We start from the raw sequence: 117,500 nt of genomic DNA, 5'->3' as shown, positions 1-117,500 counted from the left end.
GAGACCATGATATAGTAGGTTACAACACTGTCTTTTCTAACTTACTTGTGTTGCCTTGTGCAGTCACTTGGTGTTGCCTTACAGGGATGAAAAAAGAATTCTTTTCATCTTTAGCCAGAATGGTAAAATCTTACCTTAGGTGTGAGCTACACCTTATTTCCCTCGGGAAATATGATCTCTGGTTATTCTAGCAAAGGCTAACCATTTGATTTTAATGGCTGGTGGGCTTCCACAGGTGATTGTGTGGGATTCACAAGTATGTGTCTTTCCCTTATTCTTTGTGCATGCTCATATATACATGTGAATTGAAATTCACTTGATATTCATGGAAATTTTCTTCTTTTACAGGAGGAGCATCCGAAATGTGATAGCGTTTTCTGCAATGTCCGCAGCAAGAACTTTTGCGGACATGTCTCGTGTAGGAGGCACGCGGCTTGCGCAGCCTCCAAGGATGATCACCGCTACTGGGATCCGCAGGTATGTTCAGTGTGTACTAACCTGCTATCTGAGGCTTTTGAATCCCCTAGGTCGGCGGAGTCGAGGGACGCAGCGAGGGAGAAGCTCCGTTTATGGGTAAGGGGTTTCCAAAAGAACACCACTGGACCTTGTCTTCCTAATGAGAAGATGAGGGCGTACCTTTTTCCCAAGGCTTCTACTGACGCTGTTGTTCCCCAGCCTCGGCCGGAGATCCCTCTCGTCCAGATCCCAGTGGAGGAGGATGTTGCGGATGCCATGCAGGACATCCAGCTGGATGACAAGATGTCGGACTTGTCCGACCGTGCGGAACAGGACCTCCTCGCAGAGGGTGAGGAGGAGGATCAAGATCCGATTGCCGTGGAGGAAGAGGTTTCCGTACCTTCAGACGTTCCGGTTCAGGCCCCTGAACCTATTCCCTCTACTTCGTCCGCTCTTCCAGCAGAGCTGGGACAGGCTCTCTCTTCCATCGTTGGTATGATACAACAGATGCAGAGGGAGAATAGTCAGAAGGCCGCTGCAATGGAGCTCCAGATGCAGAAGATTACAGCGTCACGTGGGCCTCCAAAGAAGCTCAACGTGAAGGACCTTCCTGTGTGCTCGGATGCCAACCCGTGGAGATATGCCGAGCACATGCCGATGACGGTCGGGAAGATCGTCATGTCGGAGAAGCTGGGTTCAGTTCCCCTTGAGGAGGTGGAATTCTGGCCCAGCAGAGGGGCCTACCCGGACTGTTATGTCCGTCTGAAGAAGGAGCCGGCCTCGAAGGAGGAGACGGAACTGAAGGAGGTGATCATCTTGGATCACGCCAAGGCTCATGCTGCACTAACGTCTGCGTTGAAGGAGAGGGGCTTCTCAAACTCAAAAGTTGCTGCTTTGAGTAAGAAGCACCCTTCCTTTGTATCTTCTCCGGCTAGGGCCTTCCCCTTTCTGCAGAAAGGGTTCGCGGCCGTTTTGAAGGCGGTAGAAGCTGGCAAACCATGCCCATCCCTGGAGGAATGCAAGCCCTTGTCTTTGGCCTTGCCGTTGGACAACAAGGACTGGAAGGAGGTACATCTCACCTTCTCGGTTGGGAAGTTGGACGCCGATATTGCAGGTCAACAGTTCGGCGAAAACCTTCCCAAGTTGTCTGAATTCCTCCTACGGAGGGAACTTGAGACAAAGGAGCGTCTGGCAGCCTCGATGTCTCTCCAGACAAACATGGAGACAATGGCTAGCGACCCTAAGATGCCTGATATGTTCATGGTAATGGCCAAGATCCATCTGGCCACGGTGACAAAGGACCTCTATAGCTTTGTCAAAGCGAGGAGGGCCTGCAGGGAGTTTGTGTTCGCCTCGGCCACAGTGAGGCATGAACCCAAGAAACTCATCTCGTCCAGCATCTGGGGTAAAGATCTCTTTCCCAATGAGGTGGTTAAGGAGGTGGTGGACAAGGCAGCCACTGAGAATCGAAATCTTCTCCTTAAGTGGGGCCTGTCCCTTAAGAGGAAGTCTTCCCCTGATGAAGGCCCTCAGCTGAAAGGAAAGGTGAAGAAATCGAGGTTTTCTTCCCGCCCAGCCAAGCCTTTCAGACCGCAACGTCAGCAGCAGCAGCAGCCAGCTTTGCCTCCGGTGCCACAATTGGTAGCCCAGACCCCGACCACCTTCCAATGGGTACCCCAGGCCGTGTCATCAGCATCCCCGGCATTCAATCCAGTGTTCGAAGGGCAATCGACCACGTTTCGAGCAAAGCCCAGAGGTGCAGCCAGAGGCTCGGCGAGACGCCCCTCTAGGGGAAGAGGATTCAGAGGTGGTCGCGGCCAGGGAGGCAAGACTGCAGGGCAGCAGTCAAAGTGAAGTGTCGCCGGTAGGAGGGAGACTACAGTATTTTCGGGATCGTTGGACCTTCGATCCCTGGGCCCACAGCCTGCTCAAAAATGGACTGGATTGGAGTTGGTACAGTACTCCGCCCCTGTGCCCTCAATTTTTCCAACACTCCACCCCCGTTTTGGAGGAGTACATTCAAGAACTGTTGGAGAAAAAGGTGATCCGGAGGGTAAAGTCCATCAGGTTCCAAGGGAGGCTGTTTTGTGTTCCCAAGAAAGACTCGGGGAAACTCAGAGTCATTCTGGACTTGTCACCACTCAACAAGTTCATAGTGAACCACAAGTTCAAGATGTTAACATTACAACACATAAGGGCCTTACTGCCCAAGAGGGCATATACCGTCTCCATTGACTTGTCAGACGCCTATTGGCACGTTCCAATAAGTCGCCGTCTCTCCCCCTACCTAGGATTCAAGTTACAACAAAAACTTTACGCTTTCAGAGCGATGCCTTTCGGGCTAAACATAGCCCCAAGGATCTTTACGAAGCTTGCGAGCGCAGCGCTCAAACAGTTACGCCTAAAAGGGTTCCAGGTAGTAGCCTACCTGGACGATTGGTTGGTGTGGGCAGCATCCAGAGCGGAATGCTTACAAGCTTCCCTACAGGTGATTCAGTTCCTGGAATATCTAGGTTTCATGATCAACAGAAAGAAGTCTCGTCTTTCTCCAGCTCAGAGGTTCCAGTGGTTGGGAATTCACTGGGACCTAGTGTCACACCGTTTTTCCATTCCAATGTCGAAAAGGAAGGAGATAGCGGGGTCTGTCAAGAGACTTCTAGTTTCCGAGAGGATATCAAGACGCGAACAAGAGAGGGTTCTGGGCTCTCTTCAGTTCGCGTCAGTAACAGACCCAGTGCTAAGAGCACAGCTAAAGGATGCAGCGGGAGTTTGGAGAACCTTTGCATCAAAAGCGCGAAGGGACTTGAAGAGACCGGTCCCACTTCGGCTACGTTCTCTTCTCAGACCGTGGTCTCAAGCCAGTCGTCTGAAGAGGTCAGTACCTCTTCAGCCACCTCCCCCGTCAGTGACAATTCACAGAGACGCCTCAAAGGTAGGGTGGGGAGGTCACTCCCATCGGAAAAAAGTACAAGGGACCTGGTCCAAGCTATTTGGGACTTTTCACATAAACTTTCTAGAAGCTATGGCAGTGCTTCTTAACCTGAAGAAAGTATCCCCACGTCACTCGATCCATGTAAGGTTGGTACTGGACAGCGAGGTGGTAGTGAAATGTCTGAATCGGCGGGGATCGAGATCTCCACCTCTCAACCAGGTAATGTTAGCCATATTCCGACTGGCGGAGAAGAAGAAGTGGCACCTGTCAGCAGTTCACCTTCAAGGAGTCCGGAATATGACCGCGGACGCTCTATCCAGGGTTACACCGATAGAGTCGGAATGGTCCCTAGACGCAGGATCATTCTCCTTCATCTCGAGTCAAGTCCCAGAACTGCAGATAGACCTCTTCGCGACGAAGGACAACAAGAAGTTGCCGAGATATGTGTCCCCGTACGAGGACCCCTTGGCGGAAGCAGTAGATGCGATGTCCCTCGATTGGAACAGATGGTCCAGGATCTACCTATTTCCCCCTCACAATCTGATGTTGAGGGTCCTCAACAAACTGAGATCCTTCAAGGGAGTAGCAGCGATAGTGGCCCACAAGTGGCCGAACAGTGTATGGTTCCCTCTAGCTCTGGAACTACGACTAGAGTTTCTACCACTCCCGGACCCAGTTCTGTCCCAGCAAGTCCAGAAGTCGACTGTCTACGCTTCATTACAGAAAACCCGGACCCTGCAGCTCATGATTTTCTCTCCCTAGCGGTGAAGAAGCGGTTCGGAATTTCGAAAGATAGCATCGACTTCCTGGAAGAATATAAGTGCAAGTCTACTAGAAGGCAGTACGAATCAGCATGGAAAAAATGGGTAGCCTTTGTCAAAGACAAGAATCCGCATGAGATCTCTACGGATTTCTGCCTATCCTTCTTCATCCACCTCCACGGACAGGGGCTGGCGGCTAACACGATTTCTACATGTAAGTCGGCTCTGACAAGACCCATTCTGTATGCCTTCCAGGTAGACCTCGCTAACGAGAATTTTAACAAGATCCCGAAGGCCTGTGCTAGGCTTAGACCTTCAGCTCCTCCAAAGCCTATTTCATGGTCTTTAGACAAAGTCCTTCATTTTGCCTCATTACTGGATAATGAGGAGTGTGCACTGAAGGATCTGACTCAAAAAGTGATCTTCCTTTTTGCCCTAGCTTCTGGGGCCAGAGTTAGTGAGATTGTAGCCCTCTCGAGAGAGGAGGGCCGGGTTCAGTTCCTGGATGGGGGAGAACTGAACCTGTTTCCGGACCCTACGTTTCTCGCTAAGAACGAGTTGCCCACCAACAGGTGGGGTCCCTGGAGAATCTGCCCTCTGAAAGAAGATGCATCTCTATGTCCCGTAGAATGCCTAAAGGTCTATCTTCGTAGAACTTCAGACTTCCATGGGGGTCAACTATTCAGAGGAGAAACATCGGGCTCGAATTTATCTTTAAATCAACTCAGGGCGAAAATTACATACTTTATTCGCAGAGCGGATCCTGACAGTTCACCCGCAGGTCATGATCCGAGGAAAGTTGCTTCATCCTTAAACTTCTTTAACTTTATGGATTTTGAACACCTTCGTTCATACACTGGCTGGAAGTCTTCCAGGGTATTCTTTCGCCACTATGCTAAGCAAGTGGAGCAGCTAAAGAGGTCTGTGGTAGCAGTTGGTTGCGTCGTTAACCCTGTTGTTTAACTCTGCGAGGAACAGTGGATTTAATTGGGACTTTGATTCTCGGGTGAGTGTATAGTTATATGCGTTGCTATAACTAGAAGTGAAGGCTCTGGGAGCCCACAATGACTGTTCCGGCGTTATGGTGATTGTAGCACAAGTACAGACAGGTGTGCCGAGCGTTTCTGACGCTAATGTCAGTGGCTAGTAACATGGACTTTTAACTTTGATACCTTGGTATGTGAAAAGTAACCTGATTGTTTTTCTTTCAGATAACCATATATCCATGTACTACAGTACTTGTGTAAATTGTTGGTCATCCACCTATCATATGTATATAATTGTGGTAACCATGTCTATTTATTGTTAATCAATAAACTTATTCTCGGGAACCTTGCGTCTCCTTCACCTATATTGATTTTGTTTCAATTATTGATCATTCAGCCTATGTATATTAATCGGGGATATCTATAATAGCCTGTTCCTTAATGCAAGCCTTGTTGCACTGGTTTATACTTTCCTTAGCATAAAGGGCTCCATCCTTCTCAGAGGACGGTAGCGGCAGCAAGTTTAATCCTACGCAGATATAACCTTTTGTCCAATTCTACTCTGACCAGGGGGCTGGTCGGTTTTTCCCTTGGATGCTGTAGTTCCGTAAGGACTATGCTTTACTTCATATAGAGTGAGACCACTATATTGTATCGGCTTGCGAGTGAGTCATACATAGGTATATGTACTCTTCGTTCGTTTCTAGAGTCTAGTAGGACTCCTCCCTGTAGGGGGCAGGAAGCGCTTTCATGGTTTATGATTAGTGAAAAGATGTATAACGGTAACATCTTAGGTCTTTCAGTCGAGTTGACTAAGAAACATTCCTGAGGAGTACGGCACGTATTGAGAATCCACAGATACAGTAATGCTCTGGTATACTTCCATCAGGACGACATGGCTTGAGCCCAAAAAACGGATTTTGAGCGAAGCGCAAAATCTATTTTTGGGTAAGATGGCCATGTCGTCCTGATGGACCCGCCCTGTCCCTTTTCAAAAAAAAAAAAAAAAAAAAAAAAAAAAAAAAAAAAAAAAAAAAAAAAAGAAAAGGGCTGTAGGACCCCTCCCTACATACAGTATCTGTAGCACCTCGTGTATCGCTACAAGGAATACAGATGGCGCCGCGAGCGGCGCAGGGCACGCTTACGAAACGGGGAGGAGAGATGCCTTACGAACGGCTCTCCCCCTTTTTCTTATCGTTTTCGTTTTCTTGCCATTTGACCCCTACGAAGTGTTAACTCTATTCGGGGTATAGATTGCTATGTGGCGTGTCAAGAATACGTCCGCTGATATTTACGATATCCCTAAGGTCTTTTTTAGGGATACTCGCTCCAGGAGTTAGAATTCTGGGTACCTTAAGGTAAATTCTCTGGGAATATCGCCGTAGTTGTAATATCCCCTAGGAAGCTACCTATAAGGAACTTCCATCAGGACGACATGGCCATCTTACCCAAAAATAGATTTTTCGCTTCGCTCAAAATCCGTTATATATACATATACGTATATATGTGTATATATGTATGTATATATATTTATATGTATATATATATGTATATATATATATATATATATATATATATATATATATATATATATATATATATATATATATATATATATGTATATATCCTTTTTTATTATTGATCCCATGTAAGATATATTAAACTCTTTGTTCTGTTCTAATACTGTACTATCATCTGCTTGATTGTTTACTTTTACAGACCTCTACTACTAATCATTAGTTCTGTCTTTCCAATGTTCACCTTCAGTTCTTTCCTTTCTAGGCATCTTTTCCATGTTAAACCCCTTTCTTGCTGTTCTTATGAGTTTGCTATATGTAATGACTAAATTATCTGAAATTTTTTTTTTTGTTAATTGTTCCTTAATTCACATGTCAGTGTCTATGATGGAGAGGCACATGGGAATGCCTCTCCCCATATTTAATTCTAGTCTTACCTGGCCCGTTGCCAGAAATGGCTGCTAATTTTTAATTTTTTATTCTCTAGAAGTCTTTGATGCCTCAAAGACTGCAACTTGTATTAGACTAGTCTGGTTTTGTTAGCAATTGCTGTGTGGTATGCATACTGGAATTGTTTCTAGGAGATCATAACAGCATTGCATTTGTGTACTTTGTCTGGGACAAAACTGTTATCTAAATTTTGTAGTGGACAAAACTATGACATGCTAATACAGTACAGCCTTTCCTGTAGTGGTCTATCTATCTACCATGGCACTTCCCCTAATTTTGAGGGGGGTAGCCATCATAAAAAAAAGGTGGATATTTTTTCCTTTGTTCCTCCAGGCCTAACTTGATATTCAGCCAAGTTTGGTTGGTACTGCTAGGGTGCCACAGCCCTCCCCCGTCATCCATCATATTAAAGCTTCATGTGCTGAATTTCTTACTGTCGCTACCTCAGAAAGATCACCAAGGCTACTGAAGGATGCAGCAGAGCCTATCAGAGCTGCGTCACCATCGCTAGCCATTCATTCCTATTTCTAGCATGCTATTTTGCCTCCTTCACCTCTATCTTCCTATCTCCCAGGGCTTTCTTTACTCCATTCATCCTCCCAAACCTTGGCCTTCCTCTTGTACTTCTATCAACTCTTGCATTCATCATCTTTAGTAGACATCCATTTTCCATTCTCTCTACATGGCCAAAATACCTCAACACATTCATATCTACTCTAGTTAAATTCTTAGACCTGTTCTCACCTTCACTACTTTTTCCTAACCCTATCGAATTGAGATACACCAGCCATACTCTTCAAACACTTCATCTCGAACTCATTAAATTTCTCTCTCTCCATCACTTTCATCCCCCACAACTCCGTTCCATGCATCACCTTTGTTATGATCACTTATTCATACAAAACTTTTAACATTCATTCATAACCCTCTATTCTTTACCACTTCCTTCACTGCCCTCGACACTACATCCTTCATTCACTCAATGATGTACATCTGCTTCCACTCCACCATATGCAGCAATGACAGACTACAAGTACTTAAACTGATCTACATCCTCAACTAACTCTCCATTCAGCATGACATTCAATCTAGCACCACCCACCCTTCTCATGCATCTCATAACTTACTCTTACCCACATTAACTCTCAACTTCCTTCTGACACACATCTTTCGAAACTCTGTATAGTAGTGCTTTATAAAATTTGGTTGTAATTCTGGCCATTCTTTTTATTCAATCTTCTTCAATATACCATTCATGCAAGTACAATAGTTTTAATAATCTTTCCTTTCCTTTCATGAGGGTCAATATGATAGATTTTTGTGGTATTACAGTTTTAATCATATTGTGGAAGGTTCCAACTTGTTATGAAATTGTATTTCTTGAAACGCTCGCAAGTCTTACTTTATTTTTTTCATATCTTGTCTCAAATACCAATACCATTCACTTTTCATAAACACGGTTCGAGCCCGGCTAATAACAATACTGGAATAATAATAAAAAAAATTTTATATCGTATTGCAATCGTTTCATAATCTCTGAACTTACATTTTTCATATCTTGTCTCAAATACCAATAGCATTCACTTTTCACAAACACGGTTCGAGCCCGGCTAATAACAATACTGGAATAATAATAATAAAAAAATTTTTATATCGTCTTGCAATCATTTCATAATCTCTGAACTTGCAGATCTCATAAGTTTGTTAATCCACTAATCTTAAATTTTGATTAGAACCCAGAAAAGCAACCATGCCATCACACTTGCTCACTTGGTATTTTCACTTTCTTTTCATCTTAGTGATGACCGGTACTGCCATCAAAAGTCCATGCTTTAGACTTTTAATTTTACAATTTCAAGGCAAATTTAAATTCAGAAAAATCATTTGTTTTACATTATATTTTCCAGGAAAGAGAAGTCAACAGAATTATTCTTTGCATAGCATCTATTTTGGCTGATGTGATAAAATTACAAAATTGTTTCAGACATGCATTTATAAATCTGTACTAAGTTACTTCTATAAAATCACACCTTTTAAGACTATTTATGACATAATATTCCATGAAGAAAATAAAGGATTGAACGTAAGAATGAAAAATATTTGTATGCTCCATCAAATAATGTGTACATACTAAACAACTTGGTATCACCTCAAAAAAATTTAAAGCTAGGTCTGAATAGATTAAATTACATTTCTTTTGTGATATAAAATGGAGGAATAGAACTTGGAATAAGCTTTATAAATAGTTCATTCAAGCCATTCCTAATAACCATATAAAATATTATTTTCCTTTAACTATTAAATTTCATCTTATTACTAGTAATATAAATATAGTTACAATAATCTTCATATGGTTAGAACTAAATAATCCTATACTAATTTGATTTCCAGTACAGTTCAGTATATACATCAGCTGTGTAAATTTGATTTTAGAATACTAGCATTCTGGGCAAAAAACCTAATTTATGTACATTTCATTATCGTTCAATTAAAGACCTTGATGCTTTTAGCCCCATAACTTAATATTCTTTAATGATGGTGATAGTGAATAAATATTCCACTCTGATATCCACAAATTCTATACTAGAGTAAAAAAATATAAAAGAAATATAAATTTTTTTGTATCTTTCTTACCATTGACTAAAGCTGCTTGGAATTAAACATTTGTATCATGGAATTTAAGTGTGATCCAAGTCTTTCAGTTGAGGTTATATTTGACTCTTAATGAAATAAAGATTGACCATTTCATTCTTTGATAGGATTAATTATCGAACTAACATCTTCACCACCTTTTGTATTTTATTTTAAATTTACATCTTTTGGTTTTAGAACTTAATTTAATCTACCTTGAATATTTAAATTGGAAATTAAAAATATGGAAAATTGGAAGCTTTTGACACGAATGGGTAAAATTCATGGTGGTAGACTCGGTCAGGCTGAATCAATGCCAAGCTGATACCAATAACAGGCCAACTTGTTATGCACAGTTGATAAACATCTTGGAAGTAATGAGTTCTATAAATAGGACAGTGTAATGGAAAGGCAAATTTAAAAGTAATTGATAACTAATGATCACAAACCATCAACAAAGCTAATATTTGAAAGGAAATTTTCATACATTTAAACAACCAAATTTTTCTATAAAAATAAGAAAAGTAAATATGCAAATAGTTATATTTTATGGAAACGGCCCATAGTGTAAGGATTAAAAAGTAGCAAAGGGAATTTTTTTATGACTACCAGTATACACTGTACAATACAGTATACTGGATGAAATGTTAAGTATTAATAACTTAGGTTGTTTAAAACATAAAGTATTTTGGGGATGAGATAATTTAGTTTCTCATTCCGTGGGTAAAATAAAAATTAAAATTTATATAACAATCTAATGCCCTCCTTTATTATAAACATCTAACATTTGTTCTTTGCATGTATTCACGAGACTGGCATAAGATTTAACCTGGCAAGGCACTGACTGTACTTTATTGGACTGGTATAAAGTTGCCCTCATCAAGCTGACCATAGTTGTACCAATCCCTGATAGTTTCCATATTTTTTTAGGCTATAAACCTTTACAAGAACTGACAAAAGTTCAGTCTAACTTATAATTACTGTACTATGATAAACCCCCAATTTTAAAGAACTTAAGTATTTATTTACATGCAGCTTCGAGATAAATTATCTTCTCAAAAAGGTTTTTTTATTTGATAGCAAAACAAAGTAATAATATAAAACATAAAATTCACAACCTTATATTTTCATGTTTTGTTGATATTTTATAACATCCTACATTTTGCCTGTCTGAAATTACTTTTTTTTTTCATATAAAATATCATACAGTACATATTGTAATTGTTTTGCCCACAGATAATAAAATTCTACCTACTCATTATACCTTAGAAATAATTGTCGTTCATTCAAATACGCTATTTTCAATGGAAAGCTTTCTCAAGTCAGCAATTAATGTAAACAGCAATGGAATGTATTGCATGAGAAAATCAAACACGCGTGGTAAAAATGTAATTCCAAATCACGGCACCTTGAAAATCTAGGAATATAATGAACTTTTCTTATCAAACTTTAAACTGCCCTAAAATTCATGCTAAATACATTACCTGCAACGTTATGAGATCTCTCTTGTCTTCTGCCCAAGAGTCTGAACTAACCTCTAAGTCATTAATTAGCCTCTGAATACACAATAAAAAGTAAAAAACCCTCTTAATAAATTTGAATAGTAAAAATATTAACACAGTATAATAAAAAAGTTTTATACCATGGCTAAAAATAGTTAACAATTTTTTTTCAAAACTATAAATAAAACTTGGAAAATATATTTTCTTTTTTATATTATACTGCACCAGAAGATCTGTTGATAAGCTGATCAACTGTGTTAATTATCCAATCAACATACGGCCTTTCCTCAGGATTAACTTTCAAGATGGTTCTGATCAATTCTATTAGTTCCTGTAAAACAAAACAATTAAATGGTGTAAGCATAAACTAAAATAGAACATTAATTAGTATCATTAAATTTCAAATAAAATTATATAGGGAAATCTTTCTATGGTAATACGGGTGTAATAAAAGGGATAAGTTTCATATACTCAATAATAATTTAGCATGTCTTAGAAGTTTAATATCTAAATTTAATAATTAAGTACCGGTAACTTTAAACTCTTACTTTATGAAACTGAAAACCATCTCATTCCAATATTTTCATTTAAAAAAAGCTTATTCATGCATTGTGAGGAAATTAATTCCATTAAAAAAAATGCTTTGTCAAATCCCAACTTACTTTTGTGAACAGGACCAGCTTTATACTTCATCATCCTTGATAAAGTTCAGGAGTGCTGTAAATACCTTCTTTACTTTAATGATTCACCAGCGCAAAATTCTTCTGCTAATATAATTTAATTTTCTATGATTTCATTCTATAAAAATCTATAAGCAAGTTTGAATTGTTTTAATATCTTACTCAGTTTGTAAGAGCAAGTTCTTGCCTTATTAATTGTTGTCTCTGTGGTTAATGAATGTCTTCCTGCCACTATAGCCAAGATAAAAGATGATAGAAAAATCCCTCTTGTGCTTGTTGGAAATTTCCATGCTCCCCATATGGTGGATTAAGTTGTTTTTCCTACTGAATTGCCATAGCTTAGAAGCTTCGGACTGTTTTAAATATGGCTGTTAGCAAATCGTAAGTAAGGCTACTTAAAGCTCTGGTAATTGCCTGGACTTGGTACACACACACTCCTGAGTTATAACAAGTAAGGTTGGTTCTCCAGTTGGGACATTAATTATGCTTTGGTTTCATTAGTAATTAAGCCTAAACAGCCTATCCCGGATGTTATAATCAAAAGTGATCTTTTGGATTTCAATTGGTTACAATTTTATAAGTGTTGAGCCTCTTGTTCTCTTGAATGAAAATCTGGTTGACATAACTGATAGGCGTATCCCTTGTGATAAAATACTGAGTGAGTGAAAGACAAATTGGTTTAATGATCATTATACTGTATGTGCTTCTTAGAAAAAATTAGAAGCTTACCATCTTTTGAAGGGGAACAGATCAGATATGACTTTAATAACTATACTCCACTAAGATCTGTTGCTCGGAGAGTTTGTTTCAACTGAAAATGAATAAGGACTACAATTTGACCATAAAAGTGAACGACACCTCGTAGTAACGGGGGATTTTGAGGAGGGAGAAGTCTAATTGAAGAGGGATCTCTGGTAGTGGTATCACTCGCCCCAGTTTTAATACTGACACCCTTTAGGGGGGAGCGAGCTGGATATATTCCTAGCATTCCATGCAACTTTTTTCTCTGGTATATATAGCAGTATTTATACCTTAGAAATGGTGCTTTAAGGAGCATTTCACTGGGCGACACAGGTCCCTCGCCCAGAAATAGATTTTTCCTTCGTCAAAGTCCCTTTTGTAAGGCCCTAGGAGCATGTGATGACCTTCTTGAAATGAAGTGCTGCACAGAAATCCCTTAATTGTGGTCAGAAAGTTTGTATGGTAGGACTTTATTTTAGTGCTGCCTCTGACCATGTTAATCTTGAGGCCCTTATTTTCAAACCCAAACAGTTGTGTAGGTGGATCTTTTCTTAGCAACATTATTGAATTTTGAAGTAAGATTTTAAAGTGATTGTTGATAAGGACCGAAGTATAGATATATAATATCTGGTGTTCCTCAGGGTAATGTTCTTAGCCCATTACTTTTCATAATATTTATGCATGATATGTGGTTTGGCCTAGAAAACTAGCTTGTTGCATATACAGTTGATGCTACTTTGCATCGATTTCATCCCTAAATGTAGACCTGGAGTTTGTGAATCCTTTATTAGAGATCTAGCTAGAATTAGTTCATGGGGCAAATTATAGGGCATGAAGTTGAACCCTAACAAACCTCAAAGTATGATTGTAAGTAGGTAAGAACAATGGCCCCTCCATGTCCAGATCTTTGCATTGATAATTTTTTTTTTTTTTCTTTGGTTATGGTCCAACTCGGTCACTGTTTCTCTCTACGTATCTTTGATTACATAGCTGCCTTGTTCTTTTGGATCTCTCTCTCTCAACTCGAGAGAGGATATGCAGATCAGATCACTTTCTACCCAAGTTTCTATTCAGGTTTATGAAGAACCAGATATAATTTTCATAAAAAAATAAGAAAAAATTAAATACAAATAAATTAATTTAATCAACCAACCAGCTTTTGATCCTATGACACTATCACAAGTGAATTAAACTTCTTTCTTGTTGGATTGCATTCCACACAAATCGGCCAGGTGCAGGATCAACCTTCTCAATTCACCTAATTTTGTTTTTCAGTTACTAGTAGACTAATTTCTGAATGTGTGAAACAGAAACATGCTTTAATGTATGTTTAAAATTTGTTTTTTATGATAAATTTTATATCTGAACATACCTCAGAGTAAGAGTGTGTATCTGGAAATTTGACAGTGCCACTAACAACTGCTAGCGCTACACTATCGCCTCGCTCATAAACCGCATCAAATGGGGACTTGTAAAAGCACAGTGCGTACAGCAAACATCCTAAAGACTGAAGAAAAAAATACAATTTAGACAAATGCACATACCCTCATTGTTTATTCTACAGTATACAGATTTTGTGAAAAGTTACTGTATATTGTAATTATAGGTTTTGTCACAAACCTTTTAACACCCAAAATCTATGATACTATTTTAAATCTCTGAATCAAAGAATTTAAATAATTTGTGCTTATGATTCATAGCATAAACCATTGTTGAACCAGCACAATACAAATTACAGTACACACTTCCTACACCAAAAAACCCAGTAATGTTAATTATTGAATGGGAATAATTAAATTGTACTGAATTTGACTCTTTTAGTGTGTGTTCCCAAGATAAATTATTTTCCATAAATTATTACTGAATATTTAGAGTCGGTCCTTGATATTCACAGAGGTTAGGTAACACACAAAAGCAATGTTGAAAATTTGCTGTAATTGCTGCTGCTCTTAATGACACCCCCAGAGCCCTTATTTTCTTATATAGTTAGAATAAACTTGGTATTCAGTTATATAAAAGCAAACATGGGAAAATATTGTTATATAATACAAAATACAGAAAAGGCCTTGAAAATTCTGTAATATATCAATTTTAACTTGCTCTCCCTTTTTATATAAGTGAGTATACTGTGCTGATGTGGTCTTCTAAAACTCAATGCTTTTATGGTTTTATATTTCAATGGAACTGGATTTATGAAGTTGGGCTACATTACCTATATAGCCAGGCACTGGCACCTGTGAGGCCTTTCACTGCCAAAGTGCAACTAGGGAAAACCCTGCAGTCACAAGATGAAAGAAAGAACCAGGGTACAGTAGAAAGATATAAAGAAAGTTCAGCTAAGGGCTAAAAAGGGCTTAAGTAATGCATACAGTGCTTTGTGTGAGGTGTACTGATGGCACTACCCACTTTTTTTTTCTTTTTTTTTTTTAAGGTACATTTATAATTCTTTATAAATGAATGCACCTGAACATATGATAAAGCATAAAATCATTCAATTTAAAGACCAAATATATCACAGGATGCTTAGTTATGTAGCAGGAGTGAGTACGATGAGATTAATATGTTATGTAAGAGGGGTTTCAAGCCATTTTATAATACAGTACTGTAATGAATTTTTGTCTTTTCTATCAAAGCCTGTTCTGTATTTTGTTGGTATATATTTTTTAGTATACACTACAGTATAACAAAATACCACAGTCAGAACACGCTTTCAGATAAAACAATGAATGTTGAAATGCACAATAACAAGCTAATGGCTGTAAAGGTAATTTAAATTTCAGTTTTAACTTTGAAGTTCAATTTCCATATGGAATACTACTGTATTATCGTGTAGAATTGAACAGAAATTCTCATGCTGTGAGATAACAATTCAAAACACTTGAAAAGTACAAGGAAAGCAGTTGCTTCCTACTAGTGGGTCAAAGGCACTTGACGCATGAACAATTATTTATAGCTTTTCTGCTTCTCCTGTCTTCAAGGCATCAGATGTGTGTGTATGGTAGAATTTAATGCTGATAGTAAACCTTAAAAAGCATGACAGCTTTGTCATGGCACAAGAAAAGAAATTTAGGATAAGGAACCATTTAGTAAAGCAAAATCTCTTCCTTAAATACATGGGGATAGACAGTAGACATACATACAGTACAAACATGATTTGTATACATGGAATTAGAATAGTAAAAAGATTTTTTTAATAGTGAAAGCACCAACTTAAAAATATAATAAGTCACGTACCCAAACATCTGTTCGTTCATCCAGATGGCAAAAAGACTCTACATTAAAAAGTTCTGGAGGCCGATATGGCATTGAACTCCTTTCAGCTGCTTCATCCTGTAGCTTACGAGCTTCTGAACTACCATTTACCTCAACTCGTGCTTTAGCCACAGACCCTGGAAAAAATAAAACTATTATTGTATTTATTTCAAAGCTACAGAAACTTTCTATAGTCCTCATTTTACTCATTTTTTTTGCAACTATTAAAACGTAGTACAGTAAAGTACAGTACACATATATGGGTTATATTAAAATCTTTACAAATGGCTGCAAAGCCAATGCTGGTATTGGTTTTGGATATTTTAATAGAAATTGTAACCATAGCGCTTTATTTCCTTTTTAAACTTTGATTTTTACTGCAGTTGATTGAGTGGCCTAGTCTTTGGGCTTAATAATAAAAATAATTTTTTTCTCAAAGGCTCAAGTGAGGATGTCAAATACAAGATTCTCAGAGAGATTAAAAGTTCTAGTACATGAGTGCTAAAGTTTTAAATTTTCATATTAGGGATATTTTAGTCTTGATTAAAATTTATAAACCCTATTAGGTTTTCCAAGTTTTGAATGTTTTATATATCCTGAAACATTTATTTCTATGAACTTTCCCTGATATGGGCTTCAAATTCAATCCCTACCTTAGCGGAATGCATTTCAGAGTCCCATGTTAGATCAACAGATAGTTTTTTAAGGTCTTTATGCCACAGTAAGAGTGTAGGAACGTCAATCCACAACTTTATACTTTACTGTAAATAAGACCTTATCATATCAATTTGAATGAAACTCTAAATGATGTATAAGGGTTCATTCACTTCAAACCAAAGAATTTTAATAAAACTAAATGATAAGGGGTCATTCACTTCAAACCAAAGAATTTTAATAAAACATTAAATGATAAGGGGTCATTCACTTCAAACCAAAGAATTTGAATGAAACTTTAAATGATGTATAAGGGGTCATTCACTTCAAACCAAAGAATGAGGAAATTTAAGGCAACTAGTCATATTTAAATAAAACTGCTTCAAATATTTAGAGTAAGAACTACTGTAGCTATAAAACACATTCTTTATTATGCTTTACTTTATAAAGTGTGAATATACTTTTTCAAACAGTAATTTTAATCTTATTTAAATTCTGATATATTTCTGATGCCATTGTGTCATTGGTCCAAGTGTTTGGTCTCTGGCTAAAATAGTATACACCAATTTACATTTAACATTTTTATAAACCTTTATTACTCATCTGGCAGGTAGGCTATGGCTGCCTTCTTCGCTCACCTAGATCACATACATACCCAAATCCATTAACAATGGAGTAAGATCTTCCTTCAGAAGTACATTAGCAGTTTTTATATCCCGATGAGCAAGAGGATGTGGCTTAGCAGAGTGCATACACTGGGTAGCCTCACAAATTCCCCGGAAAATGGATAACACCATAACCTTAAAGAGAAAAGTGCATAAATAATTTTTCCCTGGTGGCAAAATTGAATTTTATCATTCTTTTAATTATATAAGTAAATAACATTTCTTTCAATCAAAAACTTACTTCAAAAAGTTTTAAGACCATTTAATCTATATAATTATCAATTGGTTCCTACAGGATTATGAACATTCATCCTATAATAGGATTAAACTCACCAAATCTTGATATGGTTATTAAACCTTTGAGGAGATAGGGAAACCCGACAGGCCACCGAGACCTCACTTTTGTTTTCAGCCGCCAGAAAGTACAGACGTACTAATGGCACCATTAACTGAATTTTTAAATCTTCTGCTTTTTCCATTTAGAAATCTGTGTCTGCAAGTAGTCGTTGAAAAGGGAAATTTAGAAGGAACTGATTTGCAGTGGTTTCCTGATAACTGAATATCATCAAATTTGCAAAAAAGTCACACAGCTAAAGTTTCTAGTTTGTTTGACAGTATTCCTGTTTTCCCTCTGTTCCTTTGCTTGTGTGGCATTGTGAAGACAATGACAACATATTCCTAAGGAGGTTGGCAATCCTTAGACATAGATGTACACCGAAAGAGGAGAAAAGTTTTCTGCCTCCGAGTATGAAGCAGATTTCTTTGTGTCTTCCTATTCCCGGAAAAATGCTAAGGACGTGTTGACTAGCTGTCCTGTCTCTTGACTTCTTACTGCTTAGAGCATTGTCATCAGCCATTAGGAGAACTTCAAGTTCATCTTCCACTTCTGTCTCGCCTTTGTCTTATTATCTCTCCCCATGAAAAAGACAGTAACTTCTTTAACCGAAGATAAAGAAGACAACTACTCAATGCTGAAGATTCCTGGGTGTGCGCCGACAAGAGAGCTCCTCTGAAGGTGCCCAAAGTATTTTGTTGTGCATGCAACCATAAGAGCTCTCTTGTGAGTGCACTTTAACCTGTTCATGCAACCTTTTTTTAAAAACACAATTTTGCCTTCTAGTAAGGCCAGAGACTTAAGAGTTCTTCATTTGGCAGCATGCTCTAGACATACTCGAAGACTTCACTAGATAGTCTCATGCTAGATCCCCACAGAAATCACGTGGGAATGTACCACGTGCTGGATCCCTATGCTCTAAATCCCCAAAAGCAAGAACCCTACGCTCTCAATATTCTACATGAAATTCTACTCAGACTTCCACAAGACCGATAGATAAGTCACGTACGTGTCGCTCTTACCATTTCCCTTCTCTTGGGGGAGAGAATGTGGTATTGAGAACATTCCACTTGGGGAAGGGATCCAAGTATGTTCTTAGTATGCAGTTCAGGTGCACAGACACCTGCTTCCTATGCTCTTCAATCACAAGGATGCACTGCCAGTAGAAATAAAGGGCCCAACTATTCTATCCTCTTCCTGGACAATCCCCCTCTCATTTTCAGGAGAGGGGGAAGCATTTCATGCCAAGAGTTGTTGCTTCGAGAACAATCATTGGTATGCGCTCCTTCTGCATCAGTGTTCAGTCTTGTACAGAATGCAGTTCCCTTAACCGAGCACTACTAATTCACCTGAAGAAGACATCGTCTGATGTCCTTAGCTGCATCTGTCTAATGATCTTTATTTCAGTACGCAAAGATGGTATTTACCAGGAGAAGCTCCAAGGTACGTGATGCAGATGTTCACTCCTGTTACCAGCACTCTGTATTGTACAAAACTGAGTTCTTCTACCCTTGATCGGGAGACAAGGTCACCGTCCTCTTTCCCATCCTTCTTCCAACAGTTCCTAAGACGATGATGATTAGTACCAGTCGGAATGCTCTTATGATAATAGAAATGCTACATTGCGTACATGCTATCACAGGAGAGACTCCTCGCCACCACTGGGGCTTCACATAACATGCCGCTTAGTGCCACACCTTAACATTCACCCATTAGAAATGGAAGCACAGACGCTTCTCAGGCCTTTGAGGATACGGGAGCTAGGAGCACCTTGGCCTCAGAAGAGTCAGACTTTCAAGCTGCTGTCCTTTCCTCCCCAGAATTTCACTCCTGACACACCTCGCCCCGTCTAAGCATGGGTGAGATGGTACATACCGGGAATATACTGTACTTGGCAACACTGGCTCCCACACCAGTGATTGCTCCAGGATTATGGAAAGAATCGGTCGTAAGCAGCCATGGATTTTCCCCTCTACCTTCTGGTTCCAATAAAATAGGAAACCAGGATGATCAGGCTAGTTGCTGATTGACTATTTCCTCTCCAGGGGAGTTCCATTCAAACTCTACTTCCAAAGGATTCTCTTGTTTACAGACAAACCCAAGAAGGATAGGGCACAAGGGATACATGGTCACCTTAGGGGAGTGGTGTACTATTACAAGTAGGGTTGGTAATGTACTCTGTACGTTGAAAAACTACAAGCATTCATTCATGACTTGCGTCAATGAATGGACTCGTTTCAAAGACCCTAAACAGGCATACACTTGGGAAGTCGACAAGGTAGGGCTGTTTGCAAGACTCGTCCGTGCACGACGACTGTGCAAGTAAACAGTCGGTCAGCAGTAACTAGCTGTAGTACAATTTGGAATTCCTACATCATTACAGGGCAGAAAGGCTTCGTACTTCAGGTTTTCACCATTGCCTGAGTGGCTTGCTATTCAGTTGGACAAAAACTTCCAGTTTCTACTACCCAGTCCTAATCCATTGGTAGCGTTAGAGGACACCTTACAACATCCATAGGGATTGTATAAGCTTCCTCCTCCCTGTCCATCTTAACGTTTTCTCGATCACACTACTGTAAAATTGGTTGACAACAGAGTTTCAGCAAGAGCCACATTGCTCCTGAATGGTATCCAGATCAGCTGTTTCTTCCTTTGTCAAAGAAGCTCCTGAGTCTTTATGGTGAAGGATACCAGTCAGCCCTCGAACGAAGTTTTCAACTTCGAGTCCCTACAGCAGGATATGTTTCATGAGTTCGCAGGCCTTTCAAGCGATCCCTATTCGAACAACAGAACGAACGGCTGGCTTAGTCCTGAAGAAGCAAGTAGGAATGTCATGATCTCCACCACCTCTGTTCAGGTACAAGACCTAGAACCCAACCGTTCACGACTTCAAATCCTTCATGACTTCAAATCCTTCATCTCTTCTATACAAGAAGTGACGAGTAGAAATTAGACTGATTTGCCTCCCGGTTCTGGGAGCACACTACTATTCCAGCTATAATGGAAAAAATAAGGGAAGATCCTAGAATACTTTCGCTCTGGCTTTGCAAGTCTGTCAGATTTTGTTTCCCTTCATACAAGGACACGTGGTGACCATTGCAGATTCGTTTGCATGAAATCAGACACATTGGATCTATCCCAGCTTTCAGGAAACACCTGTTAGTGGGACATTTCCAAAACAAGAATCTGGTAACAACAGAACCGCCTCTGCGCATTACTTACGGGAGTACTTTATCCCCACAGGTCCTTGGATACCGGTATCCTTGGCCTGGTGGAGGGTAACTCGCACTAAAGTGAAAATTATACAACACCCTGGAGGCAGACCTCTGGGCAGCAGTCTATGTATCCCGTCAACGAGCTGAGCTCAAGTTGAAGGTCGACTTAGAGCGTTGCCTTTGAAACTTAGTCGAAGCTCGTTTCTGGGGTCGCCCCGAAGTGGTTACCCAACAAGTCACTACGAGGAGTTCTTGTTAGCCACTGCTCACACCCGCCCGCCAAAGCAGAGCGAACGTTGGGCGAGCAGAAGCAGAGGCCAAAGACCTGTTGATACCTTGCCTTGCACGGGGAATCCGAGAGCCCCAAGGTAGGCAGTTCTGAAAGAAAAGAGACTTTATATTAAGCTTTAGGCCAGTTGCTTTTAATCGTAAACCAGTTAAAAGGTTCAGCAGGAGAGAAAAGACTACTGTACGTCTTTACTCTACTGAGCCGAAATAAAAAGTGACAGTTAGTTGCTGGTGCTGGTGTGTGGTGCTGGTGTGAGCAGGGGGGCTAACCTATCCAGCTCCTCCACCACTAACTAGCAGTGGGTAGTTACACCCTGACGAAAAGCTTTATCAGTTAGCTTCAGCTTCGCCAAAATAATACTGCATAGTAAAGAGCGTCAGGTTTGTACTTTGTGCGGGAACTACTATGATTTTACATGTGCTTTAAATTTACAAATATCTAGAATTAGGATGAAGCACTGCTATTGTAGAGAGAGACTGCCTCCATCATGGGGGTTTTTCATTACTTTACAGTACATGCTGGGGTTGTACAAAAAAAAGTCTTTAAAATAGTTCATTTAAACTGTGAGGCTATAATATTTAAACAGTCAGTGGTAGTGGGGAACAGCAGAGTTTGTTGCAAGAATATATGTAGATTATAATTGTACCAGGATATTTCTTTCCTTGTTCAACCCTGGCACCATAAGAGTGGCTTGAAATTGGTCATGCCTACAGAGGAGTTACCTCATGTAGTAGCTTTTCACTCTTTCATCAACCAGACAAACCACTACACATTTCTTTCTCAGATATTTTTTGCGTTCTCTTTTCTTAAAGTGAAATATTTGTGGTTCGTATCACTTTTCTGTGAAGTGTCTTTCTATTTTGTTTCATCCCAAATCTTGTTGGTACAGAGTGTACATAAATTGCCTGGAGTTGATGGCAGCTTCAAGGCTCTACTTCAGGTAAAGAATTTGGTGATAAGAGAAATGATTGCCTTTGGATTCGGCTATTCAAAGCATTTCTGCGTATTTGTACTTTGATGTACTATACTTTATTCAAAATTTTATAGAATCATCCTCGGGTCATACTCATCGTGACTACACAGTTTGGTTTAAATCGGTATGGTAGTTTTTGTGTGAAATTGTACTCAAATAAACAGACAGGGATGGATACATATCCTTCGCAAAAAATATTCAACTAATTTCAATAAAACTTGATAAACAAGTGGGTTATGACTCGAGGACAAATCCATTAAATTTTGAAGAATAAGTCTGCTTGGCATGGTAAAAGCATGCTCTCTACTGAGTGCCCCTCTAGTTTTTTAAGGGTTAATAAGAAATGTTGTCTTAATGGGAGCTTCCTAGAAATAAATCCCATCTCTTTTTGTAAGAAAAATACTTAGTTAAGACTTTAATGTTACATGGTACAGTATTATAATAATAATAATAATAATAATGGATAAATAGTTGGAAAATACATAGTTATCTAAGATTTTGTCTCTGGAAGATACAGGAAGTACTTGTTAAGTCAGACTAATTTCCACCTTTTTTCTCTTAACTACTGGAATTTTCAGTACGATTTAGAAATCGGACAAATTTCCTCTCTGATATTTTAATATCTGGAAACCTTTTAACTTTCATCACAATTATGTACAGTATAAACAATCTATTGCCTTTTATCATATTAAAAAGCTTCATAATTCCAGCTTTCAGTATTAAGCCTTAAACCACCAACTGTATTTTAATTTAATTCAAACTCATTTTGTATGACATCTTATAACAGCAATGAATGGTATTTGCAGCCCCAGTACAGTATTTAAGCTTTGGTCCTAACCCACATCCACTTCTTCCTAATGAAGCAGGTTTCTTTCAAAACCTAGGCATAATTGTTTTCTCTTCTGGATAAAGTATTCTATATTTTTAATTGCTATTGCATCAATAACCAAAGCATACAATAACTGTTTGGTACAAAATATATTTTTACTATAATCTATACATACCTCATCAAATGGAGTTCCCGCCTTTTCTCTACTCATTAGTTCATCGTGAAGAGTTCCACGCTGCCCGGAAATTGAATAAGAAAAGTAGATTAATTTTTTTTTATGCTACCAATAGAGGTTCAATCTTAATCCTAACTATCACTGAATAAGCCAACACTGGAGATACTGTACAGTATATTGAAAAAAGTATAAAATAAGCTGATGGAGCAAAGTATGACAACACTGAAGTAGATGCTACAATAAAAGAATAAAATCTAAATAGATAATTGTTAAATTGGCTTTGTTTCCTGCAAAGTGGCAATAGAGAAAACCTGTATAACAAGTTGAATGGGATAAAAAAAATATTCAAAGGATCTACTGAAGGTGTTCAACAAAGAACCAAAACTAGCAATAAAAAAATATGAGATTAAAAGTTAACAGTTACTGTATTATAACACAAAATTAAATTGATGACAGTTACGGGTAGGCTATATTAAAAGCACCAGAGATGAATTCCGTTCCAATAATGGATTGGCTCTAAACCCTTTACTATTTATCATACTAATGTATGAAGCTATGAAGAAGGCAATGAAGGAGGCATGTTGGAGTTACTGTATTTAGATCGCCTGATATTAACAGTAGAACAGTAGTCTTTGAATTTTTTTTTAAAGATGAAAGACACAAATTGGAAATGGTATTGAAATTTATTTTGGGTAAAACTAAGATTATATGATTATAAAGGAAAGGGAGAATTTCAATGAGTGTGGGCAGGGTTACTGTTATAGATACAAGTGCAACACATGGGGTTATAGAGATGCTAAATTAGGTAATACAGTGTCAATGGAGTTAGGATTTTCAACGTAGGGCATGAGTAACAAGAACCGATGATGGAGCGATAGAGGATGATCTCATGATAGTATAGAGGCACATCTTTTGGGGAAAAAGCAGATTTTGTTGACATGGAACTGAGGTGCAGTATTAAGTATTTGGCAAGCACCAAATGTAAAGGTTTGTGGGAATAACAAGAAATAGATCTACTTGCTGTCATCAACAGCTATTGCTTGGCTCTCCTGGTCTTAGTTTGGGTGGAGAGAGGGCTTGGGCACTGATCATATGTTCATATGGTTGGTTTATAGGACACTCTCCTTTCGCTTACCTCTTCCAGTCATGAACAGCCTTTATTCTTATTCTAACCAGTGGATACCAAGGGAGAGTGCTGACTCACCATCTTTTAGAGTACTGTATAGTATGTCCAAGGAGCAACTGACTACAGTTAAGCTAATATAAACTGATGGGGATGCATTAAAGCAGACTAATATGAATATGAATGAAAATTTTCTATATTTGTCAGTTGTCAGACTATCAAAAGACTGAATTCACTTACAAACACAGGAATCCAAAAAGCTAGAGTAGTTTGGATCATTCATTATTCAGTGTGTGTTGGTGAATACAGGTGCGATCTCACTTAAGCTCCTATTTTGAAATTTTACCGATTCAAACTTGGATTAGGTTCCAAGGCCACTAAATTTACAAACTAGCATTTCTCCCAAAATTAAAAATATCATCCTCCATATACACAGCTATTCCACTTTGGAGTGAATGTGATACAATAACACTTAATATTGTACAGTATTGTATGTCTGTTATCCCATATCATGCCATATAAAAATTTAACAATTCCTCCATAGATGGTAACAAAAAACAAAAATGAGCTAAACATACCGGACAGTAAGGAAGAACAATGAGTACTTGTGAAGTTCTGTTTCCCATCAGATCTGGTACACCAACTAAATCTGAATTTACACATTCTACAATATTTGGATGAGACAGAGCTTTGAGATATTCCACTTCTGCTAAGGCTATCTGAAAAGAAGAAAAACCTACAATTACAGATCAAATGCAAATCTAAGATATCCATATTACATAAAATACTGTATTACAAAATGCAAAAAAATATTTAGATGCTTAATTCTTTCAAGTAAGAAAACTATCTAAAGGTGTAAATGCTGGAGAAAAAAAATCTAATGATAATACTAATTCTAAAACTAAAATAAAAAATTTTAAGTAATTTTTATTTTTCCTAACATACTTACCGAGAACTACTTTCTTTGGAGTCACTTGTGATCTCCTCTCTATCGACCAAGGTTTTCGCGCCGTTACCCCCCTACTCCGTTCTCTACATAGGCCCACCCCCGCCGCCATGGAATGCGCCCCGAGGGCAGGATCAGGGCAGGTCACTGCCTCTCTGGGTCATTCTCCTCATTAAGTTCTTTGTATTAGCCCAACCTGGCAATGGAAGGATGGCACTCGGGGAAGGAAGGGAGGGCCATTACCCGAAAGTAGTTCTCGGTAAGTATGTTAGGAAAAATAAAAATTACTTAAAATTTTTGATTTGTTCCAACACGAATACTTACCTCGAACTACTTTCTTTGGAGACTTATACTTTAGGAGGCGGGAGTGCTATTCTGACACTTGACTTGGCACGTAGGGCCTAGAGGGCTATGGAATGCGGGGGCCTATCAGAGTGCGGGAGTGAGGGTAACTGCGCAACCTTACGCTATTATCTAAGACTCGCCTCTTGAAAAATTCTTCTGACGATTTCCTCCGAAGTGTAGTCGCGAAGAATGTGTCCATCGTTGGGGACAGCCTCTGGCCTCACCGCTACACTGCTTGGAGGGCGGCAATGACTGTCCCAATGGAGAACCCGTCCAAGGATTTCCTTGAAAAATCCTTGAGGTAGTGGGCAGTAAAGGTCGACTGGTTCGACCAGGTGCCTGCCTGCAGGATCTGCCCCACCGCCATGTTTCTCTCAAAGGCCAAGGAGGTGCTCAGACCCCTGATGTCATGGGGCCGGGGAGTGCCTGGCACTGCCATTTTATCCTCTTCATAGGTTCTAGCGATGACTTGTCTCAGCCAGAAGGAAATGGTGTTCTTGGAAACTTGCTTCCTATTAACACCTGTGGAAACGAAGAGGTTTTTGATGCCTGGTCGGAGATGAGCTGTCCTTTCCAGGTATTTCCTGAACGTCCGTACTGGGCATAACCTCAAATCTTCTGTAATGCCCGTCTTGGGAATGGCAGGAATTGAGAAACCCTCAAACCTCGGGTCCCAGACTGCTGGGTTCCGAGTCTTAGCCACAAAGGAAGGCACGAACCTGAAGGATACTTCTTTCCACCCTTTGGAGTGAGAAACGTCGTAAGACAGACCATGGATCTCTCCCACTCTCTTAGCGGAAGCTAAGGCTAGCAAGAAAACGGTCTTGAGGGTGAGATCCTTGTCTCAGATATCTTTAAGGGGTTCAAAGGGGGGACGACTCAGCATCTTCAAGACCTTGGCTAAGTCCCACCTGGGCACTCTACTTGCTTGAGGGGGGCAGGATTGCTCGAAACTCTTGATCAGCATCGCTATGTGTCTCGAGGACCCCAGGTCGATGCCCTTCAGGAGGAAGACTTGGCCTAAGGCGGCTCGAACTCCTTTAATGGCTGGAATTGACATTCCCACTTTATCTCTAAGATACACCAGAAAATCTGCTATGTCCGGGACCGAAGCTTTAAGAGGTCTAATATGTTTCTCCGAGCACCACTTCGAGAAGGAGGCCCACTTCGCCTGGTATACCGCGGTCGAGGATCTCCTCAGGTATAGGGACATTCTCTTAGCTGTGGTGGTGGAGTACCCCTCCTTCTTCAGGAGCCGCTCGATAGTCTCCAGGCGTGAAGGCGAAGAGAGAGAGGGTTGTCGTGGAGCTTGAAGAAGTGCGGTTGGTGCAGGAGGTCTGACCTGGCGGGCAGAGGCCAAGGTGGTTGGCTCGCTAGGTCCTTTAGGTCCGCGAACCACTCTCTCTCCGGCCACCAGGGCGCTACCAAAGTCATCTTTAGGTTTCAGGCGGCCCTTACTCTGTTGAGCACCTGTCTTATCAACGTGAAGGGGGGGAAAGCGTATACATCCAGGTTGTCCCACTTGTGCTGGAAGGCGTCTTCTAGGGCTGCATTCTGGTCTGGTACCGGGGAGCAATAGACCGGAAGTTGGGCATTGAGCTTTGTTGCAAAGAGGTCCATCACCGGGGAGCCCCAACGTTGAATGATGAGTCTGGCTACTTCTGGGTGTAGAGACCACTCTGTCCCCACTATTTGACCCATTCTGCTGAGGCCGTCGGCCAGAACGTTCTTCTTCCCGGGAATGAACCTTGCCAGCAGCACCACTTGCTGTTCGTCTGCCCAATTCAGGATGTCTATGGCGAGGTCGCACAGCTCCTTCGATCTCATGCCCCCTTGTTTCTTTATGTAGGCCACTACCGTGGCGTTGTCGCACATTAACGCCACGGTGTTTCCCCTTAGACGACTTCCAAAGTGAAGACACGCCTTCTGAACTGCTCTTAGTTCTAGGACATTGATGTGTAGACGCTTTTTCCCTTTCCGACCAGGTACCCCGTGCCGTCTCTTCCAGAAGGTGGGCTCCCCACCCTTAGTTGGAGGCGTCTGTGAACAGGAGGTACTCGGGGGGGACTGGACCCGAGGGGCATCCCCTTGAGGGAGTTCGACTGGCAGTGCCACCATTCCAGGGAGGTTCTCGTGTCCGGAAGGACTGGAATTAACGTTTTCTGCGAGTCCGTCTGGGACCAGAGGCTCTTGAGGTTCCATTGAATGGGTCTGAGCCTCATCCTCCCTTGGGGAACCAGTTTCTCCAATGAGACTAGGTGACCTATCAGTCTCTGCCAATCTCCCGCCCTCCTGGAGTGTTCTGACAGGAACGGCTGAATGATGTGTTTGAGGTTCCGTATCCTGTCCTGCGAGGGGAAAACTTTCCCCTGCACGGTATCCAACGTCATCCCCAAGTAGCCCATTCTGTTGGATGGGGTTAAGTTCGACTTCTTCAGATTGATTACAATCCCCAGATTCCTGCAAAACTGGAGGAGGCTTCTCCCTTGTTCCTCCAAGAGGGCCCTTGAGGTGGAAAGGAGCAACCAGTCGTCCAGGTACCTGATGAGGCGGATACCCCGTTCGTGAGCCCACACGGAGACCGTCGCGAAGACCCTCGTGAACACTTGAGGGGCCGTCGACAGGCCGAAGCAAAGGGTCTTGAACTGCAGGATCTGGGGACCCCATTTTACCCGGAGGAACTTCCGACTCGACGGGTGGACAGGGATCTGGAAGTATGCGTCCTTGAGGTCGACAGTCATCATATAATCTTTCTCCCTCAAGGACAGCAGGACGGATTTTGGGGTCTCCATCTTGAAGTCCGTCTTCTTGACGAACTTGTTGAGGGCCGACAGGTCTATCACGGGTCTCCACCCCCCCGTTGCTTTCTCTACCAGGAACAGGCGGCTGTAGAAGCCTGGGCCTGGGAGCAGGACCTCTTCCATGGCACCCTTCTCCAACATGGAGGAAATCTCCTCTTGAAGGGCGGCCCTCTTCATCGGGTCCCTGGGGGCCAACCATTCTGTCTGGCTGGCTGGAATAAGAGGGGGTGGATCCGCTAGGAAGGGAAGCCTGTAGCCCTCCTTCAGGACGGACACTGTCCAAGGATCCGCTCCTTGTGCCTTCCATGCTTGCCAATGTGGTCCGAGGCATCCCCCAACCCGAGGCTTGGGCGGGAGTAGGGGGCCTCTCCCTCTACCTTCTTCTAGAGGGGCGGCTTGACCTGCCTCTCCTAGAGGCGGAGTAACCCGACCTGAAGGAGCTAGACGAAGTTGGTGCTCCTCTGCGGTAGGGTTGAGGAGTTGTTGCCCAGGAGGAAGAGGGGGCTTCTCTCCTCGAAGTGCTGGGGGAGGCCTGAGAAGTCACGGCGCTATCTGAGGCGGCCCTCCTGTAGGGAGGTCTCTTAGATGACACAGGTCTGGGGACGTTGGCCTCCTTCCTCTTTGACACTTTCTCCATCAGGCTCTCAAGTTCTTTCAACGGGAACAGCGACTCACCCCACAAGGAAAGGCTACGTACGGCCCGGGCCTCTCTGTCTGGGATCTTCCTAGATAACTTGGCCAGGACCGTGTCTCGTTTACGGAGGACCCAGTTGGCCGTAAGGGCGAGTGCCTGATATGAGAGGAACTTAAGCGTTTTCCCCCCGGAGGTGAGATGGTCCGTCAGGAGGCTTTGCTGGTCAGGATCTTCGGGGTCGACGGAGGCTTGGACGTTTACTAACGTGGAGGCCCACCAGTCCAGCCATGAGGAGACGTTGACTAGGTCCCGCGACATCTCCTCCATCATGGCGGCCTCCGTAGGAGAGAAGCAAACTGGGGCTGAAGAGGCCCTTTCGTCTGAGCCGCCCTGACCTAGGACGTCCAAGGCCGGGTCCACTCTACAGGGGCCTGGGCGACGCCCTTCCGGAATATACACTTTTCCCTGAGATCTGAGGCCCTGGAGCAGTTTCGAGGCACTCTGGGACTTGGGGGCCTCGGCATTGCTGGCCACCAAGTTGTCTATGTACTCTTGCCCTAGTACAGTGATACCTCGGTACTCGACCATAATCCGTTCGAGATCCGTGTTCGACCTCCGATTTGTTCGAGTACCGAATTTTTTTTCCCCATAAGAAATAATGGTATATATTCTATTCCGTTCCCAAGCACTCGAACAGGCCCAAAATATTAATAAAACGTGTACCTAAACAACAATAATTATCTAAATGTGTATGAAATTGGTCAGAAAATCCTATAAAACAATTTTAAACCATTTACTGTACTAAAATAAAACAATTTTAAACCATTTTCTGTACTGTAGTGAACATACCTTTGAGCAGCGGTTCGATGGCATACAGGGATGGATGTGGAGAGGATGGAAGGGGGAGGTTACTGCTTGGAAGGAGAGTCCCCTTCCATGATGTGGCGGGGTAGTTCTCCTTCAGGAGTTGTTTCTCTCTCCAATGAAAGGGTGGGCAGATCTATTTCAGGGGTTTCTTCTCTTCTTTGTCTCTTCTTTGGAGGAGAAACAGGCTTTGATGTAGCAGCTTTCTTTTCTTTTGTGAAAAACTGGTCTATTGTTAATTGTTTCTTCCTCCTCTGCAGTATTCTTCGAAAATGATACATGACACTATCATTAAACATATGCACTGCCCGGTTTGCTACTGCAATTTCTGGGTGGTATTTTTCAGCAAAAGCCTGCACATCTGCCCACTTGGAACAAATTTCATTGATGAGAGAACTTGGAACATCCTCCCTTACCTCATCCTCTTCTGAAGATTCCTGCTCCACAATCAGATCCTGCTGCTGTTGTTGTTGCAGGTGCAACAATTCCTCCACAGTCAACTCGGTAGAATGGCTTTCTACAAGCTCATCAATATCATCCTTGTCGACCTCAAGCCCCAAACTCCTGCCCATGACAACAATTTCCTCAACGACATCAGTGTCATCAGAAATTACAGGGGTAGCAGTGCTTGGACCCGCCTCTGGTTGGAAACCTTCAAACTCCCTCTCTGTGACACATGATGGCCACAGCTTACGCCAGGCAGAGTTCAATGTCCTATAGGTCACACCTCGCCAAGCTTGGTCAATCATGTTAACAGAGTTGAGGATGCTGAAGTGTTCCTTCCAGAATTCCTTTAGGGTCAACTTCGTGTCACTGGTCACTTCAAAACACTTTCTGAAAAGGGCCTTGGTATAGAGTTTTTTGAAGTTTGAAATGACCTGTTGGTCCATGGGCTGGAGTATGGGAGTAGTATTGGGGGGCAAGAATTTGATTTTGATAAAGCTGTATTCTTCTTTCAAGTCATCCTCGAGACCTGGAGGATGTGCAGGAGCATTGTCCATAACCAGAAGACATTTCATTGGCAAGCTCTTTTCAATGAGGTAAGCCTTAACCTGGGGGGCAAACACTTCGTTTATCCACTCAGTAAAGAATTGTCTTGTGACCCAAGATTTAGTGTTCGAGCGCCACATAACTGGTAGTGCACTTTTACAAATATTATTTCGTTTGAACACCCGGGGGTTGTCCGAGTGGTACACTAACAAGGGTTTGATCTTGCAATCGCCACTTGCATTTGCACACAGCAACAATGTTAGCCTATCTTTCATTGGCTTGTGACCTGGCATCTTCGTCTCGTCCTTGGTAATGTACGTATTGGCTGGCATTTTCTTCCAAAATAACCCAGTCTCATCACAATTAAAGACTTGTTGTGCGATCAAATTTTGTTCATTTATGTACCGATCGAATTCCCCCACGTATTTATCGGCTGCAATTTGATCCGAACTAGCTGCCTCCCCATGCCTAGTAACACGATGAATACCTGTTCTATTACGAAACTTTTCAAACCAACCCCTGCTCGCTTTAAATGTAAATGAATCACTTTCACTGGTACTCGGACTTTTCTTCACTAATTCTTCATAGATATGCAACGCTTTTTCACAAATGAACGCTTCACTAACACTTTCCCCGGCCAACTGTTTTTCTTTAATAAATATTAAAAGCAACTTTTCCATCTCCTCAATCACTTGTGGCCTTTGCTTAGTTACCGCCGTAACTCCCGTTGCAACATTCGCCTTCTTAATCATTTCTTTATGCTTTAAAAACGTAGAAATGGTCGACTTCGCCATTCCGTATTCTACCGCTAAATCGGACACTCGTACACCATTCTCATATTTCGCTATAATTTCCTTCTTCAACTCGATCGTTGTTCGCACTGTTTTCCTCTTCTCCTTCCCCTTAACACTCATTACTTTCTTGGGACTCATTATGAAAGCTAAAAAAGCAATTAAAAGCACTGAAAATCACTAAATCACAACGAATGCTGATCGCGCGTTGTCTGAGTGACGCTCTCGAGAGAACTGATGCTTCCCGAACAAGCGAGAGTGGCCGAGATGGCGCGATCATCACAAAGCCCATGCGGTCGTCACGTGTTCGGCTGGTCGAGTACCGAATTTTTGGTCGAGCACCGCAGCAAAAATTTCTCGAAAATTTTGGTCGAACTCCGAATTGTTCGAGTATAGAGTCGTTCGACTACCGAGGTATCACTGTACTAGGTCTGGGGCAAGAGGAAGGGCGACGTGATGTGTAATCCTCAGGAGGCTTGACCTCCAGGAATCACCCCTCGGAGCCGAGGGTTCCGTAATCCCATGCTGCCTTCTGATGAGTCCCACTACTCTTCTATAGGCGGAGTCCTCCGTCGGGGAAGCTTCTCCTCCGTCAGCCGAGGCTTCGGCCTGGAGTGGGGAAGCCGGGTTGCTGGCAAGGCAGACCTGCCGTCTAGCTCTTGGGTCCAGGGGGGCAGTCCTGTACCGGTAGTGAGCCCCATAAGCGGGTGAGCTCGTCTCCGGATCCCGGGACAAGGCGGGTACCGCCGGCTCAGTGAGGGCTCTCGGTTGCCCTAAGGCTCTGGGAGCGGAGGTCACGGTCCCGGTGGGCTGACCCAACAACGGGAACCGTTCCTTTCTACTCGATGGCCGCACCAGCTGTGCTGGTTCGGCCAGGCTGCCTGCTAAGAAGCGCGTTTCCCCCCGCTGGGCGGGGTGAACCGGAGGCTTCGAGGACTTATGCCTCTTCGAGAGGTCTTTTCTGCGTGCCAAATCGCGCGGTTCTAGGCTGTGCATAGTGGGCGGCAGCCTAGTCGCACGTTCGCTGGACCGATGGTCTGGTGAATGAAGTGTCTTGGACTCCCCCGAAGGCACGTAGACCCAGGCGCCCCCGGGAGAAACACTTCTCTTATACTTACGAGACTGGGAGCGGGAGCGCTTTCTACTAAATCGCGACCTTGACCTAGAACGGGAATGCTCGCTCTCGGACAGCTCCCTTCGCCTGCGACGCTTCACCCTGACTTCTTCTTCGGAAGACGAATCAACCTCCGACGAGCCCGACGACGCCACGTTCCCCGCGTAACGGCTGTTTGCGTGGCCCGCGGGGGATTTCTTCCGACGCTGGGTGCCCGACATCGAGGGTTGGAGAAAATCATCGGGGAGCGCCGTGGGGATCGTCGGAAAAGAGTCCAACCGTTCCATGCTAGGGAGCCAGGGGTCCAGGGTCACGTCCATTCTCAGCGGCAACCTCCCCCGTGTCTTCGGTAGCTTCCATCCGAAGGCATCGCTACTCGGACGGCGAACTTTAGCTTTGTTGTCCCCTGGCGGGGAAGAGCCCGACGCACCAGCCCACGAGGGCGGCAGGGACTCCGAGACTACAGCACTACCCCATAAGGGGTCCTCAGAGGACGCGTGGCCCCCCATCACAAGGCCTGACTCACCCGAAGCACTACCGGGCCCTTCGTTAGACCTAGAGGGGCCCGCCCTTGGTTCTTCCCTCGCACTGGGTTCCCTGGGAAGAACGCCTTGACCTTCCACAACACTAGAGTCGTCTTGCCCTCTCCTCTGCGAAGGAGACGGAGAAGCCGAGGCCTCGTCGGACCGATCACTGGCCGACGGTAACGGAGATACAACACTAATCTTCCTGGGGGAACGCTTCGATGACTTCTTCTTTTTAGTACCGTAGCGTACCCACTGAATGTCGTCCCAACCTACGCACTCCGGACACGTGTCCGCGGAGGAGCAAACTTTCCCCCTACAGGAGGAACAAAGGGAGTGAGGATCTACCTCTGGCTTTGAGAGGAAAGCCCCACACGACTTCCCGGCTCTAGGCCCAGGGCAACGGCGAGCGTGATCATAGTTCGCACACGAATGGCACAACACTAAGGGAGCTATTAAGTACACTGGGGACACACACAGGGTGAACGCACGGTAACACTTGAGAAGAACGCACTGCGAAAACGCAAGTCCCCACGCTGGGAACACGTGGAACACTAAACGCGCACAAAGGGTCGACAGAGACGAGAGCGAGATGTGAACAGCTCGCGACCAAGGAACTTAAATGAGGAGAATGACCCAGAGAGGCAGTGACCTGCCCTGATCCTGCCCTCGGGGCGCATTCCTTGGCGACGGGGGTGGGCCTATGTAGAGAACGGAGTAGGGGGGTAACGGCACGAAAACCTTGGTCGATAGAGAGATCACAAGTGACTCCAAAGAAAGTAGTTCGAGGTAAGTATTCGTGTTGGAACAAATAATTGATTTCAACCCTTATTCTACTGTATCCCCTCCAGGACCACTCTGCATGTGTCGAACACCAGGTATACACCAGCAGTTCCTCACCAAGTGGTCCACGACCCTGCCATACCTTGTGGGTGTTTTCATACTGAAGTGCTTACTGTTAACAAAAACTACAAAAATACACAAAATTGGGAGGAGGTAGTACCTAATGTGTAACCCGCAGGCAAGTAGTGAGATACTTTTATTCATTCGATTATTAAAATTATGTATGTCAATTATTCTTAGCTGTAAATCACATTGGTGACTACCACACACCTAAGGAGGAAGAATAGTAGTAATCATATTCAGTAACTATAAATGTTAACCATGAATAAATCTCGCCTTCATATTTCCATAAAATTCTATTTATTTAATGTATCAAGAAAAAAAAATCAAATATAACTATTTTGCAATTCATTTCAATTTCTCCTAAAGAGCTTCATGGGAATATAAATTTGTTTCATTTACAAATTTAGCAATGATGACGTCAGTGAGGAATGATAAAATATATTGTACATATTATTTGGTGTAAATTTCTAAGATGAGCATCAACATGGCTTATGCCTTTGGAATACAGGTGTATAAACTTAACTTCATAAAGCTTAAAAAGAATTACCGTTCCAAGTTTCATCATCAATACAGATATCAAAATCAGTATCAAATGAATCAAATTTGTTGACATATTTATGAATGGCAATATATCTTAAAACTGTAAAGTATATAAATGGAAAGTAGACATTTACCATCAAAACACTTCAGGCTCATTGCATTAAATCATAAAAACCAGCATCAATAACACATGCCAAACATAGTACAATATAAATTCTTTCCATTAGATAAACAAAGATCAAATAAAATCCTGTATCTGAACCATCAGTGCTGACTAGTTCATATAATGTAACTAAACCAAAATTCATCAGTGGAACTTAATTATCCACTTGCTTATAAAGTTAAAGTATTTCTGATGGTAATAAAGTCTCATGTGGCATTGACTTTTGAAATGCAAAACACTTCATGGGTCAAAGAAAGCATGTATTACCAACTACAGTACCTGTATAAATAATCATACGTTCATACAGCACATAAAAATAAAGCATTATAAGCATAACTTAATATCTTCAAGTTAAGGCAAGTTGCCGAATGAAATGGTTTCTCCCTCCTAATCCAGTCATAAATTTGAGATCTGCCACAATTATTTCACGAATTCACACTCTAGCTTCTATTCATTGATGAGGGCACTCGGGTAATTTAGCAAAATTATGTAAATAATTTCATGTAAAATTATGTGCTAAACAGTCATATAAAGAAAAAATTGCATATGGTAGAAAGATACACAAATGGTCACTACTATCGAATGAAAATATTTCAAAGGTGATTGGAGAAGACTCCTTATTTTATTCTAATTCCGTGGTTTGTTTCAAGTAGCCAAAATCATATGTATTACTATGCTAGTTTTCCTCATGGATGCTACTAGTTGTAAATGAAGTTATTTTCCTGAAGATTAAATAGTCTTGACAATTTTAGTTAAAAGAAAAAAAAAACTTAAATAATCCCTCACCTTTTGATCAGACTGTGCATGACAAGTGATACGTTTGAGAGCATACAGCTTATGTGTGGTTGCATCTTCTACTAGATCAACTGTACTGAAGCCTCTGTCAAAATAGAAATAGATTTGTACACTATTTAGTAAGTTTTGTTCCCTTAATATTTTATACAATTTAATTAAATGCCATACCGATGACTTTATACAGTATCTGTTAAGAGAAGAAAATCTAATACTGAATATCTTCATAAAATAATAAGAGGATAAACTTCAATATTATTTTTCATCAGATACATCATTATTATATTGCAGCATCATTACAATATAATGCAATCTAACATTATTTAATATTCACAATGAGCATCCAAAGTACTCAATTATAACTAGTTTGAACTAGTTTGAAAGATGGCCCTTCCAGTACAAAAGGAGTTTTGTTAAAAAACTGATCTTTGGGAGGAATTGAGCTTCCTTTTGGGCTAGAACAAGGAATCCAATATAACATGTTTTTCCAAAGAAATATCATCTTCCCTGCTCTAGAGAAAGTGTGACAATATGCAAACAATGACTCGAGTGTTTAAGGGAGAATTACTTTCAAGCCACTGGCTTTTATAATATGGAAAATACAATTGCTATTATAACCCCTTAAAACTTGATAATATTATTTATTTTTAATATGTTATTTTCATTAGTAAAATAAATTTTTGAATATACTTACCCGATAATCATGTAGCTGTCAACTCCGTTGCCCGACAGAATTCTACGGAAGGGATACGCCAGCGATCGCTATACAAGAGGGGGGTGTACTCACAAGCGCCACCTGTGGCCAGGTACTGCAGTACTTCTTGTTGACACCACTTCAATTTTTCCTCGGTCCACTGGTTCTATGGGGAGGAAGGGTGGGTCAATTAAATCATGATTATCGGGTAAGTATATTCAAAAATTTATTTTACTAATGAAAATAACATTTTTCAATATTAAACTTACCCGATAATCATGTAGCTGATTCACACCCAGGGAGGTGGGTGAAAACCAGTGTACATGTATATCAAGAAGCTAAGTATCCCGTATTTCAGTTTATCAGTTATTCAAAATAACAATGAAATTACAAGTACCTGGTAAGGAAGTCGACTTGAGCCATTACTCTGCATTAAATAAGTTCGTCTTCCTTACTGAGCGCAGCGTTCCTCTTAGGAGGCTGAACAACTCTAAGGTGCTGAAGTATCAAGGGCTGCAACCCATACTAAAGGACCTCATCACAACCTTTAACCTCGGCGCTTCTCAAGAAAGAATTGACCACCCGCCAAATCAACAAGGATGTAAGGCTTCTTAGCCGACCGTACAACCCATAAAAAGTATTCAAGAGAAAGGTTAAAAGGCTATGGGATTATGGGAATGTAGTGGCTGAGCCCTCGCCTACTACTGCATTCGTTGCTACGAATGGTCCCAGGGTGTAGCAGTACTCGTAAAGAGACTGGACATCTTTGAGATAGAATGATGCGAACACTGACTTGCTTCTCCAATAGGTTGCATCCATAACACTCTGCAGAGAATGGCTCTGTTTGAAGGCCACTGAAGTAGCCACAGCTCTCACTTCATGTGTCCTTACCTTCAGCAAAGCAAGGTCTTCTTCCTTCAGATGAGAATGTGCTTCTCTAATCAGAAGCCTGAATAGTAAGAAACTGAGTTCTTAGAACTTGGAAAAGAAGGTTTCTTGATAGCACACCATAAGGCTTCTGATTGTCCTCGTAAAGGTTAAGACCTTTTTAGATAGTACCTAAGAGCTCTAACTGGGCAAAGTACTCTCTCCAGTTCATTCCCCACCAAGTTGGACAGGCTTGGGATCTCGAACGACTTAGGCCAAGGACGTGAAGGAAGCTCGTTTAGCAAAAACCGAGCTGCAAGGAACATGTAGCCGTTTCAGATGTGAAAACAATGATCCTGCTGAAGGTGTGGATCTCACTTACTCTTTTAGCTGTTGTCAAGCACACGAGGAAAAGAGTTTTTAATGTGAGGTCCTAAAAAGAGGCTGATTGGAGAGGTTCAAATCTTGATGACATAAGGAACCTTAGGACCACGTCTAGATTCCAGCCTGGAGTGGACAACCGACGTTCCTTTGAGGTCTCAAAAGACCTAGGGAGGTCCTGTAGATCTTTGTTGGTGGAAAGATCCAACCCTCTGTGGCGGAAAACCGCTGCCAACATACTTCTGTAACCCTTGATCGTAGGAGCTGAAAGGGATCTTACTTTCCTTAGATATAACAGGAAGTCAGCAATCTGGGTTACAGTGGTACTGATTGAGGAAACTGCATTGGTCTTGTACCAGCTACGGAAGACTTCCCCTTGAGACTGATAGATTCTGAGAGTGGATGTTCTCCTTGCTTTGGCAATCGCTCTGGCTGCCTCCTTCGAAAAGCCCCTAGCTCTTGAGAGTCTTTCGAAAGTCTGAAGGCAGTCAGATGAAGAGCGTGGAGGTTTGGGTGTACCTTCTTTACGTGAGGTAGACGTAGAAGGTTCACTCCTAGAGGAAGAGTCCTGGGAATGTAGACCAGCCATTGCAGTACCTCTAAGAACCATTCTCTCGCGGGCCAGAGCGGAGCCAACCAACGTCAGCCGTGTCCCTTTGCGAGAGGAGAACTTCTGAAGTACCCTGTTGACAATCTTGAACGGCGGGAATGCATACAGGTCGAGATGGAACCAATCCAGCAGAAAAGCATCCACGTGAACTGCTGCTGGGTCTGGAATCGGAGAACAATACAACAGGAGTCTCTAGGTTATCGAGGTAGCGAACAGATCTATGGTTGGCTGACCCCACAGGGCCCAAAGTCTGCTGCAAACATTCTTGTGAAGGGTCCACTCTGTGGGGATGACCTGACCCTTCCGGCTGAGGTGATCTGCCATGACATTCATACCGCCCTGAATGAACCTCGTTACCAGCGTGAGCTTTCGATCTTTAGACCAGATGAGGAGGTCCCTTGCGATCTAGAACAACTTCACGAAAGAGTCCCTCCCTGCTTGAAGATGTAAGCCAGGGCTGTGGTGTTGTCAGAGTCCACCTCCACCACTTTGTTAAGCTGGAGGGACTTGAAGTTTATCAAGGCCAGAAGAACCGCCAACAACTCCTTGCAATTGATGTGAAGTGTCCTTTGTTCCTGATTCCATGTTCCCGAGCATTCCTGTCCGTCCAAAGTCGCACCCCAGCCCGTGTCTGATGCGTCCGAGAGGAGAAGGCGGTCGGGTTTCTGAACAGCCAAAGATAGACTTCCTTGAGAAGAAAGCTGTTCTTACACCACGCGAGAGAAGACCTCCTCTCTTCGGAAACAGGAACTGAGACCGTCTCTAGCGTCATGTCCTTTATCCAGTGAGCAGCTAGATGATACTGAAGGGGGGGAGGTGGAGTCTCCCTAACACGATGAACAGGGCCAGCGATGAAAGTGTCCCTGTTAGACTCATCCACTACCTGACTGAGCATCGGTTCCTTCTCAGCATGCTCTGGATGCATTCTAGGGCTTGGAAGATCCTTGGGGCCGACGGAAAAGCCCGAAAAGCTCGACTCTGAAGATCCATACCCAGGGAGACAATGGTCTGGGATGGGACGAGCTGAGACTCCTCACAATTGACCAGGAGGCCCAGTTCCTTGGTCAGATCCATAGTCCATCTGAGAATCTCCAGACAGCGACGACTTGTGGGAGCTCTTAAAAGCCAGTCGTCTGACGGAGCCGGACACAAGATCATGGTACTGCTGCACAGTCTGTGAACTGTCAACCATGGGGAAGCGAGGAAGTACAGTGACAACCCGAAGCTGTCTAGACTGTCTGGGTCGTACAGACAACTCCTTATCGGGTTGCTGAGGTTGCCGCACTGCGTCACAACAAGTCACTTCTGCTGGTTGTTGAACGTCTTCCCAGTGACACACTGACTCCGTAAACAAAAAAATCCTCTAACAAGGACTAAGCTTGGACTGCATGTCTTGCAACACAGCTCAAGGTCTATGGAAGCAGGTGTGGTAACAGACGGGGTTAGCGACTGAAGTGGAACCATTACCTTCCCTGGGAGCATGTTATGCTTAAATAAAAGTCCATAGGAGGCTACGCAGCTAAAGGCTCCTCTCCAAATGACAGAGTCCTCAAGGGAATATCAGAAGGAGGGAGAAAAGCACTTTCTCATCTACAGGGACCATATCCGAGAAAAGCTAAGTTCTCTCAGTGAGGGTTTCACTGGTGCAAAAGCAGCAGACTAGAAGGCAACGTTATGAAACTGCTTGACAGTCTAGTGAGTTGGCAACAACCAAAGATGTGTGACTGAGAAGCATGCGGTAAGGTATGCAGAGCATGCTGTATGCAGAGCATGCTGTATGCAGAGCATGCTGTATGTAGAGCATGCTGTAAGGTAAGCAGAGCGTGTTGCATGGCGTGTAACATTTCTCAGAAATTCCATGACCAGTGCTAGAGTGAGTAATATCGCATTACCGTCCATTGAAAGTGCACGTGCCTTGATTTAGACTGTTTTGTTGATGAATTTGATAGCCGGCATGATAATCGTAGAATTAAGCTACACTAAATGTACTATAATCTACTTCACCTCAGGAAAGGGAAACTCGCCCTGTTGGCAACACTGCATTACTTCATGCATGCTTGCATGGGGTTTAATATCAACATAATATTACCTTACATTCATAACTCATGATTCATTTGTTTAGAAGATATTTTTGCCATATTTGCGATTTGTTAAAAATATATTGCAAGGAATACATATATATTTTTATATAAGTAATACAAATAATCTCCATTATCATAATGTTTGTGTAGGCATACATGTATATGATTACAAATGCAAGTTATGAAAGTAATGAGGTGTTATTATTGTCATTTGTTATTCCCAAGTTGAATGGGAAGAAGCTCAAGTTGAGGAAAAAAAAGGCAGATGCATGCGTTGAGGTGGCTGACTCATAGCATGAGGTTGCTGCCTCAAGAGTTGCGCTTGCTGTAAGGATTGCGGATGCGCAGTAGCAGGTTCCTGAGGAACGAGTTAAGGTTCCTGAGGTGTGAGCTGCGAGAGTTGAGGTAGCGGCTGCGCAGAACGCAGTTCTTGTCTCGCGAGTTGAGGTTCCTGAGGTGCTAGCCTAAGGAGTTGAGACTCTTGCCTTGAGGAGGGTTTAGGTCGCTGCAGCGAGAGCTGAGGTGGCTGCCTCATTGATGGAAGAGGTTGTCGTACCTCAAGAGATTGTTGCCTCGCTGGTGGAACCGCAAGCGGAAGCGGAGGAAGTAAGGCATAAGACTCCTGCTCCCATTGCTGAGGTTGCCTTAAGGAAGGTTAAGGTTGCTGCACAACGCTGGTAACTGGCAACTCAGAACGCGGTAAGGTAGCCTGAGGAACCTCAACTTCGTACGCCTGGCAGACTGGACTGCGGTGAGGCGGAGCTCTCGCAGGAGGAGGCGGAGGTTGCTGCACACCGCTGGTAACTGGCAACTCAGAACGCGGTAAGGTAGCCTGAGGAACCTCAACTTCGTACGCCTGGCAGACTGGACTGCGGAGAGGCGGAGCGTTCGCAGGAGGAGGTGTAACCTTCTCAGCCTGAGACTCACGCATTAAGACCGCAAGCTGCGACTGCATGGACTGCAGCAAAGTCGTCTTGGGATCAACAGACGATAAGGTCTGTTGAGGCAAAGCCTTAATAGAAGATGAGGTCTGTTGAGGCATCGCCTTACCTCTCTAAGGAGGTGTGCAGTCACTTGATGACTGAGGAGAGTCAGAGCTAACCCAATGACTGCATTCGGGTTGTTGAACTCTAACTTCGTACGTCTGGCATAGGTCTGGACTTTACGTTTAAGAGGTCTTGAGACCTGAGACCAGCGTTTTCTCCCCGAAATTTCTTCTGCAGACGAGCAAAATAAGGGCTCAATCGTCTGCGGGTGGGAGTGACGGTCTTGTAAGACACGCCCGCAACCACCGAGGATACTTCTGTGCGCCGATCAAGGCCTGCCGAACCCTTTTGCCCTTCGACATTGCTTCTCCCCTGGGTTTGGGAGCTTGCAAGAGGTCCCGGACTGGGAGGACGACTGGCACGCACAGAAGTACCCTCACGCACAACACTGACACACTTTGCGCTAATCACTTATCACTTTTGATTTTCTGTTTGCACTTATTTCACTGAACTCGAAACTTTAAGTGGTTTGTACCTGAAACACGCAATTCTATCCTTTCTCAAAAGTTAGTAATTGCGAAAACAGAATTACAATGTAACAGAAAAATCTAATGAAAGATAAATAATTCAGTGGCTGGAAAGAGACTAAACTCTAGAAACGTTTACCTTCTTCCCCTAAAGAGACTAGGGAGAAGAGCAAAAACGATAACGTTACTCGCTTGAACGAAACGTTTATCCTCCTCTTTCTCCCTCCGTCTCTATCTCTCTCTCTCTCTCTCTCTCTTGACTTAGAACCTGAGAGAAGAGCCCAATCATATATATCGTTAAAACATATTATTGTTAAAGGAAAATATTTCCCAAAATGAAAAGTTCCTTTATTAGAATTAAAACCATTAAGTTAAGAAAGAATGAACAAAACGCTAGACACGGTTATTCTTACTGCAACGTGACACCGTGAAAATTCTCTCTCTATCGTAACGATAGAGCGCAAGTTGAACGTTCTGAACGTCAACAACTGCAGAGACAAAACAAAACGTTAGTTCAACTTTGAAAACAGTATGAGACTATCAAAGAAATTCTTTCAAAAACATTAAAATAGCATAATATGTTAACAGGTAAAACCGAAATGACGGGCTCAATGTTAATTAACTTCGGTACCAAGAAAAGACCGCCTACTATTAGGAAAGGTCGAATATAAACAAATATAAAAATTAATTTTAATAAGTTTATAATAAAAGGAAGTTAATCGAAGAGGCCTATAAAAGGCGGAGAGATATAAAATAAATCTATAACTTTTGTTAAGCAAAATTAAGAGAGTCTATACTCTCTTAGACACCAACACTACCGACTAAGGGAAGGGTCGGCCATTTAAAGGTGAAAGAGAGTTCATACTCTCTTCGTCACCATAATTAATCAAATTAATTCCAAAAGTTAGCTAAGCTAATAATAAAACTTCCTGAATAGCAAAAGCTGAAATCTTAGAGCAATACTTCACCAAAAACCGTGAACAAGACTCCAAAATTATAAGCGTATCCATGAACGTCTTGCCGGAAGCACGACAGAGGAAAAATTGAAGTGGTGTCAACAAGAAGTACTGCAGTACCTGGCCACAGGTGGCGCTTGTGAGTACACCCCCCTCTTGTATAGCGATCGCTGGCGTATCCCTTCCGTAGAATTCTGTCGGGCAACGGAGTTGACAGCTACATGATTATCGGGTAAGTTTAATATTGAAAATGATAATTTCATGTTTAAGTTTGTACAGTAGCCATACATATTCATAAATCTTCCCTTTCACTGAATTTTAGAATCTTTTTAACTATGTAATCATCTATTTTACTCCACCCTTCACAAGAATGTGTAAAAAGTTAACCGATGTACTTGGGTTTCAGTGCTTGGTGTTGTCTAAATCTCATATTACATTGTTCCAAAGGTTTCAGGTTTTTTTAGATATCTGTTGCAGGACCTTCAGTGCTATATCTGTTTGCTAAACACTATACCCAAGGAAAAAAATAAAAACAAAAAAACACTAAACTACTCCTCCTAGTCATAGCCAGCCAGGCATTTGTTCCTGTTACAAAAGAGTACTTCTGTTAAACACACCTTGAAGACCACTTTTAGTCAAAGCTATTCATTAAAGAATGAACAGCACACGAGTTGGGTATGTATTTAAATAAATTTAGTTTAAGGATTAGGAATATGCTTTTGTCCTAACCCCTTTTTTGAGTTAGGAAATGTGTGAACCCCAGAAACTAGTACTGTGCTATACCAGAGCATAAAAAGAGAAACTACTAAACCACAGGGGTCAAGTTACATACATAATACCATGCAAAAAACAGAATATTTTTATCATATGAGAGAAGAGAACTAATAAGTTAGTGTAATTGCCTCGAGGAGGATTGCCAATGAAAAAGCCAAACATCTATCATGGCGTATCTGCCTGTTGGCTCAGTTGAGGATCCACATATCTACAAGCCTTACTTCTCCAGGTGCCTCAAGTGAGCTGAGAACAATGCAAATCAACTAAACTGCCCAGACCAACACTTAAAACTTTGGAAATCCTGAAACTGCAAAGAAAGCTGGAGAAGATTCTATTTTTTCCTGTCTTTAAAGGAGATAGGATCAACCTTCTTTGTAAGGATGGCCATAAGACATCAGATAGCTTCTGAAGAAAGCAGCTTCTTTACCTGGGTGCTCCGAAATAGACCTGCTAAAATACAACTCTGAATATAGGTTTGCAGGGTAGATATGACAGAGGTTATCACAAGGAGAATTGATGGGCTTTTTTTATTCTTGGCCAGAATGAAAAGACCAAGAGATAGTATCGGGAGACAGCCGGGAATGAGGGTGAAGAACTCTCAACTTTGATTAACACAGCCATTTTGCTGACTCTTGCCCCAGAGGAACTCTTTAAGGGTAATAAAATCATTATCCAATCTAGTTAAAAAATCAAGCACTGTATTGTGGATCCTGAAATAGGAGTAGCTGTTGAAAACAGTATTGCAAAGTAAAAGACTAAAAAATCTTAAAAATCTTGAGAAATATCCATGTCAAAAGCCCGCTTCAGATGTTCTGCCAGAGCGGATTTGTACAACAGAATTGTTAGGGGTTTGAGCTTCCTACCTTCAAATAGGAGGACCAGAAAATCCTGATTATCTGGCATGGGATCCTGTCTCTAAGGAAGGTCATTCATATCCGCCACACTGACTGGTATTTTTGTCAAGTAAAGGAAGACCTCTTCTAGCACATCAGGTAAATAATTTTGACAGCAAAGAAGTCTCTCCTATAGATACTGTACGGGCAAGAAAACCAGTTGTCAAGGTTCTGGGCCAGAAAGGATGTTTTTACCTCCTACTTTTCGTTACAGCTGCGGTGACCAAAGGTTGTGACTTTGGTGTCAGATGCTAAGGAAGTGGAAACCATGGACTATGAAAAATCTTCAAAATCTTTAAAATCAACCTTGTTGGAGAAAATTATAAACCGAAGATTACCTATTCAGGTTTAAGGCATCTCTTGTAACTGCACAACAGTCCACATTAAGAGCTAGGTAGGATGAAAATTGTGCTTCTCTACCATTGAAGATCTAGAAAAATTTTGAAGATCTTATGGGAGTTGTAGTCTACAGTCGGCTTTGTGTCTAAGGATGTCTGACTGGACAGAGGGTTCACTATCACACTAAGGGAGTCTGATATATGAACTTGGGAGAGGAACAGATTCCTCTCTTTAAGGAATTTTAGGAACAGAATTACATGAGTGTTTAGGGTTCTTAAACATTTGGCTGGAATTGCCTAAGTCTTTCATTTGAAAATAATATATTGGGCATGGGAGAGTGGTATATTGTACGACTCAATTGCAGGAAAATTGCCTTTATCATTTCAGTTAGAAACTAATGGATGCCTTTGGATGTACAAGCTATAGACCAAGAAACTAATGGATGCCTTTGAATGCACAAGCTTCATATCCCTTACTAGAAAAGATGATTAAAACCAAGCTAGTTGGGTATTTAGAATCAAAAGGTTTGATTTCTCCATAGCAATTTAGTATTTAGAATGACTTTAATTCTCCATGGCAATTTAGTTTTCAAAAGACCAATGTTCTTTAGATCCGTTGCTTAAAATATGTACCTAACTAAATTCAACACAGCTTCTTGGCCATTGGCCAGAAATCTATAAATCCAACCTAATCAACAAGGCTTCCCCTTAACAATATCAAACCATTGAATTTTAATTCAATTTTGAGTCTATGGTGCTACCTAGCATAATTGCATAATCAAACTATTAAATAAAATAAGTGTTTGTGGTAACATAATTAGATTAAAGACATTTGTTATTGCATAATTTCAAAAAATTACTATAGTAAACACACTACAGTAGTGTATTTAGGCCTTTAATTCAGGAGGTGGAAATTCCTTCTTCTCTTGTAAAGAGCTCGCTTTGACATTTAGCTATATACTGGACTAGCCATAATGCTCCATCTGCAAAATCTTATAAATACCATCAGTAAATAGACAGCTGAACATTTCAAATTTGATATACCATACTTAAGACTGTTCATGAGTAATTGATTAGATGTAGATTAGCTGAAGGCATCCCTCCTTTTACTTTAAAAGCTAATATCCTACCTTATGAGTGAAATTTTTTGACATACAGTATTTTATTATAATCTCAAATGGTCTAGTCACACTGTAGCTCTAAAAGAAACTTTCAATGTTTTGATGTTTTTTTTTTTTCTGGTTTTAGTTTAGGGAGCCTTTGTAAATGGATATTTATAAATATATCTTGGAAGGTAGCACACTGTGTGTTCAATATAACTGATGACAGTCGGTCAAACCTACTGCACAGGTGTACGGTATTGATTAACTGGCTAGATGTAGGTTTCTTCTTTGAAGAATGTTTATCTAGGGAACATTCCATATTAAACAACGTGACTATAAGTTATGAGTTTGCTATTAGAAAAAATATAAAACAACATATGCTTAGACAAATATAAAATAACACATAAAAAATATGAGACTTACCCTTCACCAACTGATCCTCTGACATAATATTGCCGATCATTAACTTTGACAGTTTCCTTTGCACATAAACAGTTACCCATTCTTACCAAAATCGCCAGTCCAGCAGTGTTCATCCTAACTGAAATTAAATAACCAGGATTACAAATGGAAGTACTAAAGGTCTAATACACTGTATGTACAAATATTCAGTTACTTTCTCATATCTTCTGTTCCAAACTCTGTGAATTATTCTTACTATTAACACATAAATAGATCATCATTTGTAGAAATGCTGTATATAGGAGTATCTTTTTGTGTGAAGCTTGCTCAGTTGTTGAAACTTAATAGGGTGTACAGAAAGGGGCTGCCCTAGGGTAGTTTAACAAAGCTCTAAGCAAAAATTCATTCTACTGTATACTAAAGCTCATGACTAAGCATGAATGAAAGACTGTCAATGTGCAGACTCATTAGTTAATTTGAAAACATCATGTCAATGTGCAGACTCAATTGATTTGAGAAAATCATATAAGAAGCAGGGGAAGCAGCATGTCTAATCCAAAGAACAGCAGTTAAAAAGATGGTCTCACTCCATGAGGAAACAATAAAGATTATATCAATGAGATTGCATTTGATGAAAGCATCAAGGCTGATTATCCTACATTATTGAGATTACAAATGAGCCCCATAATCTTTCCAAAGTGTATTTCAACTTGGCCTACACAATAGTACCATGAATAGTAACATCTAGTCTACACGAATCCCTTCCCAAAAGGAGATAAAACTTGTAAACCAGCCTTCCCTGTTACTGCCCTTGGGATTTTGGAACAGAATGCTTGGAACCTAAGGATCCAAGCATTGAACCAAAAACCAAAGACACAACATTTAACTAAGAAAGATCAAAGCCATTGTCCAAGAACCTAAACTTCCCCTTCAGAACACACAGCTAAACTGCTGGATGTTTTAGAAGAGCAGCTATGAGAGCTATCACAAAAGCATATATAATAAGTTGAACTGGAAAACCTTTATGCAAGTGCTCTATGCTGGTGGGCAAACATGCACTTGGTCATCATTGATACTCCTTAGAAAAGTTTAAATACTCTACCACATGTTGTTAAGGTGACCAATAACTTGCGTACTCACAGACCTCATGATCTACAGGTACAGTATTTCCAAAGGACTGAGATGATGGTACCAATAAGTAATATGACTCTCCCTGAAACAGTCAGCAAGAAAAGATGATAGAGCCTGCCCCCTCTCAAGAATTCTGGGAGATCACAGGCAAGTTCTTTTATCTCCAGGTCCACCTTAGCCCCAGAGATATAATCACATGGATATGAGCATGCACTGTGAATCCACATTAATGAAACATCACACATTTTAAAAGTAATTTGTATTTTTCCTAATTATACTAACCTAAGTCCATTAATAGGAGTATGTTTTCAGCATGGCTGGAACTTGGTTGTTAATGTTTTATAAGGTGTCGGCAGTCACTGGTGGGTGGCTGTAAGTGGATGTCCCCTCCAGCCAGTACACTGAGTAGCTACTTTGACCTTCACCTAGGGTGGTTGAGGTGGGAACTAAAGCTTAAAAGACTCAGGTTTGTATAGTTAAGAAAAACACAAATTACTTTTAAAATGTGATGTGTTCCTACACAATTACAAACCCTCATTCTTTAATAGGAGGAGACTCTTACGGGGGTAGGAAGGCCCTGCAACCATTCTGGATGGTTTAAATTCCTGTGATGTTAATACATTCTGATCTAATAGAGGTTAAAGGTGTAAAATTTTGGTTCCAATTTAATTTATAGAGATGCTTAACAGAATGTCACCTGTCCAACCCCAACCTTACACCCACACCAGTAACCTCTCTAATAAACAGATAAAATTCATGGGCCCAGGCGGCATTCGCGTTAACATTGTACTAGCTAGGTTAGGTTAGGGAAAGTAAGGTTAAGCTGCATCCCTATATTTTACTATTATGGCTTACAGTAGTCTAGGCTAGGTTATATGAGAGATCTATTTAGGGAGAAGGCAGGTAAGATCTAGTGCCCTAGGTCAGGTTAGGAAAGTTAAAGTGAAGTAAGGATGCATCCAAGTATTTTACACCTAATACTAATGACACTCGGAGTCAGTCTAGGGAAAGGGGTCCAAGAGAAGAAAATGGTACCAGCCACCCATTGAGATACTACCACTAGAGAGTTATGGGGTCCTTTGACTGACCAGACAGTACTTCATTGGATCCTTCTCTCTGGTTACGGTTCACTTTCCCTTTGCCTACACATGCACCGAATAGTCTGGCCTATTCTTTACAGATTCTCCTCTGTCTTCATACACTTGACACCACTGAGGTTACCAAACAAATCTTCTTCACCCAAGGGGTTAACTATTGCACTGTAATTGTTCAGTGGCTTCTTTCCTCTTGGTAAGGGTAGAAGAGACTCTTTAGCTATGGTAAGCAGCTCTTCTAGGAGAAAGACACTCCAAAATCAAACCATTGTTCTCTAGTCTTAGGTACTGTAGTGCCATAGCCTCTGTACCATGGTCTTCCACTGTCTTAGGTTAGAGTTCTCTTGCTTGAGGGTTCATTCAGGCACACTGTTCTATCTAATTTCTCTTCTAGTTTTGTTAAAGTTTTTAAAAGTTTATATAGGAAATATTTATTTTAATGTTGTTACTGTTCTTAATATGTTTTATTTTTCCTTGTTTCCTTTCCTCACTGGGCTATTTTCCCTGTTGGGGCCCCTGGGCTTATAGCATCCTGTTTTCCAACTAGGGTTGTAGCTTAGAAAGTAATAATAATAATAATAATAATAATCATGGTATGACCAGACCCCTTAGGTTAGGTATAGTTAGGCCACATCCATATTATTATTATTACTTGCTAAGCTACAACCCTAGTTGGAAAAGCAGGATGCTGTAAGCCCAGGGGCTCCAACAGGGAAAATAGCCCAATGAGGAAAGGAAACTAGGAAAAATAAAATTTTTAAGAGGAGTAACATTAAAATAAATATTTCCTATATAAACTATAAAAACTAACAAAATAAGAGGAAGAGAAATAAGACAGAACAGCGTGTCCGAGTGTACCCTCAAGGAAGAGAACTCTAACCCAAGACAGTGGAATACCATGGTACAGAGGCTATGGCACTACCAAAAACTAGAGAACAATAGTTTGATTTTGGGGTGCCCTTCTCCTAGAAGAGCTGCTGACCATAGCAAAAGTCTCTTCTACCCTTAACAAGAGGAAAGTGGCCATTGAACAATTACAGTTCAATAACCCCTTGGGTGAAGAAGAATTGTTTGGTAATCTCAGTGTTGTCCGGTGTATGAGGACAGAGGAGAATAGGTAAAGAATAGGCCAGACTATTCGCTGTGTGTGTGGGTAGGCAAAGGGAAAATGAACCGTAACCAAAGAGAAGGATCCAATGTAGTACCGTCTGGCCAATCAAAAGACCCTATAACTCTCTAGCAGTAGTATCTCAAAGGGTGGCTGGTGCCCTGGCCAACCGCTACCTATTCTTTTGACTTGCAGCACTTTAATCAAGGTAGCTGGCAGGGTCCAGGAGGCCACACACACAGATTGACCAGACAGCACCTCCGGCTCCCCCAGCCAGAAGTGCTGTCCTTACTGGAAGCCATTAGCTTTCAGTCAGTCATGCAAGATCACAGCCCATGTGAATCTGCATTTCAAGGGTTTGCTCAGCCCTGAGCAATCTCTCTTTATCAAGTGTGTAAAACTCACGTGCACGAGAATCGGCTCGCCCAAGGCGCAGCCACAATCGACCCCAAGCCCTCAGAAAGGACGGATAGCCACTCGGCCCAAAGAGCATATCTGTGGGGAGGGAGGTGCAGTTACTCAGCCCCAAGAACATGACCGTTAGGAGGACCAGGAAACCAAGCCCAAATTGGAACTGAAATGAAGAGTTTTAATGGTAGAGAAAGTAGTGATAGCAACAAGTCCCAGTGAGTAGGAGAGAGTGGGAGAGGGGGGAAGGATATTTAGTAGTAGAGAAAAAGAACATTTCAAAGCATAGCTGCTTATCCTTGCTCTTGGGGTGGGGGAAGATACTACAGGAGAAAGGAGGGATTGAATAATGTTGGAAGTAGTCTGAACAAGGGAGCTGACTTTAGCTACAAGCTGGAAAATCGGGGGGATCAGCGTTAAAATGGGCAAGGATTCAACTTTGGAGATGAGGGTGGAGACTGAAGGGGAAGGAGGTGTTATCTGACAAGTAATAGTGACTGGGATAGGAGCGGTGACAGTATTGGGTACAATGACAGGAGTGGGAGTGACTGGGCCAGGATCACTGGATAGATGACGTGGAGGCCTGGAACGTGGAGCCCTTTGGGGCTTTGGTGGCTGCGGCGGTGCCACTGCTGTAGAGGTAGGTGGGAAATCCAGAAGGAATGCAGTCCACTTGGCAAAGTAGGACATGCTACCCTAAGTTGGGTTAGGTTAGAGAATATAAGCTCAAGACACACACCTACATTTTAGTTTTAAGACTTTCACTATTGTAAGTTGGGTTTAACCTGTGTTTCAGGAGGGTCTGAAGCCCAGCCGGTCAGGTAGGACTCAGGACTGTGGGTTAGTTTGGTGACGGTAAGGACACATCCAAATATTTTACTTTTGACATACTTTTCTCTCAGTCAGATTAGATAGCTGGGTCAAGGAGGGCTGAAGTCCCTTGGTCAGGGAGGACGCAACATCTTAGGTTGGAAAGGGTTAGGATAAGACATATTTTTGTTTTAGGCATATTCTACTAAGTTTTGCAGGATTCTCAAGTTGGGCTAGTGGGGGTTGCCTCTAGTTAATGGAATCCCTTTGTGAGGTTGGATCCAGTGCCCATGATAGGTTAGGTCAGGTTAGCGGAGGCCAGACTAAGACTCGTTCAAGTACTCCAATTCTGGTTAGATAGATGGGTTGGAGGGACCTCTGGTCTTATGTTAGATTAGGGGAGGTAAGTTTAGGATGTGTTACTGTAATTTTTTTTTTAAATACAGTAATATGTTTTGTAACATGTACTAATCTTACACATGAACTATAGTTTTTTTACACTACTGATTTTTATATGCATTCCCTCAGATTTGGTTTGCTAATTTTTTTTTTCTTCACCCAAATGATCCTCCCCAAATGCATCATGCAAGAAGTTGGAAACACTTGGGGGTGTACGTATGATAGTGGCCACCTGTGTGTATGATTACGGTTGACTAAGAGTACGATAGTGTAAAAGGGGGGGGTGGTTTGAAGGGTAGGTTAAACCCCCCCCCCAGTTAGGTAAGCAGGTAATGACAGGGTTTGTAGGTTAGGTTAGGTGGGGAAGGTTAGGTTAGTTAGTGTCCCTTTTTTTTTGCACGTGAGAGGACCAGGCCACTGGCATACAAAAGCTGCAACACTATAAAATAGTGATTTCCACCAACGGTAAAAAGCAGAAATACATTTAATATAAGGTAAGCACTTAAGTATTTTAGCAACAGCTCAATATGCAGTTAGGAGAATGTGTTAAATTATAGATACAAACGGAATGACATTTTGAACAGAAAAAAAAGTTATTCCTCAGTGGATAATGAAAAGAAACGGACGTTTTTTTTATAAGATACACCTGTTTTTAGCAGGATAGCTTTTTCCGTCCATAACTATAATAAAACCCTCGTATGGTTCGTGTATTATTGTATTGCAAAAAAATTTTTATGTGAATATTTAATTCTGGCAATGTGAATCTTTCTAAATACCCTTTTTTCTATACCTAAACTATACACTTGTCACTTATGATAGCTTCTGGGCTTCGTAGGACCTTTCACTTAAAAATTACATCAACACTTGACATATGTTATTGCGTAACACATAAGGCACTCTTTTTCGTTGGTTTTCCTAAAAAAACGTACATTTTAGCATGGCCTCGTCTACTGTTATGATAACCTTACCCCTCTCCTTTATTTGACAAACGTAGTTTGGTCCAAAGCTTACGATAGGATTAAGTTTAGTTGATCTTCCATTTGTTTACTAACGTCAGCACTACTTGATTAAACGCCTGGTATTAGAGACCAATGACCAGTGTTGCCAGATGGGCTGGTATAAAAATCCCCAAAACTCATAATAAAAATCCCTAAAACAACCCAAAAATTTCCATTTCCACAAATCTATTCTCTTCTGCCTTGATCACGTAGGCTTTACTAATATATAAATTACTCAATATACTTCATATAAGCGCAAGCAAAGTATTTGCAACAATATAAAGGTTTACTCGTCTTTGTCTCTTCATAGAAATTTGTACAGAATATCCCCATCACACCCAAAATCTCCAAATCTAGGGATAAATTCCCATACCTGGCAACACTGCCAATGACATAGTGAATTGGGATGGAGAATGTGAAAATGTATTGACATGGGTCACCATCTTGGAAGGAGACAAAACCTAATTAGCATTAATCATGTAGATATTGTATTATTTTTACACTGTAATGTAATACTATTCACCAAAAATATAGTTTTATTATAGCTAAATCATCTTGGTAATTTTGCGGGCGACTGTCACACTGCGATATATTGAAATTGCATAATTCCTTGGTCAATATGAAAATGTGATACAATTTCTATTTGGACATTGTATAGCTTTGTTTAATAATCACTATCTAAGCTACAACCCTAGTTGGAAAAGCATGAGGCTTTTAGCCCAAGGGCTCCAACAGGGAAACATATCCCAGTGAGGAAATTAAACAAGGAAATAGATAAGCTACAAGAGAAGTAATGAACAATCAAAATAAAATACTGTAATAACAGTAACAATATTAAATTAGATAAAACTGTCATGAAGTGGGTTAAAGTTATGGTCCAACCAATCATTGTTGTGATGGGTGTGGGTCGTTAACATAGAAGTCGATTTAAAAAGGTAGAATTGGATAGAAAAAAAAAAACCATAACCTAGAATTTAATCTTTGTTTCCAAATTTCAGTTTATTAAGCAAGATCTATATTTTCTAGTCTTCATAATCGTAAAATGTTCTATTGTTTTCTTTTTCCTTTAGTAGAGTTCAGTACCATGAAGAGAAACTAACGGCATCCTAAATCAATATATCACTTTGTAAGAAAAATATATTATTCTATAAATCTGTCTATCTTTCAATCATATATATATATATATATATATATATATATATATATATATATTATATATATATATATATATATATATATATATATATATATATATTTATATATATATATATATATATATATATATATATATATATATATATATATATATATATATATATATGTGTGTGTGTGTGTGTGTGTGTGAATGAGTGTATGTGAGCATGCTGAATCCTAATGTGTTTGTGTCAATAATATTATCAAAATATATTTTTTTTTTTTACAATCCTGCATTCCTCTCCTTATTTTAAATACTATAATTCCGTTGTTCAACAGGTGTAGCACTGAAAAAGAACACCTGTCAATGTCTTCAATTAGTTGTCAGTAAAAAGTAAAGCGCAAGGTACGTGAGGCAAAGAGGGCAGCTGACCTGAGGTGGGGTCAGGGATTGGGTCAGTCATATGAAGAGAATAAAAAGAAGTGAAGAGGGTAAGGAAGGCTGGCGTAAGAATTGAAGAGACAGTGAAAGATGGAAATGGAAGGTTGTTAAAAGGAGAGGAGGCAAGGAAAAGGTGGGCGGAATATTTTGAAAGTTTGCTGAATGTTGAGGATAATAGGGAGGCGGATATAATTGCTGTTCCAGGTGTTGAGGTGCCAGTGATGGGAGATGAGAATGAGAGAGAGATTACAATAGAGGAAGTGAGGAGAGCACTAGATGAAACGAGAGTAGGAAAAGCATCTGGTATGGATGGTGTGAAAGCTGAGATGTTGAAGGAAGGGGGTGTGACTGTACTTGAATGGTTGGTGAGATTGTTTAATATGTGTTTTGTGTTGTCAATGGTACCAGTAGATTGGGTTTGTGCATGTATTGTACCACTATATAAGGGTAAGGGAGATGTGCATGAGTGTTGTAATTCAAGAGGTATTAGTTTGTTGAGTGTAGTTGGAAAAGTGTATGGTAGAGTACTGATTAATAGGATTAAGGATAAAACAGAGAATGCAATCTTGGAAGTACAGGGTGGTTTTAGAATAGGTAGGGGTTGTATGAGTCATATTTTTACAGTTAGGCAGATGTGCGAGAAATATTTAGCAAAAGGTAAGGAGGTGTATGTTGCGTTTATGGATCTGTAGAAAGCATATGATAAGAGTTGATTGGGAAGCAATGTGGAATGTGATGAGGTTATATGGAGTTGGTGGAAGGTTGTTGCAAGCAGTGAAAAGTTTCTACAAAGGTAGTATAGCATGTGTTAGAATAGGAAATGAAGCGAGTGATTGGTTTCCGGTGAGAGTGGGGCTGAGACAGGGATGTGTGATGTCGCCGTGGTTGTTTAACTTGTATGTTGATGGAGTGGTGAGAGAGGTGAATGCTCGAGTGCTTGGAGGAGGATTAAAACTGGTAGGCGAGAATAACCATGAATGGAAGGTAAATCAGTTGTTGTTTGCAGATGATACTGTACTGGTAGCAGACACAGAAGAGAAGCTTGACCGACTAGTGACAGAATTTGGAAGGGTGTGTGTGAGAAGGAAGTTGAGAGTTAATGTGGGTAAGAGTAAGGTTATGAGATGTACGAGAAGGGAAGGTGGTGCAAGGTTGAATGTCATGTTGAATGGAGAGTTACTTGAGGAGGTGGATCAGTTTAAGTACTTGGGGTCTGTTGTTGCAGCAAATGGTGGAGTGGAAGCAGATGTACGTCAGAGAGTGAATGAAGGTTGCAAAGTGTTGGGGGCAGTTAAGGGAGTAGTAGAAAATAGAGGGTTGGGCATGAATGTAAAGAGAGTTCTATATGAGAAAATGATTGTACCAACTGTGATGTATGGATCGGAGTTGTGGGGAATGAAAGTGATGGAGAGACAGAAATTGAATGTGTTTGAGATGAAGTGTCCAAGGAGTATGGGTGGTGTATCTCGAGTAGATAGGGTTAGGAACGAAGTGGTGAAGGAGAGAACGGGTGTAAGAAATGAGTTAGCGGCTAGAGTGGATATGAATGTGTTGAGGTGGTTTGGCCATGTTGAGAGAATGGAAAATGGCTGTCTGCTAAAGAAGATGATGAATGCAAGAGTTGATGGGAGAAGTACAAGAGGAAGGCCAAGGTTTGGGTGGATGGATGGTGTGAAGAAAGCTCTGGGTGATAGGAGGATAGATGTGAGAGAGGCAAGAGAGCGTGCTAGAAATAGGAATGAATGGCGAGCGATTGTGACGCAGTTCCGGTAGGCCCTGCTGCTTCCTCCGGTGCCTTAGATGACCGCGGAGGTAGCAGCAGTAGGGGATTCAGCATTATGAAGCTTCATCTGTGGTGAATAATGTGGGAGGTTGGGCTGTGGCACCCTAGCAGTACCAGCTGAACTCGGTTGAGTTCCTGGTTAGGCTGCAGGAACGTAGAGAGTAGAGGTCCCCTTTTTTATTTTGTTTCATTTGTTGATGTCGGCTACCCCCCAAAATTGGGGAAAGTGCCTTTGGTATATGTATGTAAAAATAGCACAACATAGCCCCACTATCCTTTATTATTTTCGCTAGTTTTTTTATTTATGAAGTTATATTTCATTGTATACTATGCTGTATTAACCTTACCAATGATTATTTCAGTCATTAATTGTTTTTCTTTTTTCAGTGCTACACTTATTGAACAAGGAATTATACTTCAGTATATATGATTTTAAGACATCCTAAGGGCTGTCTCATGACAAAGCTTAAAACATGCCCGCAAAAGCTTCAGTGTACCTGAAACAAAAAAAATAGGAAATTTGCAAGATTTGCTTTGTACGCAGGTCCTTTGAAATTGGTAAGCTGTTTGGCCATAGATCGCAGCCTTGATGAATTAAACTGTTTCAGCCATATCAAGATGTTATTACACTATTTGAATCCCCAAGAAAAAAGGGCTGGAGCTCTTGAATAATTTTTATAATTACAGTAAAAAAAAAATGCCTAAATATCTGTGAAACACTACTGTCACTAAGGTCCCCCAGACACTTGTGTACTCTGTTAATGGTAGTGTACTCTGTTGATGGTAGGAATGATCCTAGGGTTTATTCTAATTATCATTTGAAGAAAATTAAAGATCTAAATTTGTACCTCTTGTTCATTTTGGACCCATTTGCTATGACATTTGCACGAGGTTAGCAAAAGCATTAAAAACTTAATATACTTGGCATTATTTATTTGTGCAGTTCACTTCAGAGCTTCTAAAGCAAAACCAGAAAATATTTTGTGCAACAGATAGCTACTGCTTTACAAGAGTTTACTAAAGATCTGTCAGGACGAGAAAGAGTAGGAAACTGGAGGGAAATGACAGAAATCTATCGGATCCCGATGCATTTAAAGGCTTAACTCATTCACCAGGCAAAAACGTAGAGGTAACTGTACACACATCTACTATAGCTACTCAATCGAACTTTTGGGTTCAAAAGTTTGTTAGCTGTTCCAGCCTAGTGAAGTTGAATGTCATTTCTAAGGTAAGCAGCGAGATTAATGCAGAAAAATGGCAAGCTACTGTAGCATTATATTTTTCCACTCCAAACAGCAAGGGTACCGGGTGTAATAAATTTACATAAACTGCAAGATGGCTACTAGTCAAACCTTAAGAAAAATAAACTAGAATGGACCCTGACATTTTACGATATTGTTTAGAGATGGTACAACTATTTATAACCTTGCAGATAACTTTTAGATGGTTAAAAAGCAAAGATTAACAGCCAAATATTATATAGTAAGCTTATTTCTTTTGGAATCGTGTGCCTGCAAGTGACATCATTCCTTGCCCGAATTACAAACATTCAAATATAGCAGTTCTTGCATCCAAAGTCATGTATGCTCATTATTGGAAGTGTTTCCCCAGGTCATGAGACCGACATTAAAGGGGAGATAAACATGGGATTGAGAGCGTTTGGTAAACAAAATGAGATTATAAAATGTAAAATGTTACGTTAAAAAAAAAATAATCAGATGGTCCTACCTGTATTGACTTTAGTATCAGAAACTTGTAGCCTTGCTAAAGCCTTAAGGACATAAGCTATAGGCACAACTTAAAGAACAATGGAACAAATAATGATGTGAATAACATTAGGAGACAGAAAAAGAGCAACATGGATACGAGAGCAAACTAAATTACAGGATATTCTAAAAACAAGTAGGAAAAAGAAAAGGACATGGCAGAACATATAATGTGAATGACAGATAATAGATGGACAATACTAATAACAATGGGACCCTGGAGATTGCAAACGAAGCCAGGTTGGTAAGAGAAGACGATGGATTGACGAGTTAAGAAATTTGGCGGGTATAGACTGTCAAAAAAGACCATAAATAGACGAGAGGAGAGAAGGGCATGTCTTTTGAGGCCTTGTCCTGCAGTGGATCAAAATTAGTATTATTGATATCAAAATTATAATTATAATTGTATATTATTATTATTATATATTATTATTATAATTATATATTATTATTATTATAATTATATATTATTATTATTATGATTATAGATTTTATTTATTATTATTATTATTATTATTATTATTATTATTATTATTATTATTATTATTATTAAAATTGAAGGCCCTTGCAAGCGTTTTCGCTCTTATTGTGGGTTCAAAAAGTACAGCAGACTACTCATCACTTTCCGCATCGAGCGATTGCAAGAAGATTTACATATATATATATACTCTCTTTAGACTTAGGTTAAATCCTTCTACACCGGAGCTGCTAACGAGGAAAACTTCTCCGCATTTAAGACTCCTAACTTGATGTGAGATCAATTACTAATGCAGTTACACATAGATATCCTAGGATATCTATGGTTATACGTACCTATTTGTTCAACAATGAATTCCAGTGACAGTGTTTTGAGGCAGTTTTTGGTAAAGTATTTAAGACATTAATTTAATTTTAAAGTTTTATTTTTTTACAGTATACAGTTCAAGAGAGCAACCATACTACAATAGGCTACAGTACACAAAACCAATTATTAATTTAGATATAAATGTTTAATTATTTGCTGCAATCAGATGCCCCCCACTATTCCCTTTTAAGCTTAGGAGAAGCAATATTCAAAATATATCGCAAACTTCTATTTTGCCCTGAACGACCGATTCTTATGATTGTACAGGTATAATAAATGCAATAGCCTTCCATAATAATTGATAACGATAGTTACCGATTTCACATGATATTGTTCTATTTATATAAGTGATTGTTATCTTTGAATTATTACACATTCATACAAAAACCGCATTTTTTTCCCCTTTCTTATTGAGGGGTAGATGGGTGCTACTTAGTAACTGTTTTTGCTGCAGGGTGTTTAATTCAACGTTCAGGTAGATAAAGACTATTACTGAAGCATTGCCAGGAACTAATTTTCATAATAGAGAAAATTGGAATTAATAGTAACACGTTGGCATTGACAGTTTACTCAATCAACTTTTGTAGGATTTTAAGTGGATTTTTTCGGAGCTTCATTAAAATTCACTACATTTAGGTCCTGTTAAAATAAAGCACTTCATCTTAAGATCCTTGGCGAATAAAAAAGACAGTATAGGGAAGACGGGAATGTCGCTTCGATTTCTGCTAGCATTTGCCTGCCTTAGTAGGGCATGGCAACAGATGGCGCTGGTATGTTGTGTGCTTGTCGTCTGTTACTTATTTACACAAGTCAGTGTTGCCAGATGAAAAAAATTCCACCGGTGTTCTTTCCAAACTATGTGGGCGTTTTTTATCAGGCTTAGCACAGATCTATGCTACTCCATGAATTAAGCAAAATTTAGCATTAAAAAATAAGTTCTAATGGGCTTTCTATTTCGATTTTATTTCATATGTTTATTTCGATGTTTCTCCGGTGAATTTGGGATCTCGCTATCTGCATGGCAACGCTGACTCAAGTCTACAAAATAATCAGAGCCTTGGGGGAATCCTAAATCAGAGCAATCAGCAATGCCGTCGCTATATGTATAATTAGTAGCCGGTGTAGCTGCCATATGTATAATTAGTTATCAGTGCTGTATATATTGCCCCCTAACAAACCTAAGACAATAATAGACATCCTACGATTTATCTTCTGACCTCGTTTTAATCTAATTTTAGGCAAATGTTTCTATTTCGGATGAGCGTCTTTTACATATTCCGTAAGTTGTATTGCACCATCATATTTACGTTTAATACACAGCCTAACCTTAACTTTCCTGCTGAAGAATAGAGGTTTGTAAAGTCTAAAAGTTAGCTATGTTTTAAAGGTAATAAACACAGTATTGTGTTTAATAATATTAATAAATATTACATATGCGTATTGAATTTTGTATTAATTTCTCGATCTGTGTAAGTAAAGGAAGAGAATCCACTGCGTATGAGAAAATAAATTATTAAAGCAACAAGCTATATAAGTATAATAAGAATTTAGGTAGTCTAACGATCAATAGGGTTTAATACAAATATATGGAGAATTGCTATTTGAATGATGATACACCAATATTGGATAACTTTCAGTAATATTTGAACTATCCGAAAAGCCGAATTAGTTGGGCGCATTGGCAATAGGTAGCGCTGATCAGGCACTGGGTGCTCTCTGTTATTTCAAATTGGAGAGTTTTCTTCCCTTTACTGTCTTTGCTAGGTTCAGTGATGACGTCAAAACCAAGGATCTTAAAACTTAACTTCGTTTCTTGAATGCCAAGGTAACGAATGAATGCCAATTATCCATCTAAGGGACTTTTAATATGTAGGCTACCTGGACTTAGCTATACATGGGCAAATTGGGCAATTGCAGGAGAGGTTACTGGTCGTATAAATGGTGCGTTTGTTTTAATTCTTATAAGAAAATGGAGTAGGCTCACAATTCTTGGGGTAGAAGTGCTGCTGCAAGAGCCATATGGGTTGCGAGGGGAAAAGATGAGTGTTATCTATGAACAATTTGAAATTAATTGCGATTTTCATGTGCATCAGGGGCATGACTTGAAAATTTCATTAGGGGAGACTGAGGACGTATTAAAGTTGTTATTTTTAGGGGGATGAGATTCGAAATTGGGGATTTACTACATGATGTCACTCTAGCGTAGGTATTTGTGTAACCTCGTGAATATTCAGTATATTAATGTTTAATTCTGACTTAACGTATTATTAGATAATAAGTAGATAGATAGGGTGTGTATGTATGCAGTTATTTGTTTGTAATGGGCAAGACATAACTATGTTCAAGCGTTTTAATGTTTTTTATTTTTTATATTTACGAATAGGTTACCAAGAATTTATTTCTTATGTCCTGATATCAGTACACAGAATGATAATCATATTATTATTATTATTATTATTATTATTATTATTATTATTATTATTATTATTATTATTATTATTATTATTATTATTATTATTATCATTTCATTGAGAGAGAATTTAGCACTGACAAGTTTATTCTCGTCTACGACGGAAACGAAGTAAAAAGAATTATGGCATCGCTTTTCTAGTTTCCAACGGAGTCCGACAGTTTGTTTCGGCGTATACTATCATATTGGTTTTGGATATTGTACACCGCTACCGCTTTCTCGAGTCCTTGGATATGGCAAAGTCGACGTTAGAGAAAACGTGAACTTGTGAAAAGTGATGTTAACGTTAGAGAAAACGTGAACTTGTGAAAAGTGATGTTACAAGTTACTCTGATGGAAGTGGATGGAATGGAACGTTATGAAGCTTTACACAGGAAACTTCAGTATGGCAAGGTTGTATGTGATACTGAGTGACCCACATACTTTCCACATTACTTGTAAGCATATTTAATGTGAGGCAGTTGCATGATTTTTATGGTCAAGGTTGTAAACTTGGGGTAAATATATGATACTTTAATTTCTAGCCAAATACATGAACCATATATTTTTCCTACTTGTTATCTTGTGTTTTATGCATTTTTACTTTGATTATGGGGGCAAACCACCCGTTCATGAGTTTTTGGACCACGTATATAAAGACTATCATGGGGGACCCCACTGGGAAACCGGGTTTTTAGGGTGGGGAAATTTTATAAACGAGTGATTTGCAGCAATAATAATGGCCAGAAATGGAAAATAAGCCCAAGATAACCAGTTGGAAAAATATAAGGTTCATGTAAATGGTTGAAAATAGGCCAAAACGTGATTATTTAACTTGAGATTTGTGAAAGGGTACAGAACCTAACAAATCCACATAACCTAACCTAGTAGTTCCCAGGTAACAATCCCTATTCGGGGGCAAGCCCCTCGGACCCCCCTTCCCAGGTCACAACCTCTAGCCGGGCGGCAAGCCCCCTGGGTCCCCCTTCCCAGGTCACAGCCGCTAGCTGGACACTCCTTCCCTGGTCACAAACTTGAAGTAAATCACAATTAAATCCTTAGGTTATGATAAAGTAAAAAACAAATAAATCCCTCCGTTATGAAAAAGTAAATCGCAACTAATTCCTTACATTGTGATTGACATCGTCGCCTTTTGTTTTCTTGGCAATCATTACAAAAGCTTTGCAGTAGAAAATGTGCTGGCCCTCCCTGAAAATTGAGTCGGAATCGGACCCTTGAGGCCTTATTTCGTTGTAATTTTTTAATTTCACATGAGTAACAATAGCTTTACACTAAATAGAGAGCATTTCCATCATAATTAATTGCCTACATAAACTAAATTACACTTAATTTCAAAATAGATTGATGTTCTCTCTTCGAGACATCTATACAAGATGGTGGTTAACTTAAAACTGAAGGTGAAGGTGGGAAAAAATGGCTGTTGTAGAACAACATCTGGGAACTCATGAAGAAATACTTGTAAGCTGTTAATTGGTTTAAAAAAAACCACCTGCTAAATACGTCATTGTAAATGGGCATAAAGCTCCGCAATCCATGAAAAAAAAACGCATGCGCAGTAAGTCCCCTTCAGTCTCTCAGATGTAAACAATGGACTTGAAGTGAAAAACATATTTCACATCTTAATCGACTGATGTGTAAGTTATTATGCCCTTGCCCCCATTAATCATATAGAGAAAAACGGTAAAGTTTTGGATTCAACCAAATTGGGAAATGTATTATATTAATATATTTTCCTAGTAAAGCACGTGATAACAAAACACTTCTTCTCAATACATTATTGTCGCTAATGCATACTTACAGAGAAAAAAAATATTTCAGGAATTGAAGGTCTTGACTTTTTCTAAGTTTAGTGTTTATCTTTCCATGGGCACGCAAGGTAGCTCTTGTTCGTTTGTATATCTGTTTTCATCTTACTTGGCTCCTCCCCATTGCGCAATGTGACAACATTTGCTTGAATGCGCATTTGCTCCTCCCACTAATGTCGCTCCTCCAATCAAAATACTACTGGGTTCTTTTCAAGGGTTATTATTGGACGATTCATTGGTCTCTCAGTCTTGTTTCAAGGATCTGTTTTTCGTGCAATATAACATTGTAAACGATACTCTTTTGTTTTTTTCCCTATTTCATTATGGGAGAAACCCGTGATTGTCGTTTGTTTTCGGTTTTCAAAAGTTCCGGTTTCTATATTTTCATCACACGTCATTTTACTGTCATGGATCCTCCGGTACGGTTGTGTGAAATATGTCGTTATTCCTATTTTGATGTGATCGGCCGATTTCATGGGAATTATAATGGAACTCCTGAAGTAGTGAATCGTTTTCTAAGGGAGCATTCCGTATTACCTTTAAGTGTCCAGTGTGGTAAATGTGATTCACCTTTACATTTTCGTGAGGATAGACATGTGTGGTATTGTACCAAATCTGAACGTATTCCAGTACTTGATGATTCAGAAGAGGGTCAACCACAACCTTCCACATCTTCATCGTCATCTTCCGTTTAAGGTAAGAAGTGATTTAACAAAATATATATATTCAAATTTACCCCTGGTTAAAGGGGGGGTCGCAGGGGGGGCGAAGCCCCTCCCCCCCCCCCCCCCCCCCCCCCCCCCGGTAGGGGTACAGGGCCCCTAGGTTAGGTTAGGTGGGTTTGTTAGGTTCTGTGGTGCCCTGAAAATTACTGTGGCCTTAAGGGGGGGTTGCAGGGGGGGTGAAGCCCCCCCCGGTAGGGGTACAGGGCCCCTAGGTTAGGTTAGGTGGGTTTGTTAGGTTCTGTGGTGCCCTGAAAATTACTGTGGCCTTAAGGGGGGGTTGCAGGGGGGGCGAAGCCCCCCCCCCCGGTAGGGGTACAGGGCCCCTAGGTTAGGTTAGGTGGGTTTGTTAGGTTCTGTGGTGCCTTGAAAATTACTGTGGCCATAAGGGGGGGTCGCAGGGGGGCGAAGCCCTCCCCGGTAGGGGTACAGGGCCCCTAGGTTAGGTTAGGTGGGTTTGTTAGGTTCTGTGGTGCCCTGAAAATTACTGTGGCCTTAAGGGGGGGTCGCAAGGGGGGCGAAGCCCCCCCCCCCCCCGGTAGGGGTACAGGGCCCCTAGGTTAGGTTAGGTGGGTTTGTTAGGTTCTGTGGTGCCTTGAAAATTACTGTGGCCATAAGGGGGGGTCGCAGGGGGGGCGAAGCCCCCCCGGTAGGGGTACAGGGCCCCTAGGTTAGGTTAGGTGGGTTTGTTAGGTTCTGTGGTGCCCTGAAAATTACTGTGGCTTTAAGGGGGGGTCGCTGGGGGGCCCTACCCCCCCTCCCCCCGGTAGGCCTAGTTAGGGGTATGGGGGAGGGGTGCTGGAACATTAATTATTCATTTATTGCAATTATCATTCAATGCCCCAACACCCTCCCCCCCCCTTCCCCCACCCAAAACCCCGGTTCCCAAAGGGTGTCCCCCATAATTGGTGGGATGAACTAGGGTATACATAGTAAATCTCTAAATCGGTTGGTTTGCAGTCAAAATAAACGTTGAATTCATTGAAACCACACTATTTCTGATGCAACAAATATATTTTTATTGCATTTTTCCAAATTTGGCTGAAACTAAAAATTTACCGAGAAAAACAACAAACTAGCCAGCACTCGCCCATTTCTTAGAGCGAATTTAATTTTTGACAGCAATTAAACTATCATATATTAACCGTTGTGGTGTTAATCTTTTGTAAGTTTAAACTTATACGAAATTAAGGATGTGAACTTTAACTGCTTTTTGTGAGCTTTTTAATCGGTTGGCGGCGAGCTGTTTTATCTCGCCAGTAGAAGTCTAAAAGTAGTTAATTTTAAATGCATGTGTTAATTTCTAGCCAATCTGGAATTTGTCATAAAAAAATTTGGACAAATGCTGACCGTTTCACTTAGTTAATAAATAAGATTTATTTGAGTTTGTAAAGACTAACCATCGTAAGTTATCTACCGACTGTGATGTTTTACTTTTTTGGTAATAGACTGTGAGACCTTGCCATAAGTTGGATTTTTTATTTTAGGTTTTCAATTAAACAATTATTAGATGAGTTTCGCATTTGTGATTCGTCTGCGAAACCTGTAAGGAAGCTTGCCTATTTACTAAAATTTTGGTAAATTTATAGAACAGTGAACTAAAATTCCTAATAGGAAAAACAACTTTTCCGACAGTAAAGGGTGTACTTTAAAGGAATCTGACCTTTATTTCCACCGCAAAGAAACCGTTCTCCCGTTAACCCCCCCCCCCCCCCCTCTTCCCAACGGACACGGGTAGGAACCTGGGACTTTGGATGGGTGAAAACAGGGAAATAAAGTGATTACTATAACACTTTCAAGGGTTAATATACGATAGTTCAATTGCTAGCGAAAATGAAATTCGCTATAAGAAATGGAAGAGTGCTGGCTAGCTTGTTGTGTTTCTCTATATGTTTAATGGGGGCTGGGGCATAATAACTTACCTATCGGTCGATTTAAATGTGAAGTATGTTTTTTACTCTAAGTCCATTGTTTACATTTGAGATACTGAAGGGGACTTACTGGGCATGCGTTTTTTTCCATGGATTGCAGAGCTTTCTGTGCATTTACAATGACGTATCTGTCAGGTGGTTTTTTAAACAAATTAATAGCTTACAAGTACTTCTTCAAAAGTTCCCGGATGTTCTTTTACAACACCTATCCCCACCCCCTTTTCTCTTCAGTTTCATCGTGGCTTCCATATGTCAAGGTTGTTCTCTGAGGGAGTGGGAGATATATTCCCTCTTTTTCAGAGATAATAAACGGGCATATGAGTTCCTACAGAACCATGGAGTTGTCCCTTCAGACGTTCAATGCCCTTCCTGCCAACAGCCATGTGTCATTAGATCTCAAGATAATCAGTGGGCTTGTAATCGATCAGTGAAGATTGCTAAGAAGGGAAAGCGTCGTACATGCAGTTTTTCCGTAACCGCATTTAAGGACACTTTCTTGGAAAAGGCTCACGTTCAAGCATGGGAAATACTGCTGTTCGTGAATGATTTCCTTGAAAGGGCCTTTTTGCACGGCAATGTCACCTATAACCTTGGCTGGACATTACAAACTACGGTTAACTGGAAGTCTTATTGTTCGGAAGTCAAGGAAAATTACTGCCAGACCTTGCCAGCTATTGGTGGGCCTGGCATTGTTGTCGAAGTGGATGAATCCAAGTTTGGGAGGTTGAAATATAAGAGGTAGGCCTTTGTCTGGTGTGTGGGTGTTCGGTGGCATGGAGTGGGAGAGCAAAAAAATGTTTGTGGTCCCTTTGGTGGACCAATCAAGAAATGTCGAGACCCTTGTGCCCTTGATACAACGTTATATCAAGGCGGGGAGCGTAATCCACAGTGATTCATGGAAAGGATACAAAGATCTCGCCACTGCGGAGTATGTGCACCTCACTGTGAATCTTTCACAAAATTTTGTGGATCCTAAGACAGGTGCACATACTCAAAACATCGAAAGGCTGTGGCTGTGGCAGGATATCAAGCGTTACGTTCTCCATGGCGGAATTCAAAAAGAATATTTTATTCAATATCTATCTCGTTATGTCTATCCGCCAGGTAAAAATTATAATACGTATTTTAATGTTCAGTTTCGTTTTTTCAATAATTAGCAAATTAAAGTGTGCTTATTTTTCCAGCACAAGAGGTCCGAGCGCTTAGATAATTTCCTGCTTCAAGCCGCCAAACTGTACCCCCACCCATCTACGTCTACGACAGGGTCAGTGACAGTTCTTCCTTTGTCAACTGAAGACATTCAGCCTTCGACCTCCTAAACTTAAGGTAAGGATTTATTTGTGAATTGTGATTTAGTTTTAGTTTGTGACCTGGGAAGGGGGTCCGGGGGCTTGCGACCTGGGAAGGGGGGTCCCGGGGCTTACCCCCGGCTAGGGGCTGTGACTTGGGAAGGTTTGTAACCTGGGAAGGGGGTCCGGGGGAGGAGCTGTGACCTGGGAAGATTTGTGACCTGGGAAGGGGGTCTGGGGGCTTGCCCCCGGCTAGGGGTTGTGACCTGGGAACTACTAGGTTAGGTTAGGTGGGTTTGTTTGGTTCTGTACCCTTTTACAAGCCCCAAATGTGTTAACTAATCATGGTTGGCCTATGTTCAGCCACTTAATGATCCATATATTTTTCCAATTGGTTATCTTGTGCTTATTTAGCATTTCTGACATTTCCCCTCCCTAAAAACTCTGGTTTCCTACTGGGGTCCCCCATAATTGTCTTTATATAAGGGGGTCCAAAAACTCATGAACGGGTGGTTTGCCCCAATAATCAAGGTCAGAAATGCATAGAACACAAGGTAACGAGTAGGAAAAATATATGGTTCATGTATTTAGGTAGAAATTAAAGTATCATATATTTACCCTGTTGAGATTTGTAAAAGGCCACAGAGCCTAAAAAAAAACCACCTAACTTATTAGTCCTCAGGTCACAAGCCTAACAGGGCTGCGGCAAAGACCCTCAGACTTACCTGGTGGGGGGAGGCATGGCAAGCCTCCCCCCCTCCCAATCCACCGACGTAGATCGCAAACTCTGAAAGTAAATCATGAATAATTCCTTACTTTATGGTTGATACCTGTTATTTGGCATGGCAATCTTCACAGTAGAGTTAAAATAAAAAATTAGCAGGCATTCCCTTGGAGAGAACTCTGAATTGCAATTAGGACACTTACGAGCAGGAGCGGATACATGTCGTTTCTAAAATGTGAACAAAAAGAGTGGAATAAATATTTCATGGGAATAGGATGCCAATATTTTGTAACTTTTCGTGGATTTATTATGAGACATGGAGAATAATGTATGGAGAAGAAAAGTTTAGTTTTACCATAATTATATGGATTCACCAGTAAAGTTCCCCCACTCAAAATCCCGGTTCCCACTGGGTGGCTCTACTTCCGTAGGATATATTAGGGTAGCCTATTTCTTATTTTAACTATTTACTTGTGACACAAATAAGGGTCATTTTCAAAGAAAACTGACAAGTTTTTCTACATAAAACCGCATTCCCTCATTAGTAAATCTTTTTCCATGTTTTTCTGTAATACTAAAATGGTAAGCAGTTCACCAGGTTATATGAAGTTTTCCCAAACGTTTAGAAGATTAGGCCTACCCTTAAGAAAGCGTTTTGAAAAATAGACCTTGTCTAAAGCTCATATATATAGTTCAATGAATGGGCGGGTTATTGTCATCTGCAATTATGTTTTCTCCCAATTTCAAATTTTAATTACAAATTTATTGATATTTATAGTAGCCTAAAGTTCTGCAAGGTAGTTTTACTATTGCCAAAAAGGTTGTGAGGTGTAAATACCCTTTAAACATTGATATTGATAAATATGATGAAGTAGTGACATTTTGTGAAGAGGTTTAAGGTCTTGTATTGAAAAAAAAAAATGTATAAATTATGACTACTGTGATAACACAGGCTCTATGGCATATTTATTGGTATTGTCTTTACAATATGCTATTGAATTATCATATAAATTAGAACCTGTGATAACACAGGCTCTGGGGCATATTTAGTGGTGTTGTCTTTATAATATCCTATTAAATCATTATATAAATTAGAACCTGTGATGCCACAGACTCTGTGGCATATTTATTGGTATTGTCTGTACTTTAGGCTATTATATGATTATGTAAATTATGATCTGTGATAAAACAGGCTCTTTGGCATATTTATTGGTATAGTCTTTATGATGCACGTTTTAATTGTTATATAAATTATGACCTGTGATAGGACAAGCTGTGGCATATTTAATGGTCGTCTTTAAAATGTCATTAAATGATTATATAAATTATTACCTGTAATAGCACAGGCTGTGTTGCATATTTAGTGGTAGTCTTCATAATATGCCTCTTAATGATTATATATATTAAGGCGTTTGATAGGACAGGCTGTGTTGCATATTCAGTGGTAATCTTTACAATACGCCTTTTAAAGATTTTATATATGAGCTGTGATAGCACAAGCTGTGATGCATATTTAGTGGTATAGACTTTACAATATGCCTTTTAATGATTATACATACTATGACGTGTGATACCACAGGCTCTGTGGCATAATTAGTGTTAGTCTTTACAATACCCTTTTAATGATTATATAAATTATGACCTGTGATAGCCCAGGATGTGTGGAATATTTAGTGGTATGGTCTTTATAATATGCCATTAAATGATTATATAAATTATGACCTGTGATAACACAGGCTCTGTGGCATATTTATTAGTGTAGTCTTTACAATATGCCTTTTAATTTTATATATTGTGAGCTGTGATAGCCCAGGATGTATGGCATATTTAATGGTAAAGTCTTTACAATATGCCATTAAATGATTATATAAATTGACCTGTGATAGCACAGGCCGTGGTTCATATTTAGTGGTATAGTCTTTACTATATGCCTCTCAATAATTATATGTATTATGACGCGTGATAGCAAATGCTGTGTGGCATAATACGTGGTATAGGCTTTAAAATACGTCTTTTAATTGTATATATTATGATATGTTATATCAGAGGCTGTGTGACATGTTTAGTGGTATAGTTTTTACAATACGCCTTTTAATGATTATATAAGTTATGGCCTGTGATAACACAGGCTCTGTGGCATATTTATGGATAGTCCTTACAACACCCCTTTTAATGATTTTATATATTATGACCTGTGATAGCACAGGCTCTGTGGCATGTTTATTGGTATAATCTTTATAATATGCCTCTTGATAAGTATATAAATTACCTCTGATAACACAGGCTTTGTGCCATAATTATTTGTATAGTCTTTACAATATGCCTTTTAATGATTATATTAATTATGACTTGTGGTAAGAAAGACTTTGTGGCATATTTATTCGTATAGTCTCACTATACGCCTTTTGATACGTATTATGACCTGTAATAACACAGGCTCTGTGCCATATTTATTGGTAGTGTCTTTGGTGGCCTGTGACTGCAAAGGCTGTGTGGCATATTTAGTGGTATAGTCTTTATAATATGCCTTTTAATGATTATATAAATTGACCTGTAATAGCAAAGGCTGTGGGGCATATTTAATGGTGTATTCTTTATCATATGCTATTAAATGATTATATAAATTAAGGAAGAAAAGCTTGGATGATCAGTGACAATTTGGAAGGGTGTGTGAGAGAAGGAAGTTGAGAGTTAATGGGGCTAAGAGTAAGGTTATGTGATGTTCAGGAAGGGAAGGTGGTGCGAGGTTGAATGTCAATGTTGAATGGAGAGTTACTTGAGGTGGTGGATGAGTAAATGTATTTGGGGTCTGTTGTTGCAGCAAATGAAGGATGCAAAAAATAGAGGGTTGGGCATGAATGTAAAGAGAGTTCTGTATGAGAAAGTAATTGTACCAACTGTGATGTATGGATCGGAGTTGTGGGGAATGAAAGTGACGGAGAGACAGAAATTGAATGTGTTTGAGATGAAGTGTCTAAGGAGCATGGCTGGTGTATCTCGAGTAGATAGGGTTAGGAACAAAGTAGTAAGGGTGAGAACTGGTGTAAGAAATGAGTTAGCAGCTAGAGTGGATATGAATGTGTTGAGGTGGTTTGGCCATGTTGAGAGAATGGAAAATGGTTGTCTGCTAAAGATGGTGATGAATGCAAGAGTTGATGGGAGAAGTACAAGAGGAAGGCCAAGGTTTGGGTGGATGGATGCAGTGAAGAAAGCTCTGGGTGATAGGAGGATAGATGTGAGAGAGGCAAGAGAGCGTGCTAGAAATAGGAATGAATGGCGAGCGATTGTGACGCAGTTCCGGTAGGCCCTGCTGCTTCCTCCGGTGCCTTGGATGACCTCGGAGGTAGCAGCAGTAGGGGATTCAGCGTTATGAAGCTTCATCTGTGGTGGATGGCGGGGGAGGGTGGGCTTTGTCACCCTAGCAGTGCCGTCTGAACTTGGTTGGGTCCCTTGTCAGGCTGGGAGGAATGTAGAGAGGAGAGGTTCCCTTTTTTTGTTTCATTTGTTTGATGTCAGCTACCCCCCAAAATTGGGGGAAGTGCCTTGGTATATGTATGTATGTATGTAGAAATTAAGACCTGTGATAGCAAAAGCTGTGGCATAATTAGTGGTATAGTCTTTATAATTCGCCTTTTAATGATTTAATACATTATGACCTTTGATACCACAGGCTCTGTGGCATATTTATTGTTAGTCTCTACAATATGCCTTTTTAAATATTAAACTTAGCCGGTGAATATATAAATAGCTGACGTCTCCGGCGGCCCGATAGATTCCAAAAAACTCGCGAGCGATCGCCATGAAGGTTGCGGGTGTGCCCACCAGCGCCGACTATCGGCCAGATACCGCATATACTTCTCAACCACTTCAGTTCTTCTCTGTCGGTGTCACCGACAACATTGGTTCCGCTCGCTCTAGACCTTGAGTTTTCTACCGAATTGGTGAAGTACTTTGTTTTGGGTTTTATTGGCTTTCGCTGTGTTGGTGTGTTCCTTAAATAAAACTCTTGAAACCTTTTTTGTTTTTGTTGATGAACTTGGCTTTACTTTGGATTTTCTCTGGTTGTTCATAATGGCTGACCCTTCTCCTGTATATCGCAAATGTGCGAGAGATTGTAACAAACGTCTTCCGAAGGCCTCTATCGACCCTCATACTGTTTGTTCTAATTGCCGGGGTAAATCCTGCCAATTAGGAGATCGGTGTGAGGAGTGCGTGGTTTTGTCGGAATTCGAGTGGTTAGAGTATGAAAAGTATACAGTACTCGTAAGCTCGAAAGAGATAGGGTGAGGAGAAGCTCTTCTAGATCTTTAGAATTTTCCTCCTCCCATGCCCCTGAACCTAATCCTTCCCCTGTAGTGGTAGTTTCTGAACCCCCTATTAGCACTCGTGAACCTTCAATGCGCGATATGTTTTTAGCCATTCAAGCATTAGGTGAGAAGGTTGAAACCTTAGCCTCGGACAGGAACCAGCTTATGTCCGATGTTAAGTTGTTAAAGTGTCAAAGTGGTAAAGTAGAAAATCAAAGTGGTAAAGTGGAAAGTGCGCAAAATGTGTTTAGTGTTGCGACCGAGGGTTCGTCTGTTCGTGCTTGTCACTCCCCTAGTCCGAGACCTCTTTCAGGCTCCCCTGCACCAGGGAGAAGGAATGTCGTAGGACTTAAGGGAGCGAGAGGTGTAAACCGACGTACAGACGTTCCCTCTTTGGTATCAGACGTTTCTCATCAAGAACGTCCTTACCATAAGACGGGGGAGACTAAGTTCTCCTCGTCTTCTGACGAATTGTCGCATAAGAAACCTTGGCGTAAGGTTTCTAGACCCTTAAAGCGCAAGTCAGTCCCTTCAGGACAGGTCCAGCGTCCTGGCTGTAGCCATTGGGGCAGCTCTGACCTCTTGCAGTCATCGGATGGCTGTTCGCCTGTTAAGCGAAAACATAACACGGAGTCCGAGGGTCTCGATAGGTGCGATGATTTGCATGCACAGACGTTACCGACGTCACGGCCCGTTCCGACTCCCGTTGACCCGAAGTGGGTTGTCCTGCGGGACATGCAGTCTAAACTTTCCTCTTTAATGGAGGTTTAAGAGCATGAACAGGTTCGCAAAGATCCTTTGCTTGCGGTTCGCCAGTACGATAAGCGTGACTCTGGCCTTCAGCCGCCTAAACGAGTGTTTTCTCGTCCTTATGATGTTAGCGCTAATGTTTCTAGTGCTTTTAAACGCGATTCTGATCGTGTTCCTCGTCATTCACGTCAGTCACGTGACGTGGAACCCCCTTTGCCGCAGTCTCGAGGTGACGTTCAGCAGCTGTCACCGCAGCCCCGCACTGACGTTCGTCGACCGACTCCGTTGCCCCGACGTGACGTTGAACGTCTGTCACCGCAGCCAGATGTTGTTTTTCCTGCTCAGACCCTGCAGTCAATGCAGTCTCGACGTGATGTCGAACGGCAATCAACTCAGGCTGTTGTTGTTTGTCAGTCACAAAACTTTCAGTCTTTGCAGCCGCGGCGTGACGTCGTTACCTCAGCTGTTGCTGCTGCTCTGTCGCATGTTGACATAGCCTGTCAAGCGTTGCCTCCTCGGCATGTCTCTCCGTATCGCGAGACTCGGCAGTTGTCGGAGGAAGTTCCGTCGGATGAGGAAGTCGTTGATCCCCTTCCAACTGATATTCCTTTGGGGACTTTTTCGGACGGAGAGGAGCCTAAAGTTGCTCAGCCCTCTTTTGATTTTAAGAAGATCATGCTTATTTTTAAGGAACTTTTTCCTGATCATTTTGTGTCTGCTGCTCCTCATTCGCCCCCATCAGAGTTCACGCTGGGCCTAGCTGCTTCGACTCCGTCGTTCACAAAGTTAGTGCTCTCTCGCTCTTCTATGAGAGCTTTGCGTTTATTAGGCGACTGGTTAATGACCAGGAGGAGTTTGGGGAAGTCAGCTTTTGCTTTTCCCCCTTTCAAACTGGCTTCTCGTGCGAGCGTCTGGTATGACACGGGAGAAGTTCTCGGCTTGGGAGTACCTGCCTCTGCCCAGGGAGACTTCTCAAGCCTCGTAGACTCTCCTCATCGTCTGGCCATGAGACGCTCGAAGGTTTGCTGGTCCTCTTCAGACCTAGATCATCTCCTCAAAGGAGTTTATAGGGCCTTTGAAGTTTTCAACTTTTTGGATTGGTCGCTGGGAGCCTTGAGTAGGAAGATCTCCTCAGCAGACCGTGATGTCTCTGTGCAAATTATGTCCTGCATGGACAAGGCTATCCGAGATGGCTCTAATGAACTCGCTGCTACTTTTACAGCAGGAGTTCTTAAGAAGAGAGAGAGACTTTGTTCTTTCCTGTCTGCAGGTGTCACTCCTTGTCAAAGGTCAGAACTACTCTTTGCGCCATTGTCTTCTGCCCTGTTCCCGCAGCAGCTGATTAAGGATATCGCAGCGTCTCTTGTGCAGAAGGATACTCATGATTTGATGGCCACGTCTGCGCGTAAGGCTGTACCTTCGTCCTCTTATGTCAACAGACCTAAATTTGATACTCCAGCGACAAGGTTTATCCCGCCCTTTCGTGGCAGAGCTCCCAGTAAGGGAGGCTCTCGTGCCGATAGTAAGAGAGGTAAGAGGAGAGGATCTAAGTCCTCCCGTGGCAGAGTCTGACTGCCCACGTCCTCAGACAGCAGTAGGGGCCAGATTGACCAACTTCTGGCAGGCCTGGGAGAAGAGGGGTGCAGACCGGGAGTCTATTTTGTTGCTAAAGGAGGGTTACAAAATCCCTTTTGTACGGAGACCACCTAGTAAACGATCCGATAGACCTCTCTCCCAGGTATCGAGAGGAGTCGAAGAGACAGGCATTACATCTGCAGGTGTCTCAGTTGTTAAAGAAGGGGGCGGTGGTGAAAGTCTCGGACCTTCAATCCCCAGGTTTTTACAACCGTCTCTTCCTAGTGCCAAAGCATACAGGAGGTTGGAGGCCGGTGCTGGATGTCAGTGCTCTCAACGTGTTTGTTGTCAAAACAAAGTTTACGATGGAGACCACCAAATCCGTTCTAGCAGCAGTCAGAGAGGGAGACTGGATGGTCTCTCTCGACTTGCAGAATGCGTACTTCCACATTCCTATACACCCAGATTCTCAGCCGTATCTAAGGTTTGTATACAGGAATGTGGTGTACCAATTCCGAGCACTGTGCTTCGGCCTCAGCCCTGCTCCTCTTGTTTTTACGAGGCTCATGAGAAATGTAGCAAAATTCCTACATTTATCGGGGATCAGAGCCTCCCTGTACCTGGACGACTGGTTACTCAGAGCGTCGTCCCGTCATCGCTGTCTGCAGGACCTACAGTGGACGTTGGATCTTGCGAAGGAGTTGGGCCTATTGGTGAACATAGAGAAGTCTCAGCTGACTCCCTCCCAAACGATTCTCTATTTGGGGATGGAGATACAGAGTCTAGCTTTTCGGGCTTTTCCGTCTGCCAACAGGATAGAGCAAGCTTTGCTCAAAGTCCGTCTCATGCTAGAGAAAGACCATTGCTCTGTGAGAAGCTGGATGAGCCTCCTAGGGATGCTTTCATCCCTGGAACAGTTTATCTCTCTAGGGAGACTTCACCTACGCCCTCTCCAGTTCCATTTAGACTCCCATTGGAACAAGGAGGAAACTTTGGAGGCGGTCTCGATCCCGATCTCCGAACCAGTCAAGACTTGCCTAGCCTGGTGGGACAGCAATATAAGACTTTGAGAAGGTCTGTTTCTGGCAGTCAAGAACCCAAACCATGTGTTATTTTCAGACGCGTCGCATTTGGGTTGGGGGGCGACTCTGGACAGTCTGGAATGCTCGGGTCTTTGGACGGCAGACCAGAGGATCCTTCACATCAACTGCAATGAGCTGTTGGCAGTCCATTTAGCACTGACGAGTTTCGAGAATCTGCTTCGAAACAAGGTGGTAGAAGTGAATGCGGACAATACCACGGCCTTGGCTTACATCTCCAAGCAAGGAGGCACTCACTCCCACGCTCTTTTCGTCATCGCAAGGGACCACCTCATCTGGTCAAAAGATCGAAACATCTCACTTTTGACGAGGTTCGTCCAAGGGAAGTTGAACGTCTTGGCGTACTGTCTCAGTCGGAGAGGTCAGGTGATCCCTAAAGAGTGGACCCTCCACAAGGATGTGTGCAAGAGTCTTTGGATGACTTGGGGTCAACCCACCATCGATCTCTTTGCGACCTCGCTGACCAAAAGGCTCCCGACTTATTGCTCTCCAGTCCCAGATCCAGAGGCGGCCCACATAGATGCCTTTCTGTTAGACTGGTCTCACCTGGACGCTTACGTATTTCCACCGTTCAAGATCCTCAACAAGGTGTTGCAGAAGTTCGCCTCTCACGAAGGGACAAGGTTGACGTTGGTTGCTCCCCTCTGGCCCGCGAGAGAGTGGTTCACAGAGGTACTTCTATGGCTGGTAGACGTTCCAAGGAGTCTGCCTTTACGGATGGATCTCTTACGGCAGCCTCACGTAAAGAGACTTCATCAAAACCTCCTCGCGCTTCGTCTGACTGCCTTCAGACTATCGAAAGACTCTCAAGAGCTCGAGGATTTTCGAAGGAGGCAGCCAGAGCGATCGCGAGGGCTAGGAGATCCTCTACAATCAAGATCTACCAGTCGAAGTGGGAGGTATTTAGAGATTGGTGCAAGTCCTCCTCTATTTCCTCCTCCAGTACCTCTGTAGCGCAGATTGCGGATTTTCTCCTGTATCTGAGAAACGGTCGCTCCCTCTCTGCTTCCACCATTAAAGGCTACAGAAGCATGTTGGCTTCTGTTTTCAGGCATAGAGGCTTGGATCTTTCAAATAACAAAGATCTCCAAGACCTCCTTAAGTCTTTCGAGACCTCTAAGGAACGTCGTATTTCAACTCCTGCTTGGAACTTAGACGTGGTCCTACAGTTCCTAATGTCAGACAGGTTTGTGCCATTAAATTCAGCCTCCCTGAAGGATCTTACCCTCAAGACACTTTTTTTGGTGAGCTTGGCTTCGGCTAAAAGGGTCAGTGAGATCCATGCTTTTAGTAAGAACATCGGCTTCTCGACGAATAAAGCTGTATGTTCTCTTCAACTTGGTTTTTTGGCCAAGAACGAACTAACGTCTCGTCCTTGGCCTAAATCTTTTGAAATACCTAGTCTTTCAGAGATCGTAGGTAATGAAGTTGAAAAAAGTGCTGTGCCCTGTTAGAGCTCTTAAGTTTTACTTGTCTAGAACTAAACCAATACGAGATTGTTCTGAGGCTTTATGGTGCTCCGTTAAGAAGCCCTCATTGCCCATTTCTAAGAATGTGTTATCTTACTTTGTTAGACTTTTAATCCGGGAGGCACATTCTCATATAAGTGAGAAGGATCGTAGTTTGCTTAAGGTCAAGACTCACGAAGTGAGAGCAATAGCGACTTCGGTGGCTTTTAAGCAAAATAGATCCCTTCGAAGTATTATGGACGCGACCTTTTAGAGGAGCAAGTCAGTGTTCGCTTCATTTTACTTAAAAGACGTCCAGACTCTATGAGGACTGCTACACACTGGGTCCATCCGTTGCAGCGAGTGCAGTAGTGGGTGAGGGTTCTACCACTACATTCCCTTAATCCCAATATCCTTTTAATCTTCTCTTGAAATGTTTTTAATCTTGTCTTGGGTTGTATGGAAGACTAGGAAGTCTTTCGCAATCTTTTTGGTTTGGCGGGTGGTCAAATGTTGTTTCTTGAGCGCCCAGATTAAGGGTTTTGATGAGGTCCTGTTATAGGGGTGTTCGCCCTGGATATAACAGCTCCTGGTAGTCTTTCAGCATCCTGAGAGGATGGCTGGGCTTCGTGAGGAAAGCGGACTAATGAGGCAGAGTAATCATCAGAGTCAGCTTCCTTACCAGGTACCTATACTTAAGTTTGTTTTTTATGAAATATTTGTCAAAAACTCTTGAGCATATACGCCTTTATTGTATTAATACTGGTCTCTACCCACCACCATGGGTGTGAATCAGCTATTTATATATTCACCGGCTAAGTTTAATATTTAAAAATGATATTTTCATTATAAAATAAATTTATGAATATACTTACCCGGTGAATATATAATATTAAAGGCCCTCCCTTCCTCCCTGATAGAGACCCAGCGGACTGAGAAGAACTGGAGTGGTTGAGAAGTATATGCGGTATCTGGCCGATAGTCGGCGCTGATGGGCACACCCGCAACCTTCATGGCGATCGCTCGCGAGTTTTTTGGAATCTGTCGGGCCGTCGGAGACGTCAGCTATTTATATATTCACCGGGTAAGTATATTCAAAAATTTATTTTATGATGAAAATATCATTTTAATTATCATGTATATTATGACCTGTGATAGCACAGTCTGTTAGGATATTTAATGGTATAGTCTTTTCAATACACCTTTTAATGATTATATAAATTAAGACTCATGATAGCACAGACTGTGGCATATTTAATGGTATTGTCTTTACAATATGCCATTAAATGATTATATAAATCATGAACTCGGATAACACAGGCTTTGTGGAATATTCATTGTTGTAGTCTTCACAGTACGCCATAAATTATGACCTGTGATAACACAGGCTCTGTGGTATATTTATTGGTATAGTCTTTACAATACACCTTTTAATGAGTATATATGACTTATGATAGCAGAGGCTGTGTGGCATATTTAATGGTATAATCTTTACAATATGCCATTAAATTATTATATGAATTATGTCCTGTGAGAACACAGGCTCTAAGGCATATTTATTGGTGTAGTCTTTACAATACACATTTGAATGATTATATAAATTATGACCTGTGATAGTGCAGGCTATGTGGTATATTTAATGGTGTGAGTTTGAAAACAAGGGTCTTATCATTAATGCAGTCAAAGGCACCACTAAATTAAAGGCCAATCATACGAACTTCCTGACCACAATTAAGCGATTTGTGTATAGTATTGGAGATTGTAAGAAGGGCATCACATGCTCCAAGACCTTTATAAAAACCAAATTGCCAAAAGATGATCAAAACTTTATATAATATGGGAGTTATGGATATTGGGCTGTAATCAGTTGGACTTGATCGACCACAAACACATTTACATGGTGGAGTAATATTACCAATTCTCCAAAAAGTTCTAAAAGCTCCTCCTCTTACTAACTTGCGCAATAAAACACAATTTTGGAGCTAAGAAATCTGCAGTCTTATATAAAAAACAAATAAATACTATTTGGCTCTTCACCTCCATAAGCATTTAAGTCCATTAAGAGCTTTAACTTCAGGAGACAGTAAAAGTTAACTAGTTAGTTTAGCCTCGGGGAAAACAGGAATGAGGAAGATAGCGTTTCATTACTCTGCTTACTATCAAACACTTCAGCCAAAAGGGTTAAGTTTTCCTTTGGACGAGAGTGACAGAGCCATCTGGTTTAAGTAAAGGCAGAACTGTTGCATCTACACTAAAGAGTGCAGTCTTAAGGGTAGTCCACCACTTTAGTTCCTGGGTTTTCCCAGAAAGGGATTTGTTTATGGTTAAATTGGTTTCCTTTTCAGTTGAAGCATAAACTGAGCAAAAGCTCTTAAGCTGAGTATAGTTATTCCAGGTCAAATCTTATCTTTTACCCTTCCAAAGATGATAGACCTCCTCCTCCTCCAAATAAGCACGTCTATAATCATCATCGAACCATGGATTGTCCGGTACTTTAGCACACGTGAAGGGATATGCCTTTCAATTATGTTGACTAGACTCTCATTCAAAGGGACAACAGGATCAATACTACTATGCAATTGTGACCAATTCAATCCCAAAGGATCTTGCAAAATCCCATTCCAGTCTACGTCGAGATTTCATGTAAATCTTACACGAGTACGATACATCAGGGACAGGCTGCTCAGTTTTCACTAATGAAATCAAGCATGATCAGGTGCCCCAACTGGAGAACCAATCTTAATTGTTATAATGCCAGGAGAGTCGGTGTATACGAGGTCCAAGCATTTACCAGACCTTTGAGTAGCCTCGCTTATGATTTGCTCACAGTCTGATTCGGAGGCAAAGCCTAAAGCTATTGAGCCGTGGTGATCAGTAGGAGAAACAGAATTTAACCTCTCTGGAAGGTGAGCATTGAAATTGCCAACAAACATGCTGTGAGATGCTGTTGCCCTATAACATTACTTGTGTTCATGCTATGTGTAATGCAGTTGACAGATGTTACTACCTTAAAAGTTCAATATGAATAGGTTAACATACCATTATATAGATAGCTTGGGCACAATAAGAAAAAGTATTTTGCTATTATCTATTACTTTGCCTTGTATTACTTACACTATTATTACTACAGCTATTGTTTTATTCTATTACTATTACTCTGAAACCTTATAATAATCGATTACTATTATGCATTACATATTACTTTTAGTCCATGTCTATTACAGGTCAGGCTAAAAGAAGCAAGAGCTTCGTGCAACAAGGTGGTGTGGGTAGAGTGCGTTACAACGGGCCAGATCTTTCAGACGTGTATTAGTTCACTGATATCGTACATAAAGGTGTGAACTCCATTATCATCCAACCCCCATCATTAGCAACCTCGACAGCAATGATGAGGACGAGGCGTTTCTTGATAGTGATGATAACAATTAAAATATATGCTTGGTCAGTTGCATTATTTTTCTACCCATCGTGTATCTGTTTTCTTAGTCTGCAATAACCTTTTAACATATTTTTACAAGGTCCTTACTGTATTTTGGACAAAGTAGTTTGCTGCCACTTGTAGTCTGTAAGATTTTATTCCATGCATATGTAAACACCAAAAGGAGGAATGTCAGTGTCTAGTTGGTACCCTTAGTACTTATTGGATAGAATGCTTCCAAATAGCTGCAAGTTGCCTTGCTTGAAACCAGAGCATGAATATGGATTTGTTCCGACACAGCATACAAATACTGTACTCTTCTCTTAATTTGATAAGAAGTGGTTATACAACTGGTGAGAGTGCTGGGCAAGTAGCCTCTCCCCTTTCAAGCCAGAGAACCTTTACTTTTGATGTGGCCACTGATGAGTATCGGTTTCCTTGCAAAAACTTTTCATTTTCTATATTTCAATAAGTAATTGGAATTATGAAATGATAGAATGACAGAAAAAAGTTTGTATTTCCCTGAGGATGGATGGATGCTACAACCGGTTTATGGCTAAACTGGCTGTAGGTTCACACTCCCTCTTGTCAGTCTTGTAGGGGGTATGATTGTATGCAATCATCACAGTGCACTAAGTGTAGGTCGTGGCCTCCACTGCAGAGGTAGGCAGACTACCTGAAAGGGAAGAAGTATGCAATGCATTTGTTGGGGTCGGACTGGGCAACGCCCAAGAAGACTCCAGTGAAGTCTTTTGTTTCTAAGGTCTCCTCTGGATGTGAGACTACTATTACTGCCCATGCATACCACACTGGATTGCTCCCTTGGATATCTGCTGCAGGGCTTGGAGCCATAGGATCTACATATACATTTTCAGGTGTTTCGGGAGGTTTGGGGAAACTCCTAGTATTCGCTGCACCCCTTTTGGACAATGGAGACTTTGCCCATGACCATGCAGACCATTTAAGAATTTGTCCTTAAGCAGTCTTGGGATTCCTTGGGTCTTTCAAGTAGGCCTTCCATGACTTTCGAGGGAGTCTGCGGCCAAAGCTACTTCTTCCCCCAGATCCCCTGTTCGCTGTCTCAAATGTCCCCGGTGACGCCACTGATAAAGGAAATGGTTGTTTCCCCAGTGTCAGGGACCCTGGTGATTCCCCAGGCCATGGTTGTCACCGCCCCAACCCACAATAGTACCTGGTGCTGAAGGTTCTTCTTGGTCCCGTACTAGGAGTTCTTCTCTTCTCATTACCCATTGCTGTTGGCCTGCCCAGGTCTCTTTTTGACCCCAATTACATTCTGGAATCTTCCTTTGAACAGAGCAGTCGTGCTTGAGGGGGGCCATAGCAGAATCTCCGGAGTGTGCTGCTTGCCCTCAGCCCTGGTGAGGCACGAAGGTTCGAGGAGGCAGGAGGTCTCGGACACTGGACTGCAATCCAGCTCCCACTGAGCATACTAGCCTGAGTCTGAGAGTTCCTTTGTGGAGATCCTTGCCTTCATTTGTGAGTACATTGGGCTGGGAGAGGCAACCATGGAACCTTCATCTTGGTAGAGCCTCAGTCAATGATTGGCACATAAGTGCTCCTTCAAGGATCGATGCCTTTGTTGGAATTGCCATGGTCTGATCTAGAGGACTTGGTGGCCTTGGATTGAGAGGCCAATTGGATCTTTGGATCTGCAAAATTACTGAGTCCAGTTGGTCAAGCAAGATCCTGCAAACTCCCTCTCCAGGCAATGGAGCTCTATACACCAGAGAATGTTGCATCTGCCTCTCTGCAGGTTAACCCATGGGTGTCCGCTCATTGGAGAGACTCGAGGTTGAAGGCACCTCCTTTTCGGCCTGAGTTGGCGTCCATGGAGGCTTCACATTTGGTCTTTCTCCACACTGTTAGCAGGTTCCCTTCTCGGTAACATACTTCGTAGAGTCGACCAGGTTATTAACCTAGGAAGCTTTGGAGAATTACAGTGTCTTGTGCAGTCACCTTCCTTGTCCACCAGACAGGAAATTGGTAGGTTAACTGGGCTTTGAAGAGATGACTTTTTTTTCTCACTTCTCAAAACAGGTTACTAAGAGGTGGTGTTGTCATTACATAATAAGTCGGTGTGGAGTTTAAAGTGTCTCCTTCCTGGGATTTGTGTACAGGCAGCAGTAAGATTGTGGGAGTACTGCTTCACAGGACTCCCTAATTCAGTAAGGTCTCTCCTTCCTGGGATTTGTGTACAGGCAGCAGTAAGATTATGGGAGTACTGCTTCACAAGACTCCCTAATTCAGTATTCTAAACTTCAGGGGAACCAGTCTTTCATAGATGGTGGCAACTAAACCTTCGATTGAGGCAAAGCCTGTGGGATTGGGATCAAGAAAGGCCCTTGTGCCCAGTCCAAGACGCCCAAAAACTGCATGGGTGTGCACAGCCATTTAAAGTACCCCAATCTGCTCCCTTTTTGGTAGGGGGGCCAGTCAGAAGAGGGATGGGAGAGGGAAACCCTGGTGCCAGCGATTCCTCTCTCCTGCTGCTGAGAGTAGGGGATGCCTGTCTTCCTACTTGGTAAATTAGTTGACACAAATCTCAGGCCTTATGGTTAGAGGTAGAAGGAATGTTGAACACGCTCTAAGTCATCGGAGAAAAGTCTCAGAGCTGCTCTAGTTTGCTCTTCCTGGTGAAAAGGCAACTGGGGGCTGGAGGCCGGTCTACGACCTATATCTTAAGTTTGTTCACCTAACAAAGTTTAATATGGAAACAATACAGTATGTGCTGTCTTTTTGTTTTTAGAGAGGGAGACTTCATGCTTCTGGAAGACATGAAGGATGCATACTTTAAAAGTGCCTGTTCATCATTCCTCTTGAAAGTACATCTGCTTCTTCCTTGACAGTACAGTGCACCAGTTCAAGACTGTGCTACGGACTATGTATGGTTCCCCTAGTGTTCTCTCGGGTGTTCAGTGGTAGCCTCTTGGACCCATTCACAAGGGATAAGTTTGTCAATGTATCTTGATGATTGGTTTATCATGGCCGCCTCAGAAGGGCAGTTGCTATAGAATCGACATTGCCTTCTTGCATTTTGCCGTGATCATGGAATTGTAGTAAACTGGGAGAAGCGAGTCTTATACCCACGCAGAGGTTTAAGTACCTGGCCATGTTGATATATGGCAGAAGTGAGTCTTTCCATCAAACTATATTATCAGCAGGCTCAAAGAGGTTGTATGTTCATTCCTGTCCAAGTCAGAAGTACCAGCTTGGCGCTGGGAGTCGCCTCTCCTATTAGAGAAGCTCGTTCCACGCTGGTGCCTCCACCAGAGATCCCTTCAGTGGTGTCTGAAGGATCACTGGTTAGCCGTAGGTGATCTCCACATTCCATCCTATTCCAATGGAGCAGGAGGGTAAGACCAATTTGTCCTTGTGGCTCGATAAGAACCTCATTAGTGAAATTCCACTAAACTCTACCTCCTGATATGCAACCGTTCTCGAATGTGTAGAAGGAAAGGTGGGGGGCACCTGGGGATGACTTGATTGTCTTGGGCATTTGCCTGGTGTTTGCAGACCAAAGAAGAAAGGTATCTGCACATCAAAGCTCTAGAGACATAACAACTTTGTGCTTGGACATGTGGTGGCTGCTTGAGTAGTTATTTAACCAGCCCAGTTCCCACCAAGGACAGTGATGCAAGTCATTGTAATAATAATTTTGAGTGTTGAAATATTTTTCATTGTATTATCGTATCATAATTTTGCTTATTCATATTTGTGTAACTCCTCAACCTTTCAATTGTTATGTAAAATGTCCTTTTATTTCAGGTTTGTGCTATCTCTTACACTCTGTATGGAACCAGTTGGCAAACGAGTGCTTTGATCACTGTCGTTTATGATTTATCATGACCTCGAGGACGACTTTGTGTGAGTGTGTTGTGTGATGTTTGCAAACTATTCCCTTGTAAAAGTACCCTTGAGCTACACAGGACCTTTTACAAGTAACATGGATCCCATTAACTCAATGAAGTAACTTGCCTGTGGTTATCCTGTGAAATGTATATGGGTGGTCAGTGTGGTTATAAATTTGGCAACCAGACTGTGATCCCTTTTTAAAATGTAAACTATTATTTTTTACATTGTTAGAGCTCGTGCTTGGGGTTTGTTTTAACATTTTAAGCTCAAAGATATGGATATAGTTAAAGGTTGTGTTTTTATGCAAAGATTTCAAAACGGCACTAAAGGTTTTTTAACCTGTGGCGTAATTAATCTTAGGATATTAGGTCAGTGGAATGGTCATCTCAAGTGTTTAATGGTGTGTAGTTTTATAGCAAAATATAAGGCCTCTAAATAATTTTCATGGCCTTTGTAACTGTTGATGTGTCTAATGAAAAGTAATCTACTTTTTTGTTTTTGTGAATGTGCATTAATTTTCTCTTTGAAGGTTCTGTTCTTCCTTACCTTAATTATGCAATATTTAGTGAGGGAGAATAAGTAGTTTTTATTTTTGTTTTTTTTAGAACTTGCTTATATGTGGCCCTTAACCTCATCCGATCCTCAACTGTGTAATGAATTGTAATGCTCATGTAGAAAAATCTTACCAGAACTATATGTAGCTTGGTGGATCCTCTTACCCACAACCAAAACAATGGTTGGTGCCCAGATATTCTAAAGCATTCCAACAGGGTCATTAATCAGATATGGGTTAGTCAGGAGCAGAGTCGTTAGCCCGACAGTAAGTCTGGGTGCTATACCTGGTCGCAGCCTGCTAACCACAACATTGTCTATGGTAAACTGTAGGTGTAAGTTTGGAATGAACAGTTGTTTGACTAACTTTTCTCCTTCTTTCTGCTGTCCTCCCTCAGGCACGAAGTGGTCAAAATGTGCTGAATCTGACCTGAAGCTAGTTAGTTACGTTTCAGAGCTCCGTTCCTTGGGTCTAAAGACTAATTTCCACCATTCCCCTTTAACAAGCTGGGGAATGGTGGATCTTATACCAACCCAGTGACATTATACAATACAAGATATGTTTCCAACTGACATCCCCTTCAGGGAAGGGTATATCTAGTTTGATTGGGTACATGCTTATACAGCCCAGATCCTATAAGCCTTTCATCCCTATGAAAGTTAGGTAGGAGATTGTTGGGGTAATTTCTTTGCTTCTGCAGAGATCAAGTGATCACTTTAACTTGAATCCTACAGTTCAAAGGGACTTCCATCTCATCAAGCAGTGTGTCTCCCTAATTGGAGAAAGGAGGTTTGTATGGCCCATAGGAAAATATAAAAAAATGTTAATGTGTAATTTTCCTAGTCATACAAACCGGAGTCCTTTAATCTAGCTTCCTCCTCAGCAAAACCTGTCTTTTGACGAAAAGTCAAAAGTGAAGGCTCAACAGCTGAAAGTGGGCTGGGCTACTCTCCTTGCACCTTTACCAGCTGGATAACCCTTGTTATCCGACTTTAACAGCAAACTCGAGCTCAAGCTCGCACTGAATCAATCTCCCTAATTAAAAGACTCTGGTTTATATGAATAGGTAACATACTGAAAATGAGAAAGGGACTTACATTTGACTGACATATAGAATAGTTATACTTAATGTTAACACCATTAATTTGAGCCAATATTTTTATTGGACCCCAAAATTTTTATAAAGGGCAAATCTTTTTATTTATTTACACAATTCTTAAATTGTAGATTGCATACCTGCAAGTTTGCTTGGTGTTTAATTATTTATAGAATTATATATATACCACAAGTTTTCATGTGCAATTATGTACAGTAAATTATTAATTTAATAGCATTGCATGTGAATGCTGAATAACATTAACAATATAGTATGAATAACATGTGCATTTCTTCTTTTTCATGTTACAACTTCCCTGGTAACTGTGAATAATCATAACACTGCATTTGTTGACCGGCAATTTGACATTGCCTTGCAAATGACGAGATCTGAGAAGAGCTACTCTTGATAGGGTTTATGAAGAACTGTTAAAAAACTTTTTTAAAAGGAAGAATGCCTGTAATCCTTCAACAATGTGATGCCCACGCCAATCATTTGAAAAGGCTATTCCAGAACTCTGCCCTACACAATTAAACATCGCCGTGTGAGGCACTCCACTTGACAAGATTCTCAGATTATGGTAAAAACTTTTATTGGAATAATTTCCCCATAGATTTTTCCAGGTATGTTTGCCATTTGGTATTTTAATATACATTGGGTAATACAGGATGGTAATATAGGACTTTTTCAGGTTTGGAACTTTTTAGGACTTTCAGGTTTGGAACTTTTTAGTGTTTTAATGCTTTCCATTTAGTGTTTTAATGCTCTCTCCATCACTGTCATTTTATCTGCCAATTGGACAGTTTCCCATTGCTTTAGAAACAGGAGTACTGCGTTTTGATTTTTTTTTCTAGAAAATACCTTTAATATTTCCATAATTATGGCAGTTTAAAAACATTTCAGTTTCCATAATTATGGCAGTTTAAAAACATTTCAGTTACTAAGTTTTAATGGTAAAATGTTGGTGTTATCCTTGACAACTTATATATAGAAAATTGTATTGAATATTTTATATTTCAGATTAATGAGAGACTAGTAAGTCAGGTTAGTTAATATTTGCAAGTTCTTGATAGATTTAGATTTTTGTCCCAATACAGTGAGACTGTAAGACTTAAAGGCAGAGAAACTTCTGTTTTGAATTATTCTATTTAGGGCAAAAACCGTTGCTTTCTTTAAAAACACTTTAAATAAGACTGGAATTTTTATAAATTCTCTGGAACATCATGCAAGTTTTATTAAGCTTTTCTGTAGTCAAATCCAAATGTTTGATCTTAACTGGTTGTCATATATACTCTTATCTAATTAGGAATTAAATTTTACTTAAATCCTCTAAACAAAGTTAGACTTTGCTGCATATAGGTTAATAAAAACTTAGGATATGAGTAGTTTTTCCATATGAAATATAAAGTTGGTTTTTACTTGCATTTGTATAGGTGTTATTGGTGTTTGAGCTTCAGATAGGATCAAGTATGGGCAGACTAGTGGTGGTTTATTAAACACTAATTAAGTTATACTTAACAGCCAAGGAGTAAATGAAAAAGTATGTTTGATCTCAGGGGAACAATAATTGATACATAAGAGATTAATACCAAATTTAATTCTTTAATGACATGGGTATAGATTGTTACAGCCAAAACTTTGTATCAATTTGAAAAAGTTAAAATGTAATGTAATTAGTATATTATATATAGTAAATTTTTATCATATGGTTTGAGGTGTAGAGGCTGTTGTGCATCTGGTCCGAAGCTTGGAGGCTGTTTATGTCTGGTTTTTGGGATTGGAGGCAGTTTGTACATATTGGTTTGAGGTTTCCTCTGTTTGGGCATCTGATTTCGTCGAGCTTGGTGGTTGTTTGTGCCACTGGTTTTGAGGCTTGGTGACCTGTTTGTGCAGCTGGATTGAGGTGGTAAGCTGTTTGTGCATCTGGTTCCAGGCTTGGAGGCTGGTTAGCATACAATGAGACTTGGAAGCTATTTGTGCAAACAATGAGGCTTGGAGGCATGTGGTATGAGGCCAGGAGGCTGTTCGCACCTGGTTTGAGGCTTTTTTTTTTTTTTTTTTTTTTTTTTTTGCATCTGTTTTGAGGCATGGAGGCTTGGTTCAAGGTGTGGAGGCTTTGTGCAATGGATTTCAGGCTTACAGGCTGTTTGTGCATCTTGTTTAGATGCTTAAGAGGCTATATGTGCATCTATTTTGAGGCTTGAGGGGTGTTTGTGCATCGGTTTTGAGGCTTGAGGGGTGTTTGTGCATCGGTTTTGAGGCTTGAGGGGTTTTAGTGCATCGGTTTTGAGGCTTGAGGGGTGTTGTGCATCGGTTTTGAGGCTTGAGGGGTGTTTGTACATCGGTTTTGAGGCTTGAGGGGTGTTTGTACATCTGCTTTGAGGCATGATAGCTGTTTGTGCATCTGGTTTGACAAAGGGAGGCCATTTATGCATGTACTTTGAGACTGTTTGTTCATCTGATTCAGGGTTTGGAGGAGGTTTATGTATCTGGTTTTAGCCAAATAGGCTGCTGAGGCTTGGAGGTTGGTTGTGCATCTGGTTCCAGGCTTGGAGGCTGTTTGTGCTCCTGCTTAGAGGCTGTTTGTGCATCTGGCTCGAGGCTTGGAGGCTTTGTGTATCTGGTTGTCCCCTAGGAAGCTATTTGTGCATCTAATTCGATGAATGGAGGCGGTTTGTGCATGGAGGCGGTTTGTGCATCTGGTTCCAGGCTTGGAGGCTGTGTACTTCTCTTTCGGGGAGGCTGTTTGTGCATCTGGCTTGAGGTTTGTAGAATGTTTGTATATCTGGTTTTAGGCTTGGATGCTGTTTTTGTATCTTCTATGAGGCTGATGGCTGTTTGTGCATCTGATTGGAGGAGGTATGGTGGCAGTTTGTGCATCTGATTGGAGGAGGTATGGTGGCAGTTTGTGCATCTGATTTGAAGCTTGGAGGATGCTTGTGCATCCTGTTTGAGGCTTTTAGACTATTTGTGCATCCCTCAAGGCTTGTTGACTGTTTGTGCAACCTATTTGAGGCTTAAAGGGTGTTTGTGCACCTGCTTCGAGGCTGTTTGTACATCTGATTTGAGGCTTAGAGGCAGTTTGTGCATCTGAATTAAGGCTAGAAAGCTGCTCGTTTGTCTGGTTTGAAGCTTAGAGGCAGTTTTCTATGGTTTGAGGCTTGTTAGTACATCTGGTTTGAGGCTTGGAGACTGTCCGTGCATCTGGGTTGAACCTAGGTGGCAGTTTGCTCTAGTTTGAGGCTTGGAGCCTTTTTGTGCATCTTTTTTTCAGGGTTGGAGGCTTGAAAGCTGTTTGTGAATGTGATAGAGGTGTGAGGATGTTTGTGAATCTGGACTTTTTGAGGCGTGGAGCTTGTATGTGCATTTGGTTTGAGGTTTGGAGGTTATTTGTGCATGTGGTTTGAGGCATGGTGGTTGTTTGTGCATGTGGTTTCGAGCATTGAAGGCTGTTCATGCATCTGCTTTGAGGCAAACTGATGGTGCAATTTCTTACAGGTGACCCTATCAGAGGGAGAGGCTGCTTGCAAGTGACCTGATTTGATACTCTGGGTGCTTGGAGGCAACCCGATCAGACTGTGCAGCTGCTTGGAGGCTGCCCAATCAGATGGTGGGGCTGCTGACAGGCGGCCTGATTAGATGGTGCGGGTGCTGGAAGGACGTCCTATCAGATGGTGTGGCTGCTGGCAGACATTCCGATCAGATGGTGCGGCTGATGGGCAGTGCCCCGAACAGATGATGTGGCTTCTAGGAGGTGGCCTGATCAGATGGTGCGGCTGCTGGGAGAGAACTGGATCAGACAGTTTGGCTGCTCTGCTTGGAGGCAGCCTGAGGTGACTTGATCAGATGACATAACGAGGCTGCTGGGAAATAGTTCAATCAGATGGGGAGGTTGCTGTGGACCGGCCGAACCAGATGACAAGGCAGCTGGGAGATGCCCCAATCAGGTGGTGTGGCTGCATCAAGACAACCTGACAGTGCGGCAAGTGGGAGGCAACCTGATCAGATGAGTAGAGGCAACTGCTTGTTGCCGACTTAATCAGACTGTGCGGCTGCTTAGAGGGTGCATGGTGCCCAGCATGGTGTGGCTGCTGGTAGGGAGCCCGATCAGATGGTGCAATTACTGGGAGGCAGCCTGATTAGATGTTGCGGCTGCTGGGAGGCAGCCCAACCAGATGGTGCGGTTGCTGGCTGGCAGCCTAAGCAGATGGTGTGGGTGGTAGCAGGCAGTCATCAGAAGGTGCCGCTGCTGTAAGGAGGCCCGATCAGATGGTGAGGCTGCTGGAAGAAGACCCGATTAGGTGCAGCTGCTGTGACCCGATCAGATGGTGTGGCTGCTGCGAGGGAATCGATTCAGATAATGCGACTGTTTGGAAGCAGCCCACAGCGACTTGATCAGATGACGAGGCTGCTGGGAGACAATCCAATCAGATGGCGAGGCTTTTGTGAGGTGGTCTAATCAGATGGCGAGACAGCTGGGAGACTGCCCAACCAGATGACAACATACCCCTAACAGATGGCCAGGCTGCTGGGAGTTGTTCCAATCAGGTGGTGTGGGTTTAAGAAAGTTTAACAATGCTGCAGGTTATAGAGGCCACTGATCTGATGGTGTGGCGGCTTAGGGGCAACGTGAAATGATGATGATGATGCAGTTGCTTGGAGCCGAGGCAATCTGATAAAGCAGCTGCTTGGAGGCCACCCAATCTGATGGCGAAGCCTGATTGGTGGTGGTCCATTCTGATGATGCGGCTGCTTGGAGGTGATCCGTTCTGATGGTGCGGCTGCTTGGAGGCGATCCGTTCTGATGGTGCGGCTGCTTGGAGGCGATCCGTTCTGATGGTGCGGCGGCTTGGAGGCGATCCGTTCTGATGGTGCGGCGGCTTGGAGGCGATCCGTTCTGATGGTGCGGCGGCTTGGAGGCGTTCCGTTCTGATGGTGCGGCGGCTTGGAGGCGTTTCGTTCTGATGGTGCGGCGGCTTGGAGGCGTTTCGTTCTGATGGTGCGGCGGCTTGGAGGCGTTCCGTTCTGATGGTGCGGCTGCTTGGAGGCGTTTCGAGATGATGGTGCGGCTGCTTGGAGACATTCCGGACTGATGGTGCGGCTGCTTGGAGGCGTGTAGCTGATTGGAGGCGTGCAGCTGCTTGGAGGCGTGCAGCTGCTTGGAGGGGTTCCGTTCTGATGGTGCAGCTGCTTGGAGGGGTTCCGTTCTGATGGTGCGGCTACTTGGAGGCGTTCCGTTCTGATGGTGCGGCTGCTTGGAGGCGTTCCGTTCTGATGGTGCGGCTGCTTGGAGGCGTTCCGTTCTGATGGTGCGGCTGCTTGGAGGCGTTCCGTTCTGATGGTGCGGCTGCTTGGAGGCGATCCGTTCTGATGGTGCGGCTGCTTGGAGGCGATCCGATCTGATGGTGCGGCTGCTTGAGGCGATCCGATCTGATGGTGCGGCTGCTTGAGGTGATCCGATCTGATGGTGCGGCTGCTTGAGGCGATCCGATCTGATGGTGCGGCTGCTTGAGGCGATCCGATCTGATGGTGCGGCTGCTTGGAGGCAATCCGATCTGATGGTGCGGCTGCTTGGAGGCGATCCGATCTGATGGTGCGGCGGCTTGGAGGCGAGGCGATCGGATCTGATGGTGCCGGCGGCTTGGAGGCGAGGCGATCGGATCTGATGGTGCCGGCGGCTTGGAGGCGAGGCGATCCAATCTGATGGTGCGGCTGCTTGGAGGCGAGGCGATCCGATCTGATGGTGCGGCTGCTTGGAGGCGAGGCGATCCGATCTGATGGTGCGGCTGCTTGGAGGCGAGGCGATCCGATCTGATGGTGCGGCTGCTTGGAGGCGAGGCGATCCGATCTGATGGTGCGGCTGCTTGGAGGCGAGGTGATCCGATCTGATGGTGCGGCTGCTTGGAGGCGAGGCGATCCGATCTGATGGTGCGGCTGCTTGGAAGCGAGGCGATCCGATCTGATGGTGCGGCTGCTTGGAGACGAGGCGATGCTTGGAGGCGATCCGATCTGATGGTGCAGCTGCTTGGAGGCAATCCGATCTGATGGTGCGGCTGCTTGGAGGCGATCCGATCTGATGGTGCGGCTGCTTGGAGACGAGGCGATGCTTGGAGGCGATCTGATCTGATGGTGCAGCTGCTTGGAGGCAATCCGATCTGATGGTGCGGCTGCTTGGAGGCGATCCGATCTGATGGTGCGGCGGCTTGGAGGCGAGGCGATCCAATCTGATGGTGCGGCTGCTTGGAGGCGAGGCAATCCGATCTGATGGTGTGGCGGCTTGGAGGCGAGGCGATCCGATCTGATGGTGCCGGCGGCTTGGAGGCGAGGCGATCCAATCTGATGGTGCGGCGGCTTGGAGGCGAGGTGATCCGATCTGATGGTGCGGCTGCTTGGAGGCGAGGCGATCCGATCTGATGGTGCGGCTGCTTGGAGGCGAGGCGATCCGATCTGATGGTGCGGCTGCTTGGAGGCGAGGCGATCCGATCTGATGGTGCGGCTGCTTGGAAGCGAGGCGATCCGATCTGATGGTGCGGCTGCTTGGAGACGAGGCGATGCTTGGAGGCGATCCTATCTGATGGTGCAGCTGCTTGGAGGCAATCCGATCTGATGGTGCGGCTGCTTGGAGGCGATCCGATCTGATGGTGCGGCTGCTTGGAGACGAGGCGATGCTTGGAGGCGATCTGATCTGATGGTGCAGCTGCTTGGAGGCAATCCGATCTGATGGTGCGGCTGCTTGGAGGCGATCCGATCTGATGGTGCGGCGGCTTGGAGGCGAGGCGATCCAATCTGATGGTGCGGCTGCTTGGAGGCGAGGCGATCTGATCTGATGGTGCAGCTGCTTGGAAGCGAGGCGATCCGATCTGATGGTGCGGCTGCTTGGAGACGAGGCGATGCTTGGAGGCGATCCGATCTGATGGTGCAGCTCCAATCTGATGGTGCGGCGGCTTGGAGGCGATCCGATCTGATGGTGCGGCGGCTTGGAGGCCTTCCGTTCTGATGGTGCGGCGGCTTGGAGGCGTTCCGTTCTGATGGTGCGGCGGCTTGGAGGCATTCCGTTCTGATGGTGCGGCGGCTTGGAGGGGTTCCGTTCTGATGGTGCGGCGGCTTGGAGGCGTTCCGTTCTGATGGTGCGGCTGCTTGGAGGCATTCCGTTCTGATGGTGCGGCTGCTTGGAGGCGTTCCGTTCTGATGATGCGGCTGCTTGGAGGCGTTCCGATCTGATGGTGCGGTTGCTTGGAGACGTTCCGGACTGATGGTGCGGCTGCTTGGAGGCGTGCAGCTGCTTGGAGGTGTGCAGCTGCTTGGAGGCGTTCCGTTCTGATGGTGCGGCTGCTTGGAGGCGTTCCGTTTTGATGGTGCGGCTGCTTGGAGGCGTTCCGTTCTGATGGTGCGGCTGCTTGGAGGCGTTCTGTTCTGATGGTGCGGCTGCTTGGAGGCGATCCGATCTGATGGTGCGGCTGCTTGGAGGCGATCCGATCTGATGGTGCGGCTGCTTGGAGGCGATCTGATCTGATGGTGCGGCTGCTTGGAGGCGATCTGATCTGATGGTGCGGCTGCTTGGAGGCGTTCCGATCTGATGGTGCGGCTGCTTGGAGGCGAGGCGATCCGATCTGATGGTGCGGCTGCTTGGAGGCGAGTCGATCCGATCTGATGGTGCGGCTGCTTGGAGGCGATCCGATCTGATGGTGCAGCTGCTGGAGGTGATCCGATCTGATGGTGCAGCTGCTTGGAGGCGATCCGATCTGATGGTGCAGCTGCTTGGAGGCGATCCGATCTGATGGTGCAGCTGCTTGGAGGCGATCCGATCTGATGGTGCAGCTGCTTGGAGGTGATCCAATCTGATGGTGCAGCTGCTAGGAGGCGATCTGATCTGATGGTGCAGCTGCTTGGAGGCGATGCGATCTGATGGTGCAGCTGCTTGGAGGCGATGTGATCTGATGGTGCAGCTGCTTGGAGGCGATGTGATCTGATGGTGCAGCTGCTTGGAGGCGATGTGATCTGATGGTGCAGCTGCTTGGAGGCGATCCGATATGATGGTGCAGCTGCTTGGTGGAGACTTTTTGATCTGATGGTGCGGTTGCTTGGAGGAGACCCAATCTGTGGCTGCTTGGATTAGACCCAATCTGGTGATGTGGCTGCTTGGAGGTGACCTGATCTGATGGCATTGCTGCCTAGAAGTGACCTGATCTGATGGTGTGGCTGCTTAGGAGCAACTCTTTTAAATGGGTACTGCTGCTTGAAGGCAAACCAGATGGTGCAGCTGCTCGGAGGTAACCAGGTGGCGTGGGTACTCCATGGCAACTTGGTTGAAGAGACCTGATGGTGTGGCTGCTCCATGGCAACCTGATCAAGGAGACCTGATGGTGTGGCTGCTTCAAAGCAACTTCTATGGTGCAGCTGCTTTGAACCTACCTGATTTTGTGGCAACCCGAGTCAGGAGACTCAATGATGCAGGGGCTTCAAGATAACCTGATGGTGTGATTGCTACCTGATGGTGCAGTTGCTTTGAGGTGACCTGATGTTGTGGCTGCTTTATGGCAATCTAAGGAGATTTGAAGGTGCAGCTCCTAAGCGACCTGATGCAGAAGCTGGTTGAATTATTTAGGTGGTTGAATGTTTTAAAATGTTTGACAACCATATTATAGTTGCGTTGCTGAAATATATGAAATAAGTATTGTCAAGTAGTTACCATCAAGCTCCTCTTCTATTTATCATCTAATGCTTCTTTTCTAAGTAAATAATAATTATGTAAATTGAAGAACTGTCAACTTTGGTAAATGGTTACATCATAGGAGAAGTTACTTTATAAACTTTATAAATGTATTGTTACATCAAATTCTGTAGTGAAAGTATGTTAGGGTGATAAATCTAGCAACTTCATAAAAAAAATTTAACTGCAAATATATAAATACTTGATTCATCTAACTCTTGAATAAAAAGTAACCCTGTCAAATATTTATTAATATAACCTCTTCAACTTTCATAAAATAAAAAAAAAAAAAACTATGTTCCGGCAAGACTTTGCAAAACTTTTTTTTCCCTATGATAATGACCATTAAGGGGAAAAATGCTTAATTCACATCAAATAGCTGAAATGGAATTATACTAAGACTAAAAGAAAGAAAGATACCAGTGACTTAGAAATGAATGATAACATTAACAGATTTGCACATCAGCAGAAGTTTAAACATTTAAAATATTGATTACACATCACATGTAAAAAACCTCTTGTAGACATTTTGAAGTTTGTAATTACACTAATGGGCTTGAATCAGAACTGGTATTTAGCAACTTTGACCAACCTGGTTTTGATTCGGGAGCAAGGTAGTCTTTTCGATTTTAACCCACTTACGTTCTGGCATAAATTATGAAAATGCCGATGGTGAAATCCATGAAATTTAATCTTGTAACTGTCACAGTGTTTTCTACCTGCATAGCTAGAGAAATTCATCATTAGTTTTCTAAAGGCACTAGCAGCCTGTAAGGAGTGCAAGGTAAAACCATAAACAAAATGTGATTACTGTAATAAGTCGTCTGCCTCATCGGCAAGACAATTTAACATGGCACATATGCTACATATTAGCAAGCCCTACATAAGTACTAATCCTATGAACTTTTTATTCTCTTGTAGACTGGCAAAGAAGATATTTTCCCTTTGCTAAGAAGTTACGGTGCAACTGATGGCAAAACAGACTAAGACTAACCTACAGGGTAATATACAAAGAAATCTCACTTCATTATTTACATATGAAGCCAATTACCCTTACAATACAATTCCTTAACTACCCCATTACATTAGTAAATAATGATGGGCATTTTGAGATATATTGCACATGAACCATGTGGCAATCATTAACTAAATACCTATTTATCTAAAAACTAACTAAAATATGCAGCAACAGGCCACCTAAAACCAAACTTAACACATTTCATGCATTGCAAGACTTACAAATGAGGCCACATTACTGTACTTTATGCAGTACTTTATATTTGCTAAATAGTCCCAAATCTTCAGTGAAATTAACACTTTTATTGAACTATGAAAATGTTCTCTAATTATTTTATGGGTGGCACTTTCTTCAAGTTTATTAAACTTCTTGAATATTTCACAAATGTTTTTATGTAATTGGTATTTTTCCTAGCTGTACAAACCAGAGCCCTTTAAGTAGAGAATGGTTCATAGCTATACAAACCAGAGTCCTTCACTTAGAGAATGGTTTCAGCACAAGCTGGACAGCAGTTAAGTAACAATTGGGAGCAAGGGGCTCATGACCTTTTGGCTCAGGGCGGAGAGGAGTCATCAAGAAGTTTAACCTAAGGACACTAGCTTATATAAGTGAGAAAAATTCAAATTACTTTGAAATAACATGTTTTGTTCCTATGCAAAATACAACCATCTTCCTTTAGTAGGGAGAAATGCTGATTGGTGGACCAGAAGTCTACCTTTAACCAAACTGGTTTGTTCTTTTTCTTCCCTGGAAATTTAAATGTACTTGGTCCTGTAAGAGACCAAAAGGTGAAGAATCCAGCAACACTCTGTCTATCATTGGGATTAATAGATTGATAAGGCCTGGCCTGTCCAAGAAAATTGGTACATGGTCAAAGGACAGATCCCTTCTTCCAAAGGGGATAGCAGTCCAAATTAATACCTGGCCTATGATTGATCAATGAGTTTGTGTATATTCCACCATCCTCCCTTTAGTCTAGGAAGAATGGGGGAGAACTCTTTAGATTATAAAAATGGATATCAGAAATGTAGTTTGCCAGCATCAAGTCAGATCCATAGAGTAAAGTTTTGAGTGCTTCATTGATAAGAGGGGCAGAAAGAAAGGTGGAAAAGACCCAGTCATTATGTCTAAATTCCAGACATTTATAAATCTATTCATTACAATAGCTTGCCATTCTGCATTGGAGCTGGGCTTGCTACACAACCACTTGTGCAGCCACCACAAAAAGCAGAAAGACATCAAGGGACTTGGGGTAATTCTGTAGATTAAAGGCTGTAATCTGGTTGGTGCATACTGTACACACCCCAAACTTCAACACTTGGCCTACTTGAAAGTAAAGATGGAGCTAGGCCCCTGACTTTGCAAGTTATTTGACCCCCTCATCAGTCTAAGCATATGCATTATGAATCAACGCAAAATCTTAAAGATTGTTCTATACACCTCCATCTTGGTTCTGTTAGTGCTAGGGAAGAGTAACAGACACTTGGAGTCTTTGGTATTGGGACTTTTTCAGATAGCATCACAGATCCCTCATGGGACACAAGAGCATCTCTTCTCCATGCCACCCAGCAGTTCATGGAGTGGGGATAGAGAAGGGCTTGAACCATGGGTCGTACGCTGGCAGATTCTGAGTTTGGCGTTAAGACCTGGCATCAAACAAAGGAATCTTCTTCCACCTCTCACTATGGGAGACTAAGGTAGAAGATTGTGTAACTCTCAAACTCTTCACCAATACAAAGGCAGCAAAAAGTCTTGAGTGTCAAAACCTTGACCAAGGCCTTTACAAAGGTTCTGAAAGGTACAAATGAGAGCCTTGAGAATGTGGGACTTTTCTTCATCTGCGGCCTGAGGTACAAAGATCAGCAAGACTGTTTGAAGCTCCTCACAAGTACATTCCTATGAAGAGTAGAGGTCTATCCCCTTCCATCAAAAGACTGTCAAATGCTAAGCAGTACCCTTGATAGAAATGACTGAGGGGAACTTCTCTCACCATGGAAGACAAGAAAATCTGCGATCTGGTCTAGAGATGCTATGATCGAAGAATTCATTTTACGACATCAATCGCAAAGGATGGCAGACTTCCCCTAGGATTGAAGTCCAAGCAAGTTTTCTTAAGATCTTGACAAGGGATACCATTCAACATGAGACTATCTGGGAGCCACCAGGGTCAACCTGAGCCACAGCATAATCCCCCCACCATAGCTTTACAGACTGAACTGGGTTCAACAGAGAGATGGCATAACCATCCATGTGGTCCCGGGCTGTTGGAAAGACTTTAAACATGGGCCATGGGACTGGAATGGTAAAAAAAAAACACTGGGAGCTTCCTGTTTAGCCATTTGATGAACAGGTAAATCCCTGGAGAACCCCACATACCAGAAGCCTCCATGTTATGCAGGGATGTAGGGACCACTCTGACCTTATAACCCTCCCTGGGGAACCGAATGTGTCTGCTAGCCCATTCATCTTGCCCGGAATGTACTTGGCTGACAACTTAACAGTGTGGAAGGCAGTCCCAATGTGCATATGCTTCATCAGCTCAGAGTGGCCATGGGAATGTGTCCCCTTGCTGGATGTAAGCCACTACAGTGGTGTTATCACGACCACCTCCCTTATGCCTCCTCAAGATTCTTAGAATGGTTGGAGCATTAGAAAGGCTGCTAACCTCAGCGAACTGATAAGTAATGCTTCTTCTAATCACACCCTTGAGATCACCAGGTTGTTTAGGCATGAAACCCCTCCCCTCTTTTGACACAACTGAGCACAGTTACATGTCCAGGGATGAAGAGGTGAGCAAGAGTCCTGTGAGGGTTCCTCGTTCAACCAACAGGTAAGATCAACCAAAGCTTCCTATCTTGCTGGCAACTGGAGGGATGGGAGATCCCTTGAGATTGACCAGTGATTGTTCAAACAGCACTGAAGAGATCTCTGGTAAAGGTGCCTGCTTGAGGAACAAGCTTCTCCAAGGAGAAAAGTTGGTTGAGAAGAGACTACCAGCATTGAGCTGGTAATTATGGCATTTACATAACTGACACACTACCTCCTAGGGATTGCTGATGCCATTATTTGCCCGACACTCACACCTGCTATGTTTACCAGCATTCTAAAATGCTTCTACCTCTGCTTGGTTAAGAGATTAATGTTTTCCTCGATTATCCCAATACCCAGGTCATGACAAAAAGGAAGTCACTATCCTGTAGCAACTGCCACAGAGGCAGTAAGGATCAGCCACCCATGAGATATATCCACAGCCTTATCCCTTCTGAGTGGGTCCAAACTACTACTAAGGTAAACATCTGAATGAACACTTGAGGAGCAGTGGACAGTCAGGAGAACAAAGGCCTGAACTAGTACAAACTGTAGAGGGAGTACAAACTGTAGAGGGAGAACAGAGGTACTTTCAAACAGACTGAATGATGGGTACTTGGTATGCATCCTTCAGATCCACTGAAAGCATGAAATCTTCCTCTTTGATGGAACTCCACACAGACAACCCAGTTTCCATCCTGAACTTCCTTTGATGTACTCATTCCATAATAGGAGGTCAATGACTCCTTCAACAGTGAGTGTCTTACTGTAGAAGTCTGGATATTAGTCTTTAATGACTGATTATGCTCCTCTCCAACATCCCTCTAGCTTTGCCTGCAAGCCCAGGATCCTCGGCAATGTTAGACAAACTGATGAGAACTATCTGGAAATGAGTACTGAGCAAAGGGGTAGAAAAGGGTAGAAAGTATCCTGAAGCTTCCATTACAAAAGGCTTGACTATGCCTCTCTCAGGTTCCCTATGGGCATGACAAGCAACCCCCTACTCTCAGCAGTAAGGAAAGGGTGGGAGGATGATGGCAACACCGCATACCCCTTCCCCTCTACCGCCCCACTGACTGGAAGGAACAGGTTGGGTTGCTCAAAAGGGCATTGCATATACTAGTTACTTCCTGGCAGTAGCAGTCAGTCCTTATCAGGATTTAGGAGAGCCCTGGAGGCCTTCTTTGCCAAACCTCACACCAATGAATTCCAAAGCAAAAAAAATACCCCTGAGCTAACTTGTTTTGAGCATAGAGAGACCAAGGCCTCCCTCCTCCTAAACACCCAGTTGACCCACTCTTTGCTGACTGGTGCCAGTAATGTCACTGGCTTCCCACCCGACAGCAAGCTTGTACTTCTCCAAATACTCCCTGGTTGATAACCCCTTTGACTTAGCTAAGTATGTCACTGCACCTGACCATAGGTTAAGCCAGATGACTGCTTGGAAGGCAGCCACCATAGCATCTAACTCAAAAGAGGACAAAATGCCATGCCCTCTGCCTTGAGTCTCTCCCAGGAGAGTTCTTGCGGCTGTGCGCACACTGGTGTGTCAACCTAAAGGGGTGCTGACACTTGAAATGAACCTCTGCTTTGAGAGTGGAGGGGGCAAGATCTCATTTGATTGAATTGCAGCTAGAGTTCTCAGTTCCAGAGATATGATTGACAACTCTCTCCATAAATAACTAGCCAGATCTGACTAGGGCTGCCCCAGGAATGGCCTGGGTCTGTGAGGGGTACCAAATGCCCCTCTATGACCAAGGCTTTTCCTAAAGGTAAAGCTAAGGTTTCCTCCACCCTACATTTGCACCCACTATGTATGCAAAGATGTCCACTAGAAACACTGACTCAGGATTGCCCACCTCCGTCGGCACCGGTCTAAGGTCTGGCGTCTTAGGGGTATACAAATCTTTAGTACCCTCTTACCCAGTCAGGGAAGATGGTACGTCAGTCTGTGCTGGCATTTCAATCCCCCCCCCCTCAAGCATCAGATTGTTCCATTTCTGTCTCAAAGACAGAACTGATACCATAATTGGGGACTGAAGAAGATCCAAGAAGGCAGACAACAGCAGGGAAAGAATCCCTATCAGTGAATATGTCAGAGATGAAAGGGGTAGTCTTATTCCACCCTCTGGATGAAGGGTGGTGCAGACAGATTACTGGATCATGGGAGATGCACAAGGAACCCCCTAGCACTGGGGACAATACTTTCTTTTTGCTTTGGACTGCCCTGAGCTTGGGGAGGAGGAGCCACTGCAGACACCACAGGAGGGGTGATGGGCTTGCCCGGCTGATGTTTTGGTGCGCATCTACCCTGATGGAGCGAACTGCAACCAGACACCTTTACCTTTAGAGGCTTGGCTTAGGGCTGAATGTTAGCCCTTAACTCCAGAAACTGGGAGGAGCTTCTCTTGGCAAAAGTATACTAAAAAATCAGTTGCTGAGAGGCACCAACTAGAAAAGTACCCCATTTACGACACCAATCACAGAAGATGGCTCATTTTCCCTGGAAGACAGATGTATATGATCTACAGAAGTATCCAGGCATCTGCACAGTACCTTGTAAAAAACCTTTTGCTTGGAGGAGATGCTGGATAGTCTCCAGCCAAAAGGAGACAGAGATTATGGAGTTGTGAAACCTCTGAGAGTATCGCTAACAGAGATGATGTGGCCAGTGAGGTAGTTGCACCGGGTCCTCAACTAGGAGGACCACCAAGTATGGTCTTTCATGGCAGCAGACTGATATAGGACTGGTGAGCAAAACACTATAAACCTTCTTATTCAGTTATGCTGCAAACAAGTCTATTGCTGGGGAACCCAAATAGACAAGAAGCCTTCCAACACTTAGGGAAGTAAGGGCCACTCTGGTCCTACGACCTGCCCCTGGTGACTGTATCTGCCAGTACATTTACTCTTCCTTGAAATGTACTTCGCAGACGACTGTCTTGCATTGTCAAACACCCAAGGGTGTACTAGTATTCCCAAGTTGCAGTGAGGTTGGAACACCTTCCCTCGCTGCTTGTTTATGCAATACACTACAGTACTGTTTAATCGCTCATTAATGCTACCGAGTTCCCTTTCAAACTGTCACAAATACTGTAGAAGTTGCATTGCCGCTTTCATCTCCAACAGATTGATATCATTATTACAAGCTAAGCTACAACCCTAGTTGGAAAAGCAGGATGCTATAAGCTGTAGGCTCTCTTCATCCTCGGACCACAAACCTAAGGCGGTCTTGTTCCTCAAGTGTGCGCCCCACACATCCTTTGATGCATCTGTGAATAGCAATATCTGGAGGTGGAGAGCTGAGTGGAATTCCCTTGGCGAGGTTTTAGTCATTGAGCCACTACTGGATATCGTCCATCACCACCTGTTTCACCAGAACCTAAAAGTGAGGAGGATCGGTGGCTGATGACCAGCGTTGCTTTAGGCACCACTTAAGTGATCTTTAGTGGAGATTCCTTTAAGGCACAAGCTTCTCCAATGATGAAAGGTGTCCTAGGAGAAGTTACCATTCTTTTGAAGCCTCTTTTTGAACAATCAAGAATGGTTGGACCAGCTTTTTTGAGTCTGTTGATCCGATTGTCTAATGGGAAGTCTCTCGCTATAGCTATCAATATAACAAGATACGCCATAAATCTCTTGGACATAAGACTACTTCTGCCAACTGACCACAATCTGCAGATTGTGACAAGAGGTGAAAAGTTTGTCTAAATCCTGGAACAACTGTCTGTTCAAAGATGATAAGATCAACCAGTCATCGAGAAATCACAGAATACAAATCCCGTTCAAATGGGCGCAAGCAGAGACTTCTGTGAACACTTAGGGAGTGGTGGACAGTCCAAAGCACAGGACTTTGGTAGCCAAATCCCTTGAAGATGAAGGAGGTACTTTCTGCCAGAAAGATGGATCGGCATTTGAAAATAGAGAGAGCATGAAGTTGTCCTTCATGATGGGTGCACAGACCGTACTTGTTGCCTCAATCCTGAACGGAGGTTTCAGAAACTCTTTCAAGGGGGAAAGAGACCTATGGGCAGTCTCCATTCACCCGTCACACTCTCTACAAGAGAGGCAGCTGTAAAAGCCTGGAGACCTGTTTTAAAAGACACCTGGCACATCCTTTCTCCATCATCCGGTTCACTTTGTTCTCTAGGATGAAGGCTCTCAGAAATCCCAATGGGTACAACTAGAATGTCATCAGAAAGCAAGTGAAGAGTGGGAAAGTTGAAAATGGGAGGCGGTATCCATCCCTGAGAACTTTCATCTTGATCCAAGCTTCGCAGTCATCTTCTTTGGGACTGCTTTGCTGGGTTAAAAAGCAGCAGCTCTCAGAGCAGTTTATGTGGAAGGGCCTGTTGATGGGGGAGTTGTGACTTGCTTCCTCTTCTTCTTGATGGTCTTCTTGATCTCATCCACCGGAGATCCACCGAGAAGAGAGCCGAGACTTCCAGAACCGTCGAGTTCCTGAAGGAGCGTGTCGCTTCCTGTCCCACCTGATGGGAAAAAATTGCAGCTACTGCACCTCGCCTCTTCAGTATCCAGTTTGCCAACTGGGTGGCCGACTGTTGAGCCAAGAAAGTCACTGCCTTGGTCCCAAGAGTACGAGGTCAGTGAATTTCTTCATCTCGGGATCAGACAAATCCCTTGATAAAGTAAACACAAGAGCTCTTGACTAGTTGTCTATCCAGTTGGTAGCCAGCATTCTCGATATCGTTGCCCTTTCCACAACTGCGGATTCAGCATCTGAGAAGGAAGTGCCCTCGTACTTCAGTCTGTCTGCCAGTATGCCTTTCGTCAGGGCTGTCATCGTCAGATCTACAGTACCTGAACATTAAAAACTCCATTGTCAAGAGAGGGCTAGAGGCAGGATCTTGGTGGAAATAAATTCCTAGGCCCAGTGACCTGCAAATTTACTCGAATATGTTAATCCAACACAGGAACCAACCACAGAAGCTTAAGGGCAGGCCTGTAAGCTTGATGGCACCTTCGTGCCGATCAATCTCTGTCTGGGAGACCTAGTTTGTGGGGATTGTGCATGTGCTGGTGTGTATGTGTGTATTTTGGAAACTCTCAACTCCGTGAGCTTTTGGGGAAAGCTCATATGAAAAACCTCGAAGATGAGGGTATGCGTGAAGCATGGGCCCTTAGTAACAAACTGTCTGTTCCTGTGAGTGGAGATTGATGATCTGATCTCCTCCCATATTTGGGAATTTATTGTAAAACAGCTCATAAGCGTTCTGGTAATTGATTCTCCGGGAACCTCTGACACCAAGTTGTTCATGTTTGTGGGAGATCGTCCTTGTCTTTATGTGCCTTCTTAGCTCATGGGATAGAAACCTCCATAGCTCATGGGATAGAAACCTCCAAAGACGTGGAGCATCTTTTACGATCAGCCTTATTTATCGGTATGCATGGGGAAGGGGTTCGTAGATCGTCCATAGCACAAAAAGCATCAGAGGTCCTAAGAAGCTTTCTCCCTTTGTCTGGGTGTTCCTGCGTGTGGAGAACCTGAAGTGTCCAGGGAATGAATGACTGGTAAGTATCTTGCATCATAACATCAATAGTCATCGATGCCGAATTGAGCGTGCGTAATGAACAATTAATAACAAGATAAAAAGAAAAAAATGAATAGCTTAACAATAAAACACTTAAAATTTAATATATTTAAAAACAAATTATATTGCCAGCTTCTAATACAAACTTGAAAAGGCAATTGGTATCAAAGTTTCCTCCAAAATTCTTGGTGAGGATTTCCTGCCATCCTCACTACGAGCTTGAGAGAGGAATCATTCTCCGATATCTTCAAGTGTTGGACATTCAGTAAATGTTTACTTACTCAGCCCAAGGCAGTGGAGACTACTCTCTACACTTCGGACAAAGGGATTCTTGCTAACAAGAATGTCCCCTACAACAGCTACAAAATTCATTTGGGTCAACCTCTGGGTTGCTCATATACCAGCCACAGGCCTCTTCGAGCTTGGAAGGAGAGCCACATTTCTGACCACAGAACAGACATCACACAGCACAGTTAACATCAATCTAGAAGAAAAAGCATAACAGATTAATTTCTGGGTCGAACCTGTGACGGCCGGCGAAAAAGTCCTTCTTTGTACTTTTTCTGATATAAATCTTCCAAATATACCAGAGAAAATTAAAAGCATGGAATGCAGAGGTTACAACCCTCGCGCGAGCACCTTGTTGGTGTCGTATATCTAACAAGGGCGTTTGTAAAACACTATTCACAGGCTGTCTTCCATTTAGATAATCCCTTCATCAAAGGGGGAGGGCCGTGACAGGCCCTAGAGAATACAGTTGGGTTACCCTACCGACACCCACCACTCGCGCTCACTAGGTCATCCTTCTGTTTTGGACTTGCCAGCAAAGTTGATAAGTGTTTTGCCCAGTGTTTTTCGAAGTGATTGTCGTTAATTCAACATGACTGACGTTGATACTTCACCCTTACCAATGTTAAGTACCATAGTTTGTTTTGGCAGCTTTTGACAGTACCGGGCATTTGTTCTGTTTCCAATATGGTGGTTTTTAGTTTTGGAAGCGATTGTCTTGCCGAGGTATCGGCAGCCATTTTGGGTTATGTTCGCTTCGGTAAATATTCTAGTTAATTTTGCCCATCTGGTACTCTGTCATCTAGGTTATATCACTTACGTTTTATGGCCTTTTAGTGTTATCATTAATTTTTACTATGGTATTTATTTGGTTGCAAGTCCAATTTGGACCTACGAAGAATAGCGAATTAAAGTTTAGCGATTTAGTCTGTTAGTTTGTTCTCGCCTCAGAGGCTTCGATTTAGACTATATCCTTGTTTTTTTTTTTTTTTTTTTTTTTGTTACGTTATTCTTCGTTCTTGGTTATTACTAAGAAAGGCAATCAATTTTATTAATGTTCTTGTTTTATTGTGTGATGTTAGTTTTTTATTATGTAACCTTGAGAGCGAAAACAGAGACTGCTCGTTCCCTGTTCTACAGATATGAGTTATCCCTTCTCTCGTTTTCTTTGTTAGCTCGAGTAAGAGAGGTGAATTTCCCGTTCTCCGTTTTTATACGATCACGAGTTATTCAAGCCTCCTCTTAGTATCAGAGTTGATGATAGTACGTTTAATATTATAAACGTTTTTATTGATGTGGTTACTGTTAATATAGCTAACACTATTAATAGGTACGTTAGTGTATGAGTCATTAATTGGGGTCGTTTTATACCGACACCCTTAGCTCCGCCTTGAGTTATGCTCCGCTATATGGATACTCATTGGGTGAGAACTAGTTAACGTTCAGGAGCAGATTTTTGGAGTGCAACGGTGAAATCCGGCACTCGGACTCCGGCTGAAGCCTTTTACACACGAACCTTTGTCATGTTTGATCATAATTACACCGTTACGGCCGGCTTCACGGGAGATAACACAATCATTCATTGAGGTTAATGTTATCGTACCGGGAACGGTCACGATATCACGGTGACGGGCCTTTGCTACCGGATCTCCGGTACAAACAGAGATCAAGCAGACGGCCAGAACCGGAGTTAACAATGTGATAACGATGAAGACTTCACAGTTTCATTATTACGGTCCCTTTTTCATCGAATCTCCGGCTTCACTGGAGATAACACAAACATTCAGAATGTTATCGTACCACTGAGGATCACGTTTTCACGATGACGGACCTTTGTCACTAGTTCTCCGTTACAAACAGCGATCAATCAGACGATCAGAATCAGGGTATGAACCCCTTTTTCATAAATAATCACAATATCGTTATTACGATCCTTTTCATCGAATCTCCGGCTTAACCGGATATCGTACAGGCGATCAGCATTGAGGTTAATATTAGTTTTCCTCTGGTGTTCACGTTGTCACTATGACGGACCTTTGTACCGGGGATTGTTACCGGAGCTCCGGTACAGACAGAGATCACTCAGACCACGGGGGGCCAATCTCTTGTTTTGCTGTAAAGGAAAGGATTTAACATGAATACAAAGTAAACTGTACTTACTTTAATGACACTTTGAATTTGCGTTGGTAATATTCATTAGTTATTCTTGAAAGTCCAAATAAAAATATATGAACATAACTATGCCTATATTTATGCATATATTTAATTCTAACTATGTATAAATATGGATAAATATCCATACAACATCGTGTTCAAATAGAAATAAATTGATTATGCCTATATTTATGCATTTTCAATTCTAACTATGCCTAAATATGAATAAATATCCATACAACATAGTGTTCAAATAGAAATAAATTGATTGTGCCTATATTTGTGCATATTCAATTCTAACTATACCTAAATATGAATAAATATTCATACAACATCGTGTTCAAATAGAAATAAATTGATTATGCCTATATTTATACATATTCAATTCTAACTATGCCTAAATATGAATAAATATCCATACAACATAGTGTTCAAATAGAAATAAGTTTCCACTCAGTACTGGGAACCAAACGTTGGCCCCTTCTAATGAAGGGCCGGGTCGAGACTAACCATGCCATGAGAGGCTATCTACTGTTCCTTGAAACTCTGGTCAGTGAACAGATGAATCAATAGAATACTAATAGCCAGTAAATAATGTTAGACCCGGTTCTGAACGTCTGAGTCAGGGGTGGCCAACCTGTGGCGGATGCGCCAACAGTGTCACATTTCATGAATACAAGTGTCGAACTATACCCCAAAAGATAGTACATTAAATGATTTTTCTTTAAAATTGATTTTTATGAGTTATACAGCTGATCCCAGCCTGTGAATAGGATCATTAACCAAAGTTCAAGGAACATCCAGACTTATGTCCCCTTTCTTTTACAGAAGGTTCGCCTACATGGTTCCCGTCAGGATGATGATGAATCTCTCTGGCCTGCAAGAGAGGCTCTCCGCCCTTGGTTATCAAGGTTGGGAAGAAATGCTCCATCTAGAGGTCCCTATCTCCTCAGAGTGTCCTCTCTAAGGTTGGACGACGACCCCATGGACGTGCAGGTAGGTGGGGATGAGTTTTGAGCCTTCAGCTTTGCAATTACCTATGTCACCAACCTAGGACCCTTAATGGATCCTGATGTTCATGTTACCCTGCATAAACCGTGACTGCTAAAAGCAACACATTCTAGGGAAAACCAAGGGGCTATGACGGAGCTCAAAAGTATGGTAGTGAGTCAGATCCGTTCAGGAACTCAGAAGTTTCCCCCTACAGCCCCAGGCATATCGAAGTAACCTCCTTCGATAAAAACAAAGCATAGAGATTTGCCTTACATGTTCCATATATAGATGGTACCATAAATCTGGATGGCATAGACATCCTCCCTCTGGGGGACCTAGAATTTACTCCCAGGTACTAGAATTCCCGTTCAACGGATTCATTCGATTGAAAGAGATTGCCTTGGTTAGGTTAGACAAGGTACCGAAGGTAACAGTATTATTTCCTAAAGGGCAGGCCCGATCTGTCTGGACCAGGATGTTGTCAGTCTGGGGGTTACGATAATTCCAAGATCTGCCCTTCCAATTCGACCTACACGTTTGATGGTCTGATCGGGTTAGTTGTGGGAAATACGTTCTGTCTGAGGCCTCTATCAGACAGGAATCGATAGTCGGTTACCCACTCGTCATCACAGCCTCCCTCCGATTCGACGTCTATGCACCCAAATCCCCTTCATCAGGTGGTCTACCTCACTGATTCCCCAGGTACACAGCCCAACCCCGTTGGGATGTTTTACCTGCATACAGCCCTAGATCCGAACCCTCAGGCTCCTCTCGTGGACACCAGAGAGGAAGCTACAGGAGTAGAAGACAGTCTCGCCATCGAGACGGACCTAGAAAAAAGGGGGCTCGGAGAAGGAAAGTACCTAGATTCACCCCCTCACAACGCGGTGGTCCTGGTAGGGGGTAGACTTTACCACTTTCGAGACCATTGGACCTTCGGTCTGTGGGCTCATAGCATAATCTCTAAAGGTTTGAGGTGAAAATGGCCACAAGGTCCTCCTCCTCCACCAGTGACCTTCTCCCAGAAATCCACTCCCATCCTGGAAGAGTACACCACAGGGTTACTCAAGAAGAAGCAATCAAACGGGATCGATCACTGAAGTTCCAAAGCCACCTGTTCACAATTCCGAAGAAAGGCTTGGCGGCATTGAGAGTGGACCTGGACTTGTCAAGCTAAACTCTTACATTCTCTGCGACAAGTTCCGGATGTTGACTATCTCTCAGGTACGGACCTTACTTCCCCGTAGGACCGTCACCACCTCTGTCGATCTTACCGACGACTATTATCTTGCGCCTTTAGCTCGAAACTTCTCTTCTTATCTGGGTTTCCGCCTAAGCAGGAAAGCCTTTGTGTTCAAGACATGCCCTTTGGCCTCAACATTGATCCCAGGATATTCACAAAACTAGGAGAGAGAGTGTTAGAACAACTCAGGAACCAAGAGATACAGATCATTGCTTATCTGGCCGGTTGGCTCATTTGGGCCCGGCCGGTCGGCTCATTTGGGCCCGGCCGGTCATAGAAGGCAACAGAGCTACGAAGGAATTATTCCAATTTCTCGACAACCTGTGATTTCGGGTCAATCTCCAAAAAATCTCGCCTGCAACCATCAGTCCGCTTAGAATGGTTAGCTATTCAGTGGGACCTTTCGAAGCACACGTTGTCTCTCCCTTCCAAAAGGTAAGAGGAATAGTTTCCAAGATCAAAAAATTTTCTCAAACACAAACAGGTGTCCGAAGAGCCTTAGAAAGTATCCTCAGACTTTTCAGATTCACTTCAGTAACAGATCTAATAAAAGCCAAACTCAAAGACATCAATCGAGTTTGGAGAAAGAGAGCTACAGTACCTATAAGAGACATGGTCTCGAAGATCCCCTCTGTCTTGAAAATGAGACTACGCCCATGGTCCGAACCGAAGGACCTCTCCAAATCGGTTCCTCTACAATTCCCACCTCCACAAGTGACATTCCATACAGCCGCGTCTCTAAGTGGATGGGGGGGATTACTCCGAACATCAGATGTTTCAGGTTCTTGGTCACTCTCCATGAAACAGTCCCATATCATTGTTCTCAAAGCCATGGCAGTGTTCTTGACCCTGAAGAGAGACTCTCCTCCGAGGTCGACCCACATCAGAGTAGTGTCAGACAGCACAGACGCAGTACACTACGTCAACAGGGGAGGATCCAAGTCACCCAACCTGAATCAGATCCTGGTCACTATCTTCGCCTGGGCAACAGAAGAGAACTGGTTCCTGTCAGCACCTCACCTAGCGGGAGGCCAGAATGTGAGAGCGGACTCACTATCCAGGACGGATCCACTGGAGTCAGAATGGTCTCTAGACATAATTTCATTCCGGTGGATACTCAGGCTCGTTCCAGGCCTCCAGGTAGATCTATTCGCAACTCAGATGAATCACTAACTTCCTTGTTATGTGACCCCAACCCTGGACCCTCGGGCTTATGCCATGGACGCATTACCCCGGGATTGGAACCATTAGAAGAAGATTTCCCTATCTCCCCCAGGGAATCTTCTAAAAACTTTTACACAAACTACGCTCCTTCCCGGGCGCAGTGGCTTTAGTACCACCTCACTGGCCAAGAACAGTTGGTTTCCTCTCCTCCTCGAGTTGAAACAAAGTCCCATCCGGATCCCGTTCCTCAAACTGACCCGAGTATCCAAACTCACTGTGTCAGATTACTCAAGGATAGCCAAAACTCTAACTTTGTGGACTACAGGAAGTTGGCAGCTCGTAGAGATGCGAACATTGAACCGGAAACGATCTCTTCATCGAATGGGACAAAAAGGGACTCGACAATTCGCCAATATGATTCGGCCGTTAACAACTAGTAGGTTCCCTAAGAGTGCAGACCATACTCGTATGTCCCCGCATTTAGCCATCTCTTTCTTGAGGTTCCTATTTGACAAAGGCCTAACAGTTAGCACTTTAACCACCATCAAGTCAGCTTTGAAGAAGATCTACCTTGTTGGGTTCAACATTAACCTAGCTGATTCCTATTTCTCATCAACCCCAAAAACATGTGCTAGGCTTCGACCTTCGGTTCGGCCACAAAAGGACTCTTGGTCTATGAACGGTGTTCTCAAACTTGCGATGGACACGGAAAATGAATCCTGCTCTTATATCACTCTTCTTAGGAAGACTTTATTTCTAACGGCTATGGCCTCAGGTGATGGAACATCAGAACTAGCAGCTCTCACGAAACCCGGAAAACATAGATTTCCTCCCTTCAGCCGAAGTACTCCTTTCCAGACAAAGCTTCCCTAGCTAAAAAATGAGGATCCGCAAAATAGGTGCTCCTCTCGGAAGATTATTCTTCATCCCCAGGATTTTTCTCCGTGTACAGTCACACTCTCAAGCCCCTTTTTAGCTAGAACTGCCACCCGCTCGTCTGGCTCCTTGGTTATCAGGGAACAAGGAGGTACTATTTCCATTCACGGTATCAGGCAACAAATCCTCTACTTCATTAAACATACTAATCCGGAATCATTTCCCCAGGCTCATGATATACGGACAGTAGATGCCTCCAACAATGATTTCCAGAACAGGGACTTTGATGATTTTAAAAAATATACGGGTTGGAAATCCCCTATGGTTGTCAAACGCCAATATCTAAAGATCTTACAGGCCCTTAAATACCAGTACAAAGAAGGACTTTTTCGCCGGGCGTCACAACGATGGCAGAGGGGAGCCTTATCTCTCCCCATTAATCTCCTCTTCTTCCTTTCTTCCATCTCTTCTCTTCTCCCTCCTACCCGCCACTCACACCACGTCGCCGCTCTCCTTGGTAGTTCGTTAGCCCTATGATATTTGCCATGTTTAATTCCTATGGTTTAACTGTTATTGTAGTTACCGTTCCTTTAATGTTTAGATATACTTAGACATGTAAGGTTTGATGCCTTTTGCGATTCGACACTCAGTTGGTTCCTTGTCGTCATTATTATTTAACCTTACGTTCCCTATGTCATTTGGCTGGTTGGTAATTGGACGGTTACTTTATGATATCATAGTATTGTTGTACATGGTGATTGTATTCTCCTCATTATGTTATTAATTTATTGGGCTTGGAAGGCATTCTCTGGTACTTTTTCGCCGGCCGTCACAGGTTCGACCCAGAAAAGGGATTTTGACGAAGGAAAAATCTATTTCTGGGGAGAGACCTGTGACGCCCGGCGAAACCCTTCCCGATTATTTTTGTACGGACCCACCCTTTCCTTGCCAAGCCATATGTTCTTGCAGAAGGATGACCTAGTGAGCGCGAGTGGTGGGTGTCGGTAGGGTAACCCAACTGTATTCTCTAGGGCCTGTCACGGCCCTCCCCCTTTGATGAAGGGATTATCTAAATGGAAGACAGCCTGTGAATAGTGTTTTACAAACGCCCTTGTTAGATATACGACACCAACAAGGTGCTCGCGCGAGGGTTGTAACCTCTGCATTCCATGCTTTTAATTTTCTCTGGTATATTTGGAAGATTTATATCAGAAAAAGTACAAAGAAGGACTTTTTCGCCGGGCGTCACAGGTCTCTCCCCAGAAATAGATTTTTCCTTCGTCAAAATCCCTTAATTCCAGCTAAGCACCGGAATGTACGTTTGTATTCTATGATGGCCAAATCAAGGTGAAGGTGAGCGCTACCTGTCAGGTGGGCGAGGCTTGCCCCACCACCCAACGGCCAGCCATGTTTACCTCCTTAAAAGCTTTGCTGTATTACATATAGGAACAAATATAAATAATTTTTAAGACGTTTGATCAATCTTGAAACAAAACTAGACTGCTAGATTTTTCTTAGTAAAACTGAGAACCTCAGTTATTCCTGCAATGGTATACAGTATATTTAATTTTCTAATCTTATTACAACCTATCGTAAGGATTTCCTTATTCCTTCTGCAACATTTACTACGGCAGTCTTAAGTGGTTCCTTATTGATAAATTAATAAACTGGTATTTGGAAGTCAAGGAAAGCTGCCTACCATTAACTATTCATTACCAAATTACATAGCATTGAATAATTTAACAAAATTTCAGACTTCAGTTTCATTTTTTTATATAATGCATATGCATTACTACTCCCACGTGCAGTGTGTAAAATTCTCTCACAACTGGGACGTTAATTGTAACTGACTAACTAGAATAACGAGAGAACTTCCATTAATTGGGCCATAGTTACTTTTCAAATGAACTTTTAAACACTAAATGTATAAGATTGAAAAAAAAAAAGACTAGCAAGTACTTACAAGTGAAATATCCGCAAAGTCGCGGTCATTTATGAAGCCAATGAGATATGAAACTCCAAACCGTAAATTTCTCAAGTGATAAGATTAATTCCTAGCTTGTTCTGTCAGTTGCAGCCCTTGACCTGGAAGGAGAACCATGTCAGATTTCTGAACAGCAAGGAAAGTTCCTATTTACCTAAATACTCATGTTCTTGGAACATATCTTACTACAGTATCTGCTTATAAACAAAGTTAGAAAAAATATCTATTGGAATTTGCATTGTCTCTAATGTCTTTGAACCATGCTAAGCCTTTTGACCCTGTGAATATAGTTATGAAATTTCAGAGTACTAATAAATTCCTGGCTAGCATTCTAATTAAAATTACTACAATTAATCGAACATTTTGAAGAATTTACTCAATATTAAAAATTCTAAATTTTGCACAAATCATTCCTTCAGTTAAAATCTTTCACCTCAGAAACACCTGGGTGGACATTTTATTGTGATTTTCAGAGTTTACAGGAACCATTCCAGACTAAACTTGACCTTAAAGCACACTTTCTAGTGAATATGGCTCTTTAATTTCTGGCCATATACATGAACCATATGTTTTTCCAACTGGTTATCTTTTGCCTTATCACATTTCTGCCCATGAATATTGACGCAAACCAACTGTTTGAGTTTTCCTACCTCTTCTTCCCATGTAAAGACAATTCTGGGGAATCCCACTGGGAAACCAGGGTTTTTGTGTAAGAAGTTACCAAACAAGGGGTGTAAGAATACTACCACTGAAAGTCCTGCGTGTCATAGAAAGTGACTAAAAGGACAGCTGCTGCTTTGCAGTTGTGTATTTTAGCAAAAGGCTAGGCCCATTGCCAATAACTGTGGTTGCTGACTGCAAAATTATTAACCATGCCTGATGCTATTGGAATGTGAATGCAATACATGTTAGAATCCCCCACTGGCATAATAAATGGGAGAGGGATACTGCCGGGCTTACGATTGAGGCCAAAGAAGCTTGTGACAGATTGGAAGATCAGAGCAGGTACTTGAAATGTCTAGATTAAGGGAGATAGTGGATGTAATGGAGAGGAGGAGGATAGATATCCTGTGCATGCTGGAGACAAGATGGAAAGGAAATAGAACTAGAGATATAGGAAATGGGTACAAGCTCTATTAAACCAGGTCATGAGAGGGAAGGAATGGAGTTGCAGTTACAGTATAAGGAAAAAGTGGTAGAAGTAAAGAGAATAAATTATTGGCTTTCAAAGATTCCAATCATAATAGGGTATCTGATAGTGGATATAATTTCAGTATATGCCTCACAAATGGGTTGCCAAGAACAAGAAAAAAATAGAGGCAGCTGTTAGAACAGTGACAGATGAGAAGCCAATCATAGGAGCATACATGAACGACAGAGTGGGGAAGAGAAGGAATGGATTTGAAATTAGAAATGAAGAAGAAGAATATTATTAGCATATATTAGTGATGGCTCAGAGTTTTGAATTGGCACTTATGAACACCTGGTTTCTTAAGTTGGATAAGCACCTGATAACCTATGTAAATGGAGGAGTGGGAAGTTAAATAGATTACATCCTGATTAGAGGAGTTGATAAAAACAATGTGATGAACTGTAAAAAGATTTTGAGGGAACCATGTGTTAAACAACGGCCTGGTAGTGATGTATTTCAAAATACGAAGCAGAATTGGCATATATGATGAACACGAGGTTTAAGAAGTTGGATAAGCACCTGATAACCTTAAGTGTTGGAGTGGAAAACCAAAAGATTACACCTGGTTAAAAGAGTTGATAAAAACGTGATTAACTGTAAAGTGATTTGGGAAGAACCTTGTGTTAAACAACAGGCTGGTAGTGATGAATTTTGAAGTGTAAGGTAGAAGCCCCAAGGAGAGAAAGAGGTTATCTAGAATTAAGGTTAGGACCTCAAAGGAGGAAAAGGGTGAGCAATTTAGGATTGCAAGAGAGATGACAGGAAAGCTTGAACTTACAGATTGGAGAGGGGGGAACAGTAGAAAATATCTAGGTTGGTATGAAGAAATATGTGTAGGGGAAGCAGTGGATCTAGTATGAAGAACAAGAAGATATAGTGTGTCGAAAGGAGAAAAGTGGTGGTGGGACAGAGAGCTGCAAGAGTCTGTTCTGCTATAAGAAAATCAAAGGCATTTAAGGACAGGAAAGTAAGACATGCACAGGGTGCAGAGGAATGGTACAGAGAAGAGGAAAAATATTCTTGGAAGAAAGTAGGTTAGCTATTGGAAGAGAAGTAGGGCAATTCAATGAAAGGCTAGGAACAAAAGAAGGAGAAAATGATATCTATAAGATCTCAATCATGAGGAAAAGGAAAAGACAGGATTTGGCACAACTGGGAGTTATCAATGATACAGATGGAAATATATTACATAGGTATGACATTAGGAGGAGATGGAGAGAATGTTTTGAACTATTGAATACTGAAAAGAGAGAGAGAGAGGGAGGGGGGTAGGGGCTGGGAGAAACAAAAAGTGTGGAGGAACTAGTGTTGGAGACATGGAATACAGAAGTGAAGCGGGCACAGAGTAAAATAAAAATCGTAAAACAACATGTCCAGAGTTTCAGATTGAAATGGCCAAGATACTAGCTACAGAGGGGAAAGAATGGATGCTGTATTTATTAAGAACATTATGTGGTATATATATTAAAAAAGAAATGTAATGTCATAAAATGTGGTAACTACAGAGGAATTAAACTACCTGAGCATGGTTTGAAGTTTTTTTTTATCGGGTACTAGATGACAGATTAAGAGAGATTGTAAAGAATGAGAAACAGCATTATGGATTTATAGGGGGAGAGGGACAGTGGATGCCATCTTAATAGTAAGGAAGCTACAGGAAAAGAGGCTAGATGGAAATCTGGAGCTCTTATGTGTTTTACAGATCTAGAGAAGGCTTGTGATAGATTACCAAGAGAAGTGATGTTTTGGTACTTGAGGAAGAGAAGTCCCGGAGAAGTGGGTTGGAAAATGATGAAATAAGAAGCATGGCAGGCGTAGTAAATTTTACAGAGGTGATAAGAGTACCACGACTGAGATGGCGTGGGCACATGTATGTTAAGAATGGATGGTGGGAAGGGAGTGACGAGAGTTTGGGAGGAACCCGTTTGGGGGAGAACATCGAGAGAGAGGCAGAGAATTAGATGGTAAGGTAAGGTGAATGATGATATGGACAGAAGATGTTTAGTGAAAGAGGATGCCTTTGATAGAAAGCATAGGAGAGGGCACATCAAGCAACCAATCCCTTAATGTAGGGATAATGGTTGGAAATAAGAAGATTCATTTGCAGCAATGGCAATGGTCAAATATTTACACAGTATAACCAAAATGAAAATATATGGTACATGTAAGTGCCATGAAAGTAATTTATATTACGCAAGCCAAATACGTTAGTATTTCAGGGACATTTTTATACTTACAGATGAGTAACAACAGCTATACAGTGAGATTATGAGTGTAATCGACGAAATTGATGATATTAAACCAAATTTCAAAGTAGATACAGCTCTCTGGGAGACTTTTTTTTATAACGGTAGTATGCTGGAATGAAGAGAGGAGAAATGACTTAATTGTTTTAAAAAATGACAGTTATATGGATTATTATTATTATTACTAGCCAAGTTACAACCCTAGTTGGAAAAGCAAAATGCTATAAGCCCAAGGGCTCCAACAGGGAAAAATAGCCCAGTGAGGAAAGCAAATACATAAACGATATAAGAAGTAATGAACAATTAGAATAAAATATTTTAAAAACAATAACATTAAAATATATTTCATATATAAACTATAAAAACACTTATGTCATCCTGTTAAACCTAAAAACATTTGCTGCGAGTTTAAACTTTTGAAGTTCCACTGATTGAACTACCCGATTAGGAAGATCATTCCACAACTTGGTCACAGCTGGAATAAAACTTCTAGAATATTGTGTAGTATTAAACCTCATGATGGAGAGGTCCTGACTATCAGAATTAACTGCATGCCTAGTATTACTAACAGGATGGAACTGTCCGGGAAGATCTGAATGTAAAGGGTGGTCAGAATAATAAATAAAATCTTATGCAGCATTCATAATGAACTGACTGAACGACTGTGCCGGAGATTGATATCTAGATCAGGAATAAGAAATTTAATAGACCATAAGTTCCTGTCCAACAAATTAACCCTTTTACCCCCAAAGGACGTACTGGTACGTTTCACAAAAGCCATCCCTTTACCCCCATGGACGTACCGATACGTCCTTGCAAAAAAATGCTATAAATTTTTTTTTTTCATATTTTTGATAATTTTTTGAGAAAATTCAGGTATTTTCCAAGAGAATGAGACCAACCTGACCTCTCTATGGCAAAAATTAAGCCTGTTAGAGCAATTTAAAAGAAATATACTGCAAAATGTGCTGGGAAAAAAATAACCCCCAGGGGTTTAAGGGTTGGAAATTTCCAAATAGCCTGGGGGTAAAAGGGTTAATTTGAGAATCGGCAGCTGAAGACCAGACAGGAGACCAACCTCAAAACAAGGTAGAATGAAAGACTTTAAACATTTCTTCAAAATAGATTGATCACCAAAAATCTTAAGACTAAAGTAATAAGCCAATTTTTGGGGCAAGTTTGGGGCAAGTTTAGAAGACAGACCTAACGTGTTTCTCAAAAGTAAATTTGCTGTCGTGAATCATACCTAAAATTTCATAAGAGTCATACAGAGTTAAAGGAACATTATCAATGCTGGGATCCGGATGTTGAGGAGCCACTGTCCTTGACCTACCTACAATCAGACTTTTGTAGTTTTGTTAGGATTCAACTTCATACCCCATAATTTGCACCATACACTAATTTTAGCTAGATATCTTTTAAGGGATTCATCAACCCCAGATCTACATTTAGGAGATGCAATTGATGCAAATAGAGTAGCATCATCTGCATATGCAACAAGCTTATTTTCTAGTCCAAACCACATATCATGTGTATGTAGTATGAAAAGTAATGGGTCAAGAACACTACACTGAGGAACACCAGATATCACATTCCTACATTCAACTACTCTGCTATCTAACACTTAAGAATTCAATAATGATGGTAAGAAACTACCCACCCACTGGCAACTGTTTGAGTTTGAAAACAAGGGCTTCATGATTAACACTGCCAAAGGCAGAACAGGGATTTCTGTACAGCAAGGTAAGGAGCAGACGTTTTGCCTAAAGAAATTCAAAAATTTATCTATGGAAGTTATGGAAATTGGGCGGTAATCAAATGGACTTGAGCCACCACTAATACATTTACATAGTCGTGTAATATTACTTATTCTCCAACAAGTGCTAAAAGCTCCACTTCTTGCTAACTTGCACGAAATAAATAATTTTGGAACTAAGAAACCTATAGCCTTCATAAAAAACAAAGGAAAAATACCATTTGGGTCTACACCTCCATAAGCACCAGGGCCCATCAAGAGAGATTTACTTTCATGAGCTTGAAAAGCTAAACTAGTTAGATTAGCCTCAGGAAAACAGGAATGAGGAAGTTTGAGTTCCTCATTACTCTG

The 117,500-nt window shown here is 42.1% G+C and overlaps 2 protein-coding genes and 2 long non-coding RNA genes across 7 annotated transcripts in view; 1 reads left to right on the top strand and 3 right to left on the bottom strand.

Moving 5' to 3' along the window:
* Positions 1-9,028: 9,028 nt before the first annotated feature.
* LOC137642690 (serine/threonine-protein kinase 16) lies at positions 9,029-52,242 on the bottom strand. The gene is made up of 9 exons (XM_068375472.1): positions 52,106-52,242; positions 46,209-46,326; positions 35,570-35,663; positions 24,744-24,884; positions 23,043-23,102; positions 17,218-17,362; positions 15,891-16,045; positions 14,029-14,163; positions 9,029-11,566 (listed from the first exon to the last, which is right to left on the bottom strand). Exons 2-9 carry the CDS (start codon positions 46,319-46,321, stop codon positions 11,450-11,452), a joined length of 960 nt encoding a protein of 319 aa, XP_068231573.1. The 5' UTR covers positions 46,322-46,326; positions 52,106-52,242; the 3' UTR covers positions 9,029-11,449.
* Positions 52,243-60,679: 8,437 nt separating this feature from the next.
* LOC137642692 (uncharacterized) lies at positions 60,680-85,772 on the top strand. Its single transcript, XR_011044843.1, has 3 exons — positions 60,680-61,011; positions 79,450-79,666; positions 83,430-85,772. It is a non-coding gene; the product is annotated as an uncharacterized lncRNA (long non-coding RNA).
* Positions 85,773-89,783: 4,011 nt separating this feature from the next.
* On the bottom strand, positions 89,784-92,312 carry LOC137643269 (serine/arginine repetitive matrix protein 1-like). Its single transcript, XM_068376110.1, has one exon. It carries the CDS (start codon positions 92,310-92,312, stop codon positions 89,784-89,786), a length of 2,529 nt encoding a protein of 842 aa, XP_068232211.1.
* A 563-nt stretch (positions 92,313-92,875) lies between these two features.
* Positions 92,876-117,500, bottom strand: part of LOC137642211 (uncharacterized) — a 42,335-nt gene continuing 17,710 nt past the window's right edge. For 2 of the 4 annotated variants that reach the window (XR_011044696.1, XR_011044693.1), the window contains exons 2-5: positions 115,385-115,505; positions 111,935-112,056; positions 94,518-94,602; positions 92,876-93,818 (exon numbers count right to left, since the gene is read on the bottom strand). This is a non-coding gene — a long non-coding RNA (uncharacterized lncRNA). Of the gene's footprint in view, positions 93,819-94,517; positions 94,603-103,387; positions 103,738-111,934; positions 112,057-115,384; positions 115,506-117,500 lie in introns of those variants that run through there. The other 2 variants (XR_011044694.1, XR_011044695.1) reach the window with 2 other exon arrangements.

This window comes from Palaemon carinicauda, chromosome 6, assembly GCF_036898095.1.
Source record: "Palaemon carinicauda isolate YSFRI2023 chromosome 6, ASM3689809v2, whole genome shotgun sequence".
Lineage (NCBI taxonomy): Eukaryota > Metazoa > Arthropoda > Malacostraca > Decapoda > Palaemonidae > Palaemon > Palaemon carinicauda.
This window is presented reverse-complemented; position numbering and strand designations above follow the sequence as displayed.

Excerpts from the sequence above, each read along its gene's own strand:
- LOC137642690 (XM_068375472.1), bottom strand. The coding sequence starts at position 46,321 with ATGAACACTGCTGGACTGGCGATTTTGGTAAGAATGGGTAACTGTTTA. Across the intron at positions 14,164-15,890 it reads ATGAACGAACAGATGTTTGG|TCTTTAGGATGTTTGCTGTA; the intron begins GTACGTGACTTA and ends TTTTTTCTTCAG. Across the intron at positions 11,567-14,028 it reads ATACACACTCTTACTCTGAG|GAACTAATAGAATTGATCAG; the intron begins GTATGTTCAGAT and ends TTTGTTTTACAG.
- LOC137643269 (XM_068376110.1), bottom strand. The coding sequence starts at position 92,312 with ATGCCTCCAAGCAGCCGCACCATCAGAACGGAACGCCTCCAAGCCGCC.